The sequence below is a fragment of the Pyxicephalus adspersus genome, chromosome 5 (assembly GCF_032062135.1).
Source record: "Pyxicephalus adspersus chromosome 5, UCB_Pads_2.0, whole genome shotgun sequence".
Classification (NCBI taxonomy): Eukaryota; Metazoa; Chordata; class Amphibia; order Anura; family Pyxicephalidae; genus Pyxicephalus; species Pyxicephalus adspersus.
The window spans coordinates 52,764,924-52,909,102 of NC_092862.1; the positions used below are offsets into that span (position 1 = coordinate 52,764,924).

Sequence of the window (144,179 nt, forward strand, 5' to 3'; positions counted from 1 at the left end):
TTATTTGTTTTTGTAAGCCGTATGGGTTTAGACTACAATAAAAATTCCAAACTGACTAAGCAAAATTTCTGCACAAATAGACCATTAAGCCTTTCTTTGGGATATATGTTTGTGATGTGTGTACTAAAAGATGATAGTAAATGGCTATGTGCCTATAATTCTATTTTGCTAATTATTTCAGCACTGCACATTTTATTTAGGTTGTGCCTAATATACTGCACAATCAGACAAGGGTAACACATGCATACCACTAAAGAAAAAATACAATACAAGTATGACCAAAGTTATATAGAATATAAAGAGTGCATTGTTTTGAATTAGTCAGTTGACTTGCATTGTAAGTAGGAACAGTAAAGCAAAAATATTATGAAGCACAGATTGACAATCGAAAATCCAGCCATCGATAATCCGGTTCTTTCAGTTTTCTGGCATGAATTAAAAGCGCATTTTCAATACAGGTACTGTATTACACTGTTTGGCCACTTTTGGTTTTGATGGCGCTGTTCTGCAGAAACAGCTTAGGTCTGCTTGCTACACTAAATACACGTTGAGACGTCCCTGCTGCCTGCTCTCCGAACTGTGCCAGATGTCTGCAGGTGCGACGAGAGGAAGGGTGGCCTGTGTGTGGAGGTAAATATAACCTTCAAAAATCCGGAAAATCCGGCACTACTCAGGACAGGAAGTTCCCGGATTTTTAAATGTCAACCTGTACTGTATTGCAAAAACACAGTTTGCCTACTCCAGTCCCAGAATTGGTGGGCCCATGCACATAACTTTTTTAAAGCTTTCTTTTCAACACATTAAAATACACCTGTTGCAGCTTACCAATTCCTAAAGTTTTTAAGGCTAAGAACATTTTCAGCTTTAAAAGAAAGTATCTTTAAACTGTGGCATAAACTCACTATTGTCAACGTACCATAACCCCTCCATTCCCTATATACATCTATATACACCTCCCCCAAATCTCAGGACCGGTAATTGGCAATATATTACATTTTAGGTTTTGTTTTTTAAATACAATTTAAATATACCAATAAACCATTGTATTATTTTTTCTATACCTATTGATCTCTCCAGATTCTACCACTGCTGTCCTGTACACATTGCAGTGTTATCTCCCTGCCCAGTTCACCTACAGAACACCTTCCCCTATGTTATGAAGATGAGGAACAAGGAAGGTATCCTGAAGTTCTTACATACTTCCTGTCCTAACACAGCTTGTCCATCAATACAGTACATTGAGTGATCATTGTCAATCTAAGACTGAAAGTGTATTACTGGCAGGATTACCAGGAGAACATTAAAAGATGCCTAAAAATGAAAAGCAATGCAGCACAACATCTAAGAACTGTGAGCTGCAACATACCTCATTTTATTCTTGGATTTAAATACACCCTAAAGGCATAAATGGAAAGAAAATGTGTTTAAAAAATATGTCTGCAGCACAATTTGATGGTTTGAATAATTTACAAACGATATCCCCAAATAGTAATGGTGTTTTTTTTAGAAATGTTTGTTCTGTATTAAACCTACATTTACATGCAGCTTATACCTTACAGTTATAAAAGCTAATTACCTATTCTGGTGACATATCAATAAGAATTGAAAATGAGACATTTGTTCCTGATGCATTAAACAGTCCTGAGCATCAAATGGAAAATAAAGTGGCACATTACGTCCTCCCTAAAGAAGTTTTCTTTTGTTTTTTTTTTTACTGTACCATTAGCCATGGGATGAATAACGGGAAAAGGTGACACTGTGTGCTGAGTTCTGCTGGATTTATCATTCTATTCTTTAATTTTCTGTAACAAAGTTAGGTATTTGTTGCTAAGCTGCAGCCTTACCATTAAACTTGCACTGTTTTACAAACTCCTTTCCTGTGTTGAAGATGCTTTCTCTGATTTAAGTGCACACTGAGTTTTTTATAGTGTGCATTAGAAGCTGTAGCTAGAGCCCAATAAATAGAAACCATCTCATTTCATATAGGTAGAAGTGTAAAAAACTTTAATACACTTAAGTATTTCAATATTATGTTTTTAATGCTGTATCCACCTAAATTTGCTGATTCAAAACTGTTATTAAAATGTAAAATGAAAAATACAATCGAACCTTATTACACTATACCCCCCAACAACACATCACCAACATCGCTGTCAGTGTCAGTGTCAAGAGAAAACTATCATTGAATTCTCTCAGCTCAGCAAGTCTTTTCTGTTTATGCTATTACAGGTTTCCTAAAATTAGTGTTTTGTTTTTTTTAAATGCAATATTCACTTTATTAACAGTATCACAGTATAACACAACAAATTTTATATGCATAATATTGCCAGATTTACGCCAACACACAGCCCTACTGGCTGGAGGACATCATACATCATTTAGCACATTTTTACATGTTTTTTGAACTACATTGGGCTCTGTTTCATATCACGGCAATAGTGGTCAATATATTCTCCTTCCTCTTCCTTTCTAAACCATTACTGTTTAATGCTGCAATTACTGCAGTGAAATTTGGGGCTGAGTATGTAGTATTAGAAACTTTTAGGTTTTTTTGCATCTGCTCCAAGAGGTAGACTGATAAGTAGTTAATTGTAAAGTACATGAGTGTTCCCCAATGTAAAAACCCAGGATGCCATTAATGGGCTGTATTGCTAGGGTTAGGGTGTTAGGCCATAGATTGTCAAGTTCATAACTTTCTACCCAGAGATTTTGGCAAACATGAGTGATTTTTCATATAACAGAAAATGAAACTTGAAGTTTCATTAGGCTTGTAAATTCTCTATGGTACTGTCTGCTAGTGCTGCTACCACTACCCACAAATAGGAAAGTTCTATTTACTGGGGTTACTGTTCCATTATTATAAGTTTCCACCAAAACATTAGCAACAGTGACAAAACAGTAAAAGCAGTCCCTAAAAAGTAGCGTAACTCAGATTTACCAGATGGTTAGCAGAGTGAGTTTTGGATGGAAACCTGTAATTCAACAGTGTGACAGATTTTTTCAGTGCTCACTTATCTCTACTTATGGATACTGGGGTCTCTTAAATTTGTGCTTGTAGTTGTCCAAGCTGAAGAGTCCAACCCACCTACTCCCTATAAGACTAAAGATATCATTGCTCCAGTTTTGAGCACAGTGATACTTTTCTCATACACATCAGCAAACAGTATATTTCACATCTAAATTACTGTATATGGCTCCTCTATTACAATAGTGGATAAAACCTGAAAACCCTTCTGTAAATTGGCACAACACTTTTGCATTTTTATTTTTTAATAAATACAGTTATTTTGCCTTTCAGCAGTCACTGACAGTTTACATAAAGGTCACCATTGTGTGTACCTTAAGTAATCGTTTTATATTTCCCTTTCGGTGCCTAACACATGTAAGTACAGCTGATATGTGCTTCAGTATTATCCACAAATTGCTTTGATACAGAAGGGATTTTTTTTAACAAAAGTGTTTATCAGCACAATGAGGCTCAACTAGTAAATGTGTTCTTTGGCTTTCACAAATTCATCCAACTGTAAATAGCAAGAAATGAATGTAGCGTGTACCTACATGATTTGAAAAATACCCTGCAGTAAAACCTGCCACTGATAGCAGCTATGGATGAATGCACATTTGTTCCTGGCCACAAGGGGAACATTAAATAAAATGTATCAGTAGAAAATAGCATATAATAGGGAAAGAGTCGAAATATAAAAATTAGAAAGGAACAAAAACTTACTGCTAATTGGTTTATTAACCATTGCTTTTGAACGTGAACTTAATGTTGTTTCACCCATCAAATATAAATCTACTAATGTTTAAAAATAAACACACCAATTTGTGAGGATCCGTGAAATAATTGTTTTTGTATTTTGGCGTTTTTGCTAAATGGGTTAATTTGCTATATATGGTTCAGTTTTCAACCACTTTTGACAAAAGCAAAATAAAAAAATGAATACATGTACAATTCCAGCTTTAGAAAATATTTTTCTTAACTTCATTCCTTTCGATTTTGCTAGGTTTAGAGTGGTTTAAACAGCTTGCAAAGGAAATTTTGCCACACTGAAAAAAAAGTTTGAGTGCATGTTAAGTTTTTTTTTTTTTTTTTTTTTTGCTGTTTGTGTTTCCATCTGGGAGTTTTTCCCCTGGTTTGTAGGGGGGGGCTATTGTCACAAAAGTGAGATAAAATCCTATATTTTAGAGTTATCATCAGAACAAAATTTAATGGAACAACCGTTCAAAAGTAAAATTCAATTTTCAAACTTCATGTTGCATCTCTGGGACAGGAAAATGTTCAATAAACTGCAACAAGTAAACTGGCAGAGTCAACACTCCCCATTCTCCCCAGTTTTGCCTGTACATACACTTTAACAGTGGTTTTATAAATGGGCAAAACTTCTTGACTAATATTTCCCATAAAATTAAAAACATGATTCTTGTCCTTTGGTCTTTTTTATTTTTACTTTTATTGTGACATGATTGTTGATTCCAGACAGGCTGGTCTGCTGGTATTTTTATGCACAGCCATCTCCAGGGTTTATAGAGAATGTCACAAAAAAGGAAAAATATCCAGTGAGTTACAGTTCAGAGGTCAGAAGAGAAAGAACAGACTGGTTTGAACTGATAGAAAGGCAACAGGAACTCAAATCCACTTGCTATTGCAGAAGAGCATCTCTGAACACACAACACATCCAACCAGATGGGCTACAACAGCAGAAGAGCATGGGTTCATCAAAATTGGACAATAGAATATTGGACTGGGCCTTCGTGTCAACAACATGACAGCATGGATCCATCTTGCCTTATATTAGTGGTCTAGGCTGGTGGTAAGTGATGTTTTCTTGGCACGCTTTGGGGCGTCCTAGAACCAACTGAGCATTGTTTAAGTGCCACAACATGATGGCTCATCATAAATCTATCTCTCATCTATCATCTATCTCAGGTAATTAGGAATAAATAAACCTCCTCCCATACCTGATTTTGGATAATCTGAAAAACATTCACATGTTTTTTCTTTGAATTTATCTGCTTGGGAGCATTTTGGCATATTGTGTGTTAAACAACCCAGGAGACTGTTTCTTGCATCTGGGGTTTGATAGGGATATAGCATTCTTTTCCTTCCCACCACCAGTTCATACATTCTACATGTCATTTTGTGTACGAGTAAGTGTTTGAGTAAGTAAAAAATCTGTTTTTCTCTGTACTGTAAGCAGCCCAAATTTAAGTCGTAATGTTGAATACCTTCTCTTGTACATCAGTCACACTTGGCTATAAATCCTACACCTACTCCTACACCTTTTATTAAGCTACACATATTATACAAACATCTTTGTACATATATTTTATGCTAATAATACCCTGTATATTACCTTTGAACTGTTTCCCTGAATGATTTTTTTAATCCATATGTATAATACCATCAATATCTCTGCTTAATAATTTGTTCTGATTTGGATTTGACTATGTTATAATCAACAGTCATAGTAAAACTATGATATTTGACCTGTTCTTTGCATTGGAATATTGTTATATTATATTTGTGTACTTATAGGATGATTTTCTAAATCGTTGTTTATTATATTCCATCATACAGTTGCTCTGACCCTCTACCTATATCCCCTGAAGAAGCCTTCTGGCGAAAAGCGTTGGGATAGAGAAAACTGTGCCTCCTTTCTACACTTGTTGCAGCTCTTAGTCAGACAACTGATTGTCTAGTAACCAAGGCACTTCCCTACCTATAGCGATTCAGGCATGCTTTACCCTGGATGTCTTTTATATAACTTCTTTTTGTTTTTGTAATTGATCCCTATTGTGATTTGCACTTTGGATGTTATATAAATGAATATATTTGAATATCTCTTTTTGCCAAGTAAACCCCAGTCTTTTCTCATTATTTCTTCATGTCCCCTAGTTTCATAAATACGACAATCAGATTATTGTTCTCAAATACTTCACAATCAGTTCTCAGTCCAGAAATGCACCTTTGAGATGCAGTGGAGCTGGACATTTGTACCATAGATGTGCAGCCAACAAATGTGCAGCAACGGTTATGGACCAAAATCCTTGATTAATGTTTCCAGCTTGCTGAATCTATGCCATGCAGAAATACAACACTTCTGTAAGGGGTCCAACCTGGTACTGGGTGTACCTAATAAAGTGTCTTGCCAGTGTATAAACCTAAGTTATGTTTTTATTCGTTTCTTAAATCTACTCAGAACTCCCAGGACGAAGCAGGAAGCCATCTTTAACACGTACTATTTTGGCACAACAGTTCATGCAAAATAGAATAATATTTTGCATGAATTGTTTGGCCCTTCTAAAAATTGCCACTCATCATAATACTTTCCATATTTCAATAAATTAGGCCATGACCTGAAGACTTTTTTTGAGTTGAGTTTTAAGTTTCTTGAGGACCTGCTACTTCAAGGACTGTTGTGTGGTCTCCAGACCACAATCTCCATGTTTTATATCCAAAGCCATTCCAAAAAATTATTCATTTATACTAAATCATCCAAATGCTACAAAATCAACTTAAGGTCATTCTCATTGGCATTCAAACATTTCAACACCCACTTATCTTCTGCATACACAACTGCTCAATAATTATGGACCCAAAACATCCTCTGAATATCTCTAGTGTCTGAGAAACTGCTTTAGCTAAGAATTGCCCATCTGCCAAAATCAGGTCATAAACACGAATAACAATTTCAAGAGTTGATAATGGCTGCCCAGATCTTGTTGCTACATATTCAATCTATAAATCTTCACGCTGAAAGTTGGCACACCACTTTTGAGTATGATGAGCACTTTTCATGAGTTTTCTTCTGCAAAAATTTGACAGCCCCATATCTAATACCTAATAAACAAAGTTCTATATTTTCTTTTAACATGGCTTTATCAAATTTAAAAAAAAAGTATTGGTACAGTCCTAAAAATTACAGTTTACATCTACAGTGACAAAATCACACGTGTTAAAAAGTGGGATGGCCCAAGAACTTTTTCAGTATATATAGTATACTGCTCCTATATATAGTATATATATATAGGAGCAGTAGAACACAACCATGTGTTGCACTGCCTAACAGCAAACATATGTGGTCTACATATGTGGTGGGAAAATTGGTTGCCCAAGGTAGTTTTATAAGAAAAAAATTATATTAAGAAAGTATGCATAAAAAAGCTCATCTGCTTAGCATGTATATCTAAAAATAATTTGAAAGATCATGCATTCCTTTTAACCATTTTGTCCTAAATACTGGCCATAGAGGGGAAGCATTGATAAAGCAAAATATCTTACCATACTGGCTATGAAATTGCTTGATATTTACAGAAATCCTTTCTTGTTTACACAAAGATTTTATTTCTAGAGAAATCAATGGACTGAGCACACTGGATTGTAAAGAGAGAAAAAAAAATGTGAGCTAAGAAGGCGAACTGAAAGGGCAGCTATGGTCTAACTAATATATGTGACTTTCCTGAGAATAATATAAAGAAGATGGCAATCAGATGTACTTGACATTATTATGTTCAGCTTTTTAAAGGGCATTTTACACAGAGCAAAAGATAAAAGCTGTTTTAGAAGTTGAGGCTCTTGGGGTTAGAAAAAAATAACAAAGTGAATAGAAAAGAAGACGGAGAGGTAAACAGAGACCATGTCAAATGCCTGAAGAATGCTGTACTGAGGGAATGTTGATACTATTAGCAGGTAGGTGTTTATATGTCAATGAACATATCCTGGTTTTGAGCAGTTAAAGGAAATAGGTGCCATACCATAATCACTTATCATTTCTTACACCTGTAAGTGTCTAACAAATTATCCATATTTTATTTCCGTTTAGTGTTACAGCAGCTGTGAAAGTCATTTCATTGTGGCAATGCATATGTCTGACTACACTGTAGTTGCATAGGTGTTCAGAGCCAAGGTGAAATGCACGTACAATACAGAAATGGCCAGACTTCTAATATGTTTGTTGTTCTGATTGAACTGGCTGATGGTTGAACTTGATGGACTCTTTCAACCTGGGTAACTATGAAATTAGTAATGGAAAAAACTCTGCTAATAATACTATGACCTGTAAATTGACAATTCTGTTAAGTTGTCAGGATTTTAGGGATATTTGCCAGCATATTGAAAATTAAGAAAACATTTTACGTGCAGAGCTGCGCTGTTACAAATGCATGTACCTTTATTTTGTATTTTTGTGTACTGGGTATTAAGATAAACTGCCAGCTCCTGAGGCTAAACCACCAAGGTTTTAAAGAAAAGGCCTCCTTTTTCCAAAAATGTACTCTTTAGCGCAAAACCTAAACATTGTCTGTGTTGGGGCCAAGTAGGCTTCTTACCTGTTGGCCTTTGTTGATGCACTCTCTAACAGAGAGAGGGACTGGGTATATTATATTGAGGGCTTCTGCTTTAACCATCTCACAATTTCCTCTTTGTGTAACCCTGATTTTTCCTCAGGGCTACAACCCAAGTGGTGTCCAAAGGGGGAAAAAAGTATGTATCCTGGGATACATCTGCCATGCATTCCAGGTGGATTTTGACTGCTCCTTCTGCCCATGACCATTCTTGGGCATGTGCAGGAGGAGCTTTTTCTTCAATGGGAAAAAAAACACCGATCTCACGCAGGGACCCGATCCAGAAAATCCCTAGAGGGATCGAATGATCTGTGAAAAGTAAAAATGAGTTTTTTTTTTTTTTTTTTTATTTACTTCCGCTTTAATAGGCACGGGTTTGCGGGTATTACATCTCTTCAGGAAAATCATGATTTTCTTCTTTTAGAAACATTTAACTAAAAATAAATTACTTCATTCATAGTCACAAAGCTAAGGCCTAAGCATTCCCCCATTAAACCTCATCAGTTAGGAGCCATTTAACCCCCTCCTGATTTAATCACCTCTTTGATCTCCCTTCTATATTTTTGCCCATAAAATGGGCCTTTATTATTATTAATATTATTAAACAGGATTTATATAGCGCCAACATATTACGCAGCGCTGTACATTAAATAGGGATTGCAAATGACAGACTAATACAGAATATTCTTGAATGGCCAAGTCAGTCACCTGATCTGAACCCAATTGAGCATGCATTTCACTTGTTGAAGACTAAACTTCGGACAGAAAGGCCAACAAACAGGAACTGAAAGTCACTGAAGTAAAGACCTGGCAGAGCATTAAAAAGGAGGAAACCCAGCATCTGGTGATGTCCATTTTTTAATGGACAATGGCTTTTTAATTTGTCCAATTACTTTTGAGCCCCTGAAATGAAGTGATTGTGTAAAAAAAAAGGCTTTGGTTCCTCACATTTTTATGCAATCTTTTTATCAACCCACTGAATTAAAGCTGAAAGTCTGCAGTTCAACTGCATCTGAGTTGTTTCATTTAAAATTATTTTGTGGTAATGTACAGAACAAGAATTAGAAAAAAAGTTGTCTGAGTCCAAATATTTATGGATCTAACTGTATATACCTATAAGATGAAAAAAAGTTTACTATAAATAAGTTGGTATAAGTATTTGCTCTTCACACATTCCTACTTATTTGTTAGATAAACATGACTAACAGCATACAAATAGTTCCATCTGCTTAATAAATGACTTATGGTCAGTATATTATATCTGAATTTTGGTTTTATTTATTTTATACCACATTGGTTACATAAGATGGTTTAAAGATTGGTTATTGTTTTAGTAGAATTTTGGAAATGGGTTTTATTAAACTTAAAAACCCTGTCTTTTCTTGGAAAGCAAGTACAGTATTTCACCAGACTGAGATAGTGGTTTATGACAAACTAATCAAAATTAATTTTTTGGGCATGATGAAAAAATCATGCCCAAAAGAATAAAGTTAGAAAATATGCTCTTTTGTTTTGAATTTGTTTCATTATTTCTTTCTATCATTTCCTCCTATTTTCTGACTTTTATATGTTATTCACATGCATTTAGTGCCCTCTGCTGGACAATGTCTTTTATTACTGTCGTTTTACTGAATATCTGTTTTACATTTGTTTTTCTTTATTCTTTCAATGGCTTACTTTTATTTTATTCTGCACAGATAATTTACAGATCAGTTAATTTTAGACTGCCAGTAAAGTTAGTTAACAATGCTATTAAAATATACTTGTGGTTAAATGGACCAACTTCCTAATTTCTGTGTAACTATGCCTTACTTTATGTGCTTTTAACATTACCCTAGTTTTATTCAGATTCATGCCATCTGTCTTAGGCAATATAAAAAAAATGCAGTGCAGTACTGATTTAAAATGAAGACATGGATTCCAGACCATTTCATGTTTATGGTAAAACGTTAATACTTTTTTAGTAGATTTCTCCTTTTTATAAGGCCCTTGAACACCCAATTGTTCATAAGAGTCTAAAGCTATGTACACACATCAGATGATTCTTGGCCAATACGAGCCAAGAGGCTCATCTCGGACAAGAATCTGCTCATGTGTACAGAGGCCATCCTATGTCGTTCATGGATCAGTCCTGGCGGATCCATTAGCAACAGAAAACGAACAACCTCAATGCAGGTGAAGGGAGAAGAGTGCAGCAGGGTGCTGCTCGCTCGTTCCCCCCCACCCTCTGCATTGAGCAGAACAGCGCTGTATGTAGCACTCAATCATTCATCTTTCAGTCTTTTATCATTGGAAACAGTCATGAAAAACTGTTTCCAATGACAAAAATCTAGCAGCCTTAATCTACATCTCAAACAATGGCCAACAAATTGCCATTTACTGACTTCCTCTGTAATTGAAATGAATAAGGAGATGGGATGGGTGTCAGATGTCTACAAAAAAGGGCTATATTTCTAAAACAGGGAATCTGATGTTCCCTCAGCATTCCTAGATGAGAATCAATTACTGCTATTGAAACACATGGACCTGGAAGATTCCCACACGGGAATGTTTGAGGGAATGTCAGATTCCCTGCTTTAGAAATAGAGTTTGTAGCAAGTTTATATTATTTCTCTTTTGTTCATTTGCTACTCAATATGATCAAAGTTGACATTTAATTGCAAAAACTGAACATGCAATGAGTTCAAAAGCAGTATACTCTGTGACAGCTCAGATATTTGTGTGGCCTGTTCTTGCTTAGCAAAACTTTAAATACATATTTATGCTAGCAATAATTTATTTGCATCATTTTTTCTTAAAAAAATAATTTCTCTATTTTGTTTATTTCACTAAACCCTCAAATATTTCTATTATAGATTGTGTGTCTTCAATAAAGTTAAATAGAAAACAGCTCCACTTGTTGTGACATCCCTTGTTCCCATTTACATAATCATTAAAACTTATAAACTATTGCTGGCCCTTTGCTTTTATTAAATGTAAAAACTCTTTGTAGCCAGATGATAAGCTTAGGACATGGGTCCTAAGGAATATATTGTCTTTATCAGTAAACCATTTAAGGATATAAGGGTTTTGTTCTATGATAAACCAATATTGGGTAGGCAGATACCTAAAGCCAACAGGCATGAGTACAGTTTGCATTAAAGTAGATTCACAAAGGACAAACCATTCATTGCAGGCAGCCTTCAAGCAGAGTTCTTAAAGTGGAACTAAAGTTCTGTATTCCAAAAATACAAACAGCCAGATGTTGCTCCAACTGCAATAAAACATGCTTACCTGTCTGCTCACAATCTTTTTTTCTAAATACAGTAAGCTGTTCATGCACAGTTAATTGCAGAATACTGGCGTCTCACAGCTAACTAAACTCCCGTGTATGTGAGTGGGAGTAAGTCATCCTGGCCTTGCCTATCAAGATGGTCAAAGATCCAACACCTGTAAAAGGAGTGGAAGAGGCAGTGCCTGTGATGGGGAAAGGACAGGTGAGTGTAAATAAAAAATTGTGACTGCCTGGTTGCAATTTTTTACTTTTAGTTCACTTTAAGCTCTGTACAAGACTATCCTGCTAAAGCAATATTCCATTCCTTTATGCAGGAAATACACTTCTACCTGGTGATGTCACAGGCATGTTTGAGAATGTCAGCATTCTCCATTTTAGCGGTCCCTTCCGTGACCAAGGCTAGAAGATCTGTGAGACAAGCTGCACGTGAGGTTATCTAATGGTCTCTTTGTTTTTACTTGTTTCAGTGTTGTTGTTTGTACCACACCTCTTGTCTCAACTGCAGCTGGTGGTCATTACAGCTCCTCCATTTAGTCTGGCCTCACACTTCATGCTATGCGGTTGATATTCACTTTTGGGATGTGAAGAGCTGGTGTGTTGTCCTCTCCAGAGTTCCTGCTCCTCTATTTGCTAATTAAGATAAGATAAGATAAGATAAGATTGAACTTCTTTTGTTGTTACTAGGCCTCAGGGAGGCCTCAGGGAAGGAACCAGTAGTCTCAAGCCCAGTCACTACTCCTAGGGCAATTCAGGGCTACTAGGGCCTAGGTTCCCATGTATGAGTATTCCCACCATGAGGGGATATTCATACGGTCAGGAGTTAGGGCTAGGTTAGGGTGTCTGTAAGGGGTGACCATTCCCATTTCCCTAGCCATTGGAGGCCTAGTGCCTTGTATTTACCTTTCTGTTTCCCTCCCCTCCTTGTTATTTGTGACAGTATGATAAAAGCACATTTATAGGATCATTATACTCAGCCTGATGAGAAAGATGCCAGAACAGAAGTTTTGAGAAGCAGGAAGTCTATCACAAGGGGAATTTAATGGTGGATCTCCAATCAAAGGTAACAAATTGAAGGTTACTTCATACATTTTTCACTCTTGTGTTTTTTTCATTCTTGTTTTCCTTTTTCTTGTTTTCATTATATGTATTCTGAGTTAATTTATTGGTAGAATCATAAAATAAAAAGTGGACTTACAAAAATTACTAGTTGTTTTTTTTACAGTGCAGATGGCTTTATTCATTTAGTGCATGTGAAACTTATAACAGGAATGCTGCTGAGGTCAACTTTTACAAAACCAGCCAAACCAGCCAAGTTTAACATTTGCCTATGGGAATATATTCAGCACCATAATATAAACATCGATTTTACATCATAACTAAATAATATACCAAAGATAAGCTGCATGAAATGCAAATTGCCCCTTATTACTGATATTTTTATTACCTAATATGAAAAAGTTTAACATTTGTAATTATAACCAATAAGTTTAAACTTAGGCCTAGACACTAAGCATGCAAGTTTAACAAGCCATAAACAGCTTAGCATTAAAATCACCTTCTATTCAATTAGAAGGGTCACAACCGATGACAAAGGATAGGGAAATAAAAATTATTTGATGAAGTTCTAATGGTAACTGTTCTGACATCTTTTTCTTTATATTTATTTAATATAAGTTAAGATCATCTTCCGCATGTGGATGTACAAGGACCCCTGAAGGTCACTGCAGGTCAACACGCCCTGTTTATAATCCTTTCAACAGCATCACTTGCAGCACCAGGGAAGATCTGGCAAATAGCTGTCTGCAATCTGCGGCATCCCTGGTTTCCCTTTGGCTGTAAATGGTCTCTTGGCATCCCCTGCTCAGAGACTGTGTGCAGATGAAGGCGATTTGTGAGTTGTGCTGAGGCTAATTAGCGGAGTAGTTCCTGATCTTAGTTCTGCACTGCCATTGGCTGCTGGGTCTTTATAGCCTCTCGTTTCCCAATAATGTGTGTCTGTTGTAGGGTTGAGCTAGGTTGACTTTCTGCTAGTGTATGAATTCGTTTGATTTACTGTTGCTGACCTTTGCCTGTTCCTGACACCTGGATTGTATGCTGCCTGTGACCCCCAATTCTGCTTTGTATTTACCCTTGGATACTTTGTCTGGTGGACTGATCCGTGTATGACCTCTGGCTTAGTATTCTGGATTAGCCTCTGTAAGCACCTTCTACTGTATTATCTGTAGGCTCCTGGTCCTCTGCCAGTCCTTCCCCAGATGCCATTCCTTGCAAACAGTAGTCCTGGGGGTAACCATTTGCTGGGAGGCACAACCAGTCTCCCAATGTCTATAGGCGTTAGATTGGGGGTCAGGCACCTGGTGAATACTGACGCTGGACCAGGGCCATACAGTTGGACAGTTACAAATCAGGTAGGAACCTGAGGTAGCAGGATAGACTACATAACTATATTATTATATAGGTTCACACTAATTTGGCTTCAACTTTCCCATGCAATACCGTATGGTTATTTACTGCTTCCATTCATTCTCGGCCAAGCTTTACTGAGCGATTTTCAGATATCCACATTGAAGTAACTGAGTCAATAAAATAACACATTTTGTTAGTGAAGTTAGATGTTGTGAGTTTCTCAGCAACAGATATACTTTTATTTAAGGCAATTCCGAATGTGTGAAACAATTTATGAAATTTTCTACAAGTAAAATGATGACTGATTTAATTCTCTAGAAAGAAAAAATAATGTAATCTACGTTTAATAGCAAATATAGCAGAGTTTAAGTTTTAAATTCCAATACAGATTTCAGTTTACAATGAGTGACAAGTTAAGACAGCAAGCATTCCTTAGTGGTGACAAATCTCTCATGTGGAAGATTAAATGAGTTTCCCTTGAGCATTTATGCCCATAGAAAGGGCAAGTAAATAAATCAAAATTCACATGTCAATTTAAGAAGGGCAGGAGGGTGAATATTACAAAGCCCGAAGTACTCTGTGCCCTCATAGCCTTCCATTTGTCAATGGAGTATTAAGACTGACAATATTGTAAATGTCATGCCTATTAGTATAACTACAAAGAAAAGAGCTGACAGGAACTCATTTAGTTGACTAAAGAAAATTCAACTCAAAAATACTATGTAAAATGATGAAGAGACCTATTGCAAATATTAACCTTTAACCTAATCTAAATTTACCATATATATCTATATATATATATATATTCATATATCTATATATATATATATATAACAACAAAAGAACCATCAAAAACCAAGTGTCAAAAGTCAGAGCTTGATGTGCATTGTAATGAGTGAAATAAGTATTTGATCCCCTATCAACCAGCAAGATTTCAGGTTCCCAGGTGTCTTCACTGTATGCAGGTAACGAGCTGAGATTAGGAGCACCCTCTGTAAGGGAGTGCTTCTAATCCAAGCTTGTTACAGTATCTGTATAAAAGACTCATGTTCACAGAAGCAATCATTGAATCAGATTCCAAACTATCCAGGGACAAGATCGTAGACCTACAAAAGGCTGGACTGGGCTACAAGACTATTGCCAAGCAGCTTGATAAGAAGGTGACAACAGATGGCGCGATAATTTGCAAAGGAAGAAACACAAAATACCTATCGATCTCCCTCAGTCTGGGGCTCTATGCAAAATCTCCCCTCGTGGAGTTGCAATAATCATGAGAATTGTGCCGAAGCAGCCCAGAACTACACAGGGGGAACATGTCAATGATCTCAGGGCAGCTGGGACCATAGTCATCAAGAAAACAAGACAGCACATGTACAGGCCCGTCTGCAGTTTGCCAATGAACATCTAAATGATCCAGAGGAGAACTGGGTGAAAGTGTTGTGGTCAGATGAGACCAAAATTGAGCTCTTTGACATCAACTCAGCTCGCCGTGTTTGGAGGTGGAGGAATGTTGCCTATGGCCCTAAGAACACTATCCCCACCGTCAAACATTGGAGGTGGACACATTATGCTTTGTGGGTGTTTTTCTGCTAAGGAGACAGGAAACCTTCACCACATCAAAGGCACAATGGACGGGGCCATGTACCGTCAAATCTTGGGTGAGCACCTTCTTCCCTCAGCCAAAGCATTGAAAATGGGTCGTGGACGGGTATTCCAGCATGACAATGACCGAAAACACATATCCAAGGCAACAAGGGAGTGACTCGAAAAGAAGCACATGCTGGAACATTTGTGTTGAGTTGGCTGAGTTAGCCACCAATTGGTAGAGAAGAATCTGCCTGATGTTTAGTTAGTGCCTGATTGGCTAGGATTTATTTTTGTTTTTTTTTATCTTTTGCAACCTTTTAAAAAAACTGACTGCAGGTCAGTTTCAACCGTTTCTACTGTCTCCAGTGTGCTCCATACACCTCTCTTGTAGTCTGAGAGTACCTTTTACCCCAGAAAAGGTGATCCCACAAGGGTGGTATACCACTATATATTCATATATATATATATATATATATATATATAATATGTGAGTGTGTATATGGGTTATATTATAAATATAACAAAATGGGTTTTTGGGCGGACTTTGCTTTCATTATATATGTTGCTGTGTTACCAATTTAAATGTTGAATGTGAGTTTGAACTCTTTTATGTTCACGTTGGAAATTATTATGGATGGATTTAGACATAAGCACATATTGAGCAGCTACATCTATACCAGGTCACTCATTGGGCTCTATAAAGCAGAGAATCTGACATTCCCTCAAACATTCCCTGATGGAAATCAATTACTTCCATTGAAACAGGTGGAGCTGGAAGATTCCCACAAGAGAATGTTTGAGGGAAAGTCTGATTCCCTGTTTTATAATTAGATTAGAGTTTTTTTTTTGAAAATGTTCTTTCTTTTTTCTTTCAAATTCATAAAACCTGCATACATTAACCCATAAAGATTTGCTCTTTGTTGTTTGGACAGACTTTGACAGATTTTAGACACATACAGTACAAGTATGTCATATATATATATATATATATATATATATATATATATATTGTGGGTAACAAAAAACTGTTTATCCATCTGTTCAATCTTTTGTGCATACTTTGTGAATTTGTAAGAAACAAAATTACTTTAAATATGTATGGCACCTTAAAAGCCCCCAAAATGTATTTCAAGGTCAAGATCACCAATCCGGTGACATGGTTCTGGCTGCAAAGATGCAAAACTGTGCAAAAATATACTAAATGTTGTTGCAACAATCTAAAACAATGTTATGTAATGTATATCATTTGAACCCCAAAAACTACAAAACGTGATACAATTATTTTTAATAATATTTGAATTTAATAAATCACACACAATTTATTAGCACCATTATGGTATATAGTAAATATAAAGCCTTAGATTAGCTAATTAACCATGTCATAGCTAAGAAGTTAACAATGTTTTATTTAATCTACGGTAGACTAGGCTTTGCCAGTTAAAATGCTTATGGCATGTTCATATCTGCTTAAGGTGAAAGTGATCCAGGAACCAAGGACACAACCATGTACTTGCAATAGGTAACAGTTTTCCCATTGGATCACCTATTAGAACATTCTACTAAATAAAGGTAAATGATACGACTATATCTTTGTGTTCCATTAAGCAAGGTATGTTGTGTGGTGCTGCTATAAATAAAATAAATCTATATATTATTCTAATATAAAACCAGGTACCTCCTTTTACCTTAAAAAAGGACACTGCATTTACTACATTATAACACCCAGGGCACAAAATGTGGCCATTACTGTTAACATTTAAAACAGTAATCAACAAAAAAAACAATACAATAAATGTAAATAAATGCATCAATGGTGTGTTATTTTTAAAATATTCAATTAAAAAGAGAAAAAAATAAAATCAAATGGACTTAGTCTGTTTCTTTCGTTTGACAATTTATGCAGGTTAAAGTATTTTGTTCTTTGGAGTTGGTTATGATGTGTCACATTTAAATGATCTTTTCTGCACAATTGTTGGCTACCGATAGATGGTGCTGTGTCCTCATGTAAAGGGTATAACAAACTCTAATAATATGTTTGGTATACACTTTACATGAAGACGCAGAACCATCTAGTGAAGTGATTTGAAAATTAACCAAGATTCTTTATCTGAAGGCATTGTCAGGTCAAAAAAATCTTGGTGAACACGTAGTAACACTCAATACAATTTTCATTCTTCTTTCAAGATTGATTGAGTTGGATTCATGTTTCCTATTTACCATTTTGTACGTCAAAGAAGCATAAAGATCATGGTCATCATATTATCAGTAGGTGTAAGACAATTAAGTTAGAAAACTACACTATGCTTACCCTTTAATAAGTTATGTAGAGTCTGGGTATAGAATCTACAATAGTGATGCTGTGACTGTGTTGTACAATTTGAGTAATTGATATGACATGTCATATATTTAGAGACATTTATTTTGCTATCAGATTTAGAGTGTGCTAATGTTATGTCAGGTTTCCCTTAGTCCACGTTTTTGATATAATTATGGATATAAATATTAGAGCTGTAACCTGCAACATAATTATCTGTAGTTGGAAAAATGCTTCAAGTAGAGAAGTGCAATCACATGGATGCCTGTGTATATCATATCTGTTTAACGTATTATAATTTATGATAGATGAAGGTATTGAATATGCCAGATGCATGATTTACTTACATTTACCCACTAAAACTAAAGATGAACAGGTTCGATCTGAATTCAGAGATGCCCTAAAGTGTTTCTGTAGCTCTATTTATATTATCTAAAAACAACTACCTAAGTATATCATCAACCAAACAAAATACATACATATTTGTGAGTGGGAATGAAGACAATCAAGGTGATTTAGTACCAAAAAAAAAAAAATGTAGAATCTTTACTAAAAAAAAATTATCTGAAGAGAATACGCTTTTATCAGTGAACTGGGGGATCCAAAAAACCTGGAATGGATCTGGTCCAAGACTGTAAACGTTTGCTAACAAAAAGCAAATTACTTTAGGAAATCCATTTCAGGTTTGCTGGAACACCAAGGTTTACTGATGAAAGTGTATCCTCTTCCAGCCTTGGAGAGCTTTAATAAATCAGGCCCACAATATCTATTTTGCTGAAACACAAAATCCGGCTTATTTGATACCCAGTCATGTGTGGGTGCTTTTCACATGTTTAGGCATCTGCAAAATAATATTCCGAAATATAACCACATACTACTATGTAAAAGCCTTTATATAAGATACATTATTAAATCATTGTTCATTTGTTGCAAGTTCAAAACTCTAAGGGGGTGATTTACTCAAGGAAAATAAGCTGTTCTTTTAGCAAAGTAAATTATCATCTTGTGAGGGATTTTTAAATTAGCATAGTGAAGGAGGTAAAGATCTGCTGACTTCATCTACCAAATTATGTGCATCAAAACATTGCATAAAGCGTGGGGCACACATGTCAAGCTTAAACCATTGTCTCTTTAACTGTATAAAGTTTTAAATATTGTGTAATAAAATAACTGGATTGATAAGTAACATTTTAGGGTGAAAAATAACTATTATTCAAACGATAATGTTGTTACAGATGTGTCAAGATTGAGATGACAATTTGATTTTGTCCCCTTTTCCTAGAAATTAAAATATTATGCATCACAAAGTTATTAACATTTACATTTTATGTGAGGATAGGTGGAAAGAGAAAAATTTAAGAAGTCACTTTTAGGTTGTTTGTTTAATATAGAGATAGATCTCCAGTGCTCAATTTTTCTGAACTGTGAACAAAGTACGGAAATAAATTGTATAACGAATTCAAAAATGTTTTGTTTTAGGAATAATAATGTAAAACTGGATTTTGATTAAGGCCAGTTGCCCCCAGTTTCATATACATGTTTCACTATGTTACACAGTTAAATAATTAGTCAGGTCCATAAGGTTCAACCACTAGGGAAATAAACTATATCCATACCAACCGTATGGATATAGTTGGTCCAGAGGAAGGTAAAAAACCCCTCCAACAGGGGTAAAAATTCCTTCCTGATTCCATGAGGCAATCTGATGTTCCATGGATCAACAGTTTCTGTTATCTTTACTCTAAAGCCTTAATACCCAGTGATATTCTGTGCTTCTAGAAAAGCATCCAGCTTTTTCCTAAATCAATCTATAGTAGTTACTCCCTGAGGGAGTCTAATTCGCATTTTCACAGACCCTACAGTGAAGAATCCCTTCCTTTTACAGAGCTGAAACTTCTTTTCCGCAAAACGTGGCCTCTTGTCCCTTGTAAAGATCTTAAAGTTAATAGTTGGGAAGAGAACTCTCTATATGTACAATGGAATGTATGGAGAACTTTATTAAATCAGGTCCTTTGTCTTCTTGTTTGGGCTTTTGCATGTTTTTTGAACAGCTGAGGCTTATCTTTGGTAACTTTCTATATATCTACATTCTGTAGGTTTGTAGCTTGGTTCCTTCATTCTAGGTCCAGTCCTTCAGTGTTTAGTCTTTACCTGCTTGTACTGCTGTTCAGCCATTGTTTATAGTTGAGGTCTCTTTTACAAGAATACCTTAGACTTTGATACTCTTTATGGCCATGGGAATTGGAAGAGTTCTGTCTAACAATAAGACCAATGTACAACAAAGTAGAATGAATCACAGTTTCAAAGGAAGACTCGTACATTGTAGAATGATAAGTTCATCTATCTTCTGTTTTGGGGTTACAGGTGGGCTTCCAACCCTTTTAAGGCTAAGGCTGCATTTTTAAGGCGTTTCTGTCTCCGTAACTTTGAATGAATGAGAGCTCTAGACACTAGCTATGGCAGGTGTTAATGGGACAAAGCAGCTGTCAGCTAGCCATCCCACTGACGCTCTGTGAAAATGCTGCCTAAGACATTTTAAATAGGAAATTAGGTAGAAAAAAAGAAAATATATACTATTCTTGGAACAAAAAATGCTTTTTTTGCATTTACTAGGAATTATTAGAAAAAAAAAATTTAGAAATACAGAGATGCTTGGTATTATTTAAATTACATAAATGATTAATAATGATAAAAATGTAAATACTTTTTATGAAGCAGTGAATCTCACATTCTTTGATGGAGAATCTCCCACATCCACATTTTAAATATCAATGGGGAATGTTTGGCAACTGCTTTATAAACAGACACCATAAACTTAACAAGCAATGTTTGTTCTAAATTGTAAAATATAAATACATCTGAGCCTTTGAATATCTATTGGAAAATGTAAACTGTGGATTATACATTTATCCAATAGGGTATAATGTACTGTTAACCCTAATCTTAAAGGATCAACCTCAAAAGTTTTAAATTAAAAAAAATATCTTATGTATCATTATCATGTAAGCATAACATGTATTACCATTCCTTTTTTATTAATGCTATTGTTTGTTAATTTATTATTGTTTTAAAAAAAATTTTCAGACTATACACTATAAGTTGCAATATGGTTCGTTTATGATAATAGTGCTGAAAAAACTCTGGAAAATGTATTTTTCATAAAAATTGGTTTTATGATGAATTATTCAAATCAAACACACCTTAAGATTACAAGTAACTTTATTTATTAAATATACTTGTATACTGCTGCTACTCAGCAATATCTTTATGCATATTTCAAATGTTGTAATTGCGTGACAAAGTTTGAAGGCAGGCTTTGACAGATTGCATAGTTACCAGTTAAAAACATGCTTACAGGGATGCCTGTCTCATTTTGCTGTAAATGAAAGCCTGTATGCTAGAACAACTAATAAAGGCTTTTTATGGAAACAAATAAATTTTGAGCATAACTGACAGTGCTGAATCGAAATGTTCACTGCAAGCCTGTGCTTACTGGCAATACCATGGGTCTGCGAGCCCCATCAATCGTACAGTAGGGGTAAGAAGGTTGCAAGTAGGGAAGTAGGGCGGACAATATCCCAAAAAATTCCTCTGAAGGTAAAAAATGAAAACATTGAGTATAGTAATAAATAATTTAGAAGCCCTATGTGGAATTGTTTTAACATTTAATGTAATTTTTATTAGGTATTCTGGTGTTAAGGGATTAAAGGTATCCAGACGAGCAGCAATACATTTTGGAAGTATATTTTAATAGATGTTATGAGATACAATATATTTATTAGTTTACTTAAAAAAATAACATACAAATCAAAGTTATTTTTGTACTTCATTTAGGTTCTTAACACAAATCCATGGAAAAGCTCTTCTTAAAAAATATGCTTACATTTTCCATCACTTAACATGAAAAGAAAAAAAAATGAAATATTCATATATATTACCTTCTGGCTTTCGAGCCTTATCTGTTTACTGATGGTATTAAATTATTGGGTATATAGGAGTCTTTTAAATTCCAAATGATTCTTCATCTTGTTTTAAAGCTCAATACATTTGTTCATTTTGTAAATAGAAACATTATGATTAATTTCTAGGAAATTCTATACATTATTTGATGTACTAATATAACATAGTACGATTTGCAAGCAATAAAAAGGGAGGTAAATAATTAATAATATTAAATTATAATGCATGCTTATTGTTTCATTGTGCAAGGAAACATTACCTTACCTAAGCTTTGAATTTCTAGACTGAAAATAATTTCCACAAATTTTAGCTACCCAAGAAATCTGTATACAGAATGCCAATTTAAATATATTACCAGATGCAGAAAAGCAACAAAGCAAAAACGGCATTGATAACTAAAATAAATAAACACAAATGAAGATAAATCTCTTATTGCCATTGAGAAAAAAAATATGAAAATATTCTCATTTGTATGAATTTTTTATTATTCCAATTGTAGGTGGATGTTGTACTTTTCATTTTTATTCAAATAATTAACTTTAAAAACCATGACTATTTATTTCAAGGAATTAGTAAGATGCAAATTACATACAAATTAATAAAGATTATAAAGAGAAATTAACTATATTTTGCTTCACATCTGTTTTGTTTCATAAAACATAAAATCAAATTTCAGCTCATTAAAGAAAGATACCAAATAATGCTGGGGTATCTGCAATCAGTAACTAGATTCTTCTTCAAGTATCCAGTAAATTTCAAAATGTATTTAAAAACTAAGGAGCACTTGGTGGCCAGCAACCAAATTACAACAAATGTCATTGAGTAGCAGAATCTTCATATTGAGGGTAGGAGTGTCTGAAAGTCCTATTATGTAACAAGGCAGTGGAATGAGTTTAGAACAGAGTCCACTCTCTGAAGATGAATGTGAGAATTTTCTAAAGAGCATAACCATTTGTCTCCTAGAGTAGCAAAAAGTTCTTCTCTGAAAGCAAAACAAATAATTAAAACACTTCCCCCTAAAAGGCAAAAACAGAAATAATCATGTTAACATATAACAGTTTATGATCCATAAAAAGATTGTACAATCACAATGTTTACATAAAACACGCATTCAGTGAGAATAATGAAATCTAATCCATATGGTGATATTAAAGTCACAAAGTGTTTTTAAAATAGCACAGCATTTATAAATCATGAACCACAGATTTACAATCACAGTTATCACTGCTTGTCAAGCCATGCAAAAACAATATTTAACTATAAAAAATATGTCCTGTTATGCAATAAAATAGAACCCCCTCCTAAATAAATGTATATTTGTTCTTTTTAATCATCATTTTTGATTTGTGAGATTTTTCCAGGTCTATGTGTTTCAATGGCAGTAATTCATTCCCACCAGGGAATGTCAGATTCCCTGTTTTAAAATATAGCCCTTTGTGTACATTTTATATTTTAAGCATAAGCAAAATTAACAGAATATTGAAAGATTCTAGCATGACCATCAGCTAATTGAGTGCGTCCTGGTCAATGCAAATCTTCATCAGCCTTATTAGTTAGCTATCTATAAGGCATAGTATGTCACCTTATTTCTAGAAGAGAGGTTTCAGACAATGTCAAACACAAAGAAAGTAGCCAAGACATTGCTGGTTCTTAAAGCAATAAATACTAATGTTGTTTAATCTACCTTAATTTACATCAGGCAAAACATTTTGAAACGGAGAATGATATGAGGTTTTTGTTTGTGCTCTGCAGCTTTATAACACAGAGAAGAAGATATACTTTAACTGTCCCATCCTTGTAACAGTATACTTTGCATTACTTTATATTACTAATTAGTAATATCTTGCTTTTGTTTTACAAGGCGAGAGCCTACTGTTTTTTGGGGGTAAGGGATGTTTATTTTACATATTTCCTGTTATTTCATCATTTTATTATAACTTTATATTGGTATTATAAAAAGCAAAATAATTTAGAGTAATTCAGTTGGAACATTAAGGTGGATCCCACTCTAAACACAAACACATACTATTTGAAAAAAAGAAAAAAAATGTCCAGCATCTATCACCTCATTACACAGAAGATCCGTACACAGAATATTTAGGGACTGAATAACTTCTAAGGGGAACCCCACTTTTTTCATAAAAAACATTACCACCTTTAAGGCATTTCCCTAGCACGGTAAAGCATTTAAACATTTTTAAATATTGACCTTAAAGAAAAGACCCGCTACCTGTTAAATTGTGTCGTTATTCTGCCACTTTTACTGAAATATGTATTTTCCTATAGATACTACTGGAAGGGAATTAGGAAGAATGGAAATAAAAACAAAAAAAGCTGAACATTGGCATAATGGAAATCCATGGCAATCCCAAGCTCACTTTCTTGTGGCTTAACAGACAATTTTTTTGCATGCTTTTGTTTGCCTATTTTTTAAATGAATTTAAACTATGGACATTTTATAAGTGAACATTAGGGTATGCCACAGAAGCCAATCATTCAGAACAGGAGATCAAATGAAAGCACTGGTCCATTTTACTTTAATATTGCTACCAATATAAGAATGTTGTTTTCTCAGATGACCACCATGCGATTATTTAGGTGTACTGTACATTCATCCACCATCAAATGTGTAAATAGATCAAAGGCTTAAATATGTCTCTGCACAAAATTACATCCTGCTTTCATTTCTTTTTGTTTACACGGGGATCAACTCAAATAATGTCACAAGCTTTTTTAGAATGAGCTCTGCCTCCAGGTAGAGAATGTTTTTATTAATATGTTATTATTTATATTATATTATTTTCATTAAACTTCAAAGGGGCAAAATATTACATCAAACTCAAAGTTTCTATAATATCTTGAAAATCAGACTTGACTTTTTATAACAACTTTTAACATGCAGAATTGTGTTGAGATTATTAAACTGTGGGCTATCGAGTAATGAAAAACATACAGGCAGTATTTCTCACTCCATAATGGTGCAATATTTTTCATTATTTCAGTATTTTAATTTTTGCTATTATTTTAAATTGAATGATTACATTTGTGTAGAAGGTCTTTCAAGGACAATAATAATGCACAAAGCACAGTTCTGTGTTTTATTTTATCTTATTTTACTAGTATTAGACAATTATGTCTTGGATATTGTGTGTCTTAATTCAATTGAAACACTGTAGGACAACTATGTATTTACCTCAAAAACAGAACAATTATTTTTTTTTCCTACCCTTACTAACCACTGCCAGCATGACCCTCTACATTTTTATTGGTAATTGAGTTAGTTCCTCTGCTTTTGGCCACTACATTGAATACATCTTGTGGTCTTTATTTTCCTGAGGATTTTTACCCTTTTGCTTCATGAATAGTGAAAACAACACTGAAAAACAAGATCTCCCTTTATAAACACCAGGAACCTCTCACAAACTTCCATATAACTTTTGTTATCTGGTTTTTTGCTTGTTTCACTACAAAGTGGTATTACCACCATATCTCCTTCAGGAAAATCTGCGTCTTCTCCTAACCCCTCTGGCATTCCGATTCTGTCTGTATTTTCACGCAAAAAGCGTTACATTTCTTTGGCATGGAAATTTATTTTCCATCGTAGGCCTATAATTCTTACATAACTCACCAAAATATGTCAAATATTTATTACTTTTAATAATAAACTTTGAATAAAGAAACACTGTTAAAATAATGCTGCATAAAAATACTAAAACATGTAATATAACTTAACAGTAGCATGTATAATATATATATAATGACATTTTATATATATATATATATATATATATATATATATATATATATATATATAGAGAGAGAGAGAGAAAGAGAGAGAGAGAGAGAGAGAGAGGGAGATAGTAAAAAGATTTCTTTGTATTGGATTCAATACAGGTATTTTGTATTGAATCCATCACAAAATTAATTGAATTTCCCGCTGTGCCTACTGCCTGCACCAACGCATGCACCGACCTCACCAGGAAACCCCGGAGAACGTCTCCGCAATCGCCGGCTGAAGATTGAAGGAAGAAAACGTATTCCGAGGACCTAAAAGGAACGAGCAGGATGCCGAGGGACACCAAAGGAACAAGGTAAGTGGGGTTTTTTTATGTTTTTGGCGACCCGAGTGTGACTCAGAATTACTGCTTTTTGCAGGTAAGATCCACCCCAAGTCTCACTCGGGATAACCGCTAGGGGGAGTTAAGGCTGTACTAATCAAAATCACATCTCTCAGTCTGAAAATTGTTATCATAAAGAATTTATATCTATTATATTCTTATATATTTAGAGGAAACCCATGTACTTCACTTATCTAACATAGTTTCTGGTCTGATGAAGCAGAGAAGACTCTGCAAAACACATAAGAGAAACTATCCTGTACATAATAATTATGTTTAAAAATTAAAAGCTAAGTTAAAAAAACTGTTTCTATTACACTGATATTTTAACGCTTTTATATGTTCAAATTTTTGATATTTTTTCATATGTGTAATTATTAAATTTGGAATTTTAACTGTATCCAAGTGTGGTATTATAACTCAAAATAAAACCCCCAATCTTTGGTGCCACAGTATTTTTAATTGAATTAGTACTTGAGTGTCACTTCTCAGTGCCATCACACTTCTATTTAATAAAAGCTTTTTTTTTTTTACATATTTAGGTGCTTTCCTATTCATTAAAATATTCATTATATATATATATATATATATATATATATATATATATATATTGTTTAATGCTTAAAAGTTATTTTTTAATTTAACTCATTTAACTGTATTTTAAATTTTTTAGCCTATCAATTTAGCTGTATTTTAGTACATAGCCATTCAAATCCCCATGCATTGCTTATTTCAAAGTGTTTTTTTTTTAAACTAAGACTCATTCTGACACTTAGTGACCAATTAACTAACGAATGACCAAATCTAAGTTCAAGCGACATGTGAATTCATAACTATACCCCATTATTAATTTCATCAAAACATACCAGCATTTTTTTATTGTATTAATGTTTTTTTCTGTTTACTAGTATTGAGCAATAGTGTGTATAGGGACTATATAGTAATATTTTCTACTATAGTCTAATTCAAATGTTTAATCTAAATAATTTAATTTGTGTTGCAAAAGGTTTAGAAAAAATATTAACATGTAGGCATTTTTTATTACAGTTTTTTTCATTTTTATGTTTAAATACAACTGGTAGTACTGTAGCATGCACTGGAGATTACTTTTCTTCATTTTATTTAAAATAAAATTTTCGGTACTGCCTATAAAAGTAGAATAACATGTTAAACTTGTTAATATTTACTTGTTGTTAATTGTGTCATCAACAGAAGCAAATTAAAAATTATTTGTGCATCAGGGCAGGTCATTGTGGGAAAAAAACGTATGTTCACAGTTCTTGAAGCACCCAAACAAAAACTTGTAATCTAACACCTAAATCTCTACCTATTACATTAAGTAATTTTCTCATCCTTACTGTAACCTTTTGTTACTAACAACCTGTAATATAATTCTACCTGTTGCATCTGATTGTTAGCAAAGCCTAATTACCATAAGCCACTAAAATACAATGGAAGGAGTTATAATACTTATGGTAGCTAGATCTAGTTATCAACTACACATTAATGTGTAGTTGGAGCAATATACCTTATAAAAAGATAAAAAGTAATTATGTAGTAAAACACTGCAATGCTTTGCTAATGTGCTGTGATGTTGAGTAAAAATAAAAATCAGTCTGTGACTAATAGTGGTCAATTCTTTAATTAACACCTTATCCATGAAGTACTAAGAGAGAAATCAAGAGGACCTCAGCAAAGTTTTAGATAGGCCCCTTGGAAGGACCTTGGGTCCATTGCATTTTCTGTACATACCAAGAATTTTCCAGTCTGAAATGAACAGCTAAGCAGTTTACTACATTCCTAGCATCTTTTTCGACTTCCCCGCTTCCATTTAGTGTTTTTTACCACTGAAAAGGGCAGGGAGAAAATGCAAGGACAGCAGCTTGCAGTTAGTAATTACATAAAGTAATAGTGAGGATGGAAGCCACATGGCCCATTCCTCATCTGCTGACCAGCTCCCGTTTTGGTTCCCCATCCCCATGACCAGGGAAGGCAGAGGTGGTCATTATGTCCTTGCTTTAGAGGGGAAATGTCCATAAGAGTTTGTGAGAAAGCCTTTAAATAGTCATATTCCAAATGAGGCTAACAATGGAGGCTTCAGTGTTCTGAGACTAACTCTATGTCCAGCCAGATATAGCTAAAGATTTTCTTCCACAATATTTTGTATGGGCTTTATATCTGATGATAACACTCATCAAAACTTTTGACACAAACCAATATAGAAGATGCCATAAATTTACCATTCTCTGGCTTCCCTAAACCTGACAAATACCTTGACTAGTTTAAAAAGGCACACAGAATAATGTATTGTGCCATTTTCTGCTTTGGAGACATTAAACCCAAAACGTTTTAAACAGCTGACATGTTCACTGTAATCACTCACACACAGATCTAAGACAAATGGCCTGATTTAATAACGTTTTCCAAGGCTGGAGAGGATACACTTTCATCAGTGAAGCTAGATCTGGTCCAGGATTGAAAATATTTGCTAACAAATAGCAAATGACTTTTCCAGGTTTACTAGATCACCCAGCTACACTGATAAAAGTGCATCCTCTCCAGCCTTGAAGAGCTTTATTAAATCTTGTAAAAGGAAAAAACTTGCTAAAGTTTTTGAAAGGTGAACCAGCTGATGGATGCCTTAGCCTAGTTTTCAGTAATCAGTTTACATGTGCATACCTTGTGAGTAAACACACATTCAAAAAAAGCTGCATTCCAATTTTCCAGAACACTAAAAACACTAAACTGCATCATTTCTTTTCATGCATAGGTGTTAGTGATCATTTAATGTAGTTAGGTAAAATGCAATAAATTAAGACATGCTACATAGTTTAGACTTACCTTTAGTTTGCTTCTCATACTCTAGTTGTGTTGTATTCAGTTTCATGTTTGTTTAGAGACCCAATGAGGCAGAACCTGGAATGTTATGGCTATTTCACTCATTATGTTTGCATAAAACGGATTACATTCAGGGATGTTTAGATTAGTGAATCACACACCACAAAACACACTGGCATGCAACACACTTAAAGAAGAGAGGAGTTTTTAAGAGATAAGTGGTTTTAATGTGCAAAAAAAGAATGTAGTGCATGTGAACAAACACAGAAGCACAAATATGCATGCACTACAAACACGGAAAACATACAAAAATTGCTATAACATCCAATGATTTATGGAAAGGTAACTTCTATTGTACTGTAAAGTCATTTATTAAACATTGCATATAAAAAATGGTTTTTCACCAAATAGTCCTGCTAGTTTTCTTAATAAATTGTAAGACAGAACCATGTACTAAAGTGCAATCTAAATTCTAAAATGTTTTATTTTCTATTACTTTAAAGATCACTAAATTGAAAAATTTAAAAACACGCACACATATCTAAATGTGTGTGTATGTGTGTCGAGTGGGAAGAAATTGTAGGTGGTTGGCAGCCCATGTATTGTGACCCAACTCTTCAGTAACCACCCAAAATCAGCCGGGTGGTTTCTGAAAAGAGCCGGGTGCTACGCATGGCTAAAAGGGGCTGGGGAGAACACTGGAACTTATTTGTGAACTATGCTAACTTATTATTTCAGTATTACTAACGTTTCCAGTTAAAAAGAAAGAAAAGTTACTAGCACTTTCTTTAACGTGTTTCAATGATTTATTGTTAAAAACTTTGTAACTAGGGAAAATAGACAATGTTTCAGGGTCTTGCAAGGGTTCCTTTCCTTGATATACTCAGTGTTATTGAGTCACTCTAAAGGTGGGACCCTTGGGTATTTTTGTCATAGCTGTGGTGAGTTTTTTCACAATAAATCAATATAGTGGAGTATTAGTGACTTCTCATGTTGCATTCAATCCAAGTACTCTGTACTTGATGTACTAGCTGAACACTGTAGGGACTGTGCAGCCTAAAACTAGCTGTGCAGCTTTTAAACATAAAAACTTTTGTGTGCTTATTCTAATTGTATTACAGTAGCTGATTTTTTTTTTTTTTTTTTTTAAAGCTCAAAAATGTAATAAACTAAGTGATGCAAAAAGGAAAATGATGCAACATAAAAGATAGTAATTTTTTTGCAGATAACAACAAGTCCTTAAATAAAAGTCTTTATCAAAAATGTATTGATACTGACCGCTGGACAGATTTGTCATGCCTCGACAGCCTGTGGCTAGTGGTGGGGACTTCCTCAATTTCATCAATGTCACATGTATCTGCTGCATCCTGTGAATAACTATGCTTCATTACAAGAATGTTTCTTCTGTTCATAGGTTGTAAACTGGGCTTAGCAGGTGGGTTTGGAGTGTCTGGTAGTACGGTAGGCTCCCTTGTGCTAAGGTTACTACGACTGCCCTTAGCGCTAGTCAGTGATCCACAGTGATGGTCGTGAATGCATTTTGAAGATGATCTCCGTAATTTATGGTAGTTCTCAAAATCTTCTGTGACATCAGCAATGTCTGCTGGAGCTCCTGTACCTCTAAGAGTGCATAACTCATAATGCGGAGGTTCAAACACCTCCTGGAATACTGTTTGGTCAAACTCTGCTTTCCTTTGGATGTACTTCTTACGAGGCTGTTTGATCTGTACAATGACAGATATTATAATGAGGATGATGACAATGCAAGAGGAGATGCCAATAACTGTCCCACTAGTATTGGTAAGCTGGTCAAAAAGACTTGATTTTCGTTTTTCTGCAAAATAAAAATATTTTATAAACAACTAAAAACAATTTTTTTTTATATAGTTAGCAAATACATGGCTAAAGGAAGCAAGTATTTAAAGAATATCTAAAGCCATGTTTTTATTAAAAGAAAGAAAGTGAAGGAAACCCCTCTTACACAGTTGTCAGTAGAACAACTTTACTCTATTAAAAGATTTTTCCTCTATTCCTGTTCTAGTGTCAACTAGTGTCAGATAACAGAAACTGTTGATCCAGGGAACATCCAACTGTCTCGGAGAATCAAGAAGGATTTTTTCCCCCAGTTGGAGTAAATTGTAACAGGGTTTTTTTGCCTTCCTCTGGATCATCCATGTCCATAGGGTTTTATATCTGGGATATATTTATTTTCCTAGAGGTTGAACTTGATGGACTTATGTCTTTTTTCAACCTGACTTACTATGTAACTATGTAACTTACAATAACGGACAGGTCTGCTGATCAGTGATTTCCCATATAGTTAATGCTCTCACGTTGTCCCAACCACTGTGGTCTGTGTTATTTAGTGTAAGCGGACTATATTGAGGGTGAATGCAGCAAACATCTGCAACATTCACTGCCTAGTGAAACCTTATAGTCTCTTATAGATAATAAGAGTACCCTGTGTGACACCTTCTACACACAGACATCACCTGCAGGGAGGAAATGGGAAAGATGCAGGGGAAATTAACTCTAACTCCACTGTTCAGGTTGCAAAGTGATGCAACTTCCTGAACTTTGGCAAGTCGGCGGCATCTCCCCTCCTGACTTCTCCCCATGATGATGAGGTCTATGAGGTTCCTATTATTAGTAGCATGGCACTCAATTTGAGACCACCAGCAGCATGATTTGCCACTGTAGTCATCATCAGTAGCTCAATGACACCAAGGCTCCCCTGACTCCCATGCCTCAGGGGAGGTGCTCACCTTGCCAACCACTAGACACACCTCTAAGATCTACCAGCAATAAAAGAAGCAGTTACTTTTGATGATGTATTTTTCTGTTTCTGATTGTCTTATCCAATAAGCACCAATTATAAAGACTTTTGGAAAGGGATCATACAGTTTAGTTTATAGTTTCTCAGCTAGAAACTTATTGGCAATGCATTTCTATTAGTTGGCCAACAGGTTCAACAACTGCTGTGAATTATGACACAATGGGCCTTAATTAAAAAAGCTTGCGAAGGCGGGAGAGGTTACACTTTCATACGTGAAGCTGGGTGATCCAACAAACCTGGAATAGATTTCCTAAAAGTTGTTTGCTATTTGTTAGGAAATGTTTTCAATTGTGGGCCAGATCCATTTTGGGTTTCCTGTATCAGCCAGCTTCACTGATGGAAGTGTAACTTTTCCAGCCCTGGAGAGATTTAACAAATCAGGGCCAATGGGTGTATTTTAAAAGGAAACTAGGGCAAACTTTGGGATCCAATCATCCACTGTAGCAGTGATTACAAGCTACAGAGAGGAATGAATTTATTGGAATACTGCTTATCCTCTCTTTTCAAGCAAAGAAGCAGGGGGTGTGTCACAGTCCTGAAATTGCTGTTTGGTAGCGGTGGTTTGATTTAAAATAGAATACCAAAGAATTTGGTGGCTAAAATGCAAGCAGTATAGGCAATCAATATTTTAGGATAGGATATGATGGGATATGACAGGTACATAAACACGAAGACGCAGTCATATGTCTGAAAGTTCAAAGTTTGTCTCACAATCTCTGACATTTTTATCACAATTCAAACAGGATAGTGATTCATAATCATTTACAGTATATAAATTTCTTTGTGCAATCAATGTAGCATTTTTTTACCTTTGCAGTGGTTTTCATCCCAAGGGTATACACAGTTCTGAACTCCATTGCAGACCAATGTATTATTAATGCACATATTACTATGACAAAAAAATGAATTTGCTTCACATGGAGCTAGAAAAAAAAAAGAAACAGAACATAATGATTTAGATTTCATTAGGCATTTTTGTTTTTTATACCAAGAATAAAACGATTCCTATATTGAATTTTCACAAAGAGTTTATAAATGTACCTTCAAATGGCAAAACCTGATCCTATGAAACAAACTATAGGTTTATACACCAGTACTTATGTATTTAAATACCAAAGTCTTGTACAGTCTTAAGCACCAGAGTATCAGGTCTTAACAAGGAAACCATTCCCCAGCAAGAACAAGGTAGTAAATATGGAGCAGTCAGACAATCTGAGCTGATATCAAGCCAGAAAATAGTAAATGTCACCACAAAGTACTAGATAAATCAGGTTAAGCCGGTAGATTGGGCAATCCATAACAAGTTCAGGAGTAAGCAGGGATTAGTAAAAATCAGCATTTTGTTTTGTTTTTTTTTTTCACAAAAACATGTTTTATAAGCCAACAAGGGTTAATTTTTCACTATTGTGCTATCACTGTGTGTCATAGGGACACATCAAAGCAATACAGACATTCTATTTGTACTACCAAGCCTGGATGGACAAATTGGGCAACAATGAGAAAGAGGAGGAAAACTGTTCAACGCAAAAAGCCTCTTTGCCCAATGCAATGTGGACCTCCAACCATAAAAGGGTTACTAAGCATGTAGACCTGGCAGAGATGCCTACACAGAAATAAAGTGATATTTATTGATCCCATGTCCCAGACACATGACTTGAATGTGGGATAGGCAGGTGCACATCTTTTTACTGCCCAGGTACAAGTGTAGGCATCACACAAGAGCAGGGACCAAGAACTGAAGAAGCTGAAGGGTCCGCCAGCCTTGCCAGCAGAGGGACTTAACCTCCTGAGCGTTACACTGAGGTCTAGATTTCTGTACCAAAAGTGATCCACTGTTTTTCATGAAATTTTTTTATTTAAATTGTAGACCTGTAACTTACAGAAATATGTCCGAACAGGGGTCTAGTAGATATTATGAATATAAAAAATGTTTGAAACACACAATCATTTAAAAAAAAAAATTACTTTTAATAAAATTAAAGGAAAAACTCAAAAATCAGCTTAAACATGACTACATAAACAAAGCTTGAAGCCATGGCAGGGGGGGTCAGGCAGGCGGTGATGTCCAGGTCCAGGCAGAGATGTCAGAGTCCAAGCAGAGGTCAAAGCAGGCGGAGATGTCAGAGTCCAGGCAGAGGTCAGGGCAGGCGGCAGGCAGAGATGTCGGAGTCCAGGCAGAGGTCAAAGCAGGCAGCAAATGGTCAAAATTAGGCGAAGATCAGCAAAGGTAAGATAAGACACAGTGTTATACACTAGCCATCCAGGGAATAAGTGGCAATTTTTAAAACTTTGATTCTGTATTTATTGGGGTTTGTTTTTTTGATTGGATACGGGAGTTTGTATCCAATCCAATACAAAATAAGAATTTGAATTTCCAAGTTATTTACTTTTATTTTATTTTTTTTTTTATTTTTTTGTATTGGATTGGATACAAGAGTTTGTATTCAATCCAATATAAAATGAGCGTTTGAATTTACCAGTTATGTACTTTGTATTAATTTTATATTATTTTGTATTGGATTGGATACGCAAGTTTGTATCCAATCAAATACAAAATATAAATTTGAATTTCCAAGTTATTTACTTTTATTTTTTTTTAATCTTTTGTATTGGATTGGATACGGGAGTTTGTATCCAATCCAATACAAAATGACAGTTTGAATTTACCAATTACACACTTTGTAGTTATTTGAATTATTTTGTATTGGATTGAATACAGGAGTTTGTATTGAATCCAATACAAAATGAATGAATGAGTTTCTAAATTTCCCGCACATGCGCCGACGTCATCACGCACGCAAGGAGGAGCCGTCCGTTTTTTTTTTCTCCCTTCAGAGATCATCCGGCGTTGGAACGAGAAGGACGTGGAACGATCAGCGGGACCAGGTAAGATGCCGGGCGGCGGAACACAAGATGCCGGCCGGCATCTTACCTGTCCCGCTGGCACCCGACGCTGGAGAGGGAGATCGACGGACGACGCTGGACGGAGGACGACGCTGGAATATGAAAACGACGCTGGATGAGCACAGGGGGACCAGGTAAGTATGGATGGGAAAAATCTCGGGGTTAACCATCCTAGCCATTTTTTTTTTGCCCGAACGAAGGTCGGGCTTAATGGCTAGGTGGTTAAATGAAAAAGTAAGCAATAACTTGTTTATACCTAAAGAGGTGTGTATGAACATTACATACTACTGACCCCTGCACTCTGTTACATACTTCAGACACTTACACTATAGTGCTACACACAGCTGTTATATGCGTTCCATGCTACTGACCTCTGCACTCTACATCACGCACCTGACCCCTGAATTCTTTGTAACATACTGATTGAATACTTCATTGAGGGCCACCCCCTTCTTTGAAAACTCTGCATTTTCCAAAATGGATTCAACCTTCCAGGGCAAGGGTCAGGCTTTAGTCTGATTAGCCTATGCAGTTGGGGGGAACTGGGACATGGGGAGAGACATAGGGTATTTTAAAAACCACGTTCATGTTTTTTGTTTTTATCTCATTTCAGGGTTAAGGTAGAATTGGTAGCGTATTTCTCTACTCATTTGTTATGTGTTGCCAGAATGAAAAATATATCTGGTGTCTGGATGGGGTTTTTCTACCTTAGCGGCAGATTTCCTTGTGCAAAAGATTTTGCAAGCATGTAGGGTTAGAAGGCAGCAAAGTCAAGTTTGCATAAAGTCACTTTATAAACCAAAAATTGGCAAACCTTTGTTAAAATGTGTGTTGCTTGATCATGGGGGAAAATAAAAACATTTAACATACGTAATCAAAACTAACCATTATAATGCCTCAAACTGCAGCAGTACTGTTAGTTGATACTCTTTGAATATAATAAAAGTGCAAGACCTGATATTAACAGCAGATGGCAGTATTTGATCACAATGCAATATTTTATCAAACCATAATATACACAGCTATGCAGTGTGATGTGTTTTTTCTTTCATGTAATAAATAAACTTTAACAGTAAATATATGCTGATATTGAATTTAAATTGACTGTAACATTTGAAAGTAAGTTTTTATCTGGATGCATAGGTGCTATTAAGCATAGGTGCTATTAACACATATACCACTAAAATATATACAGTGTATATATATATATATATATATATATACACACACACACATATACACACGCATAAAAACTTTACAAAAGTTACAGAAAAATACCAATTTTATGAAAATTACAGAGTTACTGGGGTGCTGAGATTTCTTTGCTATATTTAAAAAGAACACAATTCCTTTCAGGAATACAAGGCTGCATTCAAGTCTTTGTGTATTATTATGCATTTTATTGTGTAACTTATACTCAGCAATCTTTTTGCAAGGAAGCAATGTGTGATACAAATTAATTAGAGCACCTGTTTTTTTTTTATTTCAAATGAATGTGGGTTTAGGTATTTAAATACATTTTCTTAAAATGTCCCTGCAATGCAGCATTGATGTCTCTGCACAGGCTCCACTGAAAAGAAAGGAAATGTGAATATAGAAGAGGACTTTTGAGCATTTGCTAATTATCACTGGAAAAGCGTGTTAGCTCCAAGGGCTCTACAAAACAGGAAATCAGACATTCCCTCGTGGGAATCTTCCAGGTGTATGTGTTTCAATGGCAGAAATTGATCCTCACCAGGGAATGTTTGAGAGAATGTCAGATTCCCTGTTTTATAAATAAAGCCCTAAGTGTTGGTAGATTACACTGTCCATATTGTTTTCAACAGGGTTTAAATGTTTCATTTTTTATCAAGTATCAAAAATGACATAAATGAATCTGTATGAATATATGACATAACGAACTGTACTTTTCTGTATTTTTAATTCAAATAATACATAGAAATCGGATATTTAATGCTAAAAGGTAGTCTGGCTTGTCAATTTAAAATTTATTGCACAGGCAAACAAAATTCCCCACATGCAGCAAGTCTGCAAAGGCATTACATTTTAAAATATCAAATAAAGAACAAAAGTATTGCATTATCCTAAATGTCAATATGTGAAATGATCAAGATTTCATTGACAAAACACAATAAATCAAAAAGGAAAATCAAATAAACTTTAAGTGGATATGCAATAACATTTTTAAAACAAAATAGAACAATCATCTAAACACAGAAAAAAAGAATACTAGTTCAGATTGAAAATGTACAAGATTTCAGTTTTAGATGTTAAAGCGGAACTAAACTTAAAAAAAAAATTCCACAGATCCCTCATGTCCTCGATTGGATCCCACGTGGTCCTGTAATCTTCCTTCGTACAGTCGTGGAGAAAGCGTTGGGTGCTGCCATCTTTCTCTGTTATCTTTCGGCTACGTCACCAGATATCGCACTGCAAAGGCGTAAAATCTGGTGATATAGTCTGCTGTAAGGGGAAAAAAAGAGTGACGATCTTGCTGTGCATGTGTGAGATCGGCAATTTCCCTTCCAATGAGCAGCCAGCTTCTGGGAGACATGACTTGAGAATTCCAGGAGGCTCTGCGCTCCCATTCTGGCTTTATTGCAGTGATAAAGACAGAGGGGTAGAGCCTGTAAAAAAAAAAAGATGATGATTTTTACTTTACATAAAGGGTTGACTACCCTTTTATGTAAAGTAAATATTTTGGTGATAGGTCCGCTTTAAAACAAGTTACCCACCAAATTTTAAAGAGGATCACATTTTTTACATATCATAAAAGGTATGTAACCCTAGGTATAATATTTAATTATATATTAAGGTATAATATTTAATTATATTTAATTTTTTTAGGGAGGACTCCTCCCTTTTTTTCTTTACCACTGTGGTAGTGAAGACTGAATGGGTTACATATGTATACCAGGAATCTGCTCCTTCTGTGCATCCCATATCATGGGCATGTGCAGAAGGGGCTTTTGTGGTATGTAGAAAAAAAAGTGTTTCATGCCTGCACAGTTCAAGATCAGGTGACGGAAGCCAGTGGAAGAAGATGACTGCATCTGCTGTCCAAAAGAAGAGGGAAGACGGGACAGCCCAGGACCTAATGGACCAGAGGGATCAAGGGCTTTACACCTGTGAAGTTTTTTTTTTTTTGTTTTGTCTTTTGGGGCTGAAAGTTTCGCTTTAATGTTATGCTATTGCCCTATTTTCAATATACTGAGACCAACCATGTTACAAATAGGATTACTGGCGTCAGCTAGCCAACTAGTAGTTAAATTGCCAATCAGATATAGTTCACCCTATAAAATCACAAAATTACACACACCCACAAAAAATCTATTCATACATTTTACTGATTACTTGTTTGCTAACAATAGATCTGTGTTTACCCAAGCAAGCCTAACTGAGCTACTGATGAATTTCCCAGTGTATCTATTGGTTCAATAGTCCTAATGTCAATTTCAAGATATTTCACCAGTCTAAGTGCTTCACTTACTATGATAAATGTATCTCTCCAGAAATCTCAGAGTCTCTTAAAATTCAAAGCATGGTGCTTTGCATTACCTTTAGACCATGCTATTTAAAGTGCAATTTCTTCTAAATAAATTAAATTTCTTGGGTGCAGTTGGCATGGTTAAATCTGTCCAGTCTTTCCTTCTGTCTGGTACCCCTACAGAGTGGACATGTGTCCAAAGTTACTCCCCTGGCTGTGATAAGCCAGTCATAACTAACTACTTTATCTACTGTAGCCAGTAGATAAATATTGAAACCTCAGTTATCAGATATAAAAATACTTGTAAGCCTTCTATTGTTTTGAGGTTAATACTATATGGTTGTTAGGATAAGCTTATGGAGAATACATAGTGCCTGATTTATTAAAGCTCTACAAGCTTGGAGAAGATAGACAATTGTAGGTGAACCTGGGTAATTCAGCAAATGTGGAATGGATCTGCTCCAGGATTAAAAATTTTTCCCCTCTAACATCAAATTATTTTTAGGAATTCCATTCCAGATTTGCTAGATAATCCGGGTTCTTCCACAGTCCTGGAGATGTTTTTTAAATCATGTCCAATATGTCATTTGTAGTATGTAGACACCTACGTACATTAGACCCTGTCCCAAGTATATTCTTGGATTGTAGCAGCAATACTAAAGCCCTAGGAAGAAACTTATACAAACTTCCATACAGATCCCATCATTTGTGGGAAATAAATATAGTACTGATAATCAATAGCGCTGACCACATGGTCAGGTCTTCTCAAAGGCACTTTCACTTACATTAATCCCTAACTCCCTCTTCCATCTATGCCTTCATTCTTCTCTCCATTTCTCCCTTTTCTATCTGTCCAACTAACCATTTCCCGAACATTACAACTCTAACTCCATCAACTGACCCTATATATGTATTTTAATTTAATTATAAAAAATAAACATTTCCTCCAGAACCAATTTATGTTAACGAAGTTGGCACCGATATGCAAACGCAATGTTCTTCAGCCCTGTAAATTAATAAGACACAGGCAGTTAAATCTTCTTCAATCAAATGTTTGCTATTAATGACATCACCTTTTTCTTTTAATTAGACAACAGCCCTCAACTCAAGAATGCAAAAACACTTGGCATTATTTCCCTTCCTGTTATGTTCTCCATAATACTGCAATGTTCTAAATTGATTCTGCCTCGTAAAACACAAGCAGATGTTTCATGTAAAACTAAATTCTTAACTTATCAGAAGCATAGCTAGACATGTTAAGGTTATTTATGGACACCCTTACATTGAAACTTCAACATTTTTTTCCTGTGCCTCACTGCCTTTATGTCTCCTTCCAAGAGATGAGTTACAAAAATTCAAGAAAATTTGATTTTCAAGGTCAACACAAAAAAAAATCACAATAAAAACCTGACTTTAGAGATTTGTTTTTTTATGGCTACACAATGTTTATCAAATTGTTAGGTTTCTATACATGGTAGGAAAATAGTTTTTTGTTACTGACTTGTCTCACACTTTGGATGGTAAAGTTGCCTAAGTCAAAGGCTGCATACACATACACATACACATAATCAATTATTGTCGCGGAAAACTATCTTTATGATTGTTTCTAGTGACAAAAAGGTAAACCAACAAGCACTGTACATACAGCACCATTCTGTTCAATGGAGAGGGGAATGGGGCATAACGAGGAAGCAACACCGCACTGTTCACTCTCCTTTCTTTCACTTTTTATTGTGGTCATTCATCATTGGTTTCCCATAGATCAGGAACATCATCGGGTGACCCTACGTACACATTCGTCAGATTCTCGCCCAAGATGGGCCTGACCATATGTATTGGGCAAGAATAATCTGATGTGTGTACGTAGTCTTCATTTTCTACAGAGTAGATAAGATGCATCCCCAGTACTATCCACTACCATCTGCACACCAGCATCATAAATGTCTACTTTGATCTTATTTTTCATGGAAGGAGCTTCTAGAAGAGAGAAAAGTGACAGAATTTAGTACAAATAAGTTACAGATACAAATGCAGCAAATATTTGTGACAGTTTTAATGCAGTTTTACCCTGCTCTAAAAAAACTTCTGGCTCATTCCAAGAGAAATTTGAAAGCACAGCAATAGTGATTGATGATCATACAATTGAGGGTATGACTGGTAATAGTGAAATCGTACTATAAAGAATATATATAAAGTTTTCCTCAATTTGGGATCTTGCCAACCCTTGATCGGCATATGAACCAACAAAACAAAATAAAGACGGTGGGTTTTTTTTTTGGCAAAAATAAATATTGTATTCAATGATAATTCTCACAGAATACATTAACATAATAAACCCAGTGTAAATAGTGCAATGTAGGGATCTTTGTGATGAAGATCCAATATTCATCCAAAAAATATTACCTATACATTGGCCTATAAAGATGTCTACATAGAAAAAGATTACACTTACCTGTTAACATATGCTTTGTATTTTCCACTTTCAAAGCAGTAGAAAATCTGGGTGTTGTTAGAGCTGCCTGGGAGCTAGGATCTTCTGCTTTTACACTGAAGAGAGTCATACATGTCCTAAATAATGTTGGAATTGACGCTCTTTCCCATTGTTGAATTGCTCTTTTCCGTCACATGAAGCAATTTAAACAGATTTGGATGCAATTGATCACCCCTAGGCATGTATCAATTTTTTTTGAGATGGTAGAACCAAACCCAGGTTCGACCTTCTGCAACTCTTCCTTGGAGAATGGAAAATAAACATATTCTACAGACTGTAAAAATGGCATTGATGCAAAACTGCACTTGGACTGGTGCAAGTTTTTCTAACGATTTCTGGTTGTTTATGTCTGCATATAGTTATCTGCCAAATTTATTAAAATCAACTAGAACTGGATTAGTTATTCAGACGGTTATAAGAACTATCTATTGATCTCATTTTTAAAAGTTGTGTATATGGACCCAATATCATTTTTTTGGAACATTATTTTTATACTATGAGGAATATGTAGGCATGTGCTTTTTGTACCCTTTTATGCTATCCATTTGGACATATTTTTTTCTTTTTTAAACCAAAAAAACCTAAAAGTAGCCGTACCCTATCGTATAATAAAGATGGTGGGGATTATGGCCTTTCTTTCCTTATTAGAAATGGAAAATATTACATTTGCATACGAAATTCAGATTTTTCAATTGAAAACAAGAAATTGCTTTAACAAACCTATCACGTTCTGTGTTCCTGCTACCAGAAAACAACCAAATCAACGAAATAGCATTTACAACACTAGACCATCTGCAGCTTAAATGCTTCTCTGATACTTTTGGATCTTTGCCAAGAAAAGTTAATTAATGGCTGACTCTGCCTCAGCAGCCAATCAGTGTCTTTGTACAATACAAAACCATCAAAAGCCAAAGAAATCCTTGGGGAGTCCAGTTCCCTCATTCACACTACTGTCAATCAACCAATAAAAACTATACTTTCCAAAGGTTAATGGGGGGATTCTGTCCTGTCATTACTCAAAAGGAAGCACATTTCTACAGAGAAATAAAGGTAATTTTGACTGACAGATATAAGTATATTCACAGTCTAACCAGAGATCAGGTAATGAAGATAAGAATCTTACTTTCAGGTAAAGACAACTACTTTGTGGATTATCAGCTAGGGTTTCAAGGATCCCTATATCCATTCACATCCAAGGGTACAAAACCGGCAGAAAAATGTAACTAAAGAACATTTGTTTTACCAGTAAAATATAGACAGGCTTACAGAATATTCATGGTCTATGATTATTCCTTTTTTTTTATAAAATACTTAAAAACAAATAAGTGTGTTTGTGATGTTCTACATGGGAGCTCTCTTTGTTTGTAAATGCAGGATTCTATTTGTGAAATATTTTAGTTATTTTATACGACAAAATCAATATGTTACAAAATGAGATTGCTGTCAACATGATATTGATCTAAAATGACTTCGCAATTAAAATCTCCAGTCAGGTATAGGCCCTATGTCATCAGTCATTTCAATATGGAGAGCAGATGAAGAAAAGCTGATGCAATGTCTTTTATTAAGATCACAGAAACACTTCTAAACAAAAATGTACTAATCCACTGGATTTATTATTAGTAAAAGTTTAAATGTTTGTTTGTTTTTTAATTAGCTATGCGAAGTCTGGTAGATTCAATATCCTTTTAGTGAAATATGTTAGTCATCCTTTACAACAAATCAATATGTTACAGCAATACATGGCATTCTGGGGATCACATGCTGATGAGCACTATGGCTTCTACTGTACTGCACTGAGAAGTGTAATGAAATTGATTTCATTTCCACAGCATTACATTAGATCGACATTGAGATTAAAACCCCGGTTCATGTTCTAATGCTCACTGAATTAACTTTTTTGGCATGTACTGCACCCCTGCATTTAAAGGTTTTTAGATAAATGTTGGAAGCATGTTTGCACCCAATGTCAATTTATACTATATACTGTCACACCAATCTCACCAATCTTACACTTAAAGGTGATCTCCAGCCTTAGCTGACTTCCCCAGAACAGGAATGCACAAATTAAAGTATGCTTTAATACTTAAAACAAAATAAATTGTACAGTAGATTCAGACATCTTTGCATACAACATGTTTGAAATGACCTTTTAGCCTAATAGATCAGTGCACACCAGAATGTTTTCTTTTTGGGCTGTAAGGAAAACGCATCCTGCACATTTGAAAAATGTTAAAATGCCCATAAGACATCTATAAATCCTTTTGAACGCTCAAATGCCCAATTTAAATAATGGGATATTATCGGCATTTTTGGCTGTGAATGTGTATGGGCATTTTAAAGCATGTGCGGTGTTATTAGTTTTTTTTTTCATACTCTACCTTCTTTCTGCCATAGTTTAAAATGCTGTTAGACGCTTATAAATAACCATACAGCTTTTGTCTAATTTTTTAAGCTTTATAACACCAGTGTAACCTTATACCATACTGGTAAGTAAAACTATACTATTTATCCCAAAAATATTTAAGCCTGCCTGACAAGCTAAAGTTTAAATTAGGTCATAAATATTCTTACTACATAAAATCAAGCAGCAGCAAATACATGTGGTGGAAATCTTCGTTTTTTCTACATCAGCCATATGAAAAAGTAGCAGCATTTATGAACATTTTGGAATAGTGTAAAAGGATAGAATTACCTATATACAAAGAAGGCTCAGAAGAACTGATAATTTTAATTAAAACTAATCAATTTTGTATTGGCAGAAAAAAAGATAAAAACATTATCTCAACATAAGGATATTTGCAAAAAAAACAAACAAACAAACATCCGGTATGGTTTATGATATCATCATGATGTATTTTCCTTACGTTCTTGGAAAGATGTGAAGAGCATTTGGAAATGACTGGTACGGCTGCCTTCATCCGCCCACATCCGGATTACTCCAAGTCCTGTACGCAGCATCACATCATTAGCAACCGTACTGCAAAATTTAGCTTTCAAATCTTCAACTGAACTGCTCCCATCATAAACAGCCACAAAGTTCCTTTTACATTCGTTTGAATTTTGCATTTCATAGTCCAAAAATCTTAAGTATATCTGGAATTAAAGTACATTTTGTGAGCACATCATGGCTATTACACATTGATTGAGCATTCAGAGTTCAATCAGTAAGTACTTCAATTATCTGCTATTCAAAGCAAACCATTTATTAAACTTCACAATCCTTTCATTATTTATGAATAGTGGGTACTTAATATTTGCAGGAAAAATGTTTCCCAAGAATGTCTCCAAATCTCTTTCTTGGAATTAATACAGATAAATGTTATGTCATTAAATATGTAGGCAACACAGATCATCTTAAAAGCACAGAATTACATTTACTTCTACATTTGAGCACGTTGACACTTACTGCCTGTAAGCAGTGAAACGCTTATGGAAAAAGAGGAGAAAGTATATGTTCTTGTGAAGATTGATAGAAAATGAAGAGAAAATTGTGGACTATTGGTCGTTTACCAAAAGTATTGGGCAGTGGAAAAAGACCTTATTTATAGAGTAAGGAACTGTAATGAAACTCATGCACTGGGTACAGATGATCATATCATCTTAAGAGAGACATTGATCATTTACTTTAACATGGATTGTCTAATATATGGTCAGCCTAACTTTGGAAAAAGACGTTGCCAATGGAAAAAAACACCATTCAGTAGATTTTTTACATTTAGAAAAAGCAGTGCAGAATATAAAGGAGAACGCAATATTAAAATTACCTATTTGCAAAATGTGAAAAAAGATTCAGTTTTCTAAAGGAGCTCAACCTGTTCTGTTGGCAGTGATGCCAATCCCTGCTTTCTTTAAAAGCTTGGTGCCCAGAGAATCATTTTTATGCATCAAAGTTTAATGAGTGCCGGACACCTGGTCCCTTCGAAATGTAGAAATTTCTGGTGCTGACTTTTAGGTCACTAATATGTCCTGCACTGATACAGGGGCTAGTGAGAGCTAACACAGTGTTCAATGGGGTGTTACTAATCCAGCATTTTCACAAATGTGTCAGATGAGGAGGATTCTCTAGTTAACAAAGAACCTAAACAGTGCAAAAATGCAGAAAGACAAATAAGCAATAACCTTTCTGCATTACAATGAACATCTATTTGCTCATTTCTCACTTTATAACAGGTTCAATTTAAACCCAGTTCTCCAACAAATACTGCTAGATCGGATTCAACTATTCAACTATATATAAAAATATAATTGGAAATAACATGTATTTAACAGCTGACTCAATAAGTAGCTCAGGGCCATTGCCACTAAATACCACTTTGTTTATAAACAATTTAAGGGAAAAAAATAATCAGTTTGTATTTACCATGAAACCCATTTGAAAGTTTTCAATAAAACTAACGCACATAATTCATTTAAAGCCACTGGAAGGGTCATTTCAATCAGAATTTAGCTCATATTAATTCTCAATACTATGATCTACAAGAGTTTTTGTACCACGCTATCTGGCAATATTTTGTACATCCATCTTCCTTCGTTCCTTTCTTTCTTTCTCTTTTCCCTCCAGCAATTTTGGTACCACATTTAGGGGCTTTGCAATCAGCTTAAAACTCATTGGCTATAGACTTTAAGGTTTTTGGCAAAATGTTTTCATTTTTAATAAACTTTTCACAAAAATAAATGTTCCAATTTAGCTCACTCCTACTTGTTATACTGAAAACCTCATAATTGGGATTCTTTCTCATTTTTGCGACATTTCCTCTTATATCTAGTGTCTAGTGGGACAGAAAGTACTGATTTAGCAAATAGAATCACAGCATGTAGCTGGGGGCCATATATCCAACATAAGTATATCACAAGTAGAAGATTCTTCAATCAAGTAGAAGGTTTTCAAGAGGGCAAAAATTGAAGTAACCTGGTAAACAGTTTTCATCTATGCGTATACGTTAATACGTATTATTTTAAATTTCCCACCAGGTTCCGCCCCGCAGGCTCATGGTCACACATCCCATGCCTGCCTGGCATCTGCGCCCCCTGGCCTTGTATATCGAAGTTCATACGCTGGGGATGCAAAAGCTGGGCTTGCATCACCAGGGGACGCAGATGCCAGGCAGGCATTGTCAGAGGATGCTGCGGGCTCGTAGGGACTACGTAAGCTTTCCATTTCCTTTTACAATTCCACCTGAGTGTTACTCTGGGTGACTGCTTTTGGTACGGAAAGTTAACCCAGAGCCATGCTTGGGATTACCGCCAGGGAGATTAAGGTAAGTGGGATTTTCTTCTTTCCTCTTTGTCTCTTTAAAATACAAACCCAGACCTTAAATAAAAAGAATGCCATAATACCATTATCCACCCCACAGCAAGCCTAATAGCTTTATATAAAAAAATAGCACCTCTCATTATGCAGATCCAGTGGACAAAAAAAGGTCACAGCACAGTCCTAATAGCATTTCTTTTCAAAATACATCAATACATTTCATATTCCTATCAATTACCTTTTTTATATAAATAACAAAAACTGACCTTAGACTTTGGTGGAGCCCGAATATACCATTTACAATCAACTGCCTCATTTGCAGAAGCCTTTCCTTCCTTAAGGATCTGCATGGATTCTATTATTCCTTCTGGTCCTCCCATTTCAAATTCACAAACTAAATTAAAATCAAGCAAAACATATTAAAATATGTTCTAAAGAAAATAGAAAACGTAAGAAGAAAGTAAAGAAGAAAGATAGAAAGGTCAAAATAGGTTCACTGACCAATTACTCTGAAAAGCAAACTGTGTACTTACCAGGTAAAGGTTTAAGAACTCCAAGATCTTTAAAATCTGGATCTATTTAGAAAACAAAAAACTTAAAGTATGAGTATGTAACAATTAATATAACAAAAATAGCATTTGTATACAATGTTTTTTATAACCCTATTCAATGAGTTGATCAATATTTTGCTTTCACAATTCCACAGTAAAAGAGCCAATAACAATTTTCTGCTTCCAGTTTGGCAATTTTTAAAGATATTGAGGAGAATCTCTTATGACTCTGGTAGGCAAAAAGACTGACTTTTGGGGAACACAAACAAGGAGGAGAGTAGGAGAGGAGGAATTACCACTGAAAGAAACCTGAAAGGAAATGTCAGATAGGTAGGAAGCTATCCAAGAGGGAGCAGTGTCACTGATACCAATGCAGTTTATGATTAGATAGAAAGTAGAGAGAGTTTTGTCAGGATTAGGTAACCAATGTTTGAAGGCCGAGGGGAAAATACTAGAGGGAAGGGGGAGGTTAAATATTTTGGTTATTGTAGAGGCCAGGGTGGAGGAGTGGGCACGGAGATGAGAGAAGAGAGGAAACCTCATCAAGACCAAGAGGGCTGAAGGAGGTTAGTGATTATTGACAGTGGGAAGGGTTGGATATAGTTTGAGTCGTATGGTGAGCAGAAACACTTCTCATTTTGATGATTTTGACTTTAAAGTGGATGGTTATGGTTATGGTTAAGTGGATGGCAGAAGTAATATTGGCTGTAGTGAGTATGTATACAAAAATACTCATTGCTTCATCTGAACTTGATGTGCACTATGAGAAAGTAGCCAAAAATTACATATGCAAACAAAAACACGCCAATTAAAATCAAACTGAATTTTAAAACCAAAGTTGTAACAAGTAGTATAGCAACAAAGCAATCGTTATATTACATTTTACAGATTTATATTTTATTGTTAAATTAACAAAATGACAACAACAAAAGTAATAAATGTCAAATTTACAAATGCAGAAAAGCATTCTTGCCTCCCACAAGCAAATTGAAATGTCTGCAATGCAGATAAATAAATGCTGACATTTTTTATATCACATATTGTATTACAAATGTATAAAAATGCCAGGGGCTATTATTAATGAGGTTTTTGTAAGATAATTAGATATACATTTAAAAATGGTATTTCCATGTAAATAACCTCATCTTCTTCCTTTAAAATGTATTTTTGTGTTCAGTTTGTAATTATATTTGTACTTGGGGGTATCTGCCTGGTGCCTGCTTTGCATAGCTGCTGAAAGGTTCTGATTTACTGCTCATTCTCATAATGCAAATGTAAAAGTCAGCTGACTCACTGACAACGAGGCACTTTCCATGTGACTTATACCTTGAGCCAAGGCTTTAGAAGATACACTTTCATCAGTGAACCTGGGTGATCCAGCAATCCCAGAATGGATCTGGTTCAGGATTGAACACATTTGCTATCAAAATACTTTTAGGAAATCCATTCCTGACTGTCTGGATCACCCAGGTTTATTGATGAATGTCTTCCCCAGCCTTGGAGAGCTTTTGTAATTCAGGCCCTTTATGTTAACAGTTGTAAAGCAGATAGGGATTCAAACTCAACAACTATTAACAACCTGCTTGTGTTAGCCTACAGTCCTTCTATACGTTGTATATACACATATATATAACCAGCACAGGTCTACCAAGTTCAGCCTTTCAGATTCAAACAGGATCTAGTCATTACAATGTAAAACCACTGATAAATCCATAACCACATTTCTCACTGTAATAAATTGTAAAACAAAGTCAAAAAGTTTTACAAGTTTTCTATATTTTAACAAATGAATACAAATCATGCACATGCAAACTAAGTAAATTTACTAAAACATTCCAGTTGCTGCAAATTAATACAAATAGGGACTGTAGGTTTGTTCTTAAGTTGAATTTGTATGTAAGTTGGAACAGGTACATTTTTTAATAAATACAATTAGGACAGGTGTTTGTCTCAACATATTGTTAGGTAGCGTGGTGTCAGTTACTTTATAAAATCCTCACAGTAAGTTAATCACAAACAAAGCAAAAAAGAAAACTTTATGGATCCTAGACATTCATTAACTTGTGGACCAAGCAGTGCTTTCATATGCAAAAAAAAAAAACAACTGCAGAGTTTATCTTGGTCATTAAAGAGTTAGAAGAGGTTGTAGAAAAAGCTAACCCCCCCAAGATCACGGACAACCTCAGCTGTGTTTAGTAAAAGATTGTTTCTGCAAGTCATGCAAACCACCCCTTCCCTCATGCAGCCTCCATTTTGCACACGAGGGAGTGTTTGGGGAAGAAAGATTTGTTGATGAAAAGAAAAAGGTACTTTTTACTCAAACTGGTAATTTAATTTATTAATGCTAGCAAGTCTATGGGAAAGCAAAAAAAAAAAAAAAAGAGGTCAACTGCAGTTGAAAAACATCTATCAATGGTTTCAGAATAAGCTTAAACTGATAACAAGCTGATGTTATCCACACAAGCCCAAAGGCTATCAGCATAGGCCCCTAATGATGAATGGCTGCTTCTATCAGGCAATAGCAGAAACTGAAATCTTTGAACCCATGTGTTGGAGTTAAAGTAAGAAATCTGAAAACCTGAACACCTAAGATAGCTAGGCTAGGTAATGATATGACATGAAAAAAGGGGCCAATAAAATTTTGGACTAAAAAGTAATCAATTATATTATATTCTTGCTGGTAGTGATTTTTCTCATCAAATACATAGTCATGTGTCAGGAGCAAGTGATACTGTGAAACACCTGCTTGCAGCCCCGTGGTCCCTGGACTTTTGGTTTAATGTGACTCTAGTCTCAAGAAAATGTGCTTTAAAATAATTTATTCAACAAAAATATCAACGGATGTAGTGGTATTGTGTAAAACATAGATTATATTTTTGACCACTCCTTTTTTTTCTTGCATAAACTGTGCAATGCATATTCTACAAAACAACATACACAATATAATTTTATTCAGGAACTGACCAGGTCAGCCCTCTAGGTCTTCTTTGAGCCATTGCTTGGTGGATTTGCTTTTGTGCTTTAGATCATTAATATGTTAACAAAAATCAATTTCTAATTCAATTTTCATACAGATGGCGTCCCATTCTCAACAAGCACAGCTTGCTATGATGCAGAATTCATAGTTTACGTGACTGCAGGCTGCTCAGACCCTAGAACAGAAATGGTACCCAAACCATAATATTTCCACAACTTGCACTACAATGCTGCATCAAACAGGTCTACTGTTATGGATAAATTAGTAAGGCTTTGAAATATTGCTAAATATAGGGATGCACTTAGCTTTTCCATATTTAGGCACTGTTTGAATGTACAGTCATGAAAAAAGAAAGTACACCTTTTAATTCTTAAGTTTTTCACATTAGGGCAATAGAAATACATCATCTAGTCCTTGGCAGGTCTTCACAGGTAAATACTACCTAAGATGGACAACAACAACACGGATAGACACTGGACAATGACATATGGCGCATTATCATTATTTATGTAACAAAAACTAAAACAAACAAGTCAAACTACAGAAGCACTGTGTGAAAAATGAAGTACACAATTATCACTTCCATATCAGTTAGGAAGTTAAGTAGCAGCAGGTGATGCTAATTAAATACATGTTATTAATTGATGATCAACAAATGTGGCCACCTCTATAAAAGTAGAAGTTTTGACGGATTACTGCTCTGGAGCATTTAGGTGTGTGTTAACACATTGTCACGAAGGAAAGACATCAATGGTACTAGAGAAAAAAATACTTGCTGCCAGTTATTCTGGCAGGGGCTATAAGGATATTTCCAAACAATTTGACATTTTCATTCTACAGAAAGAAAGATCACTCACAAATAGAAAATATTCTATTTTCCCTATCTTCCCAGGAGCGGACATTATAACAAAATCACCCCAAGGACAGACTTTGTAAGTCTTAGAGAAACTGTAAAAAAACCTAAGAGTTACATCTCAGATGCTACAGGCCTCAGTTAACATGTTAAATTTCCATTGGACTGATGGGAGGAAACTGGAGATGTTTGGCCTTAATGCCTGGTGTAACATTTAATTAAAACCCAACACAGCATATGGGTACAAACCCCTCATACCATCGGTCCAGCACTATGGTTGATATGTGATGATTTAGGTTTGTTTTGCAGTCTGAGTCTAATATGAGGCCATCTGTGCGACAACTAAAACTTGGCCAAATATGGTTCATGCAGCAGGACAATGATCTCAAGTACACCGACAAATCTACCACAGATTGGATGAGCCAGTCAATTTCCAGACCTCAACATAATTGAAATGCTGTGGTAAGACCCTAAGGGAGATGTGATGCTCACAAATCTTAGGGATGTTGTAAATAAGAGTAGGCCAAAATTCCTCTACAATGATTTAAGAGATTGATAAAGTCAAACATTTGATAAAGTCACAAGTACCACAAGTTATTCCTCCAATGTTGGTTCTACAAGGTTTTGAATCATAAAGTATACTTGTTTTTCACACATGGCTTTATGATTTTACCTTTATTCTTGTAAATAAATGATGAGACCGTGTAGTTTGTTTATTTGTTGTGTGTTGTTTTGTGCTTCAGGTTAGATTTAAATCATTTTAAAATAAGATAAGGACCAGATGATCATTTATTAATTCCTGATACATAAAACTATAAAAAGAGCTGAAAGAAAGAGGATGCACTATCTTTTGTGCATGTACACCTTTTTAAAACACTAACACAATTATAAGAAAATATTCAAACATTGGTTTTATATATATATATATATATATATATATATATATATATATGAATTTTTTAAACAATTTGCATACAATATATTCCTAATAAACAATAATAACTGATTGATCTATCAGCTTTAAAGTCCTTTTGATTAAGAAATAATTGAATGCAAATTATGAAAATAAACAAAATGGAGGAATAACAATACCTAGGTAAGAAATTTGTTCAAAGAGTGTGAAAGTATGAAAGATATTTAATCAAGTTGCTTATCCCTGATACTTTGCTTTTATGTGCCCTTGTCTGACCACATTTTTCTATTATCATTATAATTGATTTAATAAGAGCACTACAGTTGACCTGTTGGCTTTGAGGGCGTGCACTGACTGTGGTATAGTCAGCACCAATTTGCTTTAATAATAATCAAGAATACAACTAAGGATCTTTAAGTACAAAATTCATAAAGGTGCCACTACTAATTTGTTAATACTAACACTTGCTTTATTATTGCGTAGTAATATACACTCTTTTAGTTTGTTGTTTATTGATAATAAAGTTTTAGGTTTACACAGCTTATATGAAATTGGGAACAATAAGGGGGCTCCCTGAAATATAACATTTACTGAAAAGAATGAAAAGTTATGTAAATCAATAACAGGGTTTTTTAGTTTGCTTTTAAATACATTGGGCCTGATTTATTAAAGCTCTCCAAGGCTGGAGAGGATACACTTTCATCGGTGAAGTGGGGTGATCCAGCAAACCTAAAAATGGATTTCATCAAAATCATTTGCCATTTGCTAGCAAATGTTTTAAATCCTGGACCTGATCCACTCCAGGTTTGCTGGATCATCCAGCTTCACCAATGAAAGTATATCCTCTTTAGCCTTGGAGAGCTTTATTAATCAGGCCCAATGTTTGCAGGCATGCTTGTTGATGCACCAGAGACCGATGGTCAAGTTGCTGCATGGACACCTTGGAGGTTTGTAGCTTGGACAGCTGTATACATGCTCAGTAGCTTTGTTTTCCAAAGATAGACATGCTTTTTGATTAATAGCTGTGATAGAAGAAAGTAGAAATCTGGAGCCCTGCCAGATGTATCTGTAGAAAGAACACCTTACTGTATATATACATAATTTTAATCTCATTAATAAATGTATTGCGTTCTCTAATAATTTAATAGATTATAATAGGATTTTAGGTAATATACAGGTCACAGCATGCCTAACAGCTATTTTACTGATATTTCCATCATAATCTTGGACCTGTGGTTATCTGTTAGGTACAAATCTACTAAATAAATAGGAGAGACAGGAAAGGAGGCTTTTGAAGGGCAAACATCAAGCCTCCCCTTACCCCTGAGGAAGCCCTGTGGGGGAAACGTGTTGGGTGGGAAACCTAACTGCTACTGCAAATTCAGTATGAAGGATCACAACATTGCTAGTTCAGATTTTAAAATTAGTGTACCAATGTTAGCCTAGGGTTTACTAAGTGAACTTTTGTTCCAAGTTTTAAATATGTCTCAATTTAATAAAATTGAGTGATTTTAAATGAAATTACCTTGCCCTTCAAAAGCCTGTCTTTCTCTCTTCCTCTCTGTCCTATACACAATATGTATCTTCAGGCTGGGCAGATAGGAGTTAACTCCATCTTCACATAATGTGGGGTCATCCCTTTTGGTGGAACTACTAAATAAATACTATTATAAAGTTTTATTTTTGGGTTACCATCATATATACCAATGTTTAAAACATTATAAAACTCTCAATTTTAAAAATGGAACATGGAGTTCATATATACTCATAGATATTGATTTACAGTAAACTAGAATAGGTAATGCATTCTAAAAAAAAATAAATCAAAATAAATTATCCACTCATGGCAGCTGGCACAGATTTTAAGTATCCTCGTCCTTATCGCAGTTGTTAATCAATAGCAAGCTAGTAGCCAAAAGTGTTTGTATATTCCTGATTAAGTATTAGTAAGGTACAAAAGCTGTGGATCAGGACAGTATTGTGCAAAGTGTAGAAACAGTGCAAACTATGGTTGTGTTTGGTTTGCAATGTATGGCTACAGTAATAACATTGGGTTTGATTTACTTATGAGTTAATTTGTACACTAAGCAAAGTAAATTGTCCATCTGCTTGGTAAATAAGCCAAAGCTCTGACTACTTAAAGCATCATATCACTTGCAAAGTATTCACCCTGCATTCACGAAGGTAAACTACTTATCCTTTAAAATGTCTCATCTTCACATATATGCTCAATGGCAAAGCATAGTCTAGAATTAATGTACTTTTTTGACAGCAAATAATTTTTCCTGGCACACCTCCAATGCAGGGCAGTTGGAGCAATATCTTTTTAATTGTACAGTATGAACTATGACATTAAATGTTGCAAGGGTTAACTGAAATCTATACCACATTTTAATTAATGCTCCTATTATTGTAATGAATGATTTTAAATAATTTGGCGATATTTTTACCTCTTAAGACTCACAGACATGGACAACCTTTTTTTTTTTTTTTGAGGGCCTTAAAAAGCTTTTTTGATCTCGGCATAATAACCCCACACACAAAAATAGCAAAGAGAACACCAGACTCTAGTTATCAGAGGACTAAATAAAACAGGTTCCATTTGCATGCTCCCTAGGGAGGTTCTAATCAATGACAGCTAATTTTGAACATCTGATTTTAATGTATTTAATTTGAAGTGTTGGTAAATGTACCAGTGTAATGACTTTTTTCAGTGTAACAAATCTGCATTTTGTTAATTTGGATTATGAGAATTAAAACACTATGTCAGTTTTATGTGTCATTTCTTTAAGTATACTACCTTTATCTGTAGACACTGTTTGAATATCGTTATACCATTTGCTTGTTTAAATGCTAAACATGCTAAATTTTGCTTTTTTCTAAATGCATTAGGCTACATACACACACGCAATAATTATCGTTAGAAAACAAATGATTATTGACAGATCAAGGATTATTTACGAATATTTTTGAACGATTGTATAATGCACGATTCTGTATATGCTATAACGATACGATCATTCAAATATTATCCACCAATAATGTACACACAGATCCGAGTGGTAAACTAAATCTTAGCTTTCCAACGTACCCATCACCCAGCCTTCCTCCTGTCAACTAACGCAGAGAAACCATTTGACAGAATGGACTGGCAATTCATGATGCAAACTCTGCAGCATATTGGATTAGGGGAAAATATGCGATCTTGGATTGGTTCATTGTACACCCAATCGATAGCTTCAGTCCGAGTTAATAGATTTTTATCTGAACCTCCACCAATTTCTAATGGCACGAGGCAGGGATGTCCCCTGTCCCCGTTGCTCTTCGTACTGACCCTTGAGACCCCTGCAGACTGACAAATCAGAACATAAAGGTGCGGATGATCTCATTTTCTACCTGTCTAGCCCTGTGGTGTCTCTACCTAACCTCATGCAGAAGCTTAAAACCTATAGTCACCCGATTAACTTTAAAGTGAACATCTCAAAATGCACAGTCCTCAATCTTACCCTACAGGAGACACACCGGGCACAAATAGCTGCCTCCTTTCCTTTTAAATAGGCCACTGGTTCAATTCGTTATCTGGGGGTCCAACTAACCGCTGAGATAGACAAACTTTTTCCACTGAATTTTACACCTATGTTACAAAATTATCTAACGATCTTCACCAGTGGATCTCCCGTAGCTTTTCTTGGTTTGGGTGTATCCAGATCCTTAAAATGAACATTCTCCCGAAGTTTCTTTACCTCTTCCAGTCACTCCCTATCAATGTCCCTAGCTCCTTTTTTAAACAACTGCACACCAAATTATTTAAATTTATCTGAGGCAATAGGAATCCAAGACTGAATAAGAGACTTATTCTGGCATAAACATGTTGGAGGTATGTGTGTCCCTAACTTTTCTTTATATTATGCAGCCTCCCATTTAGTGTGAATTGTGGACTGGTGCACATGCATGGAGAGTAAACAGTGGGTCCATATGGAACAGAGCTTCTGCACTACCGAAATGAGATATCTCCTATGGGTACAATTCTCTCTGAGATAGATGGTGGGAAACCACAACTTGATAAAGGCAACATGTAATATTGGTAGCAAATATTTCCAAATTGCAGATAGTTCCCCCCAGCCCAGCCCTTTACCACCCATCATTAGGAATCCTGCTTTTAATCCAGGAATAGAAGATAAGAGATTTCTCGTGGTACGAGAAACCGGCCTAGACAGGGCAGTAAGTTTCCTGGGAAGGGACCATTGGTATTTGATGGAGGATCTCAGATCCACTGACCTTACCCTTCGGTCTTGACTTCTGGAGGGCAGCGCAATTATCGCACTTTTTGCGATCTCTGCCACCTGCACCTACATTTAGGAGATCTCTGTCAGTCTTTGAGAGACTTTGTGCTGGGAAAGAAGATTGCAGACATGCTACTTTCCTGATTTACTCTATGCTGAATAAACCACCTAGTGAGTTCTCACCCTCTTTTCTGGCCTCTTGGGAGAGTGAGCTGGGGAGGACTCTCACCCCCTCCCAGTGTAAACAGAGTATACGCTCGGCACATCAGACGTCAATACACAGCGGAGTGCTGGAGACAAGATAATGACTAGATGGTATCTGATCCCTTTTAGGTTACACACAATATTCCCGAAAGAGTCTGAGCTGTGTTGGAGGTGTGACGGGGCCACAAGATCCATGCTTCATATATTTTGGTCTTGCCCGGCCCTGAATGGTTTTTGGACCTAGGTCAGAGGGGTGTGTCGGAAAATGTCTGTCCAGGAGATCCCGGAGGACCCAACGTTTTTTCTCCTCCACCTGAATGACTGGCTGCAGAAGGTATATAAGAATTTGGTGCTTGGACACCTCCTAAACGCAGCCAAGACCTGTATACCGGGGCTCTGGAAAAAGACAGAACCCCCCACTGTTAAGCTCTGGCTTCACAAGGTTAATGAAATTATGTTGATGGAGGATCTCACTTCTAGTATATATGATAGAACCAAAAAATTCCTGTCTACCTGGGCCCCATGGATAGCGTTCCAGGAATCTGATGAATATAAGGGCTTACTAGGTGCCTGAGGTGTTCAATATTATGACTGTTTCCCCACTACGGTTCCCTCCCTCCCTTTCTTTACAGGTAATATTCTATCTGGACCGAACCGAGGACACTACAACTAGGACTTTTTACACTCCCCCCTTTTTATTACCTTTTTTACATTTTTTATATTTTGCTACTACTCTGGACTCCTTGAACTTATGTATCTTTGAGACACTCCCCCCACTCTGTTTTGACCCCCCCTTTTCCTCTGATGTCCCCTGAATATTTCCCCCTACCCCCCTCAATTGGTTTATAATGTTGTTCTGTACTGTTTTAATGTGTTAAAAATAAAAATAAAATGTTTAAAAAAAAAATAATGTACACACAGATGATTAAACAAACGATTAATGGCCAATCGTCTGATAATCGTTACAAAAAAAGTACATAATGACTGGCCAGCGACATTCCTCGTTCATCGCGTATATTTACATGACTATTACCCCAATTTTTAACCTGGCAATAACACTGAGCCCACGTCAACTCAGGGCTCGTTAAAAAAAAAAAAAAAGATCACAACATCAAAATAACCGACCGGTTAACAGTCAATATTTCATTAAAATGGCACCTCTAAAGAGATGGGTTATATTTGGGCAGCAAGTAAGAAGACAGTTATTGAAAGGATGTGCTAGAAAAAGAAAATATAGGCAAGCATAAAAATCTGAGCAAATTTAACAAGGCTAAAATTATAATGACCAGAAAACCCAGTATGAAGTGTGGTCCCATGAAGGACAACCAAAAAAAGGGTCATGGGTGCCAAAGGTCCAATGCCATAGAACAAAATCTATAGCACAATGGGGGTTGTGTAGACACAGACTACAGTTGCCATGATGATCCCTGGAAAAAAGTGCCTACAGTGGGCACATAAGTGTCGTAAAAGCATCAAAAGCAATTGTAAAAGGTGGCCTGGTCTAATGAATCACGTTTGCTTAAAGATTATGTGCATTGTATATCTGGGTATGTAATGAAAAAACTGATTCTAATTTATGAAGGAAACTAGTGCCTTAGTGGCAGATACAACAGAACACCTTCAAAAGTCTTGTAGAGTTCAAGCCAAGGTCGGAGGTATGGAAGGTGTTTTTTATGTTTAGGCTGATCAGTGCATTTACAAGGGTATTTTGCATGTTCAGCTTGGTTCCCCTGGCTTTTACTACACCATTTATAGAAGCAACAACTGGTTCCGTCTTTCTTTAGCAGTCATGTCTTTACCCAACTACCCATCCAGTTCATGTATTTAACCAACATCATCACTTACATTGCAAGACCAGCAGCCTCCTATGGTCCTTTACTCAGCCTGCTCACAGGACCAGGGAGCCATATGTCATGGAAACAAAGTTTATGGTAAGCAATAATCTCTATTACACAAGTCCTAAACCTAACACTAAAGCCTCCATATATGGGTGAAAGGGTATCTTTAGCCTGCATATAAGTATAGGTAACCTAAATCTAGTCATGATCTAGTCAAGAACCTAAACTTTTATCTATTACCTCAATATTGAAACCCTAAGGTAAGCCCCAAATTGTTTCCACAAACGGTAATTTTAAAGTTTCACTACTTTAGCCCAATTATCAAATTGATAACAAAGATCAATCCACTAGTAATAGTTTTATCAGTAATTTTTTATGGTTTCTAGAAGATTTGTTGGTGATAGGTTGTCTTCTTTTTAGTAACTTTTGCCTCACTGGGTTGTAAGAGATTCTTTGGTCTAGGACAGCAGTCGTCAACTGATGGTCTGCGAGAAAATTTTGGTGGTCCGCGGCCCTGGCCGGTGCACCCCCCAGTGGGGTCAAGAGAACTACCATGCTGAGGGGGTGCACCGGCCAGGGCTGCGGACCATGTCCCCCATTTGAATTGCAGGTTCTAGGCAGTGGGTGATTTGTGTCTGTGGACACAACCTGCCCACTCTCCCATTGCAGGCTCAGACCTGCGATGGGAGAGTTGTTGGGTTCTGGCACCATGTTGTCACTCTTGGGGAAGTTTCTTCCCCTGAGTGACACACGGCTCCCCGAGCATGCGCCGTCCGGAGCCCGTAAAATTAGTGGCCTGTATTAAAGCGGATCTAAACCCCTATACTCTATACTATATAGTTACTACTAAACTCTATCTTTTATTTTTTGCTGTAATCTCCAGCCATCTTGATCAATCCAGGTGCAAGGTTCATTCAGTCCTAGCAACCACTGGGGAAGCCATGATTGCCAGGTACCCTGGAAACCAATGCTGGGTTGACAGTTCAACAGAGAGTTCAGGCAGATAAAAATGCTTTTTGCAGAAGGGACATAGCCTGTCCCTTTCTGAAAATAAAGTCCTGGCTGATCACAAGTTTTTTAAAGTGGAACTTTAGTTCTGTTTTATCAGGCCTGAAGTGACCCTGATTTGCTAATCCAATAACATCAACCTCCTAAGTTTTTTTTGGGGCTTGGCACACAAACTACAAAATCAACAAAATTTAAGAGCTTCTACTAAGGATTTAATCAGTCAGCTTAATCTAATCGTATGTGACAAAACATTTTGCTGCAGGTCTTTATTAGCATGCTGTTAGTGTGAGCAACATGTTACATAAAAATTAAATGACAAGGATCTGGAATGAAAATATTATTTTTTTTTATATGTTGTCTTATAATAATTTAGCCATCTATACAGTTAGATGACATCAAGCTATTACATTAAGTTGCATATAATCCACCTGGGTATGTGGATGAAAGGTGCAATGGTGAGTGTGCATCCCTGATTCTACTAACAGCTAAAAATAAAAAAAGTCAAGTATTTGGTAATATCATCAACAGAGAACAGTCCATGAAGGTCACACTGAATATAATTCTATGATCTAAAATAAAATATCATTTAAAATGTTATTTCTGAAACAAATTTATTTGTGTATCTTGTTTCCAAGAAATGTCAAAGAAAACAAATGATTTTCATGGTGCAGCTATAATTTGTTTTTTTAATCTTCTAAGGTTAATATTATCATTTATTTATTAACTTTTGCCCATAAATTTAATTTATCTGCTTTAGTTAAAAAATATGATTTTTTATTATTACAATTTTTTTAACAGAAGTACAAAGAAGCAAATATTTGGGGAGCTTATAGAGTAACAACAAAAACTCCAAATAATGGATTAAAACAAAAATTATACATATTTCATTAAATATTAAAGCAACAGAAACAGTGCCAAATATATAGTCTTGATTACCATCCTATTTAAACTCCTTCTTTTCTCTCTATTCACACTACTAATAGCATAAATCTAAAAACTGCATATTTCATATTAGATATTTTATGAGTTATGAGTTCGTTCCTCACTTTTAGAAACCTAGTTTCCATTTTTATAATGCCTTATGTATTTAAAGGGAACATGTTTCTAACAGTGTTATTCTTTTTAGCTAATTACCACTTTTTATACATATTGAGGAGATACAGGAGGTGATGATACCACATAGTTACATAGTTAGGTTAAAAAAACAAAAGGGAAAAAAAACATCCCAGCTAAAATGCTATAGACCTAACTGATCCACGAAGGCAAAACAGGCTTAAAAAGCATGGTCCAATTTGCTCCAACAGGAAAAAAAATCCTTCCTGATCCTGTGAGGCAATCAGATGTTCCCTAGATCAACAATCTCTGTTGTCCTTACTTTAAAACTTTATTATTCAGTTATATTCTGTGAGCATCTAGGTTTTTCTTAAAGTAGTACATTAAAATTGCTAAAACTTCTTCCTGAGGGAGGTTTTTTCACATTTTCATAGGCTCTACTGTGATGAATCCCTTCCTTATGTTGTGATTAAACTTCTTTCCTTCAGACACAGAGTGCCATCCCATCCTTTGTAATGACCTTAACGTGAATAATTGTGAAGTAAGTTCACACTATGGCCCTGATTTAATAAAGCTCTCCAAAGCTGGAGAGGATACACTTTTATCAGTGATGCTGGGTGATCCAGCAAACCTGGAATGATTTTCCTAAAAGTCATTATCTATGTGTTAGCAAATGTTTTCAATTCTGGACCAGATCCATTCCAAGTTTGCTGGATGACCCAGCTTCACTGATGAATTGTAGTCCCTCCAGCCTTGAAGAACTTTCATAAATCAGGGTATTTATTGTTTAATATTTATGTTTATTATTTGAAAGTCCACAGGCTAGAATCCAATCCACCAAAGTGTATTCACAAAGAATATGTAGTTCCACAATGCTAGACCAGAAAAGTAATTTGTAGTTCCCACAATCCACAGATAGAAACTGGGTTCTTTCTGCTTTTCAGCAAACCATTTACTCACAGTTATTTTCTGACAGCATTGTCTATGCAGTTTATTAGCATCTATGGCCATTTAAATGCTCAGTAGCAACACTGAAAAAAAGAAACAGTGCTGTCGATGTAGAACAGTCAGAACCACTATTTAGCCAATTACTGTACATGTTTTGCCAAACAGGCAACACATAATATAATAATACATGTATGTTTCTATAAGTCAGATAGTGTGCATATTTGAATCCTCTTGGCCAGTGGTCGCCAACCTTTTGGACGTCACGGACTACAAATTTCACAGACTCCAGGCTGTACATGTGCGTGGAGCCGTGTGTCACTCAAAGGGGAAGACACTGATCTATACGGGAAACATGGTCCGTGCCTCTCTGGCCGCTGTGCCCCCCCAGTGACTGCTGCCCTTGGCAATGATGATCATTTTATCCTAGAGTGAGTGTGTGTGTGTGTGTGTGTTGGAGAGACATAGTTGTATTAGCAGTAAAAATGAAACAAATAGCTAATTGTGTTCAAATATATATGAAGTCATAAAATTTAAAGAATGCTATAATGTTCTAATACCAAATCACCACTTATTACCTTTATCTTTCCATTTACTTTTTTAGGAATGAACATTAATGAACAGCTTAATGTTCAATGTGTGGAAGATTTAGAAAGAACAGGTTAAGTCCTTTGGTGCAAGAAGTGCACATGGTGTTTTTCCAGCAATGAAAAACCCTCCTATTCACTTTAGGCTAAAACACTGCAACATTACCAAGTTAATAAAAAAGTTGGTATCTCCTTAGTATTCAATAGGACTAACAGTGTTAGTTTGTGCAATTTATTTAACAGGATTTATATAGTGCCAACATATTATGCAGTGCTGTACATTAAATAGGGGTTACAAATGACAGACAGTGACACAGGAGGAGGAGATGACCCTGTCCAGAAGAGCTTACAATCTAGAAAGTAATTTTCCTTGGCATTAAGCATAAACTCCCACCAGTGCCTGACACTGAGTTTTTATCAGTCCTTCATACAAAATTATTTATAATAGAATAAAAAATGTTTTGAGTTTCCTTCCTACTACAAAGAAACATCAGCTTTAGAATCAAATAGGTGAATTTACTGGGATGGCCAGTCCTAAAAAAAGATACCAGTCAAACCTTTGCCATTTGCATTTGATTATTTTCCTTGCAGTGGAATGACTGAGTTCAAATAGTGTGGTGTTATTTTTAACAGACTCAAAGATATCCAAAACTTGTCTTTCTGACAACCTTAGAAAACGCTTTAGATTTTGACATCACACATAATAAAAGCAAAAATAACACTATAAATATGTGAAGTTCAAAGCCCTGAAAGGAAATTACGTTGGAAATGTTCTTTCATGATTGATTCCAGAGAGATGAATGAATGAGTGCTGTTCACAAAGAATCATTTTGTTCTAAGGAGGAGGAAGGACAAGTGAGAGGCACACCAATATGCTCTCCTCCAAATGAGTAAACAGCAATCCACAGGGGATCGCTGTACAATAGTCAGATTTATGCCCAAAACTAGCACGACTATGCACTATGGGTGACTAATATCTATTTTCTGATATACCTTTTTAATGCATTTTGAGCACCTCCGTGTACTGAATTATTTATCTGCATTTGTACAATCCATCAGTAAAAGGTAAATTTAGACAGGGCAACTGAATTGTTTGCATTGTGCCCATAGCATATCCTTCAAATTTTATCTGACAACTTCATTTTCAACAAATTCTTACTGAATAATCACAGGATTGCAAACATTGATCTTGACGGGAGTTTGGTGGTTTATGAAAATTATCTAAAATATACTTGGTCTATAAGTGAACTACAAATATGCAGCAAATTAAATTGCAGCTAATGGTCTCCCAAAAATGTTGTTATGATATAGCTCTAAACGAGAATGGCTAAGCTTACAACAATGCAGTATGACCTTCTTTACAGAACATTGAATGACTGCCAGTATTTTTTAAATTCTTGTATCAAGCAAAAGCAGAAAATATTACTCTCGACATAATGCTTTTAGCCTATCTATGTCACTCTTGAGAGTGTGACTTTTGTTTGCCACAAAAAAAATTTGTCTAATGCCAGTTCACTTGTAGTATGTAGTCTATTAGAGAGTACCACTGGCCTTTTTTCTCAGGGTAAAAAACTGCTTAACAGCTTTGCTGGAAGGTCCTTGCTGATTATATTTTTCACAGTGAAAAAAGTCAAATGTCATCTGTCAGATATGCTTGCAAGTACCAAAAAGGGCAGCTTGCCAGTGTAATTTTCCGAGAACATGGTCAGTACTCGCCATGTCTTTTTTTCCTTTCTCACAGTAAAATATCAAAAATTTAAGTAATAGCTTTGGTCATTAGTTATAAAATTAGGCTTGTATTGTTCTCTATAGATAATTTGGTAAATGCAATGGTGTACTGGTCTGTTGTTATAGAAAGCCAATTATATTGATTTTTTTATTTTAGGCACATGTTAAACAGACACATTGACATTTGGAAAAAGAAAATAATTGAGTTAATATATCCAATGTTTGCCCTAATATACATTTGTATAAATTTTTAGTGTTCAGTTTTAGCTCAATTTGTTATTGTACTATTTGTTTTTTGTAATTGTGATAAGTAGTGTTGGTCAAATATCTCACTATTCGATTCGACAGCTATTCTATCGAATAGGCTGATTTTGTTCGGGTGATTGAACATCGAATTCGAACACCATTAAAGTCACTGGGGGGGAAAGTCTGGTTCTTTGGGGACTGTGTAGAGCTTCCACAGCCTACAAATACGTTTAAAAAGACATGTCAAGACTCCCACAGCTCTGTAAAACACTCTGTACAACACTGTACAAGGCAAGAAAAAAATCAGAAAGGCTTTTTCCTGGCAAGGCCATTTTTTGGGGCGGTCAAGGTAGCATGCAAGATTTTATATAGGCCTCCGAGTAGAGGCAGAGAGGGCCCCGAGGGGGTTCCTCCGGTCCAGAAATTAGCCAGCAGGTTTTACCGCTCCGTTACAAGCCATACACAGGCTTCAGTGTAGAGGCAAAGGGCCCTGAGGGGGGTCTTCCAGTAAAAAAATTGGCCAGCTACACAGCTCTGTTACAAGTTATATAGGTCTCACAGTAGATAGAGGCAGAGGGCCCCGAGGGGGTTCCTCTGGTCCAAAAAAAAGCTGGTTACACAGCTCCATTACAAGTTATAGGCCTCAGAGACAAAGTAGAGGCAGACGGCCCCGAGAGAAAGGAGCTCTGTACAAAAATTAGCCAGTTACACAGCTCCATTACAAATTATATAGGTCTCAAAGTAGACAGAGGCAGAGGGCCCCGAGGGAGGTCCTCCGTACAAAAATTAGCCAGTTACACAGCTCCATTGCAAATTATAGACCACAGAGACAGAGTAGAGGTAGAAGGCTTATGAGGGGGAGGAGGAGAAGGAGATGCAGGAGGCTGTGGGAGTGCTCTTCCTGTCAAGGTGTCAGCAAACCGTGCAGCAGTTGCCGACTAATCAGTGCACTCTGCAGAGGGGGTGTTGATTGCCAATCCAAGCCTTATTCATTTTAATAAAAATGGATCGGTCGACATTTTCTGCGGAAAGGCGAATGCGCTTGTCACTCACTCCGTCCCCAGCTGCACTGAACACTCTTTCAGATAACACACTTGTGGCTAGGCAGCTAAGCATCTGAATGGCATGTCCTGCCAGCTCCAGCCACTGCTCAAGCTTAGATGCCCAGTAGCACAGTGGGTCCCGGCTTTGCAGGTTGCAGATGTCCCATGTATTGCTCAGGTATTCCTGCACCATGACTGAGTAGCGCTGCATAGTTTGGCTCAGATGACCTCTCCTGCTGCTGCCACCCATGCTGCTTAAAGTAGTTTGGCTGCCATGGCTGGTGTAACTGCCATGGGGATCATGCTGCTGCTGGCATACGGAAAGGCTGGGCACAAGTCACTTACAAGCACTTCTTGGTAGTGCTGCACTTTAGGCCCTGTAATGGGGCAAGATGAGTTGTTCTTGTAACGTGGATCAAAGAAATGTAGCAATCCAATCGTCGTCAGTGTTTTTTTTGTGCTGTATGCGTGGATCTTTGGCTATACACTCCTGCATAAAGGCTGTCATGTGGCTCAAAGTTCCCACAGCTGAGGGAATTCTGGACCCAGACTCTTGTGGGTTGAACAGCAGCTCCTCTGCCTGGTCTTGCCATCCACGGAACATGCCGCCTTGTGTTTGGGTGGATGGCTGCCATGTACCCTCCATATCCTCCTCTGCTCCTTCCTCCCCTTGTCCCATGCCTGCAATCTCTTCCTCATCCTCTTCCACCTCCTCATCTTCCTGGTTTTGCGGTACACTATGCCTAGTAGGCATGCATGTCCGAGATGATGTAAACGACATCTCTTCCTGCAGCGTCCAGTCTGTATCGTGTCCGAGCTAAACCATCATCTGTTCCAGCAGGCATATGATGGAGATGGTGTCATTGACACAGGCCTGATTCCTGCTGATTATCCTGGTCACCTCCTCCAAAGGTGCCAATACAGTGCACAAGTCCTCAATTTTCAGCCACTCCGCAGGTTTGAAGGAAGGTAATGTAGGTAAGCGTCTCAAACGAGCAGACTCCGCCATGTAATCCACCACTGCTTTCTGTTGTTCAGGGAGCTGCTGCAGCATGTATAAGGTGGAATTCTACATTCAATGGCCACATCAAAAATTAACCGGTGCACCGGCAGATTAAGGTTTTGCTATAAATCCACCAATCTGGCACTGGCTGTGTATGACCGGTGGAAATGCACTGACAACCTTCTGGCCTTCAGCAACAGTGGCTGGAGGCTGGGGTACATTGCAAGGAAGCATTGTGCTATGAGGTTCATGACGTGGGGCAGGCAAGGTACGTGTGTGTTTCCCAGAACACAGGGCTGCCAGAAGATTGGCCCTGTTGTCACACACGACCGTGCCTGGCTGGAGTCAGAGTTAGCCATAAGTTGTCCTGCTCCCGCAGGGCACTTACAATGGTTGCTCCCGTGTGGCTGAGGAAGCCAAGGCATCGCAACCTCAGGACTGTGTGGCAACGTCTGACTTGTGCACTGCAATAGCTGAGATCAGCTGTTGCTGGCAGGGAACAGATGCTGGTGGATGGGAGGTGCTGGGTCTGGGTCTCCATGGCAAAGTGTCCCAGGAGGAAGAGGTTGAGGCAGACAAGTCAAAAGAGGAGGTGGCAATGGAGATCGAGGAGGAGATTGCATAGCGATGTGCTCTGGGCAGAGCTAGGTATGCAAGCCTTCCTGCAGCCACCAAAGTTACCCAGTAAGCTGTGTAATAAATATATCTTCCCAGTCAGTGCTTGCTCGACCAACTGTCAGGTGCACCTTGCCAGAAACTGAGTGCTGCAGGGCCACGGACACATTGTTCTGCACGTGATCATGCAAAGCAGGAACACATTTTTGTGCAAAATACTGCCGCATGGACATTACGTACTGTGGGTTCACCCAGAGGAATGAGTAACGAAACGCATTGGAGTTCACCAGCCGGTAAGGGAGGAGCTCAAACGCAATCAACTGTGCAATTGCTGAATTGATTAGCTTTGTTTTTGGGTCATTTGGGCTATATTTCCTCTTGTGCTCCAGCATCTGGGGAATGGAAGGTTGGATGCTGCTAATGCTAACCACAGAAATATTGGACAATGAGGTAGAAGGTCTGGGGGATGGCAATGATGCCTGGTCTTGACTGCTAGAAATGTGACAAACACCAGCCGTTCTGCGTTGGAGCTCCTCCTCAAGGCTGGTGGAACCTGAAAACTGTAATGCTCAACTACGTCCCCCACTCAAATTGCTGGCAGCAGCACAGGGACCTTTGGTAGCAGAAGGAGGAAAGGCGGCTCAGGAAGACATAGCAGCTTGAGCTTGCCTCTGGGGCAAAGGTCGACGCACAGAGCTCTGTGATTTGCCCAGGTGACGCCGCCAGGTTACCGGTTGGTGGCTTTTTAAATGTGTGCTCATGCAAGTTGTTCCAAGTTTGCTTGGGTTTTTGCCTTGTTTCAACAGCTGAGCACACAGTTTGCAGATGGCAATAGTGTTGTCATCACTATGGATACTAAAAAATGCCCACATGGGCGAACATCCAACTGGGCCCAAAGGTGCCCTGGAGCTGGTGCTCGTGGTGGCAGTCCGCGGTTGTTGAGGCACACCTGTGGTGACAGCTGCCGACGATGGATGACTATGACTTGCCTCACTGGTACGTGAAGACTGCAAAGTGTTGGCAGCTTTTACCCTCTTCCTCCAACTCCCCCTTTGAGAGCGATCCGCAACCTCCGCCTCCTCTTCTTCCTCCTCCTCCTCTTCCTGCCTATGATGATCTCCTTGTTTACCCCATGTCAGATAATAGACATCATCATCATTAGAAGGAACAATTTCCCTGTATGTGCCGACAGGTAGCAGCGGCCTTTTGGAGCCAGCTTGAAGTGGCTCGTCTGGCTCGGAGTGTTGGGGTGAAAAGTAATAGGAGGGAAAGCCTGTGAACGGACTCTTCGACACATGACTCAAACAAGAGTACATCTTCAGAAAAGCGTCCTGCTCCGCCTCTCCACCCCCTTGGCGGGACTTCTTTACTTACTCATGAACATTCTGCCCTACATGAGACTTTCCAGCTGATGTACTCTAGCACTTTTCTTCAGCGGTGACGCTTGAAATATGCAGCACAGTATACAATTGTGAGGTTCGTCACTGCATCTGTCTGACTGTCTCTCGGTACAAGTGTGATGGTGTGCACGCCATCTGGGTACCCTGGCTCCCTGTATGTAACACACTGACTGACTACAGCACAGGAGCAATACAGTACAATATACAATTATCTATCTGACTAACAGTGAAACACTCTACCTATCTGAGTAGAGTAGATTACAGGACTGAAGCAATATAGTACAATAACGATCTGACTGACTAATAGTGAAACAGTCAAATTATCCAACTGCAGCGATTTAATTTTTATTTAACACTGCCAGCAGCACAGAGTGGTAGTGTCTGCTAGCAGATCTCTGTCACAAGTAGTAAATGGAGGCAAGCATCGGCTGCCTGCCACTACAAAGATGGAGGGGAGGATCCCTGCTCTTATTAGAGCACCCTAGGCATTATAGAGGAGGTCCCTAGGCACTGTGGGAACGCCGAATTCACACCTGCAAAACGCGTTTTTTGGGTCAGGTCTACCCAAATTCGAACAGCCATATTCGGGTTGAATATAAGGACGACCCGAATTCGAACACCAACACTAGTGATAAGTGTAGAGATTTTCAGACATCAAAGCCAGAGTAGTTTGACCATTGCAGTAATTCTTCCTGCTTACTAATAAAAGATAATAGATGACAACTACACAGGCAATGCATTGTTTTTAAGTCCAACCGCTCTCTAGTACTGGGTAATAAGTAAATTAGGCTGGTTCCATGTGCAAATATATATTTGCAAACTATATATGTCTAAAAATGTCTCACACTGATAAGATTGCATTGATATCAAGCATTATTTTTTACATAATAATCTTAAGTATATCTATCAGACTGTACTTTCCCCCTAAAGGTAAAGGTGAGTGGACTAGGGCTAGGGGTAAGTTTCATATTCATCTCTACCACGTGATCAAGACAAATTAGGACTCAGCTGATTTAGGTTCAGATTAATTAATTTTAAAATATAACGTAATACATTTGAAGTCAGGCAAGTAGGCTTAGAAGACTGTTAGGGATCCTTTGGATGGTCATATAGGGCATAGTGCCATAAAAAAAAAAAAATTGCTTTAGATAAAGGAAATCTGACAAAAAAAAAATATTCTGCTTTGTATTAAAATGTATAGTATTACAGCATTGTCCAGCTATGTTAATAAAATAACTTGTGTATTTTCAATGTTTTCCATAATTACTATAACTTTTTTCAGTGCCTTTTAACTAATAGTTTGCATATTTTTCCTAAATATGGGCAATATTTATTAGCAGAATTTAACACCCCCCTCCACTCCCATAGACGTCAGTGGGACACACTAGTAGAGTTGCATTTGCTGAATTTCCAGACAGAATTAGCCAAACCAATGATGACTTGAATCTAGGCAAATTCACCCATTTCTACCTAGAACCTGCACTCTTTGTGCAGTAAAATGTAGCAGCAAAATAATAATAATGTTTTTTTTCTCTCTTATTCTTTAAGCATTTACACAGTTAAAAAGGGAGCACTGGACCCACCATCAGATTACTGACTGGTTCAGGAATTCTATTACCCAGTGGTAATGTTTCTATGCCACATATTCAAAGGGATGAACATAAGGAAACATTTCAGTGCTAATCCTTTTTCTGAATGTTGAGATTTACCTGTAAACATTTTTAAGGAATACTTAAACAAAACAATGTTTAAATATCTGCCTGAAGTTTGGCAGTTCATTTTCAAATAAGAATTTATAAAAGAATGCAGGAACAAGATAATGACTACAATATATCTACTAAAAGGAGACTATTGCTTATAAATTGCTAAATACACAAACAATGATAGATCTGTGTGAGGTTTAAAACTGAACTTCAGGCAGATATAAAAAACAGGGATCAATGCATTTATGTGTTTTAAATGCAGCTAGCGTACACTATTGAATTTTTCTTTATATTAGATTCTTGTCATTAAAATGGAAGAGAGCGGGTAAGCTCCAAGAGCCTGCCAGACTTTGCTACAGGTACACATATTGTAAGGAGAAGAGATCATGAGTGAGTATATAGGTGACCCAATGAATGTTTTTATTATTAACTCATATTCATATAGCCTATTTTATATCATAATATGCAGCGCCTAGTCATTGTCCCTAATAATGGCTCACTTTCTAATGTCCTAATAGTTATATGTCATCAACACAGTTTAAGGCCAATTTTGAGGGAAAGCCAATTAATCTAACTGCATATTTTTTGGATGTGGAAAGAAATCCACTCTAACATGGGGAGAACATAAACTCTTTGCAAATAGTATCCTGGTTGAGATTTGAACGTTAGACTTGGCACTGCAAAGGTGAGAGTGCTAGATATTGAGCCAGCCGTTCTGTCCTAATATTGCTACTACTTTACTGTTCAATACTGTCTTTTACTGTCTCCATAAACACACCCTTTCCTTCAATTCCGGAGACAATGCTCTGCTTGCTAATAGAAATTGTGCATTCAGTTGTGGAATGTGGTACATTAAAGTTATCTCCCTATAGGAAGTTTGGGATTTCCAAATTTGGAGGGTTGAATATTTTTTAAAAGTTTTGTCGTTTCACTTTTTAGAATAGTACTTATCTCTACTGGCCAGACATTATAAAGGCTGACCCTAATGAAGTCCTGTCCATGATATGATGAAAGGCGGTTTCAAGTCGATCCATATTAGAGGTGCTTAGAACATGAAAATTAGGCTCAAATTGAATAGGCACAGTTAAGAAATCCAACTGGTTCTTGAAATTTCAAGTAGGAATTTTTATATATATATATAATATATATATATATTTTTTTTAATGAGCCATTCTATATTTGTCATTAAGTACTGCTAAGCCAATTAACCCATTGGATTGCAATGACATCTGTCATTGTCCAACAGTCTACTATACTTGTCAATGACAGGTACACTAAAGTTTAATTGGAAAGTTGGACTGCTCAAATTTGAGGTTGGAACACTTCTCTAAAAAATTGCACGTTTGCAGGAGCCATCGCAAGTGAGAAGAGGTCTCAGCAAAGGCCTTTTGTGATTGCTAAGTATAATCTTGTTTTATTGGTGTATATACACAAAGTGGTGATCATCATCCATCACCATGATTAGGTGATGAAATTGGGATTCCTCTGAACTAAGCACTGCAGTCATTGTCCGTGTGAGAGAGATCTAAATATTAGGAGCTACCCAGAAGAAAGGTGATCAGATTGGAAAGCTATACACAATTTTTGGAACATATATGGCATTTTTTGGTGTAAGCTCCATGGTGGTATGTTCTTCTGATGAAGCCTGATGGCGAAACGCATAAAGGACAGAAATGTGTAAGGACATTAACTGATGTACATTTAATGGATGATTAGTATAATTATGCTTTTAAACAATGAGTGATTGTACAATTTTTTACATATTTATAGTGGATGTAAAGAAATAATTATGACATTTTATAAATACTTATAGTCTTCTGCTTACCTAAAAATCCCAAATTTAAAGAGAGCATTTGAAACATTTACACGGATGTGGTACCAAAAGTATATTTCCAACTTATACAGTGAATAACGTCTGCTCCAAAAAAAGACACACTCTCTCTCTTGTGCAGTAGCAACCCCCTATACCTCTGGGTATAATGCATGTAAAAATATTCTACTGAAAGTTTGTGCATCCAGCTAATTAATAGGAAGCCCTGGTTAAATTTTGTAACAATGTACTAAGATATTAGCTAAAGTACAAAGTACAAAGTAAAGTGTATAGAAAAGTACAACATGCTTAACAGGTGAAAAGGTGAAAAACAAGCACAGAAAAACAAAACAAACTGTTTTTTTTTGGACCAGTAACAATATCATACCAGTACGTAAGAATTGGTTGAAATATTTTACTTTCATTTATTTTGAAGAGGTCTACAGATCATACTATGTCAACAGACTAGAACATCAAAGAAATAAATTTATAGAACAAAATGATAAAAAAACTGAAGACATGGAGTATTTTATTAATTAGATAACATAACATGATGTCACTGAGTTCAGATACAAGTACACTCAGGACATGACAATGTTGAGAATTTGTCTGTGAGGGCCTGACACAGAGCATTGTAAAAACCTTTTGATCTTACTTGCAATAAATGGTAACAAAACTTTATATATGTTTCAAATGCTATTTGTTTAGAAATGACAGAAAGACTTTTTGGTTGTTGAAGTGGAACCATCTTTTAAAATCACCTTTTAATGGATGCAAATTACAGCATTTACCTATTACAAACCTAAACTTAAGTTCAAAATAAACATGAAAACTATTACTTCTAAGTTGTTTAATGGATTTAAGATATTCACTATTTCCTAATTCAGTGCAAAGTGAATAAAGCCCTTGATTTCACATGTGTGATGCTAGAATTGATCTTTTTTATTATTTTCATTGGCGGTAGACTGAATGAGTGCTGTGCAGACACACATACAGACACACAGAGGGTTCTGTTTAATAAATAGTGGAGGGGGAGGATGAGTAGGTGGCACCTGGATGTGCTCCCCTCAATAGAAGAGTAGTGGTTCTCCCCACTAGTTCATTCATTGATCCACATTGGGGGCCCACTGTATGCATGCAAGGTTTTTGCTCAAGATGATGACAACCATTCAGCTGAAGCAACAATTATCTAGCATGGGTATGTAGCTTAGGTCATTTGATAGAACAACCTGCACCCACCTCATCTTTCCTCTAACACCCAATCCCTAAACACTGTCATGTTAGAGAGGAGAGCAAAACAATCAGGACAATGAAAGATGCAACTTACACAAGGTTTGGACTTGTGAATCACAACTGCACTCCACAACAATCTTCACTGTATTCAACTTTGGGAATTTGGTGGAGATATACACAGTAGAATGAGGGAGTCATTCAGAGCAAAGTGACAGGATCTATTATATAAACTAGGCAGCTTAGATTATACGATTTCATATAGAATTGTAGGTGTTACCATAACTAAAGACTAAATATAGTTGATTGTATATTACTTATTGTTTACAATCAAGTCCCTTAAAAGCTTTTTAACTTATGACATGTTTGCAATATTTTAATTTGCTGTACAAATGTTTAACTTGTCATATTGTTCGCAATATTTTTAACAGTAAACAAAAACCTAGTGTAAATAAATGTATATATATATATATATATATATATATATATATATATATATACACACACACACACAATTTTTTAAATGAAGCAGTGATTGCAAAGCACAGTTAATCAATTAATCTATCTGCATGCAAAGCCCTAAACAAGTTAGTGAATGTATCTTAATGTAACACTGCACAATATAAGCATCAACTGTTTTATCCTCAGGTTTTCATAAGGTAAACACAAATAAACAACTTAGCCTTGTAAATAAAATGCTCTTAAAAAAGCAAGGAAGCCAGAAGAATAAAGCAATATATTTGCAAAAGTTGCAGAAGGACATGTACAAACTAATAAATTAAACTTGTCTCCTTGCCTTGCTTCTGCTGAGAGGTTATTTTAAGTTTAGCAATGTCTTGAGAGTATATCACAAAAAATAATAAACTATTTGGATTCTGGAATTAATAAGATGGCACTACGCATTTATTTATTTTCCCCTTAGCAAAAGACTATAGTACACAAGTTTGCAGGTTCCATTATAGGGGTCCTTTCTTCTGGTTTAGAGCTAAAAAAGGACCCAGAGATAAGATTTCCGAAGCCTGAGAGGAAAACCCGAGACCAATGACCAAACTCCTCACACCTGTCACTGTGGCGGGGATATGCAAATATATCTAATAGCTAATGTGTTTTTTTTGGCCAACAAACTTGGAAATGCAAAAGGGTCACAGATTTTTAATGTTCTGTCATTACAGAAATACATGGGAGATACATTTGCTGGTCTATATTTTAAAAATGATAGCTGTCTGGCTAGGAAACTTAGGAGAGAATGTATGCTGATCAAGTGAAGAGGACTTTAAGGAAGTCAGAATACTACTAAGCATTGAAGACGAAAGATTACAAAATAACCACGCCACTGGTATTTTAGGAGAGGTCAGCAAATTTGGCCTCCATGTTGTTGTCCTGAAAGATTTCTGTACAGGTTATGGGATTCTGTTTCTTTTTTTCTTTCCTTTCCGTTAACCCTTTTTTACTCTCCATTCTGCCACCACCACTTTTCCTCTTTACCCCTTTTCTTTTTTTTCTTCCCTATTTTTTTACTTTCTTCTGATTCAATGCAATCACTATTAAATTTTATTATTATTATTATTATTATAGCAAATAATAATTTTTCAGGGAGGTTTTTTCAAGGAAGAAGGATATTTATTATTTATTGCTTTATATGTTTATTATTCACCAATTTTCCTACCACTGATGGTGATAAAATATAGGGAGAGAATAGTCACATATACAGTTTTACAGTCCCTTAAGATCTGTGTTGTATAATACTAAAGGGCTATGTTCAGACTTGCTTCTGAAAAAGCTATTAAATGCTTCTGGAAGCCCACACTGCACAGCTAGGCTTTCAGGAACATTTTCAGGCAAAAAAAGCTTGTGTTTGCAAAAGCGTGTACAGGTTTTGTAGGGGCTTGCAAGTCTATGGAAATGTTTGGACAGCTACATGGAGCTTCTGAACAAGGGCTTGAAAAAGCCTAAAGCCTGCAAAAGCCTGTGCAAAAAACAGACCTACTCATTTTAATTTAAACTATTTTTACAAGGCTTTGGTAAGCATTTGCAGGCTGTACGCAGTTGCCTGCATTTGCAGGCAGTAAACACGCTTAAAGAAGCCTGAAAAATGTAGGTATCCAAAGATATCAGGTGAGTGCCGCTAGATATTTACTATTACTATAAGTATATTGATCAAGTCTGGGGTCTGTACAAGTATACTACTTTGGGTAAGTGAGTACATATAAACAATTAAACAATATGATTAGCAGGCCAATAGCATTTTTGTAATAGAAGAATGTAGCAATTGCAGACTCCATGTTTCTGTATAGGTTATGAGATTAATTTATTACAGGATTTATCATTATTGTAGCCAAAACAAATTAACTGGGATATACTATATATATATATATATATATATATATATACACACACATATATACACACACACATACAGGTATTCCCTGGGTTACATACGAGATAGGGACTATAGGTTTGTTCTTAAGTTGAGCTTGTATAAAAGTCGGAACATGTACATTAATTTCATTATTACAATTAGGACAGATGTTTGTATCAACATATTATTAGGCAACCTGGTGTCAGTTACTGTATAAAATCCTCACCATGATTTAATCACGAAGCAAAAAAAAAAAACAGACATTTATTACTTCTGGAGCAAGCTGTGCTTTGGCAAAAAGGAACAACTGCAGAGTTTTTCTTGGTCATTAACCTCCCCAGTGGTAGTCACACTTAGAATAGTTAAAAAAATAAACACTTACTTGGTGCCATTGGCGTAAGACAATACATTGTCTTTCATGAAAATGTATTTTACAGTATAATATAATAGTATGAGTATAATAAAGTTTGAAACCCAAAAAGTTTATTAAATTAATTTTTTATTTTTTTTTAAATTTATTATTTTGACATGATTTTGTGTTTCAAACTTTATTATACTCACACTATTAAATTTTACTGTAAAATTTTCATGAAAAACAAGGTACCACTTTTAGACAGAAATGAACCACTAACAGGTTAAAGAGCTCAGTCTCAGATGTGTTTAGCAAAAGATTTCATCTGCAAGACATGCAATCCGCCACCCCCCTCCCCCCTTCAAGGCCCCATTCTGCACACCAACGAGCAGGGAAGCCTGTTTGTATATAGGAGTCGTGTGTATGTCAGATGTCCTTATCTCGAGGAGACTGTGTGTGTGTGTGTTTATTAAAATCACATTTTGGTTTATGATCTGAATATTATCTCAATAAAATTTGATGTAAAATAGAACTATATTTGCCCCTTTTTGTTTTTATAAATGGGGTCCATATATTCACCTAGTATTTTTCTGGGTTTGGAATCTTCAGTCATTCTGTTTGGGCAGGCCAGAATGGCATTAATTCATTCCAGCGCTGAGCTGAGAATGTTATTTCTGCATAAGGGTCCTGTCTGCTAGTAACATTTTTGTTTTTTAGTTTTATATCCAGTAAAAAATAAATAATCACATAATATATTTCCCCCTATTGCTTGTTTTCTCTTTGTGTTCTGGTGCTTTAGATATACCACATTCTGTCCTCTTGTCCAAACCCTTCTAGATAGATAGATGGATAGATAGATAGATAGATAGATAGATAGATAGATAGATAGATAGATAGATAGATAGATAGATATTCAGTCCTATTTTTTGCAATAAAAAGTACAGCACATTATATTTAACAGCCAGGTGTTTTAAGGAAATAACTATTAGATAACATCTGGCTGAGAAGGATGTTTTCTAGTCCTGTTATACAATAAATAGCGGTTTCACAGTTTCATCTGAAGGGGACAGACAGTGACTAGAATAATAATGCAGTCAGTCTGCTTCTGTCACGCTTCAAAAGATTTTTTAATAATGGATGTCACAGTAATCAATTTATTTGAATTTTGTTTTTCAATGTAATGTCCTTTATGGTCATATCAGCATGCTAGTCAAAGCATACTTCAAAGCCAACACACTACAGTACATTAATGCAGAAACAAAAAATAAAATAAAGCATTTTGCAGTGATAAAAACAAAAACAAAAAATGAGCGAACAATTATTGCATTGGGTGTTTGTTATAAATATAAAAAAATTCTATATTTAAAGTAGCTGTGGTGAAGGATTTTTCCTTTTGACCTACCCATTTAAACCTGTCTCTGAAAGCCTTCTGATGTCTCTGTGTCTTCAGCATAAACTTACCATTACGAACAATGCAGTGCCATTTAGCAGTGAATCATACACACTTAGCAACGTTGACTCTGCTCATGGAAACTGACTTAATATTATTTATGTTTTCTTCAGATTTCTATTTATTATTTGCTGTTTATTGTATTCATATAATAAGTATCTAATGATTAGGTAAGGGATTGTAAGTACTTATATTACTAGAATTAGAGCGTATGACAACCTACATTTCATGTTTTAGCTAAAAAATTGTACCTGTTCCCTTTTTTGAATGTAGCGCACCACAAGGCAATATTGAAATGCCCCTCTTTGTTGTAAAACTGATACCCAGTGGTCCACTGATTTTCAAAAGAAAACATTCCCCTCCTGTTGAATTAAACTGTTATATGTTACTTCAATGGTTATAAAGAACTCTGTATTTAAGAGCTTTTTTGTGTTTTTTTATATATATTAACAAGGACAACATGTCATGTCTAAACTGATAAAAGCATCTGGGCATCCTTTGTAACCATGGGGACATGTGCTGGAGAGCTTTAGTAGCAGTGGGTATCTATTATTATTATGATTTGTAAATAGTATTTATATAGAACCAACATATTATGCAGCGCTGTACATTAAATAGGGGTTGTAAATGACAGACGAATACAGACAGTGACACAGGAGGAGAGCACTCTGCCCCGAAGAGCTTACAATCTAGGAGGTGGAGAAAGTAACACATAATAGGAAGGGGATATGGAATGATGGGAAGTAGTGAGGGTTTAAATAGACAGAAGAAGTTGGGTAGGCATGTTTGAAAAGATGGGTTTTGAGTGATCTTTTAAATGGGCAGAGAGTAGGAGCAAGCTAAATAGGATGTAGAAAACAATTCCAGAGAGTTGGGGCAGCTCTAGAAAAGTAAAGGTAAACTGTCCCACCTGGCCCCATCCAGACCTTTTCTAACACACTGCAGCAGTTCACTCAGTTACCATTGTCACCTTTAAACAAAGCTGGTGGAGGAGGTATTCCTTTGTGTCTTTGCCATTTTATGCAGAGCCCACCAAAGCTCAAGAGTAGTAGAAAACTTCCTCAGCTGACATGCACCAGCACCAGCACCATGCGCTGTCACAGAACATGTGGGTCCCGTGTTGACAGTGGTGTGGATATAACTGGAAACATTTTTTTTTTCATTTGATCTGCAGGCAGTGTGAGAGAGGTAGCGAGAGCAGAGCACAGAGCAGGGACAACCCATTTCTAATAAATAGGCTGCTCTACTAGAAAACAAATATTTTGTACTTTTTGTGTACTGTTTTATTCTGCTATAAATTCTCTGTTCTCCACCTCTTCAATCCATATGCCATGCTGCACATTCCCTATTTTATTGGCTTCACACTCTGTATGCCATGTTGTATATCCCCTGTTCCATATCTCCTTTCTTTCTGTATGCCACACTGTATGTTCCCTATTCCGCACCTCCTTATTCTCAATGCCATAGTCCAAATGCCATGTGATAACTTCCATACTGTGCCATATGCATTACCTATTCTGCAATACCTCATTGAATTATTCTATCCTCCCTGTTGAACATGTTATTTTACACACTGCCTCTTTTGATACACTACACTGCACAACCCTGTTCCTCCCAGGTCTTATTCTATGTTCACTAAACAGTACATTCTTTACTTTACATCTACATTACAGTGAAATTTTAGGTCACTGTCTGTCACAAAAAAATTGATAGGTTTTTAACAAGCTGATCTTAGTGTCACAATGCTAGGCTAGTAACAGTGTCATTTTAAAGGATTACTGCACTATAATCAATGCCCATGAATATATTTCGCCTGGGTAAATAAGAATCACCCTTCACAGATCAATTTGTACATATCACCACCATGTCCTCTGCAGCCCTTTATCCCCTGTTATTAGCATGTTGTTCTTTTTTGTGATCAACTATCTACAGGTGGAGAATCCAGAATACAATACACTTTTGAAACATCAGATGATATTTTATGAGTGCTGGGGAGACTATCTTCACAGTCACAGCTGGGAGTTGCCATAGTTGAGATGGTTCAGGTGAATGTATTGCAGGTAAACTTTCCTATGTTTGGGAATGGGCATGATAAAATAAAATGCAATTACTTTAGAAAGATATAAGTATATAGACAATACATATAACAAATAAAAACATTTTTTAATAATAAATACTTCTATATTTTTCAAAATAGTTATATTGATTCAACATATTTCAGTGTGTTACATAAAATCTATTTTGAGGTCAGCTTTTGACATGAACAGAATTATATAAGAAATTACCGGTACTGTACAAGGACAAGTTATGTTGCAGCATGAACTGTATAAAAAAATATCTAGAGCAACAAGTACAATTGTATCAACTGTGACAGTTTGCAGAAGCTTTATAGATAGCCTAGTAAGCTTTTATACTGCATACAGACTGATTGATATTAATAAATGTGGTTGTGTCTCATTTTAGCATAATATATTGCACTGTGATATTTTACTTTACAAAGGTAATACTCTAGGGAAATGTGACTTCTCTAGAGCTTTGGCTGAAAATTGACATTCAAATGTTCTCAATTTTCAGCATAAATGCCTCTTGATATTATAGTTACATTTGTCTAGAAATTGCCTCATTCTGTAATTAAATATAGAATGAGCAGGTCCATACTAATAAGATTGTCCTCTCTTCCAAAGAACCTCTGGCCTGCTGGGTATGATTAGAAAAAAAATCTAGAAATTCTTACAACTAGGGGGTGGTAGGTAGAAATGAAGTGCTATCACACACACTGTAATGTTAGAGGTTTGGGTGTGGAGAGCAGTTTCCCATTATCCCTGTGGTATGATCTGTCCTCTTTAGGGCATGCAGCCATTGGACGATGGCATCTGGAAGAACAGCAGTCATTAACAAATACCCGCAGCTGGGCAAAAGACACAAAACTTTTGATGCAGAACTGTAGAAGTTCAGATACAACAGTAGTTAAACTAAAAAGCTGACGAACAAATAATTTTGTCAAATAACAAAAAAAAAAGGCAATACATTGAAGTTGTCAGAACTAACTACTAATATTTTGAAAACTGCTACTACAGGAGATATGTTCACAAGTCACATCAATATTGAGAAAGAATTCTAAATTTCTCTGCCTACCAATTACATTCTTTCAACTCCAGTTTGAAGCCTTCGTTGAATAAGGACAAAGCTAAGTTCACACTAGCGTTTTTCGCTGGTGCCTAACTGCATTATGCCGTCCATCTTAAAAATGTAATTTAAAAAGCTTTTCAGACACTAAATGCAGCATACAAGAACAATTACCACCCCAACTACATATGAAGATTATATAATTTCATAAAGAAGTTAAAGAAATTAAAAAAAAAAAACTTTTGTTGATGTCTGAAAAAGTCCAGCAGTTACTGCCTGTTACTTCTCCTGGGCACCTAATGCTAATCACATGGCATCTGAGAATAGCAAATGACATTCGTTTTTTGATTATCAGTCTGAACATAGCCTAAAAGTGTGGGTTAATTTATTAGCTTTTAATAGATTTACAGATACTATAATACCTGGCTCTTTCAGATGCAATTTTGATAGAAGTTTGATTAAACCATGCAACATGCTGATAAGAACTTCTAGTATGGTATAGAAACAAATTAGACCTATGACTTCTTGATAAACGTTTCAAAATGGCTCATATAAAATATGGCTGCCATAAAAACATATCTTATTCTAAGTTTAAATTGAGAAAGTATTAGAAACCCCTTCTTTTCTGGGGTATTTTTTATCCCCGTAGTGTTGGAGAGATTCCTCTTCATTTTCTGGCCTGCTGACAATGATTTACCAGATAGGAAGAGAGGGGAACTTTCGAAAATTGAAACAGATTATAATAAAAAATGCTTTTTTTTAGCAGAGTAAGGGAAGACGAGAACCTGTGTCAGATTTGAATTCCTGTTGCAGTTTTCCCCAACTTTATGTCTGATGAAATTCCTATTAGCAAGATGAGAAGCTATTAGAAATATTTTTCCAGATAGCAATAAAAAACAAAAAAATGTTGCCAAAACTAGAAACGTGTTTTTAGCTTGATGTACACTTTTAGAAAACAAAGAATTTCTTTATGCATTCCTTATCTAGGAAATATAAAAGTGAATAAAAAAATAAATATAAATAATATATATAAAACTGCTTACCGGGCGTAAAATTGTATTGTGCAGAAAACCCAAGAGATTCTAGTTCACCATCAGCAAAAAATTTAATCCACAAGAATCTTCCACTTGATTTTATAAAAGGAGGCCTTTGTTGTCCACAATAACGCCCAATAATTGGAGAAAAGCCAAATGGTCCATCTCTAACTTCAATATGATCAAATTTACATTCCCATGAAGATTCTATGGCATACTTGTCATCAAAATGGAGTTCAATGCATTGTCTGGGGGCAGCTAAAAGACAAAAAACAATATTTCAAAACAATATTATTACAATTTGATTTACAAACTTAAGCAAATATTAAAACAGACATTTTACAAGTAATAAATACAAAATTTTACAATAATGTTTTATCTGAACTTAATTATTTCAGTTAGGATAAAAGTCACATGTAAATTCTAATTTTTGTTTCTTTTGTGCTTGTGAGCTGCAGCAACACCTGCATGATGAATTTTGCAAAGCCCTTCACACTGCCTAATAACAATTTCCTCTAATCAAAGAAAATATATGGGTGAGGATTCAGTGTTGCATCAAACTGCTTTGATTGTAATGGCTGAATGTTGTCCACAACCCACAAAGACACGCTTTATTTCCTTCTACATCTTTGTTGAATATATTTTTTTCCTTTTCAAAGCAGAGCACTCAAAGGACAGAAAATTGGTAAATATCTTGTAATTTTAGAAAGCTACCAAGTATTTTTTTTAAGCTGCACATTTAAGTATATTGAAAAATCCTTTTTATTAACCTTACTATGTTAAGGTTTATATGAGGTTTTAGTAATTGAGTTTATCTATGCTTTACATATTAATGCATACTTTAATATCTAAAATTGCTTGGTTTTCTGTATATTAAAATGTTACTGTATATGTTATATTGCTGACTTTAGAAATTCCTCCTTCAAGAGATTGCAGGGCAGATGTATGCAATAATAATAATAAGTTGCTGCTGCATGTCATTTTATGACAGTTGGTATAGGGATGGGATGTTGATTTTCATGAATGTATGTTATCCACAAAAGTAGCTTTTTCAGGAGTAGATACATTCCTTAGAAAAAAATTATTTCCAAGTAAATTGCTAAGCCCTCAAATATAGTATTTTTTTAAATTAAAGTCAAGTTAAAATACATATATATTTTCAAAACTGCTAGGGGGTTATTTACATTTTATTTGAATCTATCTCATTTGCATTCCAATATTTCCTTCAAATGTATTTTTTTTTTGTTTTCTTTCATTTTTTTTTTTTTGCATTTAAATATTTATTAGTTGGCCTACTAAAAGGTTTACATTTTTCCCCATTGCATTCCTATGTCACTGGATATGACAACTGTGTCCCAATAAGAATGCTGAAGCAATTCAAACAGTGACTTTCTTAATGACCAGAGCTTTCATTCAGTTGCCACAAAATCATTGCATTGCAGCAATCCACCAATGGCATAAAATGAAAACATGAACACTTAACAACAATGTATGAGGACAAGTATGCAAGGAGCCATATAAATCCCTTTATACTAAACTTTTAGGGCTCTCATTATAAAACGGGGAATCAGACATTCACTAAAACATTCCCTCGTGGAAATCAATTACTGCTAATAAAACACATGCACCTGAAAGATTTCCACAAGGGAATATCTGATTCCATGTTTTATAAAAAGAGCCCAAAGACTCTAAAAAACTGAAATTGTTATATAGTAGTAACTAATCACCAGGTGTTTCTACATTACCCAATTTATTTATGCTGTTTATGTTGAGGACCACAAAAGTAAGACTGACATTTAATGTACTTTTTTTTGTTTGATTTTTTATGACAAAATCTATCCAAGTCACAATTCTTTCCAGGGCCCTATGGGTTTACTACAGATTATAGTACAGAGTAGGAGGTATAATGTTGTCCTTCAAATAAAGTTCTCGGTCGGTGAAACCGCCCTAATTTGAATGAATTGGAAGAATGTTTTATACTTTTCATGCTACTTTTAATTAACCATGTAAAGGGTAATATGTACATATATATGTAATATATATACCTCCAATGACAACTGCTATAAAGGGACAAACCAAGCGAACAAGAAAAGTACGATGATCGAGGAAGAGATACAATAGTACAGTGAACAAATGTGCTAGTAAAGTGCCATAAGAAGATACTACTGCCCATTTTGGATGTGCTTTTACTTACACTCCCTTAGTCTTTATTAAAGGTTAAGTTTATTGAGGGTTATGGCAGGATCTGTAAAACTATACCAGCAAATACAGAGCAGTTCATAACCACTGCAAGTTATTGAGCCATACAATCTAAATTCATTTTGCCTAAAACATATTAAAAAAGACACTTTAACCGTGCTGTTCTGCATCAACTGTGATTTCAGACTTGTAACTCAGACAATACATTGTTCCTGGCCATAATAATTTTAATGAAATTTCCATAAACTTATAGGAAGCACATGTAAATGTCAGAAATAGGTAAATAATAAAAGGTGAATTGTGTAAAATCTTTATTGTATATTGTATCACTTTGTAAAACACCTACGGCAATGTATGCATACATAATAAAACAGCTATAGAAGTGAAATGTCTGGTATTGACTTTGTTTTCTGTAAAATACATATTGCATATATCTGTCTGTATCAACTACAAGGTTAGTAACTGCACACACATTTTATACTCATGGTCTGTAAAAAAAATTAGGGCTCATGCTCAATTTCCAATGTTTTCCCTCATTTAGGTCACTCTCTCATCAGAGAGGTGTACAAAGTTACACGTAGGGCCTGCATGACAGGAGTGAGAGGCCCCAGCGAGAGGGTAAGGAGAGGGTTAATTGGTTTAGTAAGCACAGAGGGAGGGGGGAGTGCTAGCACAAGGCGAAGAGGAGGGTTAGAGGAAGGGGGCTTAAAATGGGGAGGTAGGAAGTAGGAGGCTCTCTTTCTGAACAGCTAGTGTGCAGGGAAGACAAAAGTTCTGTGGAGTAAGGTAGGTAACATGGAGTCAGTGGAGGGTTTTATGGCTCAGCTTAGGGCAGCAGGGGCTTCATGAGGTGAAGCTTGGCTGCAGGATAGAGTAGCTGAGGTGCTGGGGGGGGGCTGCTGTGGCCCCCCCTGCAGCTAGGTTGCCAGAGTTACAGCCTCAGAGGCAGAGGCCTCCAGTGCACTTCAGTCCAGACCCCTCCCAAAGAGCTAGAGGTCGCCATGGGAGCCCCTCAAGGGACCCTTCTAGCCAGCCTGCTGGGGGGTGCACGTCCTCAGCAGGGAACAGGCTGGGAAGGAATCCCCATTGCAGGCGAAGCTCTGCTGAGGGGGTTGTGGTTGTCAGGGAGCACAGCCCCCTTTGCCCACCCAGAGAGGCCTGCAGCCTCTCAGGAAGCAAGGGCCTCGAATTCTTTGGGCCTCCTCCTGAGAAAGGGCTACCAAGGGGAGCAGCCCCCTGTCAAATGTGCATGATGAGGCCTTGCCTGAATCCAGGGACTCACCTAGCGCGAGTACCCGGTGGAGCTGTCAACCGGTGTCCCGTACGGGACGTGACGAGTAGGTAAGCCGGGCTGCGGCCGGCTCCCCTAAATGCAAGGTGCCGAGGTCGGAAGGGGAATTCTCATCACTGTACAGAGAAGCAGAGGCGGCCAGGCACTGGACGCTGTGTGGGGCCCGAAGGACAGACTGACAGGTCCTAGAAGACCCGGGCTGTCAGGTAGGTGTGGAGGGAATATGGAAGAGAGGTGGGGGGAATGGTAATGGGATGAAGATTATAATATGTGCAGCAGAATTCGGAAGTTAAGGAGCGGGGGAATGGAGAGTTGGGGGGTTGGAGGGTGGGGAGGTTAGGAGAAGCGCTGGCTCTATAGGAGTGGGTTGTGAGGTATGGGGGGTGCAAGGGTCGCTTTGAGGGGCGGTGTAGGTGGGGGGGTAACAGAGGTGCTAGAGGGTATCAAGGAGGTTTTGCGGAAGCTGGAGGGGAGCAGGGTGACTATGGGGGGCGGGGGTTTAAGGAGAGTGCAAAGGGGGCAGGAGAGTGAGGATGCGGGATCATCTCAGGGAAGCAAGGAGGCTGCAGGGAAATCGAAGAAAGGGGGAGAGGGGGGGCTGTCAGCGATGCGGCTCGAAGGGAGGTTTATGTGTGCTTTGAAGGGCTGTTGGGTGCACACCTGCGGGAGGAAGTTAGAGAAAAAATTTGGAAAGAGGACTATGTGGATGTATTTTCATTGCTGCCGCTTGGGAGGTTTAACTTGGACAAGCCGGGGGGGAGGGGCGGCGAGATGAGAGCGAAAAGAAGCGATTTTGCTTGATTCCTTGCACATTCTTCAACTGGATGCAGGCTTTTGGGATCTTAGCACGCGTGATTGCAGCCCTTTTTTTGCTATTTGGACACGATACAGGAGGCATATAGGATGTATGGGGGGTTTGCTTGGCTGCGGTACGACGAGCAGTTCAGGCACAAAAAGGCGGTGCGGCCGTCCTTAAGGTGGGACCATAAGGACATTAGCCTGTGGATGAAATTGATGATAGCAAATAGGCAGGCTTGGGGAGGGCAGTTTTTTTCAGGGGCGGCTGAGGTCGGCAGCCAGGGAGACTGTGGGCCTCTAAAAAGAAAGGGGTCTGTCTGTTGGCTGTTCAATGAGGGAGAGTGCAAATTTAGAGCGGGCTGTAGGTGCACCTACAGCCCGAGTGTTCGGGGTGCGGAGGCGCACAAGGGCTCTCTTGCTGTTTTAAACAAAGTGGAGGAAAAGGTGGGATGCTATTGGGAAAAGGGGTGACGGTGAGGGTCGAAAGGATGCAACCGTTTTTAAATAGGTATCCAGAGGTGGAGGCAGCGCGGGATTTGTGGGGAAACGTTTGGGGTAGGTTTTCGCATTCCAAGCGCGGTGGGTAAGTCAGTTGCGGTGCCATGGAATTTAAGGTTGGCATTGCGACTGGCTGAGGTAGTGAGAGCAAAGTTGCAGCAGGAGGTAAGTTTAGGGGGGATGAGCGTCCCGTTTGGGGAGCCCAGCCCAGCCAGCCCAGTAAGTTCTGATTGATACATCATTCATCGTTTTCCCCTGGGGGTTCGGTGAATGATGGTATTGACCCGGAGGTTTGTGGGGTGACCTACACCTCGTTTGATGCAGCGATTCACTGGGTCTGGCGGTATGGGCAGGGTGCGTTGCTGGCTAAGGCAGATATTGAGGCTGCTTTTAGGCTGCTCCCCATGCACCCGGACAGTTTGCGTTTATTAGGTATAGGTTGGGAGGGGGGGGTTCTTCGTTGACCGGTGTCTGCCCATGGGGTGCTCTGTTTCTTGCGCGCTGCTCGAAAAGTTTAGTACGTTTTTGGAATGGGTAGTGCGCACAGTCGTGGAGGCGGATTCTGTCATCCGTTATCTGGATGATTTTTTCTTGATTGGGCCGCCTAATAGTTATTTATGTAGGACATTGTTGGCTACTTTGCAGCATGTGGCAGATCGGCTTGGGAACACTGTTGGCGGCAGACAAGACTGAAGAGCCATCTACGTCGCTGGCGTTTCTGGGGATTGAGTTGGATTCAGTGGCCATGAAGAGCAGGCTTCCGAGGGACAAGTTGTTGGTGCGGAAGGAAGAGGTGAGGTTTTGCCGCGGGCGATGGAAGCTTATACATTGGTGTTTTTTGGCATCTTACGGATTAGTGAATTGGTCTGTCCGGTCAGGAACAGATTGGGGGCATTTTGATCAATGACGTAGCAGTGCCAACGAACCAGGTGAGTTTGTTGGTTAGAAAGTCAAAGACTGATCAAGATGGTAAAGGTTTCTAGGTGGTTCTATATTGGTTCAAAGGGTCGGTGGTTTGCCCTGTGAGGGTAGTGCATGGGTTTTTGGGGGTGCAGCCATGCTAATTCATGAGGATGGGTCATTTTTATTGAAGTTTCAGTTTGTGAGTGTTTTCAGAAAATGTTTGAAGTTGTTGGCGGTGGAGGGTAATGGTTACGCCTCACACTTTCGAATTGGGGCAGCCACGGAGGCGGCCAGATGGGAGTTAGGGGAGGAGGCGATTTGCCGAATGAGGATATGGGATTTGTTGGAGGTGAGGTTGGGGGATGTTGTGGGTTTGGGGGCTCACTCAGTGGAGAGGGTCAACAAGGCTAGGATCAAGATCAATAGGAAAGTGGGTAGATTCATTGCGAAGAATGGGGGCATAGTTGTGAGGCATAAGGAGTTGGAAGAGGAATCATGTTGGTATCTGCGGCAGGAGGGTGTCCACCTCAATGCGATTGGTATGGACTTGTGGTTTTTGGAGCTGCAAGAAGGTATACAGAGGGCCCTGTGAGTTTGGAGGGGCGCTCAGGTGTGAGGTGTCATGCCTGTTCACTGTGGCAGTTGGGGTCTTGGAAGGCAGGGATCCTAGGCATGGAAAACGGTGTGGTGGAAAGAGGGGCCCTCTGAGGTAGGGTCCCTATTTATGTTTTATGTTGGATAAGGCCCCTGAGTTAGTGCTGGGCGGCTAGGGGCCAGGGTGGCGCAGTTGGTTTTGGAATGTTGGTGGAGCACGGATTATGCCTTCCGAGACCTGCAGCATGGTGGTTGTTAAGATGTAAAGCAGGAAAGGTTCATCTTTACGTTATTCCGGGGATTTTAGTTTGGTTACTTGGATTATGGTTATGAGGATTGTTATGAGGTTTTTTTACGTTAGTTGCTGTTTGTCTGTTTGTTTATTGTTGGTCTGTTTGTCTACTTGTTTGACTAATTTATGGACATTTATGGTTGTTTATATTTACAAAGTTTGGTTATTTATTTATTTATTTATAACTTGTTTAATAAACGGCTGCTTGCCAGCCAATTTAAGTGCACACCGGTGTCTGTGTATTTCTTAAGTGGGGGGTCGGGGGTTTTGGTTGGTAAGCAGGTTTGGGGGTGGAGAGGGGCATAATGGAGGTGGTTTAGCTGTAGGTGACGAGCTGGGAGGTCCGAGCTACCATGCTCATGTACCATGCTCAGTTTGCCAAATGTCATGTGAAGTTTTGCTGGAGTCTCAAACTAGATACAAACCAATTTTACCATAGGTTAGGTCAATCAAGATGGTTTGAAAGACTTTTTTTTAGCATATTTATTTCAATTAGGATTTAAATACAAATATGTAACCCATCCAATCCATCAGTCTAAAACAAACAAATGGTTTAACTTTAAACAGTATAATAATCAAATGTTGAATTGATGAAATAAATCTATGGGGTTTATTGGGGTTTAACTTACTAATACAGTTTAGGCTGTTCACTTAACAAATGTAATTATCACTGAAAGGGGTAATTTGCTTAGCTGTGTTCAATGTGATGAACATTGCTTTTGCATAAAATACCCAAAGGTGAGATAGAAATGTAAAAAGCAGATTTTGCTTGCACGTGACTGAAAGTCAGTAGAGCTTCACTTCATTCACTAAGGTAAATTAATGTTCTTGTGCAAAGGGAAATTTAATTTTGCTAAGAGAACAACCTACATTTCCTAATTAAATCAACCCCACTGTGCTTAATCACAAATGCACTTACTATATAGCTCAATTATCCCTGCAGAGTCAGCACAGCATCGCTCTCTACATGACAATAATAAGGAACACCAATAGAAAGTACCTGTATGCAAACAATACTAAAATTTTACTTAATGCATAGTCCCCACTTTTTATCTACAATGATTTGTACCTAAACAGCCTTCTTCTAAGTCCAACAAATTTACTACAGAGACTTTACTATATTAATTTTTATATTGGTATTTATACAAATCATCTCTATCTATCTATATATATATATATATATATATATATATATATTTACAAAAATGTTTGTTATCAGTAAAATAGTCCATCATTGGTCCTGAAGCATAATACTATACTATGCAGGACCTGAATACTATCATTTCTACACTTGACTGTCAACTTTGAGGTTGATTTATTAGGAAGGTAAATATTCTATTTAAATGTGATAGTTCAGTTTGCTAAGTAAATAACCTATAGTATAGTATTTTGGTAAATCAACTCCATTTCATTAACAAAAATTACAGCACTGTAATACTCACAAGATCAAAAATTGAAAAAAAGAAAAAAATGTTCTGTACTTGCAGAAAATGTACTTAGCTTGAAGAAATGAAGCAGCCACCAAGGACTGGTAAGCAGCAATAGAGTACATTTCTGTACTTAGGTTTAGTTATCCATTCTTTTAATGAAACCTTAGCAGATAGAAATACCGAATGAAATATACATTTCAGTATATTATCCTAGTTTAATGCATCAGTCAATAGAGTGTATTAATTCATTGTGTTATAGTTTTGAGTGGACTGTAACTGGACATTTGAAACAGGCTTAGTACACTCAGGATAGATGAAAAAGAAAGAAGACCTCTAAACCTCAGTATATCTTAATAACATACTGAATATAAAAATAAATATTTTACAGTTCTCTCAACATCTGCAGGGAATTTTGCTCATCATTAAATTATTAGAATTTATACACACTTAGTCAAGCAAAACATTTTGGCTGTCAAAACTGAAGTTTCTATATTAAGGATTTGTTAGATTTCAGAAAATCTTAATAAAACTTCAATTATTCTAAAGCCAGCAGTGTAGAAACATGAGGTGTTTTGACAGCTCGTCTTACTTAGTACTTTAATGAAGATTCCTTGAAACAAATTTATCCATCTTTTAAAACCCAGGACCAACACTTTCTATTATTAATTTCAAAGGCAATCAATGTAGAAACTCAGACAAAACACAGCACGTGAGAAACAATAAGAATAGCTACTTATCCTTGTTTGTATTTAGATGGCTTCTTTAGTTGAAACTGATACAATGCCACATCATGATACACCAAGAGCCAGAATATGGTTTATTTGTCCATTGTATTTAGGAATTTCTAGAACAAAAACTGCTAAGTTATGAAAATTATGAAAGACAGATGAATGTAAGGGGGTCCACAAACTTACAAAAAAATAAAAATAAAGATACATATCTGTCCATTGGCCAGTATGCTAAAACTTTGCTCTGTAGCAGAGACCCAAAACATATCCAATTTCACACCTTTCGATGTGTGAAAGAACACCATGTTCTGTGGACCACCATGGCTTCTAACAAAACTCCTATGTTGCTAGCTAGGTACACATGTACAATTTTTGTCACTGAAATGATCTTTCATGATTGTTTCCAGTGAAAGATGAATGAATGAGCTCTGTACACCACCACACAGCACCTGGTCTGTTCTATTAGGAGCAGAGGGGTTGAGAAGCAGTAAGAGGCACCTTGCTGTGCTCTTCTCCATTAAAATGCACAGTAGTTGTTTCTGATTTGCTTGGATGGATCAATAAACATCAGGGGACTGATGTACATTGGTCAAATTTTTGCCATGCATGACTGTTCTCCGGCGATATTAATGTGTGTCGGCGCAGGCTGAGGTGCATATAAAATATTTACATATTTACATATATAAGCAAATATCACTATCAACACTCCATTATGATGTTCTAGTCACACCAAAACCCATATATTTCATATCAATTGGGTTGTAGTGTTTAGGCAGTGAGGCCTGAGAAAGCATTGTGATTAAATAGAAGAAAGCCACATGATCTGCTCTTCTCCATTCACAATTTTTTTTTTCATTCATTTATCCATTTACAACAGGGGTCGGCAAACTCTGGCCTTTAGGTCAGATACGGCCTAGCCTGTAGTCCCCGTTCCGGCCTAACGCACCCTGGCCGATCCGGCCTAATGCCAACCGGCAACCCGTGGCTCTTGCCGATCGGCCGTGGGGCATTAGGGACTATTGGAGCCGGAGCCTCCAGAGCTCCGGTGCCGCCCCCTTGCAATTGCCCCCCTATTTACCGCAGCCGGCGTTGATACTTCGGCCGCTGCGGTAAATAGGAAAAGCTCCCTGAAGGTAAATCCCTCTCCTCCGCAATGCATACGGAGGAGAGGACTTTCACTTCAGGGGGCGTTCTCTGGTGGTGGGCAGAGCCATTAGGGCAGGTCCAGACTAGTGTGCTCGCGCCCACCCCATAAATGGCCTAGTGGCCATAAAACTTTGCCGACCCGGATTTACAATGTGTGCACCAACTTAAGAGTCAATAACATATTTTTAAAGCACTTCCCTGCAATTCATTATTGTGTATTTTTGTTTCTCTGCATCTATGTGGGTCAGCAGGATTATAACCAATCCACAGTGGTCAGCAAACAGCCAGGGAACCCCAATTTTACCATTTCAGTGAACCTAACCAGATTGGCACCAGGAACTATACTATAAAGTGAACAAATGAGAGCATGAAAAACACGTATATTGCATCTGCGTAATTTACCATTTAATGCAAACACCTCTATAGTTGAAAACAAACCCTTATATCAAATGCACAATAATGTAATTCTACAGAAAATGTGACCCTAACTGAATGTATGCCAAATTGCTGTTCATCATTTTATTCTTTTTTATCATTTGTTGCATTTCAATGCTGCTGTAAACGTGTCAGACCACCTAATGTAATGCAATTGTCTTATTTAAACTGTGCTTCAAAGAAAATAGAAACTTGAATTACATATTTCAAAGTACACTGGTACCTCGGTAAAAGTCGGCTTTGGAATAAGTCCTCCTTTTTGGACACAAAAAATTTTTGCTTGGTATACAACCTGTGTGTGCTAGAACATGTATGGGTCAAAATGAGTCATAACACCGCATGCTACCCTTATTTACCTCTCTCGAGACAAAGCCACGACTGCCCACAAGCGACAGTATGCCAGCTGCTACCATTCAGTGAACAACCCGCGCTATAACTCTCTGTGAATTACATAACATCTCCTCCTCCTCCCTTCTCAGCACCATCCTAGTAGGCACTCGACTCTTCTCAGCAAGGTAATGTGAGGTTTACTTACATTTACTTAATCTAATTGCTTTTGTATTTATGTATTTTAGTATTAGGCAGTGTTTATAATATTTTATACAGCCCCATCAATGTATAATATGTCAATACCAATAGGATTTTTTTCATGGGAACAGATTAATCCTTTTTTCTTTTATGGGACAAATTTGTTTGGTATAAGTCCTGTTTGGTATAAGTCTAAGGATCTGGAATGGATTAAGGGCTTATATCAAGGTACCACTGTATTTGCCTCTTGCTTCGAAAATATGGTTAAAATACCTTAACAATACAGACTCTAATAATGGCGATTGGGGCCACCAAATGAGAACTTTAAATTTTGTGCCCTTTAAAGAAGAAATTATTTTTTAAATAGCAACAAAAAAGAGGTGTCTGACATCCTGCATTTTACCTTCAAGTTATAAAGTACACATTTTGGAAAGTGTTCCAATAATTCCAAATGTAGAACTCTTCTAGATTTTTTAAAGATCCAATTTTGCATTTGCACTATAAAACTTAAAACTGGTATTGTGCACAGATTGTATATATATTCATATATCTGTTTAGCCAATCTCAGATTCTCACAACCTTGCCTAGCTTACAGTTTATAAAACACTGCATAGCCAGCCAAGTGTCAGCACTATTTAATACTGCAGCATTGCAATCTCCTGTCTAATTTGCCTGCTCATGGACAATGCATCAACAGTAATGCTGATTCATTGTCCGGTGTAGAAGCAAAAACATATGAGGTGACAAGGCCCCTTATGTTACCTGTCATTCTGCTTTTAGTGTTAGAGGTGTACAAGTAAAAATGACAAATTAATTGGTAAATAAAACAGCAAATATGTTTAAATTGTATAGAAGCGTGCCTGCATTTTTACTGTTATATTCATATATATATAACCTAATATATATATTAGGTTATATTCAAATATAAAAAATATACAGCATATCTTTGCTGTAAAGCAAGGTATATTTCAAGCTCAAATTTAGCAGCCCCGGCAGCAGTAGAGGATGCAAATTCCAAATAAAAAGTTACTTGATCTTTTATAAATGTGGCAGCTACAGTAAAACATGCACTATTTTCTGAATGCTGTACCACTATTTGTAAAAATGCAGACAAACCATTTGAAATTCCACTCCTGATTTCCCTTTTGCTCCTAAACAGTCTTAGTAATCAGACAATTTTGCATTTAGGTGACATTAAAAAAAAACTTGTGTACCCAAGTAAGAGATCTATCTTCTCTGTTAGTCCTGGTGATCCACTGTCAAGAAAGAGACAAACCCCCAAGGTTTGTGTTGCCATTAGAGCAAGATGATCCCAATAGTAAGGATCTCTGTCCCCGAAAGAGCCTGTTAGTTGCCTCCCGTGTTGCTCCTTATCTACCAGCTTTTAGACATTGCTACTGCTAGCCAAATATGTTTGATTATGATGGCAAAAAGGAAACATGTAAAACATTGTACTACGCTGCACTGTAGGTGGATTTGAATGTCTGCTCTCATTGCCCTGTTGTTATTTAGATTACAAAAAATGTTGAGGAAGCTGTTAAGATATCGTGTAACACTGATTTTAACATATCTCAATTTTTCTCCTAAAAAAGCAGCTTTTGCCTATGAAATGCATCAAGCAAGAACTTAGGCATATACAAAATATTAAAGTGATATGAGAGCTTTTTAATTAACTGTGATTTTTTATGTAAATGTTACAATAAAGTGTGTGATTCACTCTGCCTCTACAGTCGCAGTTTTGTTTTGTTTGACACATTTACCAAAAAGTTTATTGGTGTCACTTAAACTATCTGAGAGTCACAAACTGCCCATTGGTCAGGGAACCCATTTTGAATGCCACTCCAACGTACTAAGACAATGCACCTTTGTTTTAGTGCACTCCAATACAGGGGAGCATATATTATTGTGTTGCAGAAAGTTGCTTTAGAGAAAAAGGGTTTGTGCTTGTTTTAGGCACATGCAAAGAAAACCTATTTATTTTCAATAGGCTGCTTTAATGCAACGCATCCTAGCATGCATCACAGCAAGCATTAATGCAATGTACTACATGTATCCAAATAGGCCCTAATTACAAGTTACTGTGTTTGAGTAGTATTTCAGATTTATTTTTTAAATTAATAGCTGAACCAACTTCACAAGGCCAGGACACATTTGTTTATGTACTACAGCAGATCACCCTAATATTTGCAAGAAAACGCTAGCTAAAGGAGTAATACAGCATATAACGTGTTGGACTACAGTTTTAGATCAAAATGTGATCATTGGCTAAATAGACAGGAGTACATTTGAGTGATAGAAAACTTTGTGAAAAAATACCCTGATAGAGGTTTTAAACCTTCAATACTGTACATAAACTTTGTATAACCTTTATTAAAATCAGCCCTGTGTCATTTGTGACCCAAAATATATACTGAAATGTGCTAGCAGTCGTATAAAAAAAAAAGAAATTATATTACCACTGACCTTCGCAAGCATGTGTCACATTGTCATTTATCATGAATTGGCAATATTAAGGAACAATTTATCATAAGCATTTAAAGAAGGGAAAATACAGCTATGCAGTTGTGCACTGATGTGCACTACAGCCTCCAGATCTGCATGCAATTTAAGTAGCGGAGGACTGCACTACTTGGGAAAGTGATGTACAGACTGCCCGGCTTCCAACCCATCCAAGAAGTAATGGTTATCAAAAAAGATTCTGCTGTATGAAAGCTAAGAATACATTTAAAACATATATTGAGATACTTCATAAGCTCTTCACTGCTGCTAATGGCAGTTACTGTTCTTTTCTATTTATTATCAAGGTTAAGGTTATTCCTATACCTTCAATATCCTAGTAACGCATTAGTTAGTTATTCACAACAAATAAAAAAATTAAACAAAAAAATGGTATAGGATCTTTACCAGTCCTGTTGATTATGCACAGTATGTAATTTCTTTTTGGATGAGATAGATACAGAAGAGTAAACATGGCAATTTTCGATCCTACAGTATGAGCCTTGAGCAGCTGTAATAATTTAATAGCAATCATATGGTACCTCATTGGCATATGGTGACTCAGTGGTTACAGGTTCTGCATTACTTAGGTGCTATGTTGATTTTTCACCCATGTCACTGCATTGAATATATAAATTCTTCTCATGCTCAGTCAGGTGGTATAAAGATAAACTCAACCAACTTTAGTTTCCTCTGCATTACCAATACTTAGAATTTACTTGGCTTCCAAAACTTAGCTCTCTTGTGAATATGGGTGTCTTCTTGACTGCTAAATTGTAAGCTAGCTCAGGGTCAGGGACTAGAGCAGGGGTCAGGGAATATATATATATATATATATATATATATATATATATATATATATATACACATACACATACACACACACACACACACACATATATATATTCATATAAACCCAGGACATGCAATTTTAATAAACCAGTTAGAAATACTTTTCAATTTCAAGCATAGCCTATTAGGATAGAATTTACAAACAGTATATGTACAACTTGTGAGGGCAAACAGCTATCAGGGACGTGTCTTTTTTGAGGAATAAAGGCGAAGAAATGAAGAAGGGTGAGTAACTCAATTTAAATCTGGCATGGTTGTTGGTGCCAGATCTGCGAATTTCAGAAACTGAAATTCATACCATGTCTAGGGTTTACAGAAAATGGGGAAAAGGGAAAGTATCCAATGAGCTATAGTTCTCAAAAATGCCTTGTTGATGCCACAGATCAGAAGAGAATGGCCAGATTTGTTAGAGCTGATAGAAAGGCAATGGTCAGGTCAAATAGCCACTTATTACTACCAAGGTATGCAGAAAAGTATCTTTGAATGTACAACACATTAAACCATGAAGCAGAGTACTGAAGGGGTAGACCAAACCATGTGCCACTCTTCACAGCTAATATCGGGCACCAGAGGCTACAGGGCTCATCAAAATTGGAAAAGAGAAGATTGGGAAAATGTGGCCTGGTCAGATAAGTCTTGTTTTCTGCTACAACATTTAAATATTAGTGGGGGTTAGATTTTGGCATCAACAAAAATGAAAGCATGGATCTATTCTGCGTTGCATCAATGGTTCAAACTGGTGGCAGCAATTTAATGGTAAGGCAGATATTTTCTTGGCACACTAGGCCTAAATACCAGCCCACCTTAGCATTGATGCTGATCACATTCAGCTCATGATTCCAGTGTTCCTATCTTCTGATGGATAATGTGCCATGTCACAGAGCCTGATTCATCTCAAACTGGTTTCCTGAACATTACAGTGATTTCACTGTACTCAAAAAGCTTCGACAATCACTTTAGAGCACTTTCGAGATGTAATGGTACAGAGGATTTGCATTGTAGATGCGCAGCCGACAAATCTGCAGCAACTACATAATGTTATCATGTCAATATGGACCAAACTCCATGAGTAATGTTTCCAGCATCTTGTCAAATCTATGCCACAAAAATTCCATCAGTTCTAAAGACAAAAAGGGGTCTAACCTGGTACTAGCAAGCTGTACCTAATAATGTGGTTGGTGAGAGTGTGTGTGTGTATATATATATATATATATATATATATATATATATTTATATTAATTATACTATTGATATCTATATTCTGTGGGGATTGGCAGGGCAACAAAGCATGACACAAAAAACACAAATTTAGCCTCCTGGTTTTCTTTCTCCTGGTCCCACAGACCTCAACTTTTGGAGACCTCCTATGCTCTCCCAGCATACCAGTTACCCACAGCCTTTCCACCTTAGCTACCTGGCCTCAGGCTTTAATTTTCCTACCTAGACATGCAACCTTGAATCAATGGCCAGGTGCTCCAGAGCACTCCTCGATTTCTGGCCTGGAAGCGGGATGGAGTGTCTGGACCACCTATTCCTTTAATAACAATCTCGGTCTGAATCCCAAATAAAGAGCTGCAAATTTTCAGCGTAACACTTACCGATATCCTTATCCGGGCCTATTATCTTTTCTTTTTTAAGGTGAAAGTGAGGGAAACTCCTTGCAATCACCTCCAATCCTCTGACCAATACCTTTCATTTTTCAATATGAAAAAACTCCCTTACAAGAAGTAAAAATACACCTGCGATGTGACTATATTTTACTTATTTCTTAAACTCAGACAACTTCATTAAAAAGAAAACTCAAGACTATGCTGTTCCTAAACAAAAGCTAGAAAGCTGCCTCAGCTTTTCATCAGTAAAATAAGACACAAATTAGTACCGTAGTAAGATGACATGCATCTATGTGACTTGAAAATAATTGTGGGCCTAATTTTAGCTTCAGTCTTATCGGATGGAATATCGGATGAAAATGGATAAAAAATGATTCCCTTTGTGGTAGGAAAGAGGATTTTTGGAGTAGAATGTTGTATATTATGTTTGTGTAACAAGTACACATTATGAAAATAACATACACCAAACAGCGTACTAATATCAAGTTCCAAAAAGGTATTTTTTGTTTCTAAGATACTTTCGCTTCTTCTATAAATGCCAGTCCCTAACTGTGTGTATTAGGATATTTCATCCTCCAGCCAGAAAATAACCTCTCGAACCTCCCATATAGGATGATATATTTTGGAAGAAAAAAACTAGGGACTAGGAGAATGTGAAGGAACTTGTTTGTATAATGGATTTTTGTCTTGTCCTGTGTGTCCTGTTAAATAGCCTTGTATTCCTTGACTTTTATATAAACACAAGTTTATGAGACCCAGAAACTCTCATGTAATGGCTGCCCATTCCACTACAAAAAATCTCTCATCTTGTTAGCACCAGATGTTTTGCTTTAAAAACAGCATGTCATTTCTTTAAACCTAATATCATTCAGATGTATATGAGTAAAACTCCATTCATTTTTGAATTTGTGTAGATTGGTCTTGGATGCTAGCAGTTTGGAATGGAATTCCTGCTATAAATCCAAGCTTTGTCAAGCTTACACTGATTGCATCCTAGGCTTTTATTTAATATCTCTACATTACTTAAAACATTCAAGCATAAGAACAGGCAAAACTTTTTTATTACCACCTCCTCATGCCACCTCCTCATGCCAGTGAACCACTTTCTTGGGGAGATGCTACATGTAACATCTAGCCATGGCAGCCCAATAGAAAATGAATAGCAAAGGCAGTGAGCAGTTCAGTATAACTTACTGCCACTTACTGCCAAACATGGCTGCTGTGCCAGCGGCTGGAGATATGTGGGATGACTTGATTATGTTGTAGGTCTAAACAAGGACTAGAGCAGTTTTTATTGCTGCCCATGTCCACTCTGGGGAGACTCAACCCTCAATGGTTTTGAAGCATTTCAGCAGGAACATTTGCTATAGTAACAACTCTGTAACATGGGAATTCCACTGGCTTTGAACAGATTTACATTTACTTCCAAGTAAATCTCCATGATAGGATGTGAACTTCCAACAGGACGCAGATGATAAAAAAAACTCTACACTAAACTAAGAAAAAAATCTTTGGCTATCCATACACTTCAAGTCATTTTACAGTTTTTTTGAACATTGCACCAACCATTTAGACATTTACTTATAGCTGGAACTCAGCTGTTCCATGATTCTTTAAAAGTCCATGCAAAAAAGTAACATATGGTACAAATTCCCAGTCATTTATTCCAATCAATATACTTATTTACTGTATGTGTATACAAGATTTGGCATTAAATGTGTATATATTAAACTACAAGCATAATAAGGAAACATGTATTATTATTACTTTGGTTAAAAGCTTGTTAAATGCACATTGATGCTCTTGTATAAATCATTTATGAGGAAGCACCCTAAATATAGAGATAAAAAAGTTAAAAGTAAACTTTCTCACCCTTTTTATCCCTGTAGAACCCTTAAAATGTTTTTTTTTAGATCTAGGGGACCACTGCTAAAGCCAACATATTGAGGGTCAGTGGGAAAAAAGCCTTCTTATATGGCCACTAGTGGAAGTACCCCCCCTTAAAGTGATAGTTAAAATTTCATCTTTAAAAATGACTAAAAACATCATTAGAGTCATACAGTGTCATCTACCATGTGGTGTTGGAATTCTACAGTCAAAAATGGAGATCAGTCATGCACATTTCAAGAAACCCCTAACAACATCTGTTGGAACCATGGTTGAACATTTCTACTTTAGAAGATCATGTACAAGAAAGTAGAAGTGGTTGCCTTTGGACTTTTTTAGCCATTCTCTGGACCAAAACCACTACAGATGCTAAAATCTTTTTTACTTTTTTAAAATCATTTGTACTTTTTCTAGTCCTAATTACCCTATAGACCTTTAATTTAGTGTCTTCAATTTGTTGTTTGACCTTTCCTAAAAACATGGTGGAATTAGAACTAAAATATATAAAACTGTTTCTCAACCAGGGGTCTATGGAACCCGAGGGTTTTTTAAAAAGTTGCTAGGAGTTCCATGAACAATGAGCAATGTGGTCAGTTACTACTGGCATCAATTATCTACTTGGTTCTCTGTAAGGGTGACATTCTTCCCAATGGCCAGCAATTAGGAGGATTTTTTTCACAATGACTACCAGGCTAATGTAACATAGGTAACATAGGTAACATGGTATAATGAATATTGGCAGGAGTCCCCTAAGACTAAAAATTATTTAAAGGTTTTCCATATTACAAAGGTTGATAAATGCTGGTAGTAAAAGTATTTATTTAAATAAGATAAAAATCTAAAATTCAGAACACATTCACCAGTACAGAATCAATCATTCCCACTGAAAAAAACACACCTGAAAGATTCTGTTTGCTGAATATAGCTTCTCTGCTTCATAAACAGACCCTATAGTCTCATTATTAGGTGACATAACAAAATATAAAATGGTTAATAGCTCCTTAATAATGAGAGCTTGATTTGATGAATAAAGCATACTCCTTCCTAAATCCTCCCCTAACTAATCTATTAATCTCTCATCATAGCTCAGAAAGACTTGACAACACTAAGGGAAATTAGCTAGAATGTTGACATAAATTCTCTTTTTAATTTACTAAGATTACATTGTGAAAATCCATATTTAATGTTTAATTACACATCTAACAATAACTTTTCTCAGAAAATGATTCAATACAGTATGCACTGATCTAAAACATGCACTGTGTGGGTAGTAAGAGTTGGAGAAGTAGAAAAAGAAAAAAAAGGTACAAAAACATTTTAAAGCACCCATGTACCCATCTTTTAATGGTTCATAACCAGATACTTAAAACCTATATATATATATATATATATATATATATATATATATATACCAGGTAAACACAGCTAATAACCACCTTAAAATGCAGTTCTCCACTGAAGCCAACTAGAATGTATCTCCCAATAATTTCACCTAAATAGACCAAAGTCCAAAGGAGTAACACCACTCTACATACACTGTGTCTTCTATTTGTGCTTTTTAATGCAAAAATTAAGGTTTTTACAGATGTTGTTGTTTTAGACCCAATGATCTGTGTCTGTCCATTCAGTTCTGAGAATTAGCTCCTCCACACCCCACAATCCCATCTGATAGTTTTGTCACATTGACAGGTTTCCTCCCCACACTCCACTGGATAGTTAAAAGTAAGCAGTTTGTAGCTTATTTACATTTGTCACTCTACTCTCTTTTCCTATCAGCATGTTCCTTGCACTGCAGAACAAATGAGTGGCCCTTTGTGCTACTTCTCTCTTACCCAGTCTGATGTTTGATGTACAGGGACTATAAGAAGCTACTTCTGCCATTTATAACAGATTGCTTTAAAGATGTATAAAATACTAAGCTGCCTAAATTTGTATTTTTTACATATGCATGGAATTTAGCTTTAATGATTAGTGGTTTATTTCACAAAGCTTTAACACCAGTGCAAACATTTTTATTTTCAACCATGTGATTGTAATTTTAATCAGAAAACCATACACAGTTCATTAGCGCCTTTTTTACTGTCATGTGACTGTAATGTTTAAATCTTATCGGACTCAATTGAAAATCTCTGTCTATTTTTTCTTAAAATCCTAGTCCTGGTATGTTAGCTTTGTGAGCCTCTTGTCTCTATCCTGACGATAGCTGTGATTTTTTAGAATAAGAATCCACACCCTGCGGTGATCGCTTTGTGAATGAGGCCAATTGTATCAAAAAAGCCAACAATAACAGTGTTATTCATTATTGTGCAAATCTTATAATGCAGCAAAAACTCAGACACATGCTTCAATGCTGAAACAAATGATGTGGTCCGTATAATACTGCTCAGAGGAGTACTTCTTTAAAGTATAGTACTATACCAAACATTCACTCCTATGGGAACTATATAATGCAGCAAAAGCTCAGACATGTGCTTAAGACAAACAGCATCAAAGCAAACAGAGAATAACATGGGACTCGTAAGCTATTAGCTAGATCATAACTGCTTTGGAATTGCGAATATTACTATACTGGGCAATGAATTCACAATACATTTAAACCTATGGCAATTGTATAATAATGCAGCAATAAATCAGATACATACTGAAATGCTGATACAAGCAACATTAGGGGGAAGCAGAGACCTACGTGTGACCCCCAAAGCCACTGACTTAGATGATTTAGGATTTGTAATATTACTACACTGGAATTACTGTGCAATGAAAAACCTTCAGGCATACATGGTGTGCTATGATTGGCAGTATGCAGCACATAAACTACCTTCTATTATGTAGATACACTCTCTGTCAGGAGGGTACTTGTTGGGGTAGTTGGGAGAAGTAAAAATTCCTCCATCTGTGTATTTTGTCCACGTTCCACACTGTAAAGATTTCTGTCCTTCTGAAGGTGTCTGTTTGTCTAAAAGAAAATCAAACCAAATACAAGAATTCATATGTTGCATTTTATTTTTTCAGAACTGCAGTAGTAAGGTTCACATACAACTTACCTCCTACTTTTTTGGTTGCCAAAGACACATGCAGAATAATTAGACTTGTTACAACTGCAATAAAGGAAGACACAGCAATGTTTAGATGCATTGTTAAATCTGCATTATGAACTGCATTAGGTGCTTTCTATAGAACTACTGACTCTTTCAATGGACCTAGCTTGTAGTTAAAACAAAATCATTTCATTTGGCTGAGATTTTCAGCTCACACACAGGATGGTTAGGAAGTGTTCGGAGTCTGTAGTACAGCAGCCACGTTTGGAGGATATAGAGTATGTCTGATATATGTCAGACAATGCGTTATGTCTCACTGACTCAAGATAAGGTGATGTGTGCCTTGCTTAACTCTTGGCACACTGATCTAGCCAAAGCAATGATCCAAACATGAAATATCATCAAATCAAAGTAAAGCTTTATCCTTTTGGGAATATCCATAAAAGTAAGATTAGACTAGTCTTTGGTGATGAACACCCGCATTTCACAAACACCCTACAACCTTTGAAATGAATATAATCAACCAAGATCACCTAGAGGTAGACACAAGGTACACATAGGTGCTTTTCCTACATTCTAAGCTGCAGCAATTGGAAGACAGAGTAATGCAACAACCAGCAGCATCAAAAGACCAATATATTGACACACAGATGGAGCTGTCCATGGTCCTTAATGACTTATGGAAATGAAGCTTCTTAATATACACACATTTTAGGAGCCTTTGAATGTTTAATAGAGTAAAAACTGACTGTCCTAGTGATTTTAATGTAGTTCCTGACAAACACAGCCGGTCCTTATGAAACTAAGCTGTCATTTACCCTCATGCCTAGTGCTGATGGCAAAGCTCATGCATAGGGGTGGTTATAAGACTGCCATAAAGAGCTTTATCATATAGAACAGCACTTTGCTGTGTACAGCTTTTACTAATCACTGCAGAAGAGAAAATGACACTGTTATACCTCCATTCACCACAGCAACCCCCTCCCTGACTTCACAAGCATAAGGAATGAGTTGGGTTACATCTCCAGAATGTCAATGTATGGGCAAGCAGAATGTACAGTACAAGCTTCTACTTGCATCACCTTTGTCCTCAGCCTGCTGCCAATATCAATAGCTTAGAAGAACATAAAATCAGCAGCTGAATGTGAGATCTAATAAAGTCTAGCTTTCCAAGCTGCAGGGTACAGATATACTCACTGTGAGACAAACTGCGCCCATGGACCATGTCTGTTCCTTACACAAGGGGCTGCGATCTCCACTAATTCCATTTAGATACAGGAGGACTTCCAGTGCGGGGGAATAGGATGGATGAAATAAAATAATAATAATAAAAGCCAGCACAGCAGCAATCGCCTCCTGAAATGGTTCAAGTAATCACCATGATCGCCTCTAGGACTCAATGTATAGAAACATTAGATGACATCTCCCAGACAGATCCCAGGGCTCTGCAACAGATCGCCATGGATGGGCAGCAGGTCACTGCCAAGGGTTAGTAGCATGGGGAAGAGTAGGGAACGATCGGAAGCAAGCTGATCATTAGTTTGGTCGCAGACAAAAGCCAGATGGAAGGCTTGACTTGCTTTACATAGCAGCGATTCCTGGGTCTTTCCATGCATTGAAAGGATTAATGGGGCCGTCATCTGCTCTCTCTGGTCGCTCCACCTTTGCAATCTTCTGAAGGCAAGCTTTACAAAAATAAGGATTTAATATTATTTCTGTGATGAAATCCGCATTAAAACAGTCAAATCCCTCAGCATGGAGCAGATCCAAGTGCTCTGTTTGTTGCATAGTACCAAGCAGGGAATAAATATGAATATGACAAGCGCAGCAATCCAGAGATATCAATACATTGATCAGCACATTGATCAGCACTGCAGGGATCAGTTCTCTGCACTGGATCTGTGATCCCTCAATATTCCCAATCAAACTTTACTAGGTAATCTCTTGGCCATATTGCATGGACTTCTGTCTGCACTCAGCAATCCTCCATACACCAGGATCTGACCTCTGTGGCCAGGCAGAGATAGAAAGCAGAAGACACAATATTCTCAGCCATGGTTAGGAGACCACCAAACAAGAAAAGGACGAATTGAGCAAACTGCAGCTTCAAGTAGACATCCTGTACTGCGCTCTTCTATTGGCAAACACTGCTTCTTGACAGCAGAATGACTTTTGTTCTCAGGAGCCTGCCTGCTTAAAGCGAACCCACACTCACATTTTATGGATAATAGAAAACCAGGTTATACTGATCTATTTGGGTTTTAATTTGTTTAAACCTTCTAAACTGACCCCTCCCCCTGGACTATCCACCGCCGTGGCAGTGAAGAGGAGACTGCTGGGGCTGATGGGAGATTGACATCATTAGTCAAGGAAAAAAAAAAACTAAACTTGCTGACCAATAAGGGAAGTGGGAGTGGTTTAGAATCACTCCCACTGCATTGATTGGTCAGCAAGTTTAGTCCCTTTTTTTCCCCTCTTTTTCCTGTCATGTCTGATACTCCTCACTCTCCAGCACCACCACTGTTAGCTTATGATGGATGCAGGGAGGAGGGGCTGTCAGCAGGGAGCCAGAGGTACTCAGCATGGAGGCTTCACACCTGAAAGTAAGTTAAGTTTTTTTTTGTTTGTTTTTTTTTAATTTGGGGTCATTAGACTCTGCAGATGAGTGTGACACCATGCTTCATAGATGGAGGTGACAACAGGCTCTGCAGAATGAGGATCACACTGGTCTTTGCAGACAGGGGTGACAACAGGCCCCATGGAGGAGGGTGACAAGAGACCCCATAGAGGAGGGTGACAAGAGACCCCATGGAGGAGGGTGACAACAGACCCCATGGAGGAGGGTGACAGCAGGCCCCATGGAGGAGGGTGACAGCAGGCCCCATGGAGGAGGGTGACAGCAGGCCCCATGGAGGAGGGTGACACAGGCCCCATGGAGGAGGGTGACAGCAGGCCCCATGGAGGAGGGTGACAGCAGGCCCCATGGAGCAGAGTGACAGCAGGCCCCATGGAGGAGGGTGACAAGAGGCCCCATGGAGGAGGGTGAAAACAGGCCCCATGGAGGTGGGTGAAAACAGGCCCCATGGAGGAGGGTATGGAGGAGGGTGACAAGAGGCCCCATGGAGGAGGGTGACAAGAGGCCCCTATGGAGGAGGGTGACAAGAGGCCCCTATGGAGGAGGGTGACAGGAGGCCCCATGGAGGTGGGTGACAGGAGGCCCCATGGAGGAGGGTGACAGGAGGCCCCATGGAGGAGGGTGACAAGAGGCCCCATGGAAGAGGGTGACAAGAGGCCCCATGAAGGAGGGTGACAACAGGCCCCATGGAGCAGAGTGACAACAGGCTCCACAGATGGGCATGACACCAGGAAGACCATGGGCTCCACAGATAAGGGTTAGAGGGGGCTCTATGAATAGGGCTGGCTATGGGTTCCACAAATGGGGGATCCACAGCAGAAGGGGTACAAGGGGCTCCATGGATATAGGTGACAATGACCTCCACAGATGAGGGTGATCAGGGACTCCAGGGATGATGGCGACACAAGGCTGCATTGATGAAGGAAACAAGGGGCTCCATGCATGAGGGTGACGGTGGGCTCCACAGAAAGCGGGGATACCGAAATCCACAGATGGGGGTGACAACAAGCTCCACGGATGGGGGGTGACAATGAGCTCCATGGATGAAGGTGAAAATGGGCTCCACAGATCTAGAGGAGGGTGACACTTGGCTCCGCTGAAGTGGGTGAGTCCAGGCTTCACAGAAGTGGATGACACTGGGCTCCACGGATGGAAGAGGATGGTGATGATACAGGGCTGTTATGAGGAGGAGGAGGATGGTGATGATACAGGGCTATTATAAGTAGGTGGATGGTGATGATGGTAATTCTGGGCTGAAGGAGGATAAGACAACCAGTACCACTAGGGTAAAATGACATTTCAGTGCAAGCAAGTGAGAATAGATATCTATTAGATGTTAGAGTTTAGGTCTGCTTTAATTAAGCACAGAGACCAGCACAGCAGAGGGTTCCCTGATCCTTTGCAAGATGGACCAGACTGGTGAATCACCAATGCTGCAAACTACAGCCCTCTCTGCACCTCACCACTGACAGCAACCAAGGGGCTTTGCATATGATTGAAGGAGGGAGGGGGAGTCAGATCAGCCTTATTATTTGACTTACTATCTACACAAAGATTAGCTATTGAATTCAACTCCTGCTTTGCTAGAATATATTCTCTGTATGAAACAAGGCAAATGAATGACTTGGTTCTAAAAAAGGATGTTTATGCTTTCTACACATTATGATGATGAAATATATATATCATCATTGTTGTTTGTGTCTTCTTGGAATAGTATATGATTTATGAAACATGAGGGAACAGAAATCAATTGCACTTTATTAGAATACATCAATTCAGTTAATAGCGTGTCATATTTCACTGAGATTATTAACATGCTATCAGAGATGTAAAATGTTGGATATTTTCAATTAGTGTATCATAAATGATTTATTCAAATATTACATAGAATTAAAGATTTGACTCAGTCCTATGGATTCCATAAAATGTTGCTTGTTCTTTACTGTAATTTTCTTTCAATTGCAATTCACCATTCAGTAATGAACTATAATCAAGCAGAGAATTATTACTGAACAGAGAGGTTCAATGTAAGACTCAGTAAGGAAGGGGCAGCTGATGTATTCTCTAAATATATATTATAATCAGACATAAAAAAATGTATTTTATCTTTTTAAATTACAGTGCAATTTGCTTATCATGGTTGAAAATGACAGAATATCTTACTGTGAGTTAGGGTTCATAATGATAGGTGTTCTTGTCAAATTGTGATTTTGAATGCATGCAGCTTTGTCTGCAGTTTAATAAAGCCTGTTGTGTCCAAAGAAATGCAGCGCAATGCAAAGCAGGTCACTTGCAGCCTGTAATCTACAATGTGTACTGCTCAATTACAGTCAATGGGATTTTACTGACCTGTGTTTGAGGACAGCACACGTCAACATGAATCCTCTGGCCATCTTCAAACTGTTAGAGCAGCCTTTCTTGACCTTTTTAACATAGGGAAACTCCTTAAAATAAATTTTTATGCATTCAGAGAAGTCCTTCCATAATTTCTGCGTCTCACTAATGCATAGCACAGTGCATTAGGATGGTGGTCAGTGGTAAGAATGTCTCCCACATTGTCGGCCAGTGGGAAGAATGTCACCATTACAGATAGCAAAACTATCACTTGTGATAGTTAAACTGTCCTTAGATGCACAAATTGCTCATTGCACAAGGACCCCTAGCAATTTCTGGAGGAATCCTACAGTTTCACTAAACTAAAGGAACTCTGTGTTAGCAGTTGATCAAGACTTTGTTAGGATTGATGTCAATGGTTGTTCTTTTCCTGTGTTTGATATGCATGTGAAAGATGCCTCAAATGCAGCTCAGCAAAATCCCATTGTTTCTATTTAAACAGTACACATGGCAGTTCAGAGCCTGTGTGTGACTTGCTTTGTGTTGCGTTTCTTTCAATGCAGCATCTTCCATTGAAGTGTGTTTGAACTGCAGGCAAAGCAAGTCAAAGGCATCCTTTCTTCCCAAGCAATTAGTTTTTTTTTTAACCTACGTACTAAAAAATTGGAAAACGCAGAATTCATAAGGATGTATTCCAACACTGCACAGTGATCTAGCTTTAATATATGATTACATTTATTTAATCTTGTACGATTAAAATTAACAGCACTTTATAGAAGGCCGACACATTGAATACATCATTAAATTGGCATACTGTCATTGCAGATTAGTTAGCAGTGGAAAATCTGCAGTTTGGTTTTGTTTTGTGCTCCATGTTGCCCTAGACATATTCTGCACTGTTCAAATTGACAGCTTAGTCCTGTATATTACATGGGGATAACATGGCCATACTCTTACTGTAATCTTGATGACAATGGAACAGCCCAGTACTTTTTCTCATTCAGTTATGAAAGGAAACTACTGTTTCAGAATTTTCTCTCTCTTTCTTTTTTGTTTGGTCTGTTCCTCTTTACTGACCTTGTCCCACTATTTACCTAACTAAGATTTCTGAAACAACATATGCAATGTGTGTGTACCACGTACTTGCATCTGATGTCAGGGTTGTTTCATTCTTCTGTCTTATGCAAGGTAATGACTGCTTTCATCAAATATAGCTGAAGCTCCTTGTTTCCATAATATTGTTCATAAATTAATTTTCCTCATGTAGCGTGGCTCCCTAAGGAGAAGGTTGTACAAACATGTTTGAAACACATTTCTTATATTGGTTTTATTTATTTTTGTTTTACACTTGTTGTACAAATGACACTGTCTTCAAGTGTTGCACTACTCTTCTTAGCATTAGCATTAAATCAGCTGGAATAGTGCACAGACCTATGTGTATGGGAAAAAAAATTAGAAATCATATGTTCATCCATTTTTTCTTTTATGTTCTGTTTTCTTTTTTAATAAATAGAGCTCTTTTATATTAATTGAAACATTTCCAAAAACAAATAAAGTTAATGATTTATTGAAATCATTGCTGTCTGACCTCTGTGTTTGCCCTTGGTGGATTTTAATGCTCTTTTGTTCCAATGTACAGTAGCATGAACAGTATTTTAACCCATCAAAACAAAATTGTGCATTGGCTATTCAGTGCAAGCATTAGATTCAGTTATGCAGACCCCTACAGCTACTTAGGCTAAAATGTTCTCACTCTGCAAAACTACACTCATTTAAAGAAAAAAAGGTCAAATGGGAATAAAGACTTTCTTAGTGTCCCAATTTAAACAGCCACTCACCATGCATAAGTGCAGTTATGTGGGGGAAACAGAAATAAATCCTGATCCCCCAAACCTGAACCACCCAAATCCCACTTGTTGAACCTTTCAAAAAGTTGGCTTTTTTATGGTATAACATTCTAAAAAAAACTGTTTTCGCTATTCCCACCAGCACAAAAATGAGCATAAAAATTCCCCATGCAAGTGTTTTTTTTTCCCCAGCTCACTGTTGCCAATATTCTTACCTCCTCTTGAACCTGGATTTTGCAGCAACACTGGCATTCTCCCCCTGCTGATTCCCTGCACGGCTTAGATCTTTGCAGTAGAGAAGAGTATAAAGTTTGAGTAAGGAATGCACTTCTACAGACTGGAGGACCTCCACGTATTTCCCCCACAGTCTTACTGTCTGTCACTACTTTTTAGGCCATTTATATCTGCTTAAAATTTGTAATATCTGCCTGTCTGCACATCACTAATAGGTAATATCTACCTGTATATGCCATTTTTGCATGCCATTACCAGATGCCTGATGTCGGTAATGTCTGCATATCATTGATATCTACCTGAGGTCTAGGGGGACACCTTACAGCAGACACAACAGTTATTTGGATGCACTGAATGGGCAGAAAAGTTGGTATTCATTTTAGGAGCACTTCAAAGCTGGAACACACTTTGTGGGCACTGGAAAGCAAGGGCACTGTGACACCATTTGCATTGGAACTTTTGGCACACTATTTTTGTTGCATGTAACACTGCCTATTTTGGCCACTACTTCTAACCCCTAAGTTTTAAAAGCGGTTTGTAGTCACCTCAATTGACCTTTTTCCTTTTATTTTCATCAAATTGTATGTAATTAGAAAGGACTGTATGATCACACTAGTCTTCACGCATTTGAAATATTTTTAAATATTATTGTGGAGAAAACAATATGCTTTTTTATATACATTATCTTTAATATTTTAATTGATTTGCAATAAGTGCTTATGTGGGTTTATCTATGATTAATCCAAAGAAGAACGTTTTGTACCTTAGGTATAAAACTAAGTATCTACAAAAAAATAACAGAAATAACAGATTCAAATATAGATTATTCCACTTTTTCATTGAAATTGCAAGTCTCTTTATTTTAACTAGTTTAGTTGGTTATTATTATTTTATAGTTTACATACATTGTCTACACAATTATTATTCTGCAGTAAAAAGAAAATGTCTTTTAGTCAGATTCACAATATCCTACCACAGATGTTTCAACTTTCCTATTGTTTTAGCTGGAAAAAAAAAATTTGTAGGTAGTTTTGAATCACAATGTTACCAAAAAGCAATTTTACTCATATAAGTCAAACTTAAATGCAATCCCATAGTGCTGATATATTGAAGCTGATTCGCTACAGAATTTGGGAACATAAACCAAATAAATTGTGAGTTGGTGTGAATATTCACCCCAAATATAAAATTTTGTGTGAATTAAAAAAAACAAACACGGATTTGTTCTTACGTAAATAAATAATTGAAATAAACCTACATATTTTATTACATTTTACATAATATGAGCTCAAATTTCAAGGTATTTAGAATATCTTTCATGCAGGAAAAGTGCTTGTGGATCATGCATTGACGGTCTGCTGCATCATCATTTGCCATGCAACTCTGGTGTTAGTGGGGAATGGGACTTTTTATGGGGAGCACCCATTATAGCAGGAGGTGGAGAAGATGGGCTACATGAAGACGAGGAAGGGGAATAGCAAAAGGAACTACAAGAAAGGGAATTGGCAGATATGATACTAGGAGGTGACACAGATAATCAGTCTAATAGGTATCTATGAAGGAAAGAATGGAAGGAAAGAAGAAAGAAAGAAAGAACGAACCATCAACCATTTTTTAAATTTTCAAGCATTACATTTCAAGCAACTCCTACTAATAGTAGATAACACAAAGAAGGCCTCCTGCAAGGTGTTACAGAAGCTATAGAGCCAGTGACAAAAAATTAAATGACCGTTCATTAAAAGAAAAATTCTATCCTACTCTAAAAGACCTAGAACAACAAGTACCTAAAAGTTTCTCTGTGCTTTACCATGTAGTGCCCCTAAATATTGCCAGAAGTTTAGTTGGTCCTTGGGCAATTCCTTAATAATAAACAGAGCCCATTGGCCTGATTTACTAAAGCTCTCCAAGGCTGGAGAGGATACACTTTAATTCGTGAAGCTGGTTGATCTCGAAAACCTGGAGAAGAAAGTGTATCCTCATGTGTGAATAAAGTGATTTGTAACTAATTCTCAAAAAAGGTTAGTATATGCAGCACTAAAAATGTTTTATTTTAATGGCAATGATTTCACATATCAAGATCTCATGAACTAAACACACAGCATAAGCAGCATACAGTTTGGATGGCAGTAGGACAAAATTATTTTTCACAACAAAGTCTTGGAAGACATATTACGTTATAGAGTGAATGATATGACAATGAAAAAGTGATCTAATTGAAATAAATATTTGTCTGCACAAGTAGCTTTAGAATAACAGATGAGGCCCTGTAATTTTATTAAAAAAAATCCCAGTGTGCTCTGTATGCATTTTTAGAAACAGTTCTGAAGTAACATCTCAGTACGAAAATGCAAAAAACAAAATAATTGTTTTTGGTTAAAGCATCACTTAATTCCCCCATCCCCCACATAATTTCCCACCTGTATTTCCCTTGGTACAAGATTGGCTTCATCATGTTCTCTGGTAGTCCTTAGATAAGCTTCTCATATTGGTAACAGTGGTAGCAGCTTGAAGTCTTCTTCTATTATATCTAAGTTAATTTTATTTAAGGAGTGAAATGAGCTGTATGAAAAGTCTAATTTTTGCAATAATGAGGTAGATAGAATTACATTTTAACAGCTGTTGGATACAGTAATGGTAATGAAGGGTATGTAACTGCAGCAAATCCAGTGGTATGAAAGGTAAAGGTGGGAAATGAACCTTAGTCTCTACTGATTATCATTATTTTGAAGCTATTCTCCCACATATACTGCCAATTGTCAAAATCTTCTGCACCTCTCCCCTGCTCATACAACTAACTCATTTACTATCGGTCTCCATCTTTTCTCTGCAGATATTGCTTTCTGTCATACATTCCTGACTTTTCTCTTGCACTTACTGCCTGATGTAGTATCATCCACACTTAACTCCTTTATATGATGCCCCTTGTCATACTTGTCTAACTCTTTCTCTATATACTGCCTGTTAAGATACTACATTAGAATTGTTTGTAATATCTCTAACATTAGCCTTTTAGGTTGAACATATTTTGCTTGTAAAGTTTAAAAAGTTTTAAAAACACATAACTAAAAACATCAATGAAGATACATTACAGCTATTTTTTTCGGGAAATGTTTTGAAGCAGTGTTTTTTCTAACTTGGAGGAACCCCTTGAAATAAATTTCTGGTCTTCAGGGAACCCCTACTATAGTTACTAAATCCACAGTGTGGTGGTCAGTGGTAAGAATGTCTCTTACAATGCTGGCCATGGGCAAGAATGTCACCCTCACAGATTGCCAAAAAGTAAAAGTTAAAAGACAGAATAATGAATTGCTAGAAAATATTTCAGCTTAACAAATGTAATCATTTATCAAATGATGAAATACTTACAAATGATATGATCGGTTGTATGATATAACACGGGTAATTTGAGGTGAACTCAATCTGTGAGACAGCAAAATAAGAGTGCCTAAAGTAATTTCCTAGGATTCCCAGTTGCAGTAAAAATGGTGTTAAAAGAGAAAAGAGGGAATGTTACTCACTTTTAATTATAGTAGACGATTATAGAGGCTGCCTGTCCACAACCAACCACACAAAAGGGCTGGTGCTGCATGCAGAATTCCCTTATATCCAGTCAATGAATGTGAGTGAATTAAAACCATGCATGTGTTGATGAGTAGCAGATTCATGGTAAAAAGGATGAAGCTGCAGTGTTTTGGCTACTTCCGCCCAGATATCGCAGGTATTTGACGCATGCATGGTTGAACAGCATGACTAATTATACTTAAAGCACTTCAATACAAATTATCAGACCATCAGATTACGTATTCAGCTGTTTTCTAATGTAAAAATCCAGAAATCATTGGAAATTACTGTTACTACTATAAAAAAAAACTAATTGCACTAAATCATGAATTATCCTCCATACACACAAAATGCAGATACCATCAATTCATCTCCCTTTAAAGATAAATATGACTCGCTTAAATCAGAAAGGTTTAATACAGAAATGAGAAAAAACAAAAAAAAATGTGGGACTCATCTACCTACAAACATAACAATCCCTTCACCCCCCGCAAACCACCACTCCCTCCCCATCTAGCCATCATCAAATGCCACCCCAGGACATAACTCAATCACAAACTGCAGTAATCCCAGGCCAGGAGGACCTTCTCTCCATAGACCCTATCACCCGTTCACCGACCCTACAGCATTCAACACACACTACCTTTCACCACACACACAGCAATAATTCTGGACCCAACACACACCAAGGCACCAAAAGGCTGGTAAGTGATTCCAGCCTGATTTATATTGACAACCCCAAACGTAGGCCCTCTATCACTACACCACCTACATTCCCCACTGATACCAACATGGACTCCCACACACCTAATATACATAGACTAGACCAGAGTCAATTTGACATCACCTCACAACATGATACATTCACTAACACATTCCCTTCCACTTCCCCTTCATCCCTACCTTTACCTACCCTCTCCATCCCCATGCCAAACTCAGGAACAATTCCCAAAACCAAGAAGTCTCCCATCTCCCACACGAAAAACAGGCCCAACGGACACCTATCTCAAGAAACTGTCCCTACGGGACGAGAATTAGAAATTATCAACCTTTCATCTTACATTTGACATGTCCTCTTGAATCACCTCTTGAAATTAGGTTTAACTTTTTGACCTTCTTCCAACCTCGACAAATTTGAACTGACCAAGGATATAAATCTATTTGCCAGGAATCTATCTAGCTTTAAAAATTTTGTATGAAAAATCTATTCCTTTTAACAAATTTACGATCCCTCCTGAATTTAGCCAGTTCAACACGCATGATTTCAAAACCCTTAAAATCCTACATGAACTATTGGAGGAAAATGAACAAGCTGACATCAATCCTCCCAACAGACAGGAGGAACCTACTCCTTAGGCGCCCAAAATTGAAATTTTTTCCAACACTGGTATAACTTCCTCATACAGATGTTTGTTAACCTGGTAACCCATGATATTAACAAACTGGAAATTTAAACACCTAAATTAACCGACAGTCCTTCATTGAATCTACACAAGGGTTTGTAACATTAAAAAAAACAACAAAAACATTGCTATAAAACCTTCGGAGAAGGGTGGCAATGTAGTAATTATGGACAAATGCCAATATGAACAGATGTGTTTTAAATTTTATGTAACCCAGAATGGTAAAAGCCAATTTCTGACGACTTGATTAGTCACTTTTATAGTGATTATTACGACCTAATATACCATACGTTTTAATTAGGGGTCATTGACATAGAAATGAGAGATTATCTATACTTAAAACATCCAGTAACACATTACCCTCAGAATCAAGGGGTGGCTATGGGCACACAATGTGCACATCGTATGCTAATATATTCCTGGGTGACTGGGAAAATAAACTACTCTTGAACCCAAATTTACAAATCCATCAATCTTCAATACTCACATGGAAAAGATAAATCAATGATATCTTTATAATTTGGACAGGAACTAAATTAGCATTACATGATTTTTTCTCTGAACTACAAAAAAATAATATATCAGAGCTACCAACAGGAGAACAATTAACACCACCCTGTTCAGAAAAGATACAGCTAGAAAAAACAATGCTGCACATGCAGAGTGCCCATCCATACCCCCACAAAAAAAAATCCCTCTCAGTCAATACCTAAGACCTGAGACGGAATTGTACCAATCTAAATGACATTAAAAAGGAGTCCCAAGCATTACAGGAGCGACTTAAGGCAAGAGGCTACAACAAAAAGCACCCTAAAAAAGCCTTCCAACAAGCCCTCCAACGAGACCGTAACTCGCTTATTACACAATCTAGATCTCAGCCATCAGAAACAAAAGCAAGAGTTGTAACTACATTCAATATGTAGCATAATGTAGTCATATTGTAGTCATGCCAATATCACCTACAGAAAATCACCTTCCTTGAAGGATTCTCTTATACATAGCCATTACTCCGAACTACCCAATCTTTATTCGATTAACATTGGCAAGATGATTACACAAATCAGCCATCATGTAGAAACAAAACACAATTTCAATAATGAAGTCCTTCTCGGTCTTGGAAAGAGTTTTCCCCAATTCAAGAGGATGAAAGATAGATACAGCCCTATTAAAAGCGGAAACCAAATGGATTTACACACTCAGTGTTCTCGTTCCCCCGGGTCTGAATAATATGATCTCATTTAAGCCTTTTTATAATTACCATACTCTCAAATTAATTCGCTTAATATGGCACCATGAACATTTAGGGCATTTCTTACCAGTAGTTATCTTATCAATTTATAATATCACTCTGATACTCAGTTATCAACACTTGTCACTTTTGACTTCTCTTTGTATTTCTATTTCAAGATTTTATCTAATGAAAATTCTACTTTGTTACAAAAATACCTTATGTTTCATAACTGAGAAAAATGCTTTACTTTTATGTTTCTATTTGTTTACTTTTTGTTTCAATCTACCATTGACTGTTAAGTTCGCTTAGTATGAATAAGCATTTAAAGACAGTGTACTGGTATACTATGTCATTTCAAATCCTTTGTCTTGTAATTTATACTACAATATGTAGACAAATGTCATGGGATGATATATAAAAAAACACTTCCTAACTCACACTTTGTAAAGGAAAATGGTTTCCCTCCTTATATTCTTTTTTATTCACATATACCGTATTTTTCGGACCATAAGATGCACTGGACCATAAGACGCACCAGTTTTTTAGAGAAGGGAAATGAAGAAAAAAAAGATTCTGAAACAAATAGTGTCCTAAAATATTTTATGTGCATTAAAAACCAACATCACAGTCATAAACACATGTAATAAACCGGGACAGCAGCTGGGAAGGATACATTTTGATACATTTGGACCATAAGACGCAGGGACTTTTTCCCCCCACTTCTGGGGGAAAAAAGTGCGTCTTATGGTCCGAAAAATACGGTACATAAGACTTCTCCTTCTCTGCTGTATTTTGAGAAAAAAATTATTAGACCATTAGTCTCCATCATCCATCCAGTCATCCATCTGTTCACAACCCATTAGATTATTACTATAATAGATTTATTCCTTCCTCCTTTACTCAGGAGGGACGGGAGGGATCCCTCACCCGGATGCCTAAAACACAGCTGCACCTATCATTTGTGCATGCTGTATACCCATCCCACGTTTGGGCATCAGATTTATTCTGCTGCCCAGGACCCGACTATGCGGGAGACTAATCTCCTTTTTGTTGGGTGAGAGAACCGGAGGACACATAAAAGAATCGCATCCTCTCAACTTTAGGGGAGGTTCTGATTATTCACTTCCTCCCCCATCTCCTCTCTGCCCCACTTATATTGTGAACTCATGCACCACAGGCACGCCCTAGCCCTGGTTAGGGCGGAAGTGCTTTCAGTATAATTAGTCATGGTGTTAAACCACGCATGCGTCAAATACCCGCAAGATTTGGGCCAAAGTAGCCCAGACACCGGAGCTTCATTCTATTAATTCTATTAAACATTAATGAGTAGTGCATACATATTTTTTATTCACTCACATTCATTGACTAGATATAAGGGCATTCTGCACGCACACCAGCCCTTTGTGTGGTTGGTTGTGGATAGGCAGCCTCTATACTCGTCTACAATCATTACAAGTGAGTATTATTCACTCTTTTCTCTTTTAACATCATTATTACTGCAACTGGGGATCATAGCAAGCTACTTTAAGCTCTCTTGTTGTGCTGTGTCACAGACTGAGTTCACCTCAAATTACCCATGTTATATCTCACAACCTATCATATAATTTGTAAGTACTTCATCATTTGATAAATGATTACAATTGTTAAGCTAACAAATTTTCTATTTGTTAGCAATTCACTATTCTTGATTTTAACTTTAAATAATATTTACCTAACTATAGCAGTACTAATCAACCTATTAAACTTAACACTCTGATAGGAACATCTGGACCCTCAACCAGGTAATATATATCTACATTGTGAGAGAGTGTCTGGAAAAGTAGTAGAAAATCGTTATATTTCACCTAGGTTTCTTTCATATACAATGTACTAGGATACAGGAAGTAGATATCAGAAATCCAGGAAGGATGGGTTGCCTTAGCAAAACATTGTTTTCTGAAGACTTTGGTAAATGGTGTTGTCGGGTCCGGATTTTTATGGAATGATGAGCAGGTTGGTAGTGGGGCTCTTCATTCCCTTCCTGTTTAAAACAGGTTTCCTTTATAGCTCTCAGCCATGTGATGGAGATCAGCTCATTTCTGGGCTATAAAGGTCTGCGTTATGAGCATGTGTATGTGTGGGGGTGGGGGAAGTGGTTGAACAGACTATCTTTCACCATTGCTTATATATATACATATATTATTATATTACAGATAAAATCTCAGTGAATTTATCCCTCTGCACTTCAAAACATTCAGTGTCCTTTGGATATAACAACTGGTCCTCTTCAGAACCTTCATTAACCCTTTTATTACTGGGCTAGACATCTTGTAATGTGTATAAAGAATAACGAGATGTGACATAGTTTTTTTGGCAAATAAAGAATTTTAAATGTGTTCTTCAAGTAAACAAAATGAACACATCACAAACAGTTGAATTTAAATCCAATGAAAGCAAAAAAGGCTCAAAACATATTTAAACTAAGGAATCCCTAGTGTTACAATATTAGGGAAATGCCTCGCTTACTAGACAATCAGTTGTCTGACTAAAAGCTGAATTGTAAGTCCTCCTATATATTTTAATTCACTCTATAATACCAGTTATTTTTCTCGGAAATTATAATCCTACTTTTCACATATCCTGTACTTTTCCTTTATTCTGTACTAACTTTAGAAAAGTTTGTAAACGTTGTCAAAATTTCCAGTGAGCATATATTCCAATACCTGTTATTTTGTCCTTTTCATAGCCTTTTACTCATTTCTCCAAATCCCCTGAGGAAGCCCATTTGAGCGAAACGCATCGGGAAAGGAGACGTGTATTGTGTCTTTATTTACATTTAATGTTGTATAATTAACAAAAGGTCTCAGGTTTTGATTAAAAACCCTAAATTGTTCGGTAACACTTTATGCATGATTTTATTAATGTCATTTTTACACAATGTTTTGTTAGCAAAATTTGATGAATAATACATGATTTAATTTTATCAGTTAACAATTGAGTGCCCTCTAAAAAAAAAGATTTCTTTCCTCCTCCTCCTTTCTTCTTCTTTTTCCACAAGATTTATCGTTCATTTAAGGCTTAGCACTACCTGGGTTTACCGGATCTTATAGAGGATATTCTCTCCTTTGGTACCCCCATGCTTTACCTTCAAAGTTTTATACATATTTTATGGAAAAATGCTATGAAAAGTAAAGGATGGGGTGAAAGCAACTAGAACTGGAAAAAAGCATTGGTCAGTGTCTTTTGCTAAACTAAACCACCCCACTCCTGGATATCTACCACATACAGACTACTCATTCTATATCCTGTTATATGAACTGAGAAGGCTAAATAGCCTCTTTACAACACCACAGGAAGTGTGCACAGGATACAAAACAGCTCTGGATTTCTGACAGGCAGTATTTTTTACTTATCAAACAAATACAAGAACAGACCAGAAAAAAAGCAAAAATAGATATGACAGTCATTAGTGTTTACATACACTTTAAACTGTAGTATATTATGTATTTGGTTTAAGGTTCAAAAATGCTTTTACATGTTACAGCCAATAGTATAACATTTACACATATTTTTTTATGATTGTAATAAATTGAATATGAAAAAAATCCTCTTGAGAGTAATTAAACCACAATGCCCCCATTATTTCTAATGACTGGTAATGCAGATTTAGGATGTGGTTGTATAATTTGTTGTATATAAAGTATTATAAAGATTCTATTCACATTAACAAAAAAATGCATTATTTTAACCCATGTGGTATAGCACTAGAATACCTCCTGGTAAGAAATATTGCATGAATGAAAATGTATTGATGTATTTAAAATACATAAAGACAGACCATCTATCTGAAGAGTGGGAAACCATTGAAGCGTTTGTGATAGGGTAGTTAACCACAGTTATATCTCACTGCTTGAATAAAATTGAAAAGAAGCATAAAGGAGAATAAATGTACATATTATAGAAAACAAGTAAAAACATCATAGGATAATAAAAATGAAAAATGTATTTAAATAAGCATTAATATAGCTACAATCAGCTTAGACATTTTCTATAGAAGATCCACCAACTAAAATCTGGGTTTTATATTTTATAGCCCAATAAAAATAGTTTTACAAGAAGGAAACTCTTGTAAATATTGCTATTTATGGGTAAAATGCCAATTATACTTTGAACAAATATGTAAATATGATTATAATAACATGAATATCCACTTACTGTTTAAATATATATCACCCAGCTTCACTGATGAAACTGTATCCTCTTCAGTCTTGGAGAGCTTTAATAAATCAGAGCCAATGTCTAGACTGTCTGAGGCCAGGGCAGGTGGAAGACAAGAACCATGGTCAAGGTCAGGTGTCTTAATAGGCAAAGTATAGCTTTGTAAAGATTTAGGTAACACACTGAGGATCCAGCAACCAGAGCCATAAAAGAGGCTTAAACAGGACCAGCAGCTAATAGCAGATCAGGATCTCAACTAGGAACCAATCATACAACTTTTTTTTATTCTGGTTTCTCTCTATATTTGGGCTAATACCATTATATGATTGCTTGATAAAGACAAACCATAATAGGATGCTTTGAGTTGAATGATTTGTTCTAGCCATTTTGACAAATGATGTAAGTAGTTTTTTTAATTTGTCCCCACTTACATTCACCACCAAAATGTCAGCTTTTAGAGAACATAAAATTTCAAAATATAGTTTAAATATTAGGATGATCAAAGGAGGAATTTTTATATAACAAGAATATATCATCTAAGTATTACCTTACTTTATAATAAAATATTTTTGGTTTCACAACCTAATGGTAGGGGAATCCAGTTCCTATATTTCAGGAAGACTGATTAACATTGAAAAGATTCTGTCCAGGATTTCCATGACTCATTAATCATTTCATTTGCATTTTCATCTTAATTATCTTCATTGAAACTCATTAACTTCAACTTACTCATTTGTGGTGATCATTCATTCATCATCTATCACTCATGTCTATTCCTGGACAAAGTCTCCTGAGATATTTCTTTTATATTGATTGAATTTTACATTTACTAATTTTGTCATTTACCAGAACACCAGTTCATTTATTAAGTGATTACTGCAGACAATAAAAACAAAATGCAACTGGCTACTTTAAATGTAATCATTTGATGTCATTAAAAATATTTTTGATGTGCTGTATTTTAAAGCACATATATGCCACAAAGGAAAATCCCATAAGCATATACATATTGCAAAGGCCATCATAAGACGTCAGTCATTTAATTAAATACATTGTTAGGGGAGGGAGGGCTTCACTGAGTGACAGCTAAGACATCCACTGCTCACATATAGTGGCTGGTTAAGTTTAGCTTGAGCCATGGATTGTGTTTTGGTTCCCCTAGCCATCTCCTAACAACTACATAACTACAAAAAACAAAGATTTTACAATTAAATGTGGTTTTGTAATTAATTTGATATAAATTTTTTTCTGGTGTATATATTTCTATTCTAGAGATTTTTAGAAACATTAAAGGAATTATAAATCATAAACAACACCAAAAAATTTAATATTACATGCAGAGTTTTTTTTTTTATTCCAGTATAATATGGCAATTTTTTGATAACTGCCTGATTCATTAGCATTGTTGAACTTTAGCTTTTGGCTATCTTTGACAATCCATATATCGTGGCTGTCCCTCTCTCAGTAATCATGCCGTGTTGAATATATTTTACAATGTTCTCAGTTCCTCCCCTTCTTTTTTTTCAATACCATTATTGCTGTAGGCATGAGGAATTCCTCTTTTATTAAAGCTTAAGTTATGACAATAGTGTGCTTCAAAGTTAAATTAGAAATACCAGAGGAGAAACAGAAATTTCTATGGTTTTCTTCTGTATTCTTGTGTCCAAATCCAGGTTAGATAACAATCTGTAACATATATGGGGAACATCAGAGTTTATTCACACCACAAATATCTCTATGATGTAGATCTAGTAACAGCTGAGGCATAGGGTATAACAATTATACATTGCATTAGAAAGGAAGGTGAGGCTTACCCCATGGTAAATGGGAGGGGGATATTTGTGTTCCCTCATAAGAGACTTCATAAGAGACCCACATGGGCTATGCATATCAATATCTAGGCAGTATATAAGACCCCTAATGATATACAAAAAGTTTTATGTGCAATATTAAGTTTAATAAACAACGTTCTCACATGTACAGTACACAAAAGATTGCATATTTACGTTTTATGCATTATTTGTGTGTTTTTTGGAAGGAGTAACACTTTTTATCCAACATATATTTGTTATTATCTGTAAAATTATTTTTTAAAATTGGTTCCCATAGGCACTCTTGCATTTTTATGGTCTACACAAACACTATCTCCACCTCAGCATTGTATTGACATTTGAATATTAAATATCACTATCATTGCCCTCCACATATCCTTCATCTACCTGACTAGTTAAATTTTCTTTTTACAACTATTCTTCCTTCTCTATATCTCATAATTATAATATTTTAGATCTTCATTAGTTTCATTGATTTAAATATTAGTTTTCTTTTGTACATTACTGACCCTAGTGAGCAGAAAAAAATAAGCCATGCTCCTGATTAAGTCTATTAAGCCTATTTATAAACAATTTATAGGCAATCGACTATATTCTAGTTTTTGAGCGTGGGGAAGGTCTAAGACCTTCTGCTAAGTTTTTATTTTGTCTGTGTCCCCATCAAGGAGAACTACTTATCTTAATTTGTACTGATGACATCTGAAAAAAAGTTAAAATGTCACCTGGAAAGAAAGTAAACCCCCCTCCAAAAAAAAAAAAACTCAAAATGTTAGACTTTTCCCAAAATGCCCCAAAAAATGAGAGGAGAATCTTGCAATGGGGACATTTGTTCCAGGCACAACTCATGGACTTACTTTTATTTAGGTAGATTTCCTTTCATTTTGTGCTGTTTTTATGGGGAAGTAATTGAATAGATATGTTCCCAATGGTAAAGGACGGGTTGTAAACCTTTTTACTCTACAGAAAACAAGTCACCTAGACAAATTAAGAGGGATTGGGTTTTGAGATGTATAACATCAACTGCCATTATTTTTTTGTTTTTTTGAATAGAATGCAAAAAAAAAACTATAGAAGTACAGACGTTCTTTAATGGCTATTGAATCCTTCAAAGCATATTTGCTTTTATAAAACTGACAGCTTCTGACTGTGATTACCTGATGACATAGGGTTTGCAAATCTAAGAAAAATCCTAAAATTATTGATCAATGGCATACAGTTGTTATTTACACTGAATAGACTTAGGTTTTAACAGAACATAAAGACAACATGAGGGTCAACATAAAGATGTTTTTCTTGGCAAACTGCACTTAATATTACGGAATCCTTTGTTTCCTTTTAAAGATGAAATTTCTTTGTGTCTTTTTTTTCTCTTCATAATAGATATACAAAAGGTTTTGTATTTGTATTGTCTTCTAAGAATTAAGCTATGTTTGCCATAAAATAACTCAACAACTGGGAACACTTTTATCTGAACCTGAAGCAAAATTATTTTGCAAAGTATGAATAGGTGAAGATAACATCACTTTAGCAGCCTATAATGAAACAGCGGTAATTCTTTGAAGAGTGTATCTTAACATAAAAATACAGTGTATTTCAGATGAAGTATTGATGTAATAACTGGATTCGTTAGACATTAACCCTATTTTACCACAAATTAAAAAGAGATAAAAGCTGGAGGCTACATAATCATTACTTACCCAGTTATTACTTTTTGTGGACAAAAGAAACATCTTTTTAAACTAGCGTATGGGAAGTGTATTTGAAGAAGGTGAGAGTAACATTATGTAGGGTACAATTTTCACAGTGAAGCTTTGCTTGGTTGACAGCTTGATTGTCCTGAAGCTTGAAGAGAATCTGTCACTTTGCCAATATAGGGCAAATATGACAGGTTCTCTTGAAGGGATCTCATCCTCCACTAAAAAAATTTTGCTATGCCCCCTAACTCCCAGTTCTGGGAAAAGATGTAAGCTTTTCTCAGGATACATCGCTCAATCTGGAATGGACAATCATCTGATTTCATTAAACCTCGTGGTTTATCCTATGTAAGCTCCAGCACCATCCAACAGTAACCTACAAATGGTTGGAAAAAATCACTTAAGCAGAGCAGTGGAGAGATGGGGCAACGTAAGTGACATAGGAAGCAAGCCTAAACATTATTTTGTAGAATTATATGGCTACACAGGCAGGGAATTACTAAAGTTTCTTTCTTGCACACAGTTTGTGTGCTGCAGCCAAAGCCTGACACTACAAATGAGTGGCAGAAGATTGGCTGTGACAGCATTAGGTTGTCCTTTGTGTGTTTTTATTTGTATCTGAGCACCACAAATAAATTGATTTGTATGACAGCTATAGTAATAGTATTTACCATCACTGTTGTTGTCCCACTTCTCATTGCATCAGTAATCTACTACAGGCCAAAGCCAGAAACAGGAACCTGCATGATCCATAAATAGAGGATACCTGGCTTAGTGGCTCTTGTGGTTTATACAAGTGGATCCATGATATTGTCACGTCCCAATGTTTTTTTTTAAGTGTGACTTGCCTAGTGAACAAAAGCAGGCTTTATGTTCAGCTGAAATGAGAAAATGATTGGCTAGATTGTTCAGAAATGCTTTTAGTAAGTTGGAGAGAATAAGCACATCTGGCATTTGGAAAAACAAACGCTTCTAAGTAGCCCACCCATTTTATTGGACTGTTGAATCAGGGCTGGAAGGTGCCTTTGTGATAGACTTAAGCTATTACATAGATAATTCATAGGCAAGTAATGTGATTTATTCTTTTGGGGCAATTTGAGACTTTGCTTTGTGCTTATGTGTAAGTGTGGGAGTGGGACCTTGAAAAGGAAACCATGTCCTGGTCTAGTGCTGGAACCCCATTAAAAAGAAGCGGTAAAGCAGTTGGTGAGAGGTGAGATGCTGTCCTACACTGTGCATCCGCACCACAGACTCCCCAACATGGGGGGCTGGGATAGTGTTAGGTAGGGTTTTTTATCTTGAATAAAGCTGTTAAAAAGTAAAGAGTAAATGGGGTTTGCAGGCCAGTGCTTTCTATGAAAATGATTGGTAATATTTCCAGAAACAGTAGTAACAAATGGGCACTGTTTTGTTCTAAAGAGAGAGGAGCCCCCCCACTGCACCCTGCCCAAAATAAACAATATCAATCTTCAAGGATTTGTAACTTAACCATCAAGCACAAGAATCAGTAAATAACCCTTTGGAAGCATTATACTAGAGATAGATTATTACAAGCTATCATCTCAGGCGAAGTCAATCCAGCATAATAATGGGGTTTGTATCCTTTTTTTTTTTTTTTTTTTTTAGGCAATTTTTACTTTTCTTTCTTTTGTTTAAATCCTTTGTACATGCATATTACATAAATAAAAATATACACGTATACATATTACAGTTGTGGCTTGAACCATGTTCATAAAGTAAAATACACAATGTTAAAAAAGTGACCATACTGTTTTCAACTGATTAAATATATTTCTTTATTAAATCTGTTCCAAAAACAAGATACATGTTCTAGTGTATCATAATTCTTGTTTCCTGTTGCTTTTACAATGTGTTTTAATTATTATGAAATTAATGGGACAGCACATTAGGGTTGATGTCTGGATGACTAATGTTGGCATAGACAGCTCGTTTGTTCAAGAGGGCCTCCATATGCAACATACACCCATCTGTCATTGCTACAAAAAGTTTTAAACATACTCACAAAGAAAGAGACATTCTATGTGTACAGTGTGTCCTGCAATTAAAAAACTGGACTTGAAAAAAAAAAATCTTAACAGACATGCATAACACTTTGAAAGAAAAGATGTTGAAACAATTGTACTATTTCTTGGTTAGAAATACATTTATGATCTCTGGGCATAAGTGTGGGTTAATATGCACTGTCCAGTGGAGTCCAGATAGCGGTAATCACCCTCTCCCTCACTTGCACTTGCACACAGAAGTTCGTTCATTACCAGCTCCTGGGTACTAGAGCTGTGCATGTTCTATTGTAGCAAGGACATAACACCAGAGTGGTGGAGAGGAACTCATGAGTTCATGCAGGAACCCAGAGTTCCTTCCCACAACTGTGGAGGTAAAACTAAGAACTAGAACTAAGAACTCCTAGGGTCACAGAGAAAATCTTTAAGATACAAAAAAGGACACTGGAATTCTTGGTGTACAAAGGAGGTCTTGAGGGCACTGGAAGGCAGGAGACACAAAGCTCAATGGCCTTGCTAAGGCAAAGATTATTTGGTCTAGGCACAACATTTTCTTTCATGTGATTGGGTATTTTTTGCAAATTGAAAATTTAGTTTGCAGAAATACACAGAAGAAAATGCAAAACAGGATTGGATGTTTGAAGTCAGCAAAACATTCTATATCATTTAGTAAATCAATCCCATAAAGGATATATATGCATACACATCACACAACTGAATTTTAAAGCTTATTAGAAAATGGCATTGAGAAGTAGAAGCTAGTAGAAGAAAACCCAACATTGCTAGACCGAAGGTGTTAGACACTTCTGTGCATTTATATGTGAACACTCACTTTTACCACCTCCACAGTTTAAATCACTATTCTGTTGTTGACTAATTTACTAACTTTGAAATTCTGGTGGTAAGTTCACAACTAAATATGTTTTTAATTAAATAGGGCTGTTTGTAAAAGGAGAGGATTCTGTCAGAATCCCCCATGAGCGGAAACCTACATTGAATAAAGCAGTGTTCATGTTTTGATTTCTTAAGTATTTAACATGGTTTGCATAATGAGTTGGCATACTTGTATGTCTCCAAGAATATATCTTGCTAAGCAGCTAAGCTACTTAAACTTCCATTCAACAGGGAGACTGCTTGGGCTCAGAAGGATTCATATCAATTTAAATAGAAATATGCTGTACCCTCTGTGTTAATTAAATGTGTAAAGCCTTACAAAATAATAGTATAGTCAGTCCAAAGCCTGGTAAATGTATGTCAATCTTCATAGTCTGTATATAAAATGCACCCAACACATTTAGAGTCTTCATAGCAAAACAATGTGCCACAGTTTTTTATGTTATACCTATTTATAAATATAAAAATACCTGCTATAATTTAGACCTGGGAAGCCTATAGCCAAGCAGTAAACTGTTTGTAAATTCTTCATTTAAATAAGAAGAACATTAACCTCCTGGGTGGTTCATTTCTGTCCTGATTTATTTGTCTAAAAGCGGTACATTGTCTTTCATGAAAATTTATTTTACATTGTAGGCCTGTAATTCTTAGGCATAACTCACCGAAATATGTCCAAACACGGGTCTAGTCAACGGGTCGAGTATAATAGTTTGAAACACAAAATCATGTCAAAATAATAAATTCAATTTTAATAATAAACTTTAAATAAATGATATTATTTTATATATTTTTATAAAATGTATTAAATTTATATATAAATAAATATAAGAAAGAAATATAATGATTACTCTGTATTGGATTCAATACAAAATTTTTAAATTCCCCCTCGCGATGACCGTCATCGGCAAATGGCGATGGCAAATTATTGCTGATATAAATCTAAATACATTTTTTTTTAATTTTTCTTTTGTACATTTTTTTCTTGGTCATGTAGAAAAAGATTAAGCTAGATTTGAATACCTCTGAGCTAGATAGTAACAATATTGGTATTTAAAAAGCGTAGTTACCTCTTAATTAACCTCACTAGCGGTAACCCTGAGTGTGACTCGGGGTAGAAAAAAGTTGCTGAAAGCGGTAACCCCGAGTCACACTTGGGGTAGGTAAACCTATGGGAAGGTTAGTAAATACAGCCTTACCTGATCCTCTGGCGTCCCGCATCGTCCATCACCGCGATCTCTGTGTTCTTTCTTCTTCCTCTGGCCTTCTTCTGCACCCGATAAGTCACCGGGGAGTTCCCGGTGATGTCGGTGTGTGTGTGTACATTGCTGGCAGGGCGGGGTGGGAAATTCAAAAACCATTTGTATTGCATTTAATGCAAAATAACTGTATTGAATGCAATACAATGGATTTATATGTGTAAAATCAGTACATTGTTTTCAAGAACATTTATTTTACAGTATATATAATTGTATGAGTATAATATGTATTTTTTTTTTTAATTAAAAAAAAAAATTAAACATATAGATTTTTTAATTTATTCAATGTATCATTTTTGCTTGATTTTGTGTTTTAAACTTTATTATACTCATACTATTATATTATACTGTAAAATAAATTTTCTTGAAAGTCCTTTTCCTAAACTATGGATCAATGTATTGTTAATTTTATTCATTTTATTGAATTGATTATCTACATGTAATCGCTTTGTTATGTGTATTGTTATTTCAATCATTCATTATGTTAATATTGATACTTCACACAATTTATAGCATATATATATATATATATATATATATATATATATATTTATAGCATATGTTAAAGTTTATCTGATTTACTTATTTTGTATTTCTTGTTTTAGTTGTTACATATAATTAAAGCTACTAGTTAGGCTGATTTTTGATTGGTTTTGATTTTCGATTAGTAATTTGGCATGATCAGTTTATTGGACACATAGGACCTGATTTATTAAAGCTCTCCAAGGCTGGAGAAGATACACTGCTGGATCACCCAGGTTCACTGATAAAAGTGTATCTTCTCCAGCCTTGGAGAGCTTTAATAAATCAGGCCCATGTTTTTATTTCACATAGTAGAAGACCGTTTTTAAAATTTATTTAAGGTTTTCTGGATAACTTAGGTTCTCTGCTGTTTTCTAAAATGTTATCACTTTAGTATTTAAATGTCACTGAAAGTATAGAAAGCACTCTATATTGGGCAACTCTGCAAATATTCGGACAACTAAAGAAACAAAACTGAAACATGCAGAACAAGGTTTAAGTTTCTGATTCCATTCAAAAATCTTTAAAGCTAAACGTAAACCTTATCTTCAGTGTTGCAATGTTGTACAAGCTCTTTTCTTGAAATGAAATTGTGTGATTTCAATGTACACTGCACAACTCTCACAAGCTGCAACAAGTCAAAAAATGGCTGCTTCATTTCCTGAATAGAGAAAGACCTTCCTAGCATTTCTGGCCCTGGCCCCTCCTGCATTCATTGAATTTCAGTTCTTACAATCACGAAGGCTCAGCATCACATGTAGACATTATGACATGCATGCTAGTTCAACCTCCAAAGAAAAGTTCACTCTTCCAGAATGAAATTCATCTATTAGGAGATTTTGATATTTGCCCAACTAACCAAGGGAGACAAAATAAAAGATTAAAATGCAGCTTTAACTTGGGAAATGCACTAATGCAAGGGATACTTCTGGATTGAGGAGTAATTGCCATGGATCTGAAATATTGTTATGTAACTAATGTGAATTTTAATTATACAGCCTCTAAGGCTGGTAATAGTGGCTTTGTAGCTTTATTAAGTGAATTAGGCTATGGGCACATTTGATTTTTGTCGTAAGAGATCCTTTCCAATGACAAAAGACTGAAAGTTCCATGAATGAGTGCTGTACATACAGCGCTTTCTGATCTATGGAGAGGGGAGAATGAAAATGAGCACACCACTGCACTCTCTTCCCTTCGCTTGCTATGTGGTCTTTCATCGCTCGTGGATCCACCAGGACAGATCCATGAACTTTGTCAGAGGGCCGCTGTACACATCAGATTTTCACCCGATATTAGCACTAAGGCAAGATAGGTATGCTGTAGATATTTATTTTAAATTAGCTTTAATGTATAGGTTGCTTATCACAGATTCCTGCAAGTCCAGGTCACCTGTGCCTCCTTCTTGCTCACCTTCCTTGCAGCCCCCTGCTCCCAGCATCATCTCTGCCTCTGGGTCCAACACTCTGTTTACTTCCTGCTCCAAGTCAGGTGATTCTCTGTCAGCTGCCCCCTTACCTCAGAGAACCAGAGTATTCTGCAGACGCGCTCCCTCTGCTGGCCAACATCTAAATAACACCTGAGACCATCCCAACAACAGCACTCCCTCTGCTGGTGGGATTGATGTCTGCGGCTTACTTGATCCACGCCCATCTTCCCTTCTTAAGGAAGTGACCTGGCAACAGGAAGTTGCCTGAACAAGGAGTTCCTTTGGCTCTGCTTCCAGGTTACTGTTTTGTATCTCTATTGTTCCTGATTCTCCGTGTACCGACCCCAGCTCATTCCTGACTACTCCTCCTTGCTGCCCGGCCTAACCTCTTGTCTGTTTCCTGATCATCCTTGTTTGCTGCCGGTCCTGACCTTTTGGTTTGTCTGACTACCCTCCTGGATTTCCCTTTTGTACTACGCTTCTGTCCCTGCTTGTTGGCAGACACGTGGCTTGGCGGGCACCGGGGCTGCAACCTGGCAGTAGCTTGCTGCACAACATCCTCACCCCAAGAGGCTCTGGAGAAGCCCAAGCTACTGCTGCGCTCCGTGCACGTCTCCACCCACAGGGTGGGTGACACAGTGGGTCCACCACTTTGCCTTGTGGAGCCGTGACAGTTGTTCAGTCAATGGACCCCACTGACATTCCGCTACCTGATTCCATGCAGGACCTGCGTGAGCGGATCCAGAAACAAGAGTCACTCCAAGTTAAAGTTGTGGACTTTCTCCGGAGATTCGATGAAGCCTTAATGAGCTCCAGTCAGCCATTGCCCAATCTCCTGCCTCTGGAAATACAGCCCCAGCTCCTGTACCTGGGATTTCTTTACCCGCTGCAGTTCCAGCTGCTTTGCCGCTATGTTCTACACTTCAGCTTCCAGCCCCTCTTCGCTACTCCGAGGACCCCAAACTCTGTCGAGGATTTGTGAACCAGTGCAAAATTCAGTTCGAATTACAGCCCTGGAACTTTCCCACTGAACGTACCAAGGTAGCCTATTTTATTTCATTATTGTCGGGAGAGGCACTTGCTTGGGCTTCTCCTAACTGGGAAAAGGGGCATCCCATCCTGGAAAACTTGGTGCCTTTTTGCACACATTCCGCAAAGTCTTTGATAAACCTGGCTGGACTTCTTCAGCAGCTGCACAGATTTTGAGCCTAAGTCAAGCCTCCCTCTCCGTAGGTCAATATGCTGTTAGATTCTGAACCTTGGCCTCCGAACTGGAGTGAAATAACGACACCCTGGTGGCGGTTTTCTGGCAGGGGCTCACAGGGCATATTAAAGATGAGCTTAGATGACCTGGTGTCCCTTTGTGTCCGGATTGACACTCGCTTCCAGATGCGGGCTCGGCAGACCCAGAGAGTCTGGCGCCCCATTAGACTGGCTCCAACATTCCAAAACCCCCTGCTTCCTCCTGTGGAACCCAATCTCTGCTTGTACTGTGCAGGAGAGGGCCACTACAGGAACAAGTGTCCTGTGAAAGCCCCAAACGCCAGTGCCTAGGGAAATGGGGAGAGGGAGATTCATTAATAAACGTTTAGTTTCTGAATACAGTATTCCTCCAGTGCCCATATCTAAGCCACTAGTAGTCTCTCTGGTCAATAACACAACTTTACCGGATTACATTCAGCATGCCACAGTACCACTCACAATGAAACTTGGGGCCCTACACATGGAGGCAATTTCCTTTTTGATGGTGCCCAAGATAATTCATCCTGTCCTGTTGGGGCTACCATGGCTATGCAAACACGCCCCTATCATGAAATGGAGATCTGGGGACATACTCCTGGAGACATGGAGCAGAACATGCTTTCGGAAATGCCTTCCTCAAATCTTTCCTGTCCAGCAGGTTTGCTCCACCTCCACATGCCCTGTCACTGGGCTAGCCAAACAATACTGGGAATTTCAGGATGTTTTCTGCAAAAAACAGGCTGAGACTCTACCACCACATCACCTCTACGATTGTGCTATAGATCTTCCTGGTGCCTCTCCTCCCCGTGGCAGAGTCTATCCTCTCTCTATTCCTGAGACCAAAGCCATGTCTGAATATATTCAGGAGAATTTCTTCGTTCAGAAAAAGGACAGATCTCTATGCCCTTGCATTGACTATCTGGGTCTCAACAAAATCACCTTTAAGAATAAATATTCCTTGCCACTGATCTCTGAATAATTTGATCGTCTCCAGGGGGCTTCTGTCTTCACCAAACGTTATCTGCAGGGTGCCTACAATTTAATTTGCATCCTCAAGGGCAACGAATAAAAGACAGCCTTCAATACCCAAGATGGTCACTATGAGTACCTAGTCATTCTGCATGCCCTTACGGTATTCCAAGACTTCATGAATGACATCTTCCGGGACTGGTTATATGATTTTGTGATTGTCTATTTAGATGATATCCTGGTGTACTCTAGGGATCTATCCTCTTATCAAGACTAAGTCAAAACAGTTCTACAACGGCTTCGGCAAAATAACTGTACACCAAGGCGGAGAAATGCCTTTTTGAGTGCCCTGAAGTTCCATTCCTGGGCTATTTTGTCTCTACTGAAGGTTTGCGGATAGACCCTGCCAAACTCGCTGCCGTTTCAGACTAGCCACAACCCCTTGGGCTGAAGGCCATCCAGAGGTTCCTGGGCTTCGCCAACTATTACAGACAGTTCATCCATGACTACTCCTCGCCTGTGGCGCCCATTACTGCTATGACTAAAAAAGGGAACAATTGTAAAGCCTGGTCCTCCGAGGCTCTCCAGGCCTTTAAATTGTAAAGGAAGCCTTTGCCTCTGCCCCTGTGTTGGTGCACCCAGACACTTATCAGCTTTTTTTCCAGGAGATGGATGCCTCCTCGGTTGGCATTGGTGCCGTGCTGTCCTAGAAGAACGCTTCTGGCAAGTTAAGGACCTGTGGGTTCTTTTCTAAGAAATCTCTCTCCAGCTGTGAAAAATTATGCCATCGGAGACAGGGTGCTACTTGCAGTCAAGCTTGCCCTTGAAGAATGGCGCCATTTGCTGGAGGGAGCTCTCCAACCTGTGACAATTTTTACAGACCGTAAGAACCTAGAATATCTTTGGACTGCACGATGTTTGAACCCCACGTCAAGCCCGCTGGGCTCTGTTTTTCTCAAGGTTCAATTTTGTTCTCACTTATCGGCCGGGCCCCAAAAATATAAAGGCAGATGCCCTTTCTCGTTCTTTTGTGAGGCAAAATACCAGCCTTCAATATAGACCCAGCTCAAATCGTGCCCACGGCCCCAGTCCAGCTGTTCCACCAGGGAAGACACTCATTCAAAAAAATCAGCGTCAAGTGGTCCTTCTATGGGGGCATGCCTCTAAGTTGCTGGGCATCATGGGCAACAGAAGACCTTTGACCTGATCAGCTGTAGATACTGTTGGCCAGATCTGAAACAAGATGTGAGGGACTTTGTGGCCACATGTACCGAATGTGCCCGACATAAGGTGCCACTGTAGCTTCCTTTAGGCCCAATAATTCCGCTTCCCACTCCAGAAACAACCCAGGTTACACATCTCCATGGACTGTGTCACCAACCTTCCATCTTCTAATGGTTTCACTGCTTTTTGGGTTGTGGTTGATCGCTTCTCCAAAATGGCCCATTTCGTTCCTTTATCAGGTCTCCCATCTGCATCGACCTTGGCAAAGATCTTCTTCAAAGAGATTGTTCGCCTACATGGCCTACCCTCCCACATAGTGTCCGATCGCGGAGTACAATTCACTTCCCGCTTCTAGAGGGCCCTTTGTCATCAGCTAAAGGTCCATTTAGACTTCTCTTCAGCCTATCACCCCCAGACCAATGGGCAAACTGAAAGGATTAATCAGGTGCTGGAACAATACTTACGTATGTATACCAACTCCCAGCAGGATGACTGGTTGGAACTCCTGCCATGGGCCGAACTTTCCCAGAACAATCGCATCAGTGAATCCACAGGGTTGTCTCCTTTTTTTATTGTTTCCGGTCTTCATCCTTGGATTCCTGTTCCCGGTCCTTTCATGTCAAACGTTCCTGCTGCTGTCACTGCCGCTGATCCCCGGCCCCCGGTGACAAGCTTTGGCTTTCCATCAAGCATATTCGCTTGCGAGTGCCTTCTCTCAGGTTTGCACCTCGCTTCATCAGTCCGTTCCCTGTCTTGTCCCAGGTCATGTTTCATGTTTCCCTGCTTAAACCTGTTGTTCTTAACAAATTTTCTGAGGAATACATTCCGCCGGGTCCTGTTTCTGCTGCCTCGGAGGAGGAGTACGAGGTTGAACAAATCTTGGATTCCAGACTTGTCCGTGGTTGTCTACAATACCTGGTCTATTGGAAGGGCTATGGTCCAGGGGAACGCTCCTGGAACGCTCCATGCCCCCGGCCTACTTAGGAATTCCATGCCAGTTTTCCTGACAAACCCAAGGGGATTTGGGGGAGGGAGCACTAAGGGGGGGCGGGTACTGTCACAGATTCCCACAAGTCTAGGTCACCTGTGTCTCCTTCTTACTCACCTTCCTTGCAGCCCTCTGCTGCCAGCGCCATCTATGCCTTTGGATCCAACACTTCCTGCTCCAAGTCAGGTCATACTCTGTCAGCTGCTTCCTTGCCTCAGAGAACCAGAGTGTTACGCAGACGCGCTCCATCTGTTGGCCAACATTTAAATAACACCATCCCAGCAACAGCACTCCCTCTGCTGGTGGGATGTCTGTGGCTCACTTAATCCACGCCCATCTTCCCTTCTTAAGAAAGTGACCTGGCAACAGGAAGTTGACTGAACAAGGAGTTCCGTTGGCTCTGCTTCCAGGTTACTGTTGTTTATGTCTTATTTTCCGGATTATCTGTGTACCGACCCAGGCTCGTTCCTGACTACTACTGCTTGATGTCCTTCCTGACCTCTTGCCTTTTTCCTGACCATCCTTGTTTGCTGCCGGTCCTGACCTTTTGGCTTGTCTGAATACCCTCCTGGATTTCCCTTTTGTACTACGCTTCAGTCCCTGCTTGTTGGCAAACACCTGCCTTGGCAGGCATGGGGGCTGCAATCTGTCAGTAGCTTGCCGCACAACATCCCCACCCCTAGAGTCTCTTGAGAAGACTAAGCTACTGCTTAGATTCTGCGCCCTGTGCACATCTCCATCCACAGGGTCGGTGACACAGTGGGTCCACCACTTTGCTTTGTGGAGCGGTAACATTGCTGCTTTTATAATTAGGGGTCTATCAGCTCTGCATTTAACTTTGTATCTTCTTGATTTTTGTGATGTTAGCACAATTTGTCCAAAGATCATTTTCTATGAATACACATGATAATTTGCTTGTAAGATGTTTCCTTTGTTTATACTGTTCCCTTTCAAAAGATATTGAACTGTCCATCTTTGACATTGTCATTTTGCTTTTTAGTCAAACATAGGGCCTAATATATTAAAACTCTCAAAGACTGGAGAAGATGCACTTTCATCAGTGAACCTGGATGATCCAGAAAACCTGGAATGGATTTGGTCCAGGATTGAAAACATTTGCTAACAAATAGCAAATTACTTTTAAGAAATATATTACAGGTTTTCTGGATCACCCAGGTTCACTGATAAGCGTGTATCTTCTCGAGGTTGGGGAGCTTTTACTTCCCCAGCAGTAATCCCGAGTGTGACTCTGGGTAAAAAAAAAAGATGCTGAAAGCTGTAACCCTAAATCACACTCAGGGTAGCTAAAACAATGGAAAACAATAGTAAATAGAGCCTTACCTGATTCGCCGGCATCCTCCTTCACGATCCCTGTCTTCTCCCTTGCTCCAGCAGCGTCCTCTGCATCTGATGAGTCACCGGGAGTTCCTGGTGACATCAGTACCTGCGGCTGTTCCATCGGGGGCGCGGTGGGAATTTCAAATCTATTTGTATTGCATTCAATACAAATGAACTATATTGATTGCAATACAGTGGATTTATATTTTTTAAAGCAGTACCTTTGACTTTATTTTTTTTTTAATTTAAATTTTTTTTTTTTTTTAATTTAAAAAAAAATTTAATTTAATATTTTGACATGATTTTGTGTTTCAAACTTTATTATACTCATACTATTACATTATACTGTAAAATAAATTTTCATGAAAAACAATGTACTGCTTTTAGACATAAATCCAGACAGAAATGAACCACCCAGAAGATTAATAAATCAGGCCCAAATTTGGAAGGCAATCAGTTGTGTGTCTATACCTACAACACTCTAATAAAACAAACATTACACCTCTTTCCATTAACCTCCCTGGTGGTATTCCCGAGTGTGGCTTTGGGTGAATTTTCCATACCAAAAGCGGTAAGTGGAATTGTCATGGAGTTTAAAAGTCCTACCTTGGTTCCCACATTCCAGCGATGCCTAGCATCTTCTTCCCCTGGCGAAGCTGGCCAGGCATCTGTGTAACCTGGCGACGCCCGCCCTGTATCTGCGTCCACGGCGTTTGAACGTTGGAGACACAAGGCTAGGAGAAGCAGATGCCAGCCGGCCATCTGCTCGCAAGTGTGTGGCTGGGAGGCAGGACCAGGCAGGAAATACTAAGTATTTTTAAATGTACCGGTTTTTCATTCAAAAATACTTAATATTCATACCGCCAGGAAGGTTAATGGCCAAAACAATAGATATTTATTATACTTGAATAAAGGTTTATATATTTAATATACTTTAAGATATTTGCACTTGAGAATGGTTTTAGAAAAATAATATCTGTTTAAATGCAAGCCACACCACTATACTGCACTATGTCCTTATTTAAATTGATTAACAAACTCTTTCCATCTGAGGAATTATTAGCACTGGCTACACAATTTACATGAGGGCACAGCGCCAATTATTGGTGACAATTTTTTTGCACCAACAACCTTGCAAAAAAGGTATTGTAAGAGCAAGTGAACCATCAAAACCAACTCAAATGTACAAATATTTTAACCTGTGAAAAGTAGATTGGAGAGATTAGGTCCACAAGGTTTTATTTTCCACAGTTAAATAAATATTTTAAAAATAACACAACATGGAGGTATTTATTCAAATTAAGTTTTTGGATATTTGGTATTGATTACTGTTTTGAATGTTAGCAGTGACAGCTGCATTTTGTGTCTTGGGTTTTTTTGTTGCTTCAATGTAGTTGTCTTTTTTAAGGTAAAAGTAGGTAGCTCTGTTTATATTTGGATCTCTTTATATTAAAGTATATATGTAATACCCTCAAAAACATGCTATTTATATATTTTTTTTCATTTTGACACTTTTCTAGATTTGTGTTAAGGTTATCAAGGATAGGACATGGATGGAAAACTTTATATGGATTGTTTTTAATGGCAAAAACACATGTTAACACTTTAATAGACCATATTGGGAAAATCTATATTTTGATATCACAGTACAGACAAAGAAAGCACATGAGTGAGTCATCAGCAGAGAAGATTTTAGGATATCTCTATATATATACACAACAGTGAGCAATATATAGCAGCAGATCACATATTTTAAAAAGAAGGCTCATTAGACTAAAATATAGTGAAGAAAATGTTCAACACTTAGCGTGCATTGTCCATTACATTAGATGGTACAAGTTACACTATCATCATCTCTAGATGGCAAAATGTCATGGTCATCAAGTACTCTAATTTGTAACTTTAAAAACTGACTTTTACAATATGACTTATATTTTTTCCATTTTATAACATATGCAAAATGTTTTGTTTTATAAGGTAAAGTATCAGTATAATGCTATATGTTTAGAAACTAAATGCCCAGATTTTTATTTTAATGGTACCTTGAACATTAAAAAAGAAAAGATGTGAAATCAAGGGTGACATATAAACACTTTTGCTAACTTGACTTGTCATCTGTCTGGCAATATGTGAAAATGTTCTAAAATGTATGTTTATGCCAGGGAGATACCAGGACTAGTAATGTGCACAGTCATGGAAGTAGACAAATTACAAATACAGCTAGGTTTTTATAAGATGATTACTAATTTAGGTTTAATGTTCATTGTTGTCTTTTTAATAAATAGAGGCTTAGTGCAATATGCGGTATGCCGAAATAAAATACTTTGTACTTTGCAATCTCTTTTTGCTAACATTTCTTAGTGCTTAACAAAATGGTTTGTTCTTCATTCTAGTAATATAACGTTATATTCTGTCCATCAGTGTGGTTAGAAAAATGATGAACGATATAAAAACATTGCAGCAACCTTTCATAATATGAAAACTAAATCAACTGCAGCATTATGAGACTATTAATAATTTACAAAAACACACAGAGGAATTTGAAACCCTGAAACAATCCATTCTTCATCAGACTTGTTAAAATTACTATTATACTCTTCCCAATATACAATCAATTAAAAATCTAGTAGAAAGAATTGAAACCTTTTACATTATTAATATTAAACAGGATTTATATAGTACCAACATATTACAGAGCGCTGTACATGAAATAGGGGTTGTAAATGACAGACAGATACAAACTGGGGATATGGAATGGTGGGAAGTGGTAAGGGTTTTAGGAGACAAAAGAAGATGGGTAGACAAGTTTGAAAAGATGGATTTGAGTGCTCTTTAAAAGAAGCAGAAAGGAGGAGCAATCCAAATAGGGTGAGGAAGACCATTCCAGAGAGTCAGGGAGGCTCCAGTCTCTAAGTCTCTAGTCTCTAGGCCCTAAAAGTCTTGGAGCAGTGCATGTGACAAGGTTATGAGTGAGAAAGTCATTAGTAGGTTATTGGAGGTGCAAAGAGAGTCGAGGGGAGAGCAGAATTTTATAAATGGAAGCCAATGAAGAGAACTACAAAGAGATGCAACAGGAGAGGAGTGGTGAGAAGGATGGGTGAGTCTGGCTGCAGCATTAATAATAGACTGTAGAGGAGAGAGTTGGGTTAGTGGAATACAAGAGAGGAGGATGTTACAGTAGTGCAGACAAGATATAAGAGTGTGCACAAGAAGTTTGGTGGTCTCTGGGGACAGGTAGGGGCAGATTTTGGAGATGTTGCACAGGTGAACGTGACAGGACCTGGAAATGTTCTGAATATGGGGGTAAATGAGGGGACAGAATCGAAGGCGATGCCAAGACAACCTGCCTCAGGGATGGAATGAATAACTGTGTTGTTAATAGTAAGAGATATGTCAGTGGGAGATTTGGAATTTGAGGGGGGAAGATGATGAGTTCTGGTTTATCCAGATTGAGTTTCAGAAATCTGTCGGCCATCCATGATGAAATGGCTGCCAGGTGGCATGAAACCTTATCCAGGACTGAGGGAGACAAATTGGGTATGGACATATAGATTTGAGTGTCATCAGCATACAGATGGTAACGTAAACCAAAGGAGGAGACTACCAATTAACCCCCTGGGCGGTAATCCCGAGTGTGAAAAAAAAGTGTGAAAAGCTGTAACCCCGAGCCACACTTAGGGTAGCTAAAAACATTAAAAAAGCACTTACCTTGTCCCATCGGCGTCCTCAGGCATCCTGCCCGATGGATCCCATCTGCGGGCCGCTTCCTCTTCCTCTGATCTTCCACCGGCGAGTGCACTGACATTCTCCGGGAGTTCCTTGTATGCACCCTTGTTTTAACAGATTTTTGGGGTTTTCTTTATTTAAAATTTATTATTAAATTTATTAAACATTGGACATTATTCGGTGAGTTATGCCTAAAAATTATAGGCCTACGATGTAAAATAAATTTTCTTGCAAAACAATACCGCTTTTGGCATAAAAATACTGACATAATTAGACCGCCAGGGAGATTAAGGAGGTCTACAGAGAAAAGAGAACCGGTCCAGGGACTGACCCTTAGGGGAACACCAACATGGAATAGAGTAGGAGAGGAGGAATTACTGTTGCAATTCCCTGTTCTATACCTTGGAATAATTCCCATCACACTTATAATTTTGGCACTTGAAATTTGGGCACGTGGCCATGCCTGATGTTTAAATAGAAGTGGTTTTGGGCCCTAAATATGGGTGGACTGAAGCAAGTAACAAGAAATTTGTGAGAACAGTTGAACCTGGTTATGGAAGCGTTAGCACAGAAATAAATATCAATGTGCACTCAGCTGGAACAAAGGAATAATGGCCAAATTTAAATTTGTGCGATGAGTACATCTAAAAATTATGTCATACCATAAACAGATTTGGATTGTTTTGCAACATAAATAGAAACAGTTCATGAAGGCAGTCAGAATGGGTGACATACCTGTTTGATAGAAGAAAAATGAAGATTAGGTGCAGGCAGATGAAGGAAGGTGGAATTCAGATTGATCTATATCCAAAAACTCAAGCACAGATGTACATTTGTATTAAAAAGTATGTACATTATGAAAATTGTTGAACTTTTTAACATATTTGAAGAAGCAAAAATTAGGTCTTTATTCAAACCATTTCTACAGCTAAAGATGATATAGTTTAAAAATATTCCTAAAAAATGTGATTAAAAAGTCAATTTAAAATTGTAAAAATGCAGATTTGTCATATTGAAAGTATGCCTACATATATCAAGGAGGTGTTTTAGATTAGGCGCAAATAGGAGGAACAATCTTAGGGTGAATGTTGGTGGGTCTTATTCAAACTTTACATATGTAGGGTCTAGTGTTCTCCTTTCAATTAATGGTGTGCTAAAATCAATGATCTAAAGAGCTATCTAAAGCCCACAAAATGAAGGTTGTGGATAGCGAGGGATTCAAATTCATATTATTTTAACCAAAACATTCCACTGTAAGGAACATAGTCTACAAATGGTGTAACGTTTAGATGACTGCTAATTGGTCTAGGTCTGCCCAGCCCAGATAATTCAGCTCAAGAGTTGAGTTTTTGATGCTAAAAGAAATCTACAATGTATAATAGGAAAGAGAATGCACCAAATAAAACTGCATTGGAGGTGTACCATGTGAAATTGGTGCCCAAAAAGAACGTACGAGCAACACTGTAATTTGCTATGGAGTATATAAGGCAATGACCAAGCCTGCTGGAACAATGTACAGAGACTAAAAAATGTTATTTGTCCAAAGTAACATTACATATTTTATTTGGTACATACCAGAGACAGACATTCAGGAGAACTCCATTGTAGCTTTGAATGATGATAGAAATTGATAGAAGTTTTAGTTTGCTTTACTGCCCAACTGCCTGGTTAGTTGCAAATCATTTAGTCATATATTAATTCTGCAGTATACTAAAGTGTGCTTAAAACATTGAAGGGTATTTCTGATGAAACAGGAATGGATCTTTTTATAGATGAATGATCCAAAGCAAATTCACCAGTTCCTCAAAATTTTCTAAAAGCCCCGATTTATATCCCATGGAAATTTAGTGAATTTAAAATAGGCAGTTCATCAAAAAAACATCTAAAAACATATTGTAATTGAAGAGATTTAGCACAGAGAAGTAATCACAAATTTAAATGTGAACATGACCCTGACTTATTAAAGCTCTCCAAGACTGGAGAAGGTTGACCATCATGGGAGAACATGTGAACCAGTAAACCTGGAATGGATTCAATAAAATGAATCAATAAAATAATTTGCTCTTAGTTGGTAAATGTTTCAATCCTGTACCAGATTTATTTCAAGTTTGCTGGATAGCCCAGGTTCTCCCATGATGGTCTATCTTCTCTGCTCCTCGACAAGTTTGATAAATCAGGTCCAGTGTATCAATGTCAGAATGTGATTTTGTTCAAGAATATAACTTTTATTTGCAGGCATTATTTGCATTAAAATCTAGTGTGTTTGAGAGAAGGTCTAAAAATCAATATTACATTTATTGAAAAAGTAAATAATGATTGTGCATACTTTTTCACATGATTGTACCTCCTAAAAGGTCCCTAAGAGACATAAAAATTAGCAGCTGTTGTTGATTTGGTATATTTGTTTGCATAAATATGGGTATTATATCACCTTATCAATGCACATATATATTCACTAAATGAAGGTTCATGCACAAATGATAGCTAGTTATTCAAATAGTTTAATTAGGAAAACAAGGTGAAACATAAGGTACACAGCAATATTGGTTGATATCAAGATATAGGAACTTCAATCAATAATATTTACAGTATATCAAAAAAAGGTTATTAGTTGGTAACCCATGTAATAATCTAATAATGGTTAGAACATAATAATTAAAAAAGAGCAAACATTGGAATAATAATATAAACACCAATAAGACTCCAATCAGGAATATCTTATCGCTACCTGCTAAGAGGTTAATGGGTACTGACACACACCCCACTAGATTGGTATTGGTTAATGTAATTTGATGGACCTCCCAGCTACATTTGATATGTGAATCTAGAGCTGGAATCTAAGTTTAGGGGTCAACAAGAGGTCCAGCTGGGTCATCACCCCAACCCACCTGTCCAGTTAGGCATCTATCTTCTGCTACTTTGGGCTTGATGGATTTTTTACCCCTTGAGGGTCCTACTGGTTACCAGTTTGTTATGGGAACTAGATCTTGTGTACTGGCATGTTTTATTATCTGTTTGTTTATTGGTTCTTAGTTGAGGTTCTTTGATATCCACTGATTAGACATACCCTAAGTGATCCAGATGGTAAGTTTTATTTTACCAACAGATTCTTTTTAAAACTGTGAATATCAAGCAAAATGATTTTCATTATTTAGGCCGGTTTTTGCAGTCTTCCAGAATTTGTTCAGAAAGTGTGTGGCCCTTATCTAAGTATGTCACAGAATGAAAAGAGATAATGATGAAAAAATCATTACATACACAATAAAACTGAGCTATTAATTAGAAACTAGCTGAAAGCCATACATAAACATTGTGATGCAAAATAGAAATAAAAAAACAAATAAGAACAAAATCTTGCTTATGATTTAAACCTGCAGTTACTGCAGGTGATATGGCTTTGATTGGCAGAATACCAACATTTGGTTTGTTTTCTTGTGTCCTATTTCTTAATCTCCAGGCACTTTTCAAGCTTAGTTCCTGATGGATGCATAAAGGGGAGATTTATTAGCTGCTGGTGCTAGCCTGAAACTAATGCATGTAGTTTAAATAGCATTCATAAACTGTGCTCCAACTTTCAATGCATGAATAAAAATATTAGTTTTATTACCGCTTGCATTTTATTGATGCTGTGTTTTATCCATACTCCTGTGTGTGATGCTATTTTAAGAGACTATATGGAGTACATATCAAATTCTTTAAAATGTTGCAATCTGTGTGACCTGCAGTTTTTTATTATTCTTTCTGAGCTGTCTTTTTTTAAAGGGAACCTGTAACTAATCTCTAGTCATTTAAGTATTTTATATTTTGTGTAAGTATTAATTGGCTTAAAGTTGAACTATAGTTCTACGCTTAAAAAATATGAACAGGCAGGTTGTTTGTTGCAGAAGGGACATCGCCTATTCCTACTGCAATGAAACATATTTACCTGCCTGTTTCGCCTTTCTTCTTGTAATACACTGAGCTGAACTGTCCCATCTGCAGTAAAGGACCTGCCTGGTTACAATTTTTTAGTTTTCAAAGGTTTCGTTCCAGTAGCTGCATATTTAGTTGAATAATTCATCCTCATCTTTTACAGCAGCCTTTCTTGGGCTTTTTAACATAGGGGAACACTTGAAATAACTTAGGCATCCCCTGCTTTAATTACCATATCTATAGCTCACATTACATTTGTTCAGTTGTCAGCAGGAAGAATGCCTCTTACATTACAGGCCATTGGGATGAATGCCACCCATATACATTCAAAAAAAGAGCCATAAAGATCATTGATGTCATTGGTAGCTGACCTGTCAGGCACAAATTGCTTATTGCTCAGGGAAACCTTAGCAACCTGTAGATGAACCCAATATGTGTATACAGTGATACCACGGCTAACAAGTAACCCTCTAATGAATTTTTCAGCTAACAAATATTTTTTCCACTGTTTTTCGGACTGGGCTAACAAATATGCACTCAGCTAACGAATGTATTAGTAGAAGCACATGCTATCATAATGCAGCCTTGATGAGCTGAAGTGTTTCAGTGCACACAGTAAGACTCTGCATCAAACGGTCAGGCCATTCTGGGAGCTGTTCATTTCAGCCTTTGGTGAGTTCTTGCCCTTTTATATGGTGCTTTTTACTATTTTATAAAACGTATCTTTAAATTGTGGGCAGCATCCCAAACAAATTAAACGATTTCCTATAGAAACCTACGATAAATCACAATTTACCTAACGAATGTAATTCTTAGAACTAATTATCTTCTTTAGCCGAGGTATCACTGAACTGCGTTACATTGTTAGTGTAGGTAATACTGGGTATGCATCCATAGTATGTGTCTTGGACTCATTTATCTGTTCCTTGCGGCTCCTGAACATGTTTCTGAGCAGCCACAATTGTGCCATAAAGGCAAGAAGATGAAAGCCCAACCACCATGTGATATCTGCAGGGCCTCCCCTCCCTGGCAAGAGCAAAGACAAGGGGAACTAAAAGGGGTGGAGAAACATTCATGCTACCAGAGTGTTAAATTATTTTGTGTATAGAGTGTGTGTGCATGTATGTATATGTGTACATGGTGCATGTATGTGTGTATTTTGCATTTGTGTGTATATACAGTATGTGTATGCAGTGCATGTTGTGAGATCGCCAACAGGGTTAGAAGACAGCAGTAAATCAGACTGCTGACTTCAAAGTTGCAGTTGAAAACAGGCTCCTCCCTTTCTATTTATTAGCACTTTAACAAACAAAAGAAGTGGCTCGGCTGAGCAACTACATACCTTTACTTAGATAGTCCCTCTCTGACTAACAGTAAAGCTGTTTAAGCAAAACCAATACAAGACAGTCTTTAGATCTCAAAACAAGCGTGTTCCACTCACATGCTTTGTAGTACTGTTTGGCCGCTGGCTTTCCTGGAACTCTCTGGCTCTATCTCAGCCTGGAATCTACTCTGGCTCTCTCCCAGCCTGGAATCTACTCTGGCTCTCTCTCTCAGCCTGGAATCCACTCTGGGTCTCTCTCAACCTGGAATCTAACTCTGGCTCTTTCTCAGCCTAGAATCCCACTCTGTGGCTCCAAAGCCCCTGGTTTCTTCCTAGAAACTTACACAGACCTATCTACTCCCTTTTCCCTGGAGCCTTTTTAACACTTTCCCTGACATTCTTAGTGACACTCTGTCACAATGTGTATAGGTGTAAACAATGTGTGTGCAAAGGTAATACTGTAGTGTTTTAAATAAAACGATTATAGAGAGTGCTGTGCACTACACCTAAACCTTGCACTCTGTACAATACATATTCCTTAACCTTTAACTACAGAACCTATCTACATGCTAATATGTACTAATATGTAATTATGTACCTTTGTTTTATTACATAGAACTGCTTCCTGCTCACCGTACATTACATACACCCAACCATTGCACTCTCTAAGTAACATGCACCTAAACTATGCACTCTGTACAGAACATAATCCTGACTCTTGCACTTTCTGTGTTACGAGGGGTTGCTGAGAAGTTTTTGTTTCTCCAGGGAAAGTCAGCAAAGGACATTAACACGGAGATGTCACAAACACTGGGGGAGAAGTGTCCTTCCTATAGCACTGTCAAAACCTGGATATCTCATTTCAAGACTGGGCATTTCACCGTTAAAGATGGGCCCTGCAGTGGGCAACCCCAACCTCAACTGACCCGGCAACCTGTGATGCTGTCCATGAGCTGATTATTGAGAAATATCCGCAAAAAAGATAGCCCAGATACTTGACATCTCACGGGAGCGTGTTGGGTTTGTTATCACCACTATCCTAGACATGCGCAAGCTTTCAGCAAAATGGGTGCCGAAATGTTTGAACAGTGATCAGAAGAAAGAACGAGTTAAAGCATCCAAAGCCGTTTTGGCCCCTTTTGAAGCTGCACAGGACTGTACGGCTTGGTTAGTGGCTGAGGATGAAACCTGGCTCCACATGTATAATCTGGAAACCAAGGAACAGTCAAAGGAATGGCGTCACAGCGGGTCCCGGCGGCTGAAGAAGTTCCAAACCCTGAAATCGGCCAAAAAAGTCATGGCGTCCGTTTTCTGGGACAAAGACGATATTCTGTTGGTCAACTACCTACTTCAGGGCTCTGGTATCACCGGACCGTATTATGCTAACCTCCTGAACCAGCTGTAGGAGGCAATTAAGACGAAACACCACGGGAAGTTGACCAAAGGGACCCTTTTTGTTGCAGGATAATGCGCGTCCAGCGTTGTGGATGCCAAATTGAACACCCTGGGTTTCCAATT

The 144,179-nt window shown here is 37.2% G+C and overlaps 1 protein-coding gene across 2 annotated transcripts; it reads right to left on the reverse strand.

Moving 5' to 3' along the window:
- Nucleotides 1-21,655: 21,655 nt before the first annotated feature.
- On the reverse strand, nucleotides 21,656-103,171 carry NETO1 (neuropilin and tolloid like 1). 2 transcript variants are annotated; one of them, XM_072411508.1, is made up of 11 exons: nucleotides 102,049-103,171; nucleotides 100,858-100,911; nucleotides 100,632-100,769; nucleotides 80,136-80,384; nucleotides 46,349-46,390; nucleotides 46,082-46,209; nucleotides 43,429-43,657; nucleotides 32,489-32,602; nucleotides 30,122-30,677; nucleotides 28,847-28,921; nucleotides 21,656-22,869 (listed from the first exon to the last, which is right to left on the reverse strand). In XM_072411508.1, the coding sequence occupies exons 1-10, from the start codon at nucleotides 102,074-102,076 to the stop codon at nucleotides 28,861-28,863; spliced, it is 1,599 nt and encodes a 532-aa protein (XP_072267609.1). In that variant the 5' UTR covers nucleotides 102,077-103,171; the 3' UTR covers nucleotides 21,656-22,869; nucleotides 28,847-28,860. The 2 variants fall into 2 exon arrangements, with proteins under 2 accessions (XP_072267609.1, XP_072267608.1); XM_072411507.1 differs by having other exon boundaries at nucleotides 21,656-22,903.
- Nucleotides 103,172-144,179: the final 41,008 nt, after the last annotated feature.

Bases quoted from the DNA above. Each gene is read 5' to 3' on its own strand.
- NETO1 (XM_072411508.1), bottom strand. From the start codon at position 102,076: ATGGTCCATGGGCGCAGTTTGTCTCACA. The intron at 100,912-102,048 runs GTGAGTATATCT...CCTTTATTGCAG, and splicing joins TGGGCGCAGTTTGTCTCACA to TTGTAACAAGTCTAATTATT. The intron at 46,391-80,135 runs GTAAGCAGTTTT...TTTTCTAAATAG, and splicing joins ACAATACAATTTTACGCCCG to ATCCAGATTTTAAAGATCTT.